Source organism: Entelurus aequoreus, linkage group LG13 (assembly GCF_033978785.1).
Source record: "Entelurus aequoreus isolate RoL-2023_Sb linkage group LG13, RoL_Eaeq_v1.1, whole genome shotgun sequence".
Taxonomy (NCBI): Eukaryota; Metazoa; Chordata; class Actinopteri; order Syngnathiformes; family Syngnathidae; genus Entelurus; species Entelurus aequoreus.
Window position 1 is genome coordinate 41234923 of NC_084743.1, and position 135000 is coordinate 41369922.

Genomic DNA, 135000 nt, shown 5'->3' on the forward strand with positions numbered 1-135000 from the left:
CGTCAGGGACGAAGATGATTAAGTTAAGTAAGTTAAGTGTCGTTTTACTACTGGACCCTTACGAGACTATAATTCCTTGTTCTATAGGATAAGAAATAATAAGTGTCACATGAACACGAACAACAGAAAAGTGACAAGGTCTCACTTTACACTAATCAGAATGAATGAAAGCACATGACTTTGGACATGCCACACATTCTGACACTTGGGACTACCACATCCCCAGGGGGACCACTGGAGGACAGCAGTGTGGTGTGACACTTTCAGATAGTTCCTTTGAAAGCAGAAAACCTGTGCTACAGTTTTAGGCATGTGCTGGTCACGAGCACACATAAAATAAAAAGAAAACTTAACTTTGGACCTGTGGCGAGTAGCAGTAAGGACATGCACTTTGTAACCAAGGGGTCACAGTTAGTGAGTGAAAAATTAATGAACATACCAAAAAAACTATGTCCTCTGTTGAAAAATATTTGTTTTCAAATAGTCAGTCATCGGAATATGTTTAATCTATTCTATAAGAGCAGCCAAGTTTAAAGTAGGGCTGTCAAATTTAATGACTTAAGACGTGATTATTCACATAAAAAATGGCATTCATAATCACACAATTTATTTTGAGCGCACATGCTCCTTAATCTTAACCGTGGATGAATACCTGAAAAGGGGCATGGGATGCTATGTGCAACAATGAATGAGGAGACTCCGACTGCGTGCTTACATTTTGTTTTAAAATACATCCAGATGCAGCTTGGGATAATACCAGTAATTTGCCGCGATAAATTCTCTTATCTCAGCTAGGGATGCAAAAATTATAGATTTTGACTGCATGATTATAGTCTGAGTAATAATAATAACGATTAAGTAATAACGATTATTATGCATTAATTAATTTCACAACAAAGAATTTCTAAAATCCCAACAGGCAGGCTGGCCAGCGACAGGCCCACCATGACACAGGGCAGGCCAGCGGCAGGCTGCCGACAGACGAGCCAGGCCAAGGACAAGGCACTGGAGAAGCAGGAGACAACTAGCCCCCTAGCCAAGGAGAGACCACACCCCACGCAGGCAGAAAGACGGGACGCCCTGCCCTGAGTGGCCCAAAGACTCCTCGAAGCCGAACTGGAAGAAAGCTCCGCCGTCTTCAGTTTGGCCCGCAAGATATTCTAAGCTTAATATAAAGTCTGGCCCGTAGCATGTCTCGAATTTAACTTTAATTACTTTACAGTCTGATGCTACAAAAATGCCACCACTCTGCGGACTATGTTGGTGGTTTTGGTCATAGACCATAAGTTTTAGTTTGTAGAATCATAAGCATTGCATTAATTTATATCACCCAATCCAAACAACCTTTCCCGCTCATGGTACAATATACAAATAAACTCTAACTGACACAGAAAGTCAACAAACATGGTCGCACATTACACACAGCCTGTACAAGCCTAACACAATTTAAAAATTACACCCATATAAATCCACAACAAGGCAAATTGAGTAATATGCACTTTCTTGCCACATTTTAGCTGCTTGATATTTCTGGTTGATTACAAAACTTTAAGGAAGTTGTCACAGAAGCAAACATGGTAGAAGGCAAACTTTTACTTTCTTTTAATATTCAATGTTTTATCGTTTATATTGTAGCGTCATCAGAGTCTGATGTGGGGGTGATTACTAATAGTAATGTGTTGTTTAGTCTGTTAGCTTGCTTACATCAATGCAAAGTGAAGTGTCTGATAATTTCCTGACAATCCTACCGTATTTTCCGCACCATAAGCCGCACCTAAAAACCACATTTTTTCTCAAAAGCAGACAGTGCGGCTAATAACCCGGTGCGCCTTATATATGGATTAATATTCATATTTATTTTCATAAAGTTTAGGTCTCGCAACTACGGTAAACAGCCGCCATCTTTTTTCCCCGTAAAAGAGGAAGCGCTTCTTCTTCTACGGTAAGCAACCGCCCCCATAGAAGAGGAAGCGCTTCTTCTTCTACGGTAAGCAACCGCCAAGGTGAGCACCCGCCCCCGTAGAAGAAGAAGCGCGTGGATATTACGTTTCATTTCATTTGTGTATTTCTGTAAAGACAACAAAATGTCTCCTACTAAGAGACACGCGTACAATGTTCCACTGACTTTTGATATTCATGTGAACCGCACTGTGGATACAACGGGAACACGTACGGTGAATATTCGCACCACAGGGAATGAGAAGTCGTCCTACTGTGGTTCTAGCTTGCCATGCTAACGGCCAGAAACTTCCACCCACGGTGATATTCAAAAGGAAGACCTTGCCAAAAGAGAACTTTCCAGCCGGCGTCATCATAAAAGCTACCTCGAAGGGATGGATGGATGAAGAAAAGATGAGCGAGTGGTTGATAGACGTTTACGCGAAGACACCGGGTGACTTTTTTCACGCAGCGCCGTTCCTGTTGATCTACGACTGCATGCGCGTCCACATCACAGATGGTGTCAAAAAACAAGTGAAGCACACCGAAGAAGAATAATTCGAGGGATTTGTGGATGAGTAATAACTTCAGAAAGTGAGCTTTAAATGTTTGTTTTGTGTGTCGTGTGACACTAACGTATGAGCAACGTTGAGTTATTGATGTTGCTATTGCTCTGCACTATTTTGAGTGTTACTATTTTTGTGATTGCACATTTGTACATTACATTTTGGGAGTGAACAGAGTTGTTAGAACGCTGGTTTGTAATATATTATTAAAGTTTGACTGACCTATCTGACTGTTTTGTTGACATTCCCTTTAGCGTAGCATAGGTGCGGCTAATAGCACGGGGCGGCTAATAGGTAAACAAAGTTTTGAAATATTCCGTTCATTAAACGTGCGGCTAATAACACGGGGCGCCTTATGGTGCGGAAAATACGGTACATTATTTATTTTTGTACAAATGATTGTTGTTACGTCATGGGAAAAAAAATCGTCATTATTTGTGTATGCGCGTCTACATGTGTGTGTGTGTGTGTGTGTGTGTGTGTGTGTGTGTGTGTGTGTGTGTGTGTGTGTGTGTGTGTGTGTGTGTGTGTGTGTGTGTGTGTGTGTGTGTGTGTGTGTGTGTGTGTGTGTGTGTGCGCATCCATATTAAAGTGTATTGGTGATAACCCTGGAAAATAGGGCTTTACGCTATTTGCACATCAACAATCAGGGGACTACAAACAATGCTGGTAGAGTATACACTTAGCAATGTTTTCACCAAAAGTACCACAGATAAATTTAATTAATTTAATTTAAACCTGTGTGTAAACTTGTGTCTGTGTTTTCAGGCTAAAACCGCCAGGGTATGTATACTTTTGATCAGGGTGATTTAGGTCAGTGTACCTTAACCATAGAAAGTTGTACTACTATGCAGCCAGTACTCGCCCCCTAGAAGGCCACCAAAAATCTGTTTCTCAGCTGTGGTCATATGGGCCGCACCTATACTCAGTTGTAATACACTTTTCCTCCACTTGTAGCAGTAATGACAATATCAAACAAACGGAGGAAGTTTAGAGCTAAAGTAGCTCTAAAGCTAAAGTTTCTCAAGTGCAAAAATATGACTAAAATTGTGAAGCTGCATTTTCATTTAATTGTATTTACTATTTAGTTAAACATTGATTATTGATTTTTTAATTTTATTTCATTTTAGCACAGCATATTTGTATGAGGATTTATTTTTTGTCAGTTATTTATGAGTCCCTTCTTATGCATTCAATTTGCTTAGTACTTACTTTTCTAATCAGTCTGACCTAAGCCGAAGGGTTATGTGTTAAATAAATAATCTTTGCAACAAGTTTTCATGTCATTTGACTAAATTGTAAACTGTAAGTAAGTTAGATGTATGTAAATATTGAATGTGAATAAAATCAAGAGTAAATTGGTGTTAATATTTTAGTGGGCACTGGGACCCTCTGTAGTGGAAAGGTTGGGCCCTGAGGTCAAAAAGGTTAAGAACCTCTGATTTAGGTAGTTTCTGTTGTAAATAGTATTTAAAAAGAGCACACAATTATTTTATGAACCAGGAGTGTAAGAAAATAATGTGTAATATTCATATTATCTGAAAAATGGAGAAGAATTCACAAAAACTGCCGGGGTATGTAAACATGAGCACAACTATGCATTCACTATGTAGTTTATTTTTTAAACTTAAATTTTGGAAGACTATTTTACAGGAATGATCGTGCCTAAACGCAATCTTTTTTAATAAAATCCACTTAGGGGAGTGAAATGTTTTTAAAAAAAGGATAACTGAGCTGATTATGGCCAGCGTGTGTGCAACTTTAAGTCAGGACACAATGTCATGTCAATCCGCAATCACTCACAGAATAAAAGGTTTTGCCAATTTGTGTTTACTTGTTAATCATGAAACAGTGCTGAGATAGTCCTATCTGATTTCACAAGAGCAGTAAATAATGTTCAATCAACAGGATATATTTAAATTAGGGCTGTGAAAGTTAACGCAATAATAACGCATTAAATATAAATTTCAAGAACGGCACTAATTTTTTTAATGGGTGAGTAACGCTCGCCCGTCCTTTTTGACCCTCAAGCCGTGCCGTATTGGGGGAACTTGGCTGCAGTTCACTTGTTACTGATGAGCCACAAGCAAACAGAAATGGACAAAGGAAAGGTTATCTTATGGAAATATCAGGTTCAAAGCCATGGCAAGTTGTTTTCCCGACAAGACAGGACGATTTTTCACCTTGAGAAGAGGCGACATCCCTGCAGCAAACGCCTGCTGCGCACGTTGTGCTGAGGTGGGTGTTGCTTCACTTCTGTGTTCAGATTACGGTTAAGGTGCAGTGACAACATAACATTTAGATTGTTAATGTGACTGATTAACAAAAATGAAAGACAGTCGGCAAGAAGTTGAAAGGAGACTGTTTTTTTTGTAGACAGTCGATCCAACATTTAAACAGGTCAAGACACTTTCTCAAACCAATCACACACTTTTCCGGCTTCAAAATAAAAGTGCTACGCTATATATTCAGTTTAACTACATTTACAAAATGAAAATGTCTTAAATGACGATCATACTTTATCACTAGGGATGGGCACCGGATCTGGTACGTTTTTGGCACCGACCGAAATCAGCCGCTTCAGTTTCCGCTTCAATTTCAAACTTCTGAAAACATTTGTTATTTGTTATTTTTGTATTTTGTTTTATTCTATCCTATTTTGCTTATTTGTTTTTAACCTAATCGCATTAATTACCTCCGTGAACCCCCAGCACATATTTTCCAGATGGAATAAGAAAGGAGTACATGGATCTGGGTTTTATTTTGTGAAATACTAAGAAAATAACACTGCATTGTTGTAGTTCAGTGTTTTTATAAATTACCAAAACAATTGCAAATATGTTACTATGCAAATATTTGAATAATCAATCGATAAAGAGAAACAATAATGTTACATTTAAACATTTTAAGATTTAATTATTACACAAAAATACCAAAAAATTGGTAGCTTTGAGTACCGGTATTGATTCCCATGTACCGGTTCAAATGTGAACAGTACCCATCCTTTTTTTTTGTCAGAGATGTGTTGTAATGCTTTTGCCTGCTCAGTGGCCTTGTGGTTAGAGTGTCTGCCCTGAGACCGGGAGGTCCTGAGTTCAAACCCCGGCTGAGTCATACAAAAGACTATAAAAATGGGAGCCATTATCTCCTCACTCAGCATCAAGGGTTGGAATTGGGGGTTAAATCACCAAAATGATTCCCGAGCATGGCCACCGCTGCTGCTCACTGCTCCCTTCACCTCCCAGGGGGTGGAACAAGGGGACTGGTCAAATGCAGAGGGTAATTTCACCACACCTAGTGTGTGTGTGTGTGTGACTATCAGTGGTACTTTACTTTAACTTTAATGTTATGTTGTGATGTTTAAACCTAAAGAAGTGCTAGTACAGTTGAGGGATATGGGGTGAGAGGGCTTTTATAACATATGTTGGTCAATTCCTGAATTCCAGAATGATTAGCAGGCTATTATTTTTTATTAATTAATAGAACAGGTTAAAACATTTTCATGCAACAATATGAAGAACATTAACTTGTACAACATGTAAGGTATAGAATATCAGAAGCATTAATCAGGTGGAAATATCACAGATTACAGCTGGGATAGGCTCCAGCTCCCAACTCCGCAATCCCAAAAGGGACAAGCGGTCGAAAATGAATGGATGGATATTACCAAACATCTTTGACAATCAAAGAATGATCATAACAATCCACATTTTGTGTTATTAATGCATGAAACTGTTATCTAAACATGGTTATGTAGCGCCTCCTCTGAAATTCTGCAAAATACAAAATCTGGCAATACACCAACACACAGCAAGCAAATGTTTGTATTGTCATCAAATGGTGATTGTCCTTTTTGTGTTGAGCCGTTTAAAAAAGCATAATGTTTAAAACACATTTCATTAAAGCAAATTGTCCGTTCATGGAGTTAAAACTTGAACATTAACTGTGCTTATTAATGATGAAAAATTATATACATCTGTGATAAATCACAATACATTTTGAGTCAACAATGAACAAAATGTGATTAATCGTGATTAAATATATTAATGGTTTGGCAGCCCTAATTTAAATATACAAAACAATTAGTATTAGTTGCCAATTAGTTGGAATGCTGGTATATCTGAAGGTAACAGTGACACAATGTCAAAGCACGGTGCAGTAAATGAGAGGGAGGCGAGGGAATGTTTGACATTTAACCAGCTGAATAACCAAACTGTGTCTGTTCTCTAATACAACCCATCTTCACCACATGCTTTTCTTGCCTGAGAGTAGGAAGGAAAATATTTAACTGTTTTTCTTTTAGTTTTAAGTTCAAGAACATTTTCAAATTTAGATCTTGCAAATTAATTCTAGACTGTAAAATAAGTATCTAGTTCCACTGAGAAGTTAATGTATATGAACAAGTGGAATGGATAAGATAACGCAACACATTAGTGATGGGCGATAAGGCCTAAAATGTACTGTATATTGCAATATATATTGCTGTCCCCTGTGATAACGATGTATCACGCTATATTATTTGGTAGGTAAATGATAATAGAACTATTTCAAAATGGGTTGCAAAGAGTCCTAATCTGTCTGCAGACGAATGTGGTAACAGTGTGTTATTTCAAGTTCTATTATCATTAATAATATTATTTTCTATTGATATTTTACGTTTTAATGTCTGGTTAGTTTGTTGTAATATGTTTCTATCTACACTTCTGTTAAAATGTACTAGTCTGTTGTTTGATACTTTATATTAGTCTTGTGAGATACTACAAAGTTGTGTATTGATCCAATTATAAGTATTTACAGGGGCAGTATTAGTCATATTAATACTGATACTGTTATGATTATATTTTTGATCACAATTATAACCACAAAAAACACAGGATGGCGGTGTAACAATATCAATTAAATATGTCAATGTTTTTTTGCACTTCAAGTCCTCCTGTATTCAGTGACTTATTGCTGAGTTGGTAAACAAAAATAAAAATGTCAAAATATATTTTTGATAATAGAAAATATCGATCCAACCACTGTAGTATTGACTATATGTAATATTTTACTTGGTATCATGTCTATGAATGTTCTCATTCATCCAATCCATTGTCATTTTATGGCATTCAATAGATCGCAACTGGACTGTTTGGTTTGTCTTGGAAGACCTTTTCGCCTCTCATCCAAATAGGCTTCATCAGTTTGTGCTCATAGACTTAGATTGGTCAGATCTAGTCTAGCGGCTGGTGTCATATCCCAAATGCTTATACACCAAAAAACCAGTAAGGTGTGCCTGGGCTAGGATGGTTTTGCCCTATTGTAGTGAGAAAAACAACTGTTTTGTTGCCACGAGCAAGCCTACTGTAATTTCCCCTCGTTAGCATTGATGCATTGTGTGGCAGAACGATCTCTGTGGATCGACTACTACCAGTCCAAAATAGTTGGAATTACTTTTTTGGACTGTGATGTCCACATTGGAGAAAACAGGGGCCTCAATGTTGGGGTTTACCAAAAACCCACACATACCGATTAATACCAACTTTTTGACTCACACCACCCACTGGAATACAAACTGGGCGTTATCAGAACCCTACAACACAGAGCTGATCATTTTCCTACCAACTCACAGGCCAAAGAGAAAAAGCATAGGCATTTGAGGGAACCCCTCAAAACCTGTGGTTACCCCACTGATCGTTTGTGAAAAGTGCATCTAATTCCAGAAATAACAAGAACAGGAGTGGATGAGGAGGAAAAAGGTGACAGACGCAAAAATATTGTCATTCCATATGTATCAGGTCTATCTGAAAAACTCTGAATAATTTTTAACCACCACAACATCCCAGTACACTTCAAACCAGGCAACACCCTTAACACTGAGACTGGTGCATCCTAAAGACCGGACACCCCACTCCCACAAAAACAATCTCGTGTAATGGTGAAAGCAGGGATTCATATATTGGGGAAACAAAACAACCACTAAGCCGACGCATGGCACAGCATAGACGAGCAAACCCTTCAGGCGAAGATTCAGCTGTCTACCTGCACCTCAGGGAGAAACAGCACTCCTTTAAGAACAAAAATGTACAGATTCTTGACATTTAGGATGGTTGATACAGCAGAGGAGTGAGGGAAGCCCTCCATGTCAAGGTTGACACCACCTGTCTCCCCAATACAACACTGTCCTTTACACCATTCCTAAAAGACACTGCGATTTAGCTTTCAACAAATAACAGGAGTTAGAAACATTCTGGTCACAGAAGGTGACCAGTATGCCATTTGTTTACAACTGAGTGGAATGCTTACATGGGGGATTCCGACTATTCCAACTGCTAGTAGTCGATCCACAGCCATCGTTTGGCCACACAGTACCTCAATGCTAACAAGGGGAAATTACACTTCAACAACTGTTGTTGGCTATGACAATACTTGGTAATGTTACTGTCGATATAGGTATCGATCCGCCCACCTTTGTTTACATTCAAGAGCTTTAGGATAGTGGTTAGCTTATCCTCCTTTGGTGAATAGTGTAGCATTTAAACTATTCCTCTTTCTCCAATGATAATACTACATGTAAGAAATGTACTTTATTTTCCGTCATGGAGGCGAGGATTGCTGACTTAGAAGTGTCTTTGCACTTTGGAGGGAAGCTGCTAGCTTGCTAGAAAGGACCCAACAGTGCAATGAAGATGTGTTTGTACGCTTGTCACTGTCAAATTTGTGGGACACAGCTAGAATGTGTCACCATCATGCGTTATCACGATATAATGATAGTATTAAAAGCTCTATTGTCGGCCAAAGGGATACCATTTATATTGTATATCGTCTATAACGCGGAACCCTACTATATACCATACATTAGCAATTTTCCATGGCAATTTCATCACCTCCAAATTTGATAATCAAAAGTACAACTACAATTAAAGAGATGGTGTGTACTAAGTACAACACTCGGGCTCAACAAAAGACAAGATTTGGATATTATCTTAATACTTCTTCACTATGGCAATGCAGCTAGGACAAACTGAAATTAATGCATACTTAAAAATGGAACTCAGAAATGTAAGAAAACTAAATAAAAACGGTACAGCAAAGCTCAATAACAAATATTAAATATGTTTATTTTTATTGTTAAACAAATTAACATTGATTATCGCAAACACACAAAATATCAAATAAACCTAAAAAATAAGGAATTTGAGAATCTCCTCGCCAGTATTTATACTGGAGGGTAATTCAACGATAGCCTTTCAAACTTTGACCAACATGCAACAATGTGACTTTGACATCCAAATAAACATTCCCTGTTTACTGGTGTTTACTGCTAAATATTTAAAATAATCCATGATTTTCATATAAGGTAAAATATCAAATTTGGTGTAATTTTGTCTAATTTGTGGGAAAACGTACATTCATACTTCGTTTGCTTTTTCCCCACCTGTGGAAGAGGAAGGCCAGGCCCTGGTACACTCGGCCATACACACGCTTGCATGGACGCAATAAAGACTTTCCAGAGAATAATCACTGCCCACCAGTAATTGATAATTGCCACCTTTCCTCATAGAAGTAAATACCAAAAAATTAACAGTCATGACCCATGGGACGCTCACAGCTGGACAGCCAGTTAACATCGAAATATCCTCCAAAAAGCACACAAGCAATGTTCCCTCTAATGTTTCATGTGTGTGAGCAAACGCACAAACTCCCTGAGCATTCAGTGGAGCACATGTGAGCAACATCAGACACGTGCACACTGTCGCCACAGCAGCGTCACACCTGTCCCAAACCTGACATCATAACAATTGAAATGTTTTATTAGAATACTTTTCTGATATAAGTGATGTTGCCCTTTTACAATGACAATAACAAAAAAACATGTTTTTCATGACCTATGTGGTAGTATTGTATGTCTGGCTGCAGGTCCTGCCTTTAAAATAAATGTTACCCCTTTCTGAGATTACATTTAGTTCCTGTAACTTTCTGTCTGTAAAATACATCTTTTTATTAGCATTTATGAAATCTAGTGACAATATTTCATGAATAATATCCTTAGATTAACATTCTTAATAAATGGCAGTAAAATAAGCGCACATCTGATTGAGGAGTCAGAGTGTTACAACCTGGCATTTACACAATGTGTGGCGTTGGGGTTGTCCGACTTTTTGTGTGGCCTTAAACGAAGCACTGGCTAAGTGCCATGAGTGCGTGTGTTGGTGCAGGTGAGACAGAGCGAGCGGCTTCTGTTGATATGACGGATGACAAAGTTGGTTTAGGCCTGGTTTGCATGGCAGAAAAATACCAGTTTTTATAGATACAAGTTTTTTTACTCATGTTTTTGGTGTGGTTACAAACAGTTTTGCTCAATAAAGTGATTGATGGAATTCCTGTCCGTAAAGTGTCTCGACAGACAATAATTGAACTGTGTTGACAAAGATTGTTTTATTCATTGGGGCCACTCTTGTTGTCACTTGTCACTCACAGAGTTGCATTGCAAAATCATACAGAATAAATTGTAATGTGTTTATTTTGTTTAAAGTTCAGATGGAATTTTTGATTTTCTGCGCGACATTAATTTGCTGTGCGCAGAGGACGTGTGAGCAGTGCGCAATTGCGCAGGCGCGCACCTTAGAGGGAGCGTTGCAAACAAGGTTGGTCTTTTTTGTATTTTAGAGAAGTCATTTACAAAAGGTAAACATGGTAGACTTTACTTTAGGATACTAGAAGCTAGCAGCTCCTGTACACAACAGCTAAGCACACAAGCTAGTTGTACGTAATAAGTGGTCTTAATTGAACATTATTGCAGAGTAGAACACTACATTTGTAAATATAAACAAGTATCAAAAAATGACAGTTTCACATTACTTAAAGATGCAAAGTCTCCAAATCGGAAGAGTATTAGAAAGTATCCACTAGCAAACGTCTCTGGATCATTCAACATCCTGTGTCATGCCCTTAATTGACTGATTTATTCTGACCACAAGGTTTCACCAAAACATAAATTACCACTTCACTTCAATAGTATAGATCTGTCATATTTAGTGATTTTCATACCTCCCATTCTATCTGTTTGAGTAATTTCACTTAATGAAATCTTTTCTGACATTCCACGCTACAAAAATAATAAAAGTATGCACCATGATTCCGGCTGATATTGTATCGGATTAATATCGGTATCGACCAGTACTTAAGGCTCCAATATCTGTATCGTATTGGAAGTGAAAAAGTCGTATCCGGACACCCCAATCACTTTCTTTCAATAGTAAAATATCCTTTAAAAAATCAGGACGATGCTCTGGATCACCCCAAAAATCGAATTGTTCGTTATCTAAATTTTTTACATTGACTAATGGTTTCGTCAAACTTTTTGAGATAACTATAGCAGAATGGAATGAAGTCTCTTGTTTTTTATATTCTCTGTGGGGCGGTATAGCTCGGTTGGTAGAGCGGCCGTGCCAGCAACTTCAGGGTTGCAGGTTCGATCCCCGCTTCCGCCATCCTAGTCACTGCCGTTGTGTCCTTGGGCAAGACACTTTACCCACCTGCTCCCAGTGCCACCCACACTGGTTTAAATGTAACTTAGATATTGGGTTTCACTATGTAAAGTGCTTTGAGTCACTAGAGAAAAGCGCTATATAAATATAATTCACTTACTTCTCTGTGGGTGAAGGCTGCTCCATTTGCACACACACACACACACACACACACACACACACACACACACACACACACACACACACACACACACACACACACACACACACAAACACAGAAGTTTGTAACGTAAACGTGTGGTAACGTACAAACCCCGTTTCCATATGAGTTGGGAAATTGTGTTAAATGTAAATATAAACGGAATACAATGATTTGCAAATCCTTTTCAACCCATATTCAATTGAATGCACAACAAAGACAAGATATTTGATGTTCAAACTCATAAACTTTATTTTTTTTTTGCAAATAATAATTAACTAGTAGTTGGGAAAGGGCATGTTCACCACCGTGTTACATGGCCTTTCCTTTTAACAACACTCAGTAAACGTTTGGGAACTGAGGAGACACATTTTTTAAGCTTCTCAGGTGGAATTTTTTCCCATTCTTGCTTGATGTACAGCTTAAGTTGTTCAACAGTCCGGGGGTCTCCATTTTGGTATTTTAGGCTTAATAATGCGCCACACATTTTCAATGGGAGACAGGTCTGGACTACAGGCAGGCCAGTCTAGTACCCGCACTCTTTTACTATGAAGCCACGTTGATGTAACACGTGGCTTGGCATTGTCTTGCTGAAATAAGCAAAGGTGTCCATGGTAACGTTGCTTGGATGGCAACATATGTTGCTCCAAAACCTGCATGTACCTTTCAGCATTAATGGCGCCTTCACAGATGTGTAAGTTACCCATGTCTTGGGCACTAATACACCCCCATACCATCACAGATGCTGGCTTTTCAACTTTGCGCCTATAACAATCCGGATAGTTCTTTTCCTCTTTGGTCCGGAGGACACGACGTCCACAGTTTCCAAAAACAATTTGAAATGTGGACTCGTCAGACCACAGAACACTTTTCCACTTTGTATCAGTCCATCTTAGATGAGCTCAGGCCCAGCGAAGCCGAATGCGTTTCTGGGTGTTTTTGATAAACGGTTTTCGCCTTACATAAGAGAGTTTTAACTTGCACTTACAGATGTAGCGACCAACTGTAGTTACTGACAGTGGGTTTCTGAAGTGTTCCTGAGCCCATGTGGTGATATCCTTTCCACACTGATGTCGCTTGTTGATGCAGTACAGCCTGAGGGATCGAAGGTCACAGGCTTAGCTGCTTACGTGCAGTGATTTCTACAGATTCTCTGAACCCTTTGAAGATATTACGGACCGTAGATGGTGAAATCCCTAAATTCCTTGCAATAGCTGGTTGAGAAAGGTTTTTCTTAAATTGTTCAACAATTTGCTCATGCATTTGTTGACAAAGTGGTGACCCTCGCCCCATCCTTGTTTGTGAATGACTGAGCATTTCATGGAATCTACTTTTATACCCAATCATGGCACCCACCTCTTCCCAATTTGTCTGTTCACCTGTGGGATGTTCCAAATAAGTGTTTGATGAGCATTGCTCAACTTTATCAGTATTTATTGCCACCTTTCCCAACTTCTTTGTCACGTGTTGCTGGCATAAAATTCTAAAGTTAATGATTATTTGCAAAAAAAAAAATGTTTATCAGTTTGAACATCAAATATGTTGTCTTTGTAGCATATTCAACTGAATATGGGTTATAAATGATTTGCAAATCATTGTATTCCGTTTATACTTACATCTAAAACAATTTCCCAACTCATACGGAAACGGGGTTTGTAAAAGAAATGATTAGGAGCATCAAAAAATGTAATCACGTGTTCCTTATTCCATTTCTGAAAGTTTCTAAACGTCTCTTAGAAATCTGCAAATAACGTTTTGCGCTATGTTGCTAACTAATAACTTACAGACAAACCCTGGTGTTCACCCTAATAAGCAACCTGGTGTTCAGTGGCATCAAGTAGTATTGCTGGGTTGCAACCACGTGACCTCGAGTCGTCCTTTTTCTTTCCAGTCTACTGTAAAGACTTTATTTTGGTATTTTTGGCTGTGAACTATTGTGCTCTACATGAGCTGTTAAAAACTATATTTTTTCCATCGCTGACTCTGTCTTTGCATCCAATTATCCACAAAAACATTTAAAATATTAAATTTTTCTTTATTGGTGAGCTACTTTCATTTCTCAGGCGTTTTTCTTGTCAGCCAGTGTTGACCCATAAGATGTTTAGTGAATGCAACCATGGCATCATATTTTGGTTAACATTATGTACTTATGCATAATGTAACATATATCTAGTGATATTTGTTTGACTGTGTTTGTAAGATAGCGATAGGTGCTATGCAGGGGAAATGTATACAGTTTAAACCTGTCATGAGGATGCCAACAGTCTCTAAAAGCACCATTAGCTAACCACAGTCTCACAAGGCTGCTTTCACAGCTGTAGACTGCGTGCTTTGTTGTTTCAAGAGGTGCTCAAGATGTCACCAGTCAGTGCTGCAATGAAATTGCTGCTGGTGGTTTTAGGTGTACATTTTAGGTGTTCAGGATCCCTCGGCTATACTGAACAAAATGACTTTGGGGTTGGCCAGTGTCTCTGATTCATCACTTCAACTTGGATTATCAAGGCACCGGATTTGTTAAATTAAGCAATGCAAGATGTCACACAGGACATCAGCATCTCATGAGATGCACCCCACAAATGTAGTTTAGATCTCGTTCTTTCTTAAATTCAATTCAAATCAGTGCTGACACTTGATACTTTCTTTGGCCTTTTGTGGGACTGAGGCACAAATGTGTGGATATCTTTGTGTGGGCACTCAATTCCGCAGAATGATATGCGGGCAAATGAACTAGTTTCTTACACAAAATAATTAGTAGTGGTGTCCCGATCCGATATTGATATCCGTCCAATATCAGCAAAAAAAAAGTATCCAATTATATCAGTTAGCATCTAAAATCTGACATAAACTCTTCGGTACAATAAGTCCTGCAACGTGTTTCCATGAGGTCTTTTGCAAAAAGTAAACATCCTTGGCTATAGGCTAATAGAAGCTAGCAGCTGAACAACAGATAAGCACACAATAGCACTCAAGCTAGACATAAACAGTGTCCTTAATTGAACAATATTGCAGATTAAACATCACATTAATCAATATAAGCAAGTATCAAATAATTATAGTTGCATCTTACTTACTGATCTCCAAGCCAGAAGCGTATTTAGAAGTATCCAGTAACAAACCTGGTCGCATCATTCAACTGCATCGTAAGCTCATCCAAAAGAAATATTGTGGCCACTAGGTGTCACCAAAACATTATAATCACTGCCCCTTCAACTTAAAGACAGCATAAGTCCATTCCATGTCAGGATTTGGTAAGCGTTGCTTGTAATGTGACCCAAAGGATGCAGAAATAGCAGACTGCGTGCAGGTAAACGTATATGTATTGACAACAGGGAGGTGCACAGGAAGCCAACCAACAAGTAGAATGATCCAGCACAGAAGAAGGGACCCAGGTAAAACTAAATAGAACTAACTAACGAGAATCGGGTGTGGTGGCAGGAGAAGGAACAGAAAGTAAAGGTGCTTCAAAACACAGAGCCCAAACAGGAAATACTGACAAAACAAGAGCACCAGGACAGGGAGTGATTCAAAAACGCAGAAAGTAGAAACTAGAAGAGCACTGGTCAGGAATAAAAACACCAAACACAGGAAAACACCACATGACCAAACTGTCAGTAGCAAGCCTAAAATTCCAGACAGTTGGTAATAAATAAGTTAGTGCTTTTCATGTCCATCATTGTTTCCTGTTTGACTAATTTCGCTTGTTTAAACATTTTCCAGCATTGAATTCTACAAAAAAGTAAAAGTATGTATGATTGCTGGTATCGTATCGAACCGATATCAGCATCGGTCAATACTCAAAGCTGTAATATCGGTATCGTACGGAAAGTGGAAAAAGTGAATTGCATTGAAAAAAGCAGAATTTTGTCGATAATAAAATCATACAAACAAAAGAGCTTACAAAAAACGAAGAAACAGAGCAGGGTTAGAGTTGTTTCGGCTAGTAAGTTAAGAATGTTAAAAAGACGCATGCGAAAATGTTCTAGAATCCATTTTTTATTATATTCTATGAAATAAAGCAGTATTTGAAAGCAACATTCAGAGGTTCCACTGCAAATTATGAATGTCCATTGTTTTTAGACCAATAATGTGATGGATAAAGTGATTTTCTGTTGCTCAAGGGTCAAAAACAGTGTTGACATTTTACCTCCTGTCATGTGATTTTGCTATTCTTTTGTCACCAGCAGTTAATGTGTTAACTATTCTGGGGTGAAACAGTGATGCAGTAACTGTGTCACACTTAATTAAGGAGGTCAAAGTCACATATTTCCAGATAAACTAAACCCTGTTGTCTTGTTTAACCCTCAGATGGTTTGACTTGTATTTAGACTTGACAACAAGAACTTCCTGGATTGCATCTCATATTCATGATGTCTTTAGAAGGTTTCCAATAGCAGATGAAATACTTCTATTTTGATGAACTTTACATCTGGAATTTAGGTTCAGCAAATTACAGCAAATGTATAATAAAGGTTTGAGATCGAAACCTTGTCTGAGTAAATCAGGGGTGTCCAAACTTTTTCCATGGAGGGCCGCATAAATAAACATTCAAAGATGAGGGGGCCACCTTGATATATTTTGTAGATTGAATATACTAAAACCAAATCAATATAGGTCAATCAATATGTGCTACACTATCTGAACACAACATATACACATTAGTATTGTGTTATCGGTAACAGAGTATTTTCTATGTCTCTTTGCCCTAAATTAACAATGTTCAAGCATAAAAATGGCCAAATGAACTAAAAATCCTAATACTACAGTCGTATTGGCCACTGGACGAGACCAAAACAATCAGACTGGGCTTTCCAGTATTGTGGCCACTGATTCACTCAGCCTCAGGCAGTGTTACCAGCATTAGCATGCTAACTTTTTTAGCCAAATTTGCAGCCAACCGCCTCAGACTTATATAAGTTGGTAATCGACGTATGCTAACATTAGCGTGCTAACTTTTTTAGCCAATTTTGCAGCCGAACACCTCAGGGTCTTATGACCTGGTGCTTGACACATGCTAACTGTTAGCATGCTAACAGTAGCATTCTAACTATTTTTTAAGTTAATTTTACATCTGTACGCTTCAGTCGTATGATAAGGTATTTGACACATTTTAACTGCTAGCATTTCAGTTCGGCTTGCACATTTCAGCGTTTGCACGTAATTTCTCCCAAAATTGCCTTTTTTTTTTTGTGTAGTGTTTATTTTATCTTTGGAATGTGTCGAGTACAGACAAAAAAACAAGTTGCGAGCCGCAATTGGCCTCCGGGTCGCACTTTGGACACCCCTAGTGTAAATTAATACTTTAACACACAATGTATCCCACAATGTCCAAACTTTTTCTTCCCAAAAAGATTGATACATTTTGTACATTCTAGATGCTCAAACCAATCCAATGGAGGTCATGGAGGGGACACAACAAATTACTGAAAATATTTAATGATTAAAGTTGTGGTATGCAGGCTCCATCTAACGGTTCACCAAAGCATCACTTGATTAAAGTACAGTGTTTTTATTTTCTATATTTAAACACAGTGTTACTGTTCAACCTGTGTGTAATGTTACATTGGCCAAAAATATTAAATATACTTTAATGTTGGTCATTATGGTGGTACTTGAAAAGTGTTTTCTAAAGTAGTACTTAGTGGTACTTTAAAAAAAAGTTTGAGAACCACTGATGTGCTGTTTAAATGCATATTAATCACACTTTATTTTGACCGCACATGCCCCTTTACCTTAACTGCTGATGATTACCTGAAAGGTAGCGGATTGTTGTGTGGTCGCTGATAAACTTGACTTCAAAAATACACCCAGACCGGAATTTAGATGAATGTTTTGAGCAAATAAATGACGTCCATTCAAGTTAAACATTTAAAACAATGTTCACGTATCACATTCTAGCAATAAAGTTGCATCGGTGTCCAAATATTGGGGTATTTTTTAAAGTTAACTTAAATCATGCAAGTGAGTAATAACCTGCGATTAATCATGATTAATCCAAATAAAAAAAGTGGGATCATTGGGATTTAACAAATAATCATTTGACAGCACTAATAATAATACATGTAATTAATTATTAATTGAGAAAATATAGATTAAAAAAAAAACAAGTTTCCGGCTTAAAAAAACGGGCCACCCTCTGGACACCTCTCTGCTGTATGGAAATGCATCCGACGTCCATTTTAGCAAGTAGTAGCTGCGGCACACCAACCAGCAACAATCTGCTTTTTGAATGAACTGTGACAAGGTGTTGTTCTTTCCCCCTCCCTCTGTCGTCTGTCTTCCGGGAAGGCTAATAGGCTCCATGCAGAGTAATGTGACCAATTGAATCATCCTGGGCCCAGAGCTGGCAGTTGCAAATCGGCGGGGCTGAGAGTGTTGCGCTCCCTCACCAAGAAAACCATCCAGTGGTGACACCTCAGTGGTTGTCTCAGGATTTTATGCCTTGTCCGCCCAAAGGAACTACCATTTGCACCATTTCTATTAGCCTCGTCCACTTGGCAGACCATCATATAGGTGAAAAGGTCGGAGGGCCCTTCTCTCAGTCGGTGTGCAGCTCGAGGTGAGTACAAACTTCAGTGACAAAGAAGGGACTCTCATCTCAGTTTGAGGAACCAAGCAGAATGTCTCCTTACTGTACCCATATTCTCCTGAGAAGCAGCGTCTTCTGCAATGGACATTTGTTTTGGTCAGTTTCTGTTGTCTGCAAAACACCAATGTCCACTACAGAGGACACTGGGTCTCAGGGGGACATTAACAGCGTTAGCTGCACATTGTTCATTTTTTCATGTGTTGTAAACAGCAAATAATGTTTATTAACTTGAGCTATTTATATATGGTATATATGGTGTTATATGGTATGTCATCATGTTGTTTCTATTTAATATGATCGTGTAGCAAAGTATAAAGTGGAAATTGATGATTACGAGGAATCACATTCCTTTTTATTTGCTTGTACAAACTCTTACTTGTGCATGAGGGAGTTGAAAAGGATGACTCATCACAATCTCCTTTCGGCCATTATTACTAGTTAACACTCTAGCGCAGTGGTTCTCAAAACGTTTTTCACCAAAAACCACCACAGAAAAAACTTGGCCACTATAATGACAAACATTAAATTACAGTAGCAAGATAGGCCTACATATTCATTAAAAACAAAGCAGAGGTTATATTTAGCAAGTATATTTAATATTTTTTGGCCACTGTAACATTACACACAGTTTGAACAGTAAAACTGTGTTTGAATATATGAAAATAAAACACTTTACTTTAATCAAGTGATTATTTAGTGTGTCACCAAAATGGAGCCAGCGTACCACTAGTGGTACATGTACCACAGTTTGAGAATCTTGCTCTCGTGAAGTAAAGCCTCCAGGTCTTCCTATGCCACAGACATTGCGCAAAACACTGTTAGCTTCCTCATACATTTCAAATAAAAGGGATTATCTATATTCATAACAATGCATTTAAATGTGCAATATAACGATTTTAAAACAAAAAAATATATGTCCCTATTGTAGCCACACCGCACTATAAGCCGCAGATATATATGTTGTTTATATACGTGTGTTATTTACACAGAATGATTTTGTAAATATTTATTTACATACCTTAATTGTTTCCACACAGTGCATGTCGGGAAACTAAAACAATAACAAAAATAGCAAGCCAAAAGCGTATTTGAAAGTATCCAGTAACAAACATGGTGTCATGATCCATTGCCCGGGTCATGTTTGGTTTAGTTTGGTATTTCCTTAGTTGTTGGTTAGTTCTGTTTCAGCAACCTTGTTTGTTTTCTTAGTTGCCATGAGTGCTGATTTTTGTCACCTGCCTCTGATTAGTGGTCGGGACGCTTACCTGCTCCACTAATCAGAGAGCTATTTATTCCTGCCTCGCGCCACACTCTGCCTGGCAGTCTTGCTCGCTCTTCGCGACATTTACATTGGGTCCTGTTTTCACCACGCGTTTGAATTTTTCTTGGTGTAAGACTTTCTCACTGTTGGCCTCTGGCAATCATCTTGTTTTTTTTGCTCCACACATGACTAGTGTCGGAGTTTTTGTACATGTTGTCCTGCTTATTGGAAAAAAATCACCTTTATACCTGCACAATGCTTTCGGACGTCCTTCTGCATCTTGGAGAAACGACCACCGCAAAACCATACAACACCTACGTAACACGCGGCCGCGTCATTTATTGTCATTTACAAAATTATTATAATCACTCCGCTTAAACTTAAAGACAGCCTAAGTCCAAAGATGCAGAAATAGCAGACGATGTGCAGGTAAATGTATATGTATTGGCAACAGGGAGATGCACAGGAAGCCAACTAACAAAGAGAATGATCCAGCACAGTAGGAGGGACCCAGGTGAAACTAAATGGAACTAATGAATGAGAATCAAGTGTGCTGGCAGGGGAAGGAACAGAAAGTAAAGGTGCTTCAAAACAGAGAGACCAAACTGGAAATACTGACAAAACAATAGCACCAGGACAAGAAGTGATTCAAAAACACAGGAAGTAGAAACTAGAAGCTCACTGGTCAGGAATGAAAACACCAAACACAGGAAAACACCAACATGACCAAACTGTCAGGAAACTGAAACAATAACAAAAATAAATGCCTTTGTAAGTTAATAATTGTAATACTCATGCACGTGTTGGCATATTAGCTCATGCTACCGATGCTAGCTTGATTACATTACGATAGCATATGCATGAAAACACTCCTACATACATCACACATGGGACGGTTTAGTTAGTATGAATTGTTTTCGTTATATTGTAAAACTTACAAACTTTGATTGGAGCGATGAATGAAGAATCCATACAAGTGCAAAGGCCATGGACCACTAGAAAATGGAACAGCGCTTATACTTCCGGTTTAAGGCACTAAACAGAAGGAAATACTGTAGACGTTCAACCCAAGTATATCGAGCTGCGGCCGCGCAGAACTACTCTAAGTCGCGCCCACTATAAGTCTTGCCCACTCTAGGTCCTAGACGTGTCCACCCACAGGGGTGATGACAACCCAAGTGAAGTGCTAGAGAGACAACAAAACACAGAAATCAGAAATTTAAAAAATTAGAATACCGTACTGCTGAAAATAGGTTAAGGATATGGTTAGGGTTAGGCTTGAGTTTGGTTAGGGTTTTGGTTAGGGTTAGGGTTGGAGTTGGGGTTTATGGTTATATATAATCAGCCGAAAAAGTAATACATTCAACAACTGAAATAATAACAACCAATGGTTTGTTGTATAAGCCATCTTGGATCACGTTACAAATCAAGTGTCCATTCTCGCGTTGTCAGCGCCACTGTGGCCATGTCTTTAAAACACGGTTCACTTCCGTTGTCGTCACCCTTGTGGGCGCAACTTACAGTAGTTCTGTGACCACAGCTATACCCTTCTCGTTCAACCCGCAGCACCTGCAGTGAGCAAACCTGTCCAACAGATGGCGCCATAGCACAAACAATAACACACCTTTTCAATGTTTGTTGAAAACTATTTGTTAAATACAAAACACAACGGGCATTAGCAAATAAAAATCCATAAATTAGCCGCACCGTTGTATAAATCATAGGGTTTGATGGGTAAGAGAAAAGTAGCATTTAGGTATTCATTTAGCAAGACATTGAGGCACCAATCTCTAGTTTTTTTCTCTGGTTCCTATGAGTTTTGGTACCCATTGTTGTTAGGTCGCAAGACTGCGACCTAACAACCCCTGCAAAATGTTTTTTTTATGTCACTTAGGGTTTGATCTACTAGTATCCCAACTAACGAAAACTAAATTGGGTGTGCATACTAAAAAAAACGCAAGTGCTATTAGTTTGCGTGTTGCGGGTGATCTACAACGGCTGAATGCGCAAATAATAACTGCAAAAGTGATGCGGACACATACTTGCCAACCTTGAGAGGGAGGGGAGGGGTGGGCGTGGTTGGGGCGGGGCGTGGTTGGGGGCGGGCGTGTCTAAGGGTGCGGTTAAGAGGGGAATATATTTAAGCTAGAATTCACCAACTCAAGTATTTCATATATATATATATATATATATATATATATATATATATATATATATATATATATATATATATATATATATATATATATATATATATATATGTATGAAATACTTGACTTTCAGTGAATTCTAGCTATATATATATATATATATATATGTATATATATATATATATATATATATATATATATATATATATATATATATATATATATATATATATATATATATATACATATATATATATATATATATTTTATTATACATATAAATAAAAGAAATACTTGAATTTCAGTGTTCTGGAGGCTATCCAGTAGATGGCAGTATTGTCCTGTTTAAGAGTGTCACAACATTGCTGTTTACGGCAGACGAACTGCTTTACGGTAGACTAAACGTGACTACTGTTGTTGTGTGTTGTTACCGCGCTGGGAGGACGTTAATGAAACTGCCTAACAATAAACCCACATAAGAAACCAAGAACTCGCCCTCGATCATTCTACAGTTATAACGTGATTGGGCAGGCACGCTGTTAATATTGTGGGAAAGCGGACGTGAAAACAGACTGTCGCCGCTGTCCCCACTCAGGTCCGCATTGAGCTTGAGGGGGCGTGGCCTCCAACTCCGGCTGAATTCCGGGAGTTTATCGGGAGAAACTTTCTGCCGGGAGGTTATCGGGAGAGGCGCTGAATACCGGGAGTCTCCCGGTAAAACCGGGAGGGTTGGCAAGTATGTGCGGACAGCCTTATTTAAATGAGGTTTTTGCATCTCACCTTGGAGACTAAGGATGGGAAGATGAACCCATTTGCAGACATGCGCATGCGAGATACAAAAGCTTAACGAAAGCTTAAATGCCAACCTCCCTGCTTGGCACTCAGAATCAAGGGTTGGAATTGGGGGTTAAATCACCAAAATGATTCCCGAGCGCGGCCACTGCTGCTGCTCCCTGCTCCCCTCACCTCCCACGGGGTGGAACGAGGGGATGGGTCAAATGCAGAGGGTAATTTCACCAAACCTAGTGTGTGTGTGACTATCAGTGGTACTTTAACTTTAACTTTAACTTAAGTAGAGCAGCTTTAAATTGTTGCAGTTTAGGGGAACATTTGCGTTGCATCAGATTTGACTTGTCTTGATTAAATACAAAAAATTAAATCTTTAAAATTAAAATTAAATTTTGATGTTAATAAACAAATAAAACATTTTACCAAAATTGCATTTTATAACTTTATTTTGGGTAGACCTGCTTACGTAACAGCATCAACACTAACATGGCAAGCACGGATACACACTTCCCTCCACACTTAAAATCTAAGGCTTGTCAATACTATGGGTTTTAGAATCAGAATCAGAATCAGAATCAGAATAGTTTTATTGCCATTGTTTGAGAACGGGTTCACAAACTAGGAATTTTTCTTGGTGCAAACGTGCGACATAAAACACATATAACACATATTTGGTATAAAAAGAGCTGTGACTGAGCTATCAGATAGACTTAGAAGGGATTCAAGGAATTCAAGGAGCTGCTGTTAGGAGTTATTGTTCATTTGCCTGATGGCCGAGGGGAAAAAACTGTTCAGGTGGCGGGAGGTGTGGGTCTGGATGGAGCGTAGTCTCCTGCCTGAGGGGAGAGGGGAGAATAGTGTGTGTCCAGGGTGAGAAGAGTCAGCTGTGATCCGACCCACACGCCTCCTGGTCCTGGAGGAGAACAAGTCCTGGAGGGATGGCAGCTTGCAGCCAATCACCTTCTCCGCAGCACGGGTGGTGTCATCCGTTGCAGTCTATTCTTATCCTGGACTGTGGCGCCGGGGAACCACACTGTGATGGAGGAGGTCAGGATGGACTCTATGATGGCTGAGTAAAACTGCACCAGCATCTCTGTCGGCACCTTAAGTTTCCTCAGCTGCCGCAGGAAGTACATCCTCTGCTGGGCCTTCTTGATGAGGGAGCTGATGGTCAGCTCCCACTTGAGGTCCTGGGTGATGGTGGTGCCCAAGAAACGGAAGGAGTCCACAATGGGGACAGGGGTGGGAGAGTCATTAAGGGTGAGGGGGGATGGTGCGGCGGTGACTTTCCTGAAGTCCATGATCATCTCCACTGTTTTCTGGGCGTTCAGCTCCAGGTTATTGAGGCTGCACCAGGACGTCAGCCGGTCTACCTCTCTCCTGTAGGCGGACTCATCGCCATTCGAGATGAGCCCGATGAGGGTGGTGTCATCCGCAAACTTGAGCAGTTTTACGGATTGGTGACTGGAGGTGCAGCAGTTTGTATACGGGGAGAAGAGCCAGGGGGAGAGTACACAGCCCTGAGGAGTACCAGTGTTTTTGGTTCGACTGTCCGAGACAATCTTCCCCAGCCTTACGTGCTGTCTTCGGTCTGTCAGGAAGTCATTAATCCAACTGCAGAGGGAGTCGGGCACGCTGAGCTGGTAGAGCTTGTCTCGTAGCAGTCCAGGGAGGATGGTGTTGAAGGCAGAGCTGAAGTCCACAAACAGGATCCTAGCGTAGGTTCCTGGGGAGTCCAGATGCTCCAGGATGAAGTGGAGGGCCAGGTTCACTGCATCATCCACAGACCTGTTGGCTCTGTAGGCGAACTGCAGTGGGTCCAGGAGGGGGGCGGTGATGTCCTTGAGGTGGGGCAGGACCAAGCGCTCAAAGGACTTCATGACCACAGACGTCAGCGCGACCGGCCTGTAGTCATTTAGTCCTGTGATCCGTGCTTTCTTGGGGACAGGGACAATGGTAGAGGTCTTAAAGCAGGACGGCACGCGGCATAGCTCCAGAGAGGTGTTAAAAATGTCAGTGAAGACAGGAGCCAGCTGGTCCGCACAGTGTCTGAGAGTGGAGGGGGAGACACCATCCGGCCCGGGGGCCTTCCGCGTATTCAGCTTCAAGAACTGCCGGCGTACATCCTCTTCTTTAATGGAGAGGGTCTCTACAGTCTTATTGTGTTTTTGGAGTCCTGTGATGTCATTGGAGTCCTTTGAGTCCTTTAACTCCTTTAATGATGTGCTGGCATTGGTGGGGAGGGTGATGGTGGGGGGAGCATGGCTTTGATGAGCTGAAGGCCGTTCATGACGACAGTAATGTGTGTTGAGGCCCTGAGCGAGAGTCCGGTCATTCAGGGCCTGGGGGGTTTTGGGCTTATAGTTCGTAAGGGCCCTTAGACCTCTCCAAACTGCTGCAGAATCATTGGAGCTGAACTGTTCCTGTAGACGGTTAGAGTACGCAGATTTAGCTTTCTCCACTTCCCTGGTGAAGTGGAACTTCGCTTTTCTGTATGTACTTCGATCCCCGCTTCTCCACGCAGCCTCCTTCTTCTTGCGCAGCTGTCGGAGCTTGGGTGTGAACCAGGGCTTGTCGTTGTTATAACAAACCCTGGTGCGCGTTGGAATGATGCGCGCCTCATTGAACTGTATGTATGAGGTCACAGTGTCCGTATACTCGTCCAGATTGTTCGTGGCCGCTCAAATTGCCTCCCAGTCTGTCGTTTCCCAACAAGCACGCAACTCGTCCACAGACTCGGCGGTGAAACACTTAATGTTCCTCATAACAGGTTTAGCCAGTTTCAGTCTCTGTCTGTATGAAGGGATTAAGTGCACCATCACGTGATCTGATAGTCCAAGAGTAGCGCGCGGGACTGCATGAAAAGCCTTGCTCAATGTAGTGTAGCAGTGATCCAGCATGTTCTCCTCTCTGGTTGGGCATTTAATAAACTGTCTATACTTTGGTAATTCCTGGCTCAAATTTCCCTTGTTAAAGTCACCAAGCACGATAACAAGAGAGTCAGGAAAAGACCGTTCCACATGTAAGATCTGTCCTGCGAGCGCGCGCTGAGCGTCACGCACGTCCGCGCCGGGCGGGATGTATACAGCCACGAGAATGAATGAAACAATCTCACGCGGTGAGTAAAAGGGCTTACAGTGGATGAATAAATATTCCAGAGAAGAAAAACAGTGTTTAAAAATCGCTGTCACGTCTGTGCACCAGCTATTGTTGATAAAGAAGCATAGTCCCCCGCCTCTTTTTTTGCCAGAGAGCGCCGCGTCTCGGTCCGCGCGGAGGAGATGAAAGCCCTCCAGTTGAAGCGCGCTGTCCGGGACACTTGCGCTCAGCCAAGTATCCGTGAAGCACAACACACAAGATGAGGAGAAGTCCTTGTTCCTTCTCATCAGCAACGCTAGCTCGTCCATCTTGTTGGCAAGTGAGCGGACGTTGGAGAGGAAGATGCCTGGTAGAGGCGTGCGTAATCCCCGTCCGCGAAGACCGACAAGTGCGCCCGCTCGCTTTCCTCTTCGGCGCGGTTTCCCTCTTAAGAGCACAGAATGGACCAAATCCGCAGCTGACGCTAAGATGACCGGTAACAAGTCCATAGGGATGGTGGATCTGATGTTCAGTAGCTCTTCACGGGTGTAAGAGCACCCGGAAACACAATTTATGTACAAAAACAAACAAAACAGAGCGCACGAAAGCACCGAGGCAGCCTTCATCGGCGCCATGATGATTTATATATTTTTATTTATATTTATTTTATTTATATTTTTACATGAGAAACGGGCAAGTTGCAAAAACTAATGCTATTTGCAGAATGTGCCACACTGCTGTCAAATACATTAGAAGCACAAGTCACCTTATAACTAATTCAAAACAGCAACATGGAATCAGTGTCGACTTGGAATATTTGAATCGTGATGCATCATGATTAGTATGTATATCGTATCTAATTGAATGGCCAATTGATCAAGTTGTTTCTTATATGTATTGGACATTGCTTGTGAGACTAGAGATGTCCATCCCTCATTCATGGGCTCATGATACAACCATTTTTTTTGTTTGTTTTGTTCTGGAACATGCAGCAGACATTTATAATCTGTTATCTCTTCTGGGTTATATAGAAGTGCTCCTTCAGTGCGATCTAGACAACAGAATCAACTTTTTAGCACACTGAATATGTGCTCCATAACGTTCTCCTTCGAATATATATAGAGATGTTCTGCCTGAGGGGGTTGGGTTGAGCACAAGAGTCAAGTTAAGTGTCCCACCAGAAAACTCTCGTTCCTTTTGGTGTCTGGCTTCAAATCAGCCCTTAGGTCAAATATGTCAAACTCAAGGCCTGGGGGCCAGATCTGGTCCACCACATCATTTTATAATGCCCGTGAACACCTGGGCACTAATATATTAATATGCGTAATCATTTCATACTAAATGTATTAGTTTTTTCCATTTTGATGGAAGAAAATATGTACTGCATTCAATTGCATCCCTAAACCTAATTAGTATCAAATATTGCAACATATATTATATTATGATATGTTCCAAACATTTTTTACCAAAATAGAAATAGATACCTAAATATTTGCTTGACTTATGATTTCAAAGCATGTTAACGATCAAATTGTAACCTGTGAAAATGACAATAGATTTTACAGTAAAATTTACAGTGTTTTTTTCAGCATATTACTGTAAATCGAAAAAAAAATGTAACACTGGTTTTTTAATTGAAAAGTCTGTCAACTGAGCTCCAGTATTTTTACCGTACAATATATTATTTGTTGTTGGTGTATTCCTGTAAAAGGAAAAACGGTATCACTTGGTTTTATGGTTAAAAAAAGCAGTTTTCAGAAAAAAAAACAATGTCATTGTTTCTCCATTTAAAATGTTGCAATATATATTAAGTTAAAGTTAAAGTACCAATGTTTGTCACATACACACTAGGTGTGGCGAAATTATTCTCTGCATTTGACCCATCACCCTTGCCACTGCTCCCCTCACCTCCCAAGGGGTGATCATATATATATATATATATATATATATATATATATATATATATATATATATATATATATATATATATATATATATATATATATATATATATATATATATACCATACATTTTACAGTAAAATGCTGGTGACTGAGTTGCTAGTTTTTTTTACTGTAAAATGTAAATTTTTAAAAAATGTGTTTATAGTGTACCTAAAAATATATATATAATGCTAGAAATGTATATATTATTTACTGTTAAAAGAGGCCCTCTGATGGCAGCCATAACTGCGATGTGGCCCATTTTATGGTTTCACCGGTGTAATTGTGCAATTGCTTCGCCAGTCCATTATTAATGATATCTGGGTCTCACAAAAGTATGTTATCATATTTCACTATTTTCTTACATCTTTCCAAGGCACCAATTGGGCTCAATTGTATTCAGATATGGAGCATTCCTGTTAACCCTCCCAATTTGCCCAGAAAACTCCCATATGTTGCCCTTCTGTCACGGCGCGGGCTCGAACCCGCTTTTCCCCGGCAGCTGGGTCTGCCAGCACGGCAGCTGGGTCTGCCAGCACCTCCGCTGGCAGCGCGCCTAGACATACCCCTATAGGTGTTGGAAGCACCCGTTGCTCCACTTGTCCTTGGCTGGTCCTGGCTCCGTCATCACGACCCCCACGTCTCTTGGACTTTGAGCAGGATCTTGGCGTGGAGTACACCTTGCCACGCTAACTGCCTCAGGTCAGCTTCTCCTCCGGTCCACCATCCCAGTACCAGTGCCCCTCAGACAGATCTGTCCCTGATTCCAGCCTGCTACCATGACCTGGCCGAGGTATTCAGCAAAGAGCGAGCGCAGGGTCTACCCCCTCATAGACCCTACGACTGTGCCATTGAGCTACTCCCCGATGCTAAGCTACCTTCCAGCCATCTGTACAACTTATCACTCCCGTAGAAAGAGGTGATGAAGGACTACATTACAGAGGGCCTCAGTGTTGGGACTAACGCGTTACAAAGTAACGCGTTACTGTAACGCCGTTAGTTTCGGCGGCAACTAGTAATCTAACGCGTTATTTTTTTATATTCAGTAACTCAGTTACCGTTACTACATGATGCGTTACTGCGTTATTTTACGTTATTTTTTATGTAGTATCGGCTAGAAAGTGAGTGTGTTTTGTGGCAGCGCTACGGTGTCATTATTCTGAATCTCTTGTGTCACACGGAGGAGCTGCGCTGTGTGTGTGTCTGAGTGTGGGGAGGGAGGGAGGGGTGCGCGCAGCAGCATTCGTGAGGGAGGGGCGGAGACAGAGAGAGCGAGAGAGTTGTTAACACGCATGCGTCGCCAGGCTCAGCTTTTTATCGATAGATTTTTCAGATTTAATTTTTTATTATCAATCAATCAATCAATCAATGTTTATTTATATAGCCCTAAATCACAAGTGTCTCAAAGGGCTGTACAAGCCACAACGACATCCTCGGTACAGAGCCCACATACGGGCAAGGAAAACTCACCCCAGTGAGACGTCAATGTGAATTACTATGAGAAACCTTGGAGAGGACCGCATATGTGGGTAACCCCCCCCTCTAGGGGAGACCGAAAGCAATGGATGTCGAGTGGGTCTGACATAATATTGTGAAAGTCCAACACATCAGCGAAAGTCCAGTCCATGGTGGGGCCAGCAGGAACCATCCCGAGCGGGGACGGGTCAGCAGCGTAGAGATGTCCCCATCCGATGAACAGGCTAGCGGTCCACCCCGGGTTGGGAGCAGAGTAGAAAAGAAAAGAAAAGAAACGGCAAATCAACTGGTCTAAAAAGGGAGTCTATTTAAAGGCTAGAGTATACAAATGAGTTTTAAGATGAGACTTAAATGCTTCTACTGAGGTAGCATCTCTAACTTTTACCGGGAGGGCATTCCATAGTATTGGAGCCCGAATAGAAAACGCTCTATAGCCCGCAGACTTTTTTTGGGCTCTGGGAATCACTAATAAGCCGGAGTTCTTTGAACGCAGATTTCTTGCCGGGACATATGGTACAATACAATCGGCAAGATAGGCAGGAGCTTGACCGTGTAGTATTTTATACGTAAGTAGTAAAACCTTAAAGTCGCATCTTAGGTGCACAGGAAGCCAGTGCAGGTGAGCCAGTATAGGCGTAATATGATCAAACTTTCTTGTTTTTGTCAAAAGTCTAGCAGCCGCATTTTGTACCATCTGTAATCTTTTAATGCTAGACATAGGGAGGCCCGAAAATAAAACGTTACAGTAATCGAGACGAGATGTAACGAACGCATGGATAATGATCTCAGCATCGTTTGTGGACAAAATGGAACAAATTTTAGCGATATTACGGAGATGAAAGAAGGCCGTTTTAGTAACACTCTTAATGTGTGACTCAAACGAGAGAGTTGGGTCGAAGATAATACCTAGATTCTTTACCGAGTCTCCTTGTTTAATTGGTTGGTTGTCAAATGTTAAGGTGGTATTATTAAATAGATGTCGGTGTTGAGCAGGACCGATAATCAGCATTTCCGTTTTCTTAGCGTTGAGTTGCAAAAAGTTAGCGGACATCCATTGTTTAATTTCATTAAGACACGCCTCCAGCTGACTACAATCCGGCGTGTTGGTCAGCTTTAGGGGCATGTAGAGTTGAGTGTCATCAGCATAACAGTGAAAGGTAACACCGTATTTGCGTATGATGTAACCTAGCGGCAGCATGTAAATACTAAAGAGTGCAGGGCCAAGAACCGAACACTGGGGAACTCCGCACGTTACCTTAACATAGTCCGAGGTCACATTGTTATGGGAGACACACTGCATCCTGTCAGTAAGATAAGAGTTAAACCAAGACAAGGCTAAGTCTGACATCCCAATACACGTTTTGATACGCTCTAATAAAATATTATGATCAACAGTATCGAAAGCGGCACTAAGATCAAGAAGCAGCAATATAGATGACGCATCAGAATCCATCGTTAGCAATAGATCATTAGTCATTTTTGCGAGGGCTGTCTCCGTAGAGTGATTTGCCCTAAAACCGGATTGAAAAGGTTCACAGAGATTGTTAGACGCTAAGTGTTCATTTAGCTGCTGTGCGACAATTTTTCCGAGGATTTTCGAGATAAACGGAAGGTGGGACACCGGCCGGTAGTTTACCATGAGGTCAGGATCGAGGTTAGGTCTTTTGAGTAGAGGATGAATAACCGCTTTTTTGAATGCTAGGGGAACAGTGCCAGAGGAAAGTGATAAGTTTATAATATTTAACACTGATGGACCTAATAATACAAAAAGCTCCTTGATAAGTTTCCCAGGAATTGGGTCAAGTAAACATGTTGTTTGTTTTGTCCCATTTACACATTTTAACAATTCCTCCAATGTTATTTCATCAAAGAGAGAGAAACTATTTTGGAGGGCAGTGTCCGTCGTATATACTGTGTTAATAGAACCCAGTTGTAGCTGAGATGCATTGTCTTTAATCTCTTTTCTAATGACTTCAATTTTCTTATTAAAGAAATTCATAAAGTCATCTGCTGAGTGGGTGGAGCTACTGGGAGGAGTCCCTTGTTGGGTTAGCGATGCTACTGTACTAAACAAAAATTTAGGATCATTTTTGTTGAGGTGGATGAGATTTGAGTAATATTTAGCTTTAGCTGAGGTAAGCATGCGTTTATAAGTTATTAAACTATCACTCCATGCTTGATGGAAAACCTCAAGTTTAGTCGCACGCCATTTGCGTTCCAGCTTTCTACATGATAATTTCTGGGCTTTAGTTTCTTCTGTAAACCATGGGGTACGCCTTTTAGGGGCCCTTTTTAGCTTTAGCGGTGCTACACTATCAATGGTGTCGCGCAGGGCGTCGTTAAAGTTGTTAGTGAGGTTATCAATAGAGCCCACATAATTTGGGAATGGTGCCATTACCGAAGGCAGTAGGTCAGTAAGAGTCGTCGTTGTGGCAGCATTAATGTTGCGGCTGCTATAGTAGTTATTATTATTATTATTAGTTTGTTGACAATGAGTCAGAACTTCGAATTTTATAAGGTAATGATCGGACATTACTTTAGTGTACGGGAGTATCGTAACTTTGGAGGTGGTGACACCCCTGACAAGCACTAGATCTATCGTATTACCGTTGCGATGCGTGGGTTCATTTATTATTTGTGTTAGACCACAGCTATCAATTATAGTCTGGAGCGCCACGCATGGAGGGTCCGATGGGGTATTCATATGGATGTTAAAGTCTCCCATTATGATTATATTGTCGGCGTGCGTCACTAGATCAGCAACGAACTCTGAAAATTCATTGATACAGTCCGAATAGGGCCCCGGGGGGCGGTAGATGACAGCCAGGTGCAGAGGCAGCGGTGAGACAAACCTCATAGTAAGCACCTCAAATGAGTTATATTTATTATTTAGGTCCGAGGTAAGGCTAAAGTTTTTGTTGTATATTAGTGCAACACCCCCACCCCTTTTAATGGGACGGGCAATATGCGTTCCCGTATAGCCAGGAGGAGACGCCTCACCCAGCGCAAAAAATTCGTCTGGTTTGAGCCAGGTCTCGGCTAGACCAACGACATCAAGATTGTTGTCTCTAATGACTTCATTAACTAATAACGTTTTGGAAGACAATGATCTTATGTTTAAAAAGCCCATATTATAGGTAGTGGGCTGTTTTGAGGAGTTTTTGTTGAAAGTATCCGTAGTAGCAATATTAATAATGTTACGTTTATTATGCGCAGTGCACTTTAAATAATTTCGACCATATCTAGGAATTGATATGACAGGAATTTTTAGATTGTTTGCCACCTCAGTAAAATGTATGTCCACCTCTGACGCAGAAAAAACATTATGTGAGTTGTATATTATTCTAGGAGAATTGCTATGTGTGCAGGGATTATCCAGCCTGGCACTGGCTAGTTCTAGCTTAACAGACTCCTTATTAGGGCTTCTTTGAGGATTAGCTTTTAGATTTTTCGTTAGCCCCGCTAACAACAACGCCTTTAGCTTTGTTGTTAGCCCCGCCCGACATCCCCGCTTCTGCTTACGAGCGCACCGCTTACGTCTCTTTCGTTGACGGTCTCCGCTGGTAGTGGACGCCGCTGCTTCAAAGGCCACTGCTGGATGTAGCTCGCGAAGAATTCCCAAGCTAGCGAGTAGGTCCACCGTACATGCATCTTTCAGCTCAAAATGGCCCGATCTCTCCACATCCAGAATCGTAAGTCGGTCGTAAGTGATCACGGAGTGAACACGCTGTGAGCCAGCCATGAAATTGACTGAATTGACGGGTATTTTTGCCAAATCGGTCTACACTTCCAAGAGCGCTTGCAAGAAGCTGCCGCCGTGAAGCGCCGCCATCTTATCTATAGCAGGGGTGTCAAAAGTGTGCACCGGAGGCCGTATGCGGCCCACAGCTAATGTTTTAAAGGCCCACAGCACATTCTAAAAATACTATTAAAATAAACAAAAGCATAACACAATTTAAATAAAAAGCTTAAAGGTGAAATGTAATTTAGAAAGAGTTCAATGTTGACTAATAAAACAAAGCTGTTTTTTTTTCTTTCAAACTGTCATTGCTCAAAACATAATATTGAATCAAAATCAATGTTATTATGAATTATAGTACACACACTCTGTCAATTCTCTTCTATACTCTTTATTTCTAGACTTCTAGAGTGTTTGATAATCACATCACTCTAAATGTATAGACTATAAAGTTCACAAACAAAAAGAGGGATGCTAGTGGGCCAGGCCAATCTTTCCTTATCTGTAAACTAAAACTGGGGAAATGTGTAGAGTGTTCTGGGCTTCAGACATGATTTAGTTTCAGAATTCCTTGAGAGAAAAAACGCCTGGTTAGGCTTTGGTATGTAAAGTTAAAGTTAAAGTACTTATTTGGTTTACAGCTATGTTGTTATTATGCTTGTTATTATGTTGCAGCTATTTAAAATAGTTTTGTCAATTTGTTCTGGCCTGAAACAAATTGGCCCTTTGAAACATATCTTTGTCTTTGTGTGTTGTATGTAGACCACATTGCTTAGCAGAGTTCAGTGATGCAAATGCATGTCAAGTTGATCAACAGATTGTATTATTCTCCAGTGCAATAACAGTACTGAAATGAAGGCTAAAAGGGCATTAATGGGAGCTTTTAAAAAAAAAAGAAGAAAAAAAAAGTAACTAAATAGTTACTTTTCACAGTAACGCATTACTTTTTGGTGTAAGTAACTGAGTTAGTAACTGAGTTACTTTTGAAATAAAGTAACTTGTACCTAACTAGTTACTGGTTTTCAGTAACTAACCCAACACTGGAGGGCCTTGCCTCGGGCATCATCACACCGTCCAAGTCACCACTGGCGGCGGGATTTTTTTTTGTGACCAAGAAGGACGGTCCACTCAGGCCCTGCATTGACTACCGCCATCTCAACAACATTACCATTAAGAACAAGTACCCCCTACCTCTGCTGAATTCGTCGTTTGAACCGTTGGCACCTGCCACCATCTTTACCAAACTGGATCTCCGCAACGCCTATCACCTTGTGCGGATTATAGAGGGAGACGAGTGGAAGACGGCGTTCAATACCCATTTGGGGCATTTCGAATACCGTGTAATGCCCTTTGGACTGACTAACGCCCCGGCCGTATTTCAGGCCCTCGTTACATGCTGGACCATTTCATCGTCGTTTACCTGGACGACATTTTGATATTTTCTCGAAATTTGTCGGACCACCGACATCATGTTCGACTCGTTCTCCTAAGACTCCTGGAGAACCACTTGTTTGTAAAGGCTGAGAAGTGCAGTTTCCATACCTCATCTGTGGAGTTCCTAGGATTTGTGATCGAGAGGGGCCACATCAGAGAAAGTGGAGGCAGTGAGTGGCCTCAGCTGTCCTCCAGGACGGAGTTACGGAGGTTTCTCGGCTTCGCCGGCTTCTACCGACGCTTCATCCGGGACTTGCGCACCACTCCATGCCCTCACTTCTCCGAATATCCCGTTTGTTTGGTCTCATAAGACCAACAACGCCTTTGAGGAGCTTAAAAAGAGCTTCATCTCAGCTCCTGTCCTCATCCACCCTGACTTGGACTGTGCTTTCCTGGTAGAGGTGGACGCTTCCGACTCTGGGAGTGCTATTTTGTCACAACAGTTTGAAACTGATAACCTGATTCACCCCTGTGCCTGCTTCTGTAGACAGCTGTCTCTGGCAGAGCGAAACTACGACGCTGGAAATAGAGAATTGTTGGTGGTCCACAAAGCTCTGGCCGAATGGAGACATTGGCTTGAAGGAGCCCGACACCAGTTCCAAATCCTGACCGACCACAGCAATCTCCTCCACATCCGCTCTGCCAGGAAGCTGAACAATCGACAGGCAAGATGGCAACAATTCTTCTCTCGATTCGACTACTTGCTGTCTTTCAGACCTGGATCGAAGAATGTTAAAGCGGACGCTCTCTCCAAACTCTTTATGGACGAACCGTCCGGGCCGTCGGTTGACGTACCCATCCTTCCTCCCTCTCGCATCGTGGGGATGGTTACATGGAAGGTGGAGGAGTTGGTCAAGTCTGCGCTGCGCTCCAATCCAGGACCTGGGGGTGGACCACCCAACAAGCTTTTCGTCCATCTGGAACTGCGATCCAGGGTCCTGGATTGGGGGCACTCTAGTCTGTTCTCGTGTCATCCAGGCTTTCAACGATCCCTGTCGCTTCTGCGAAGACGCTTTTGGTGGCCATCCATGGCCAAGGATACACGTAAGTTCATCGCAGCCTGTTCTACTTGTGCCCGCAGTAAGTCCTCGCACAGGCCTCCGGCTGGTCTCCTTCACCCTCTTCCCATTCCTGCCCGCCCTTGGTTGCACATCACTCTGGACTTCGTCACGGGTTTCCCAGCCTCCAGAGGTAACACTACCATTTTGACCATTGTGGACCGCTTCTCCAAAGCAGCCCACTTCATCCCTCTGTGCAAGCTACCTTCTGCTACAGAGACAGCTGACCTCCTCACTCTGCATGTCGTCAAGCAGCATGGTATCCCTGTGGACATGGTCTCTGACCAGGGCCCCCAGTTTTCTTCGCAAATATGGAGAGCCTTCTGTAAGGGGATTGGGGCCTCGGTCAGCCTCACATCGGGATACCACCCCCAGAGCAACGGGCAGGCAGAGAGGGCGAACCAGAGCCTGGAGACCATGCTCCGCTGCGTCGCCAGCCGACAACCCACATCCTGGAGCAAGTTCATTCCTTGGGTGGAGTACTCTTATAACTCCTTTTTTCCCCAACAAGAACAGGAGATAGCTGTGCCCTCGACTAAGGCTCATATCATGAGGTGTCAGAGGGTGTGGAGAGCCGCTCGAGCCGCTTTGGAAAGAGCGTCTGTCACGGCGCGGGCTCGAACCCGCTTTTCCCCGGCAGCTGGGTCTGCCTGTGCTGGCAGCGCGCGCAAATATGCCTCTGCTCGCGCTGGGCAGAGCTCGCCCACGCAGCGACAAGGCTGCAGGCAATCGGGAATCAGCGCACCTGGGTCTAACAAGAGAGAGCGGCATAAAGACCAACACCCTTTTAGACCAAGCACCTTTTTAGTCCCGTCCTTTTACAGAGCGATCCCTCTTAAATTGAAAAGGTAAAACCTTTTGCTGTAAATGTACCAGAATTAGTGGTTATTTTCCACTGCTCTCCCTGAACAGGTCTTAATATTGCCTACAGTAAAAAGATAATAAAAATATTATAAAGTGTATTATAAAGTGAAGAAAATAATTCAATAGAAAAAACATTAAACTACACATCACTATAGAACTCCTATTAAAATCTCTATTTACATATAAACCCGCTATAGTACAGACAAGTAAAATGATCACTATTCAAACATGCAACTCATCAAAACAGCAGAGACTTTCGCTCTCATTTTGACTATAGTAATGTTGTCTAAAGCACCCCAAAATCCACAAGGCAGATGATACCAATTGGCATTGTTAGTAACTCTACCATAGGTGGGTAACAATCGCTCCTATAAGATGGGAAAGACGAAGAGAACATGATTCCAAACCTCGAACACAGCTGAGTTAAAAGATGGAGCTGATGTCACCAGTTGGACGTCTCAGATGGGGCGAATTCCAAACGACTTCTTACTTTGGAGGAAGGATGCATGGTTGTCTGCTTTCATTATTTATGCAGATGAATAAAGACACTTGTTGCATTTTGAATGTATTGTTTGGTTATTAGCAGGCACTTGAGTGCTGTCCGTTGCTGTATCTGTCACCTTTGCACGTGAAACATTTTTGCCATTGTTGCTTTATTAGGCTTAACTATTTTGTTAAATATTATTTGGTCAAATTCGGTTAAAACCACTTTTATCTCGAACATGCTTATGCTGTGTATTATAACTGATTTTATTGAAAAAATTCGAACTCAAGTCATGAAAATGTATTATTTTCCCAGCCCTCCCACGAATCGGTCAATCACCCCTTTAGCCCCGGGGGAGAACCAATCCTGAAGCTGTCCCTGTTTGTAAGACAGTAGGTGATATGTGGCAAAACCATAGCATACATGATAATTTTTGCCACCTGCAGTGTTAAATGTGATCTCATGGATAGGAAATTTTAAATATTAAATTTGACATGATTATCTGGGATTCAAATGTAGTTTTGAGTCTATCACAACACCTAAATATTTAAACTCTGACACAAATATCTGTCTGCTTATTTGAAATGTTAGATTTAGCAAAGAATATAGCAACTGTTTTGTTCATATTGAGCAGGATTGGTTTAGCTATAAACTATGTACGTTTGAGTTGTGTTCAGCCATTTGATCACCTTTTGACAGAAAAAGATGAAAACTGACGAAAAAAAGAGGAACATTTGTATCAGCACGAAAAGCACAAAATATGTTGTTTTAAGTCAAGACTACATTTCCTGTAATTGGGTGTATTTCAGTTCAGTTCAGTTTCAGTTTATTTCGAACATGCATCACATATTTCCAGTTGTTTCACTAGAGCACGTCCGAAAAGGTGTAGGCAGAAGCAGATCTTATTTAATCCTACCCCTTTTCATATAATAGCAATTTCATCCAGTTTCCTTGTTCTGTTTGTGACAGAACAGTGAATAAATAATTAATAAATAAATAACACACAATAAGTAAGAAAACAAATATTAAATACATAAATAATTATTATCTCGAAAAAAAAAAGGTTCAAGATGTTCATCGTAATTGTTCTTCTTTGTACTTTGTGAACACTTGTAGTTTGAAAAATCTCTTAAACGGAATCATATTGGTGCTGTGTTTGATGTATTTGCTCAATCCATTCCATAATTCAATTCCACATGCGGATTGCTAAAGGTTTTAAGTGTTGTACGTGCATACAAATGTTTTAAATTAGATGTTCCTCTAAGGTTATATTTCTCCTCTTTGGTTGAGAAGATTGTTGTACATTCTTGGGTAGCAGGTTATAGTTTGCTTTGTACATCATTTTAGCTGTTTGCAAATGCACCAAATCGTTGAATTTCAATATTTTTGATTCAATAAATATAGGGTTTGTATGTTCTCTATATCCAACATTATGTATTATTCTAATTGATCTTTTTTGTAACACTGTTAGTGAATGAAGTGCACATTTGTAGTTGTTTCTCCATATTTCTACAAAATAACTCAGATATGGTGACACTAGCGAGCAGTGGAGAATATGAAGAGATTTTTGGTCCAGAACATATTTAGCTTTATTCATTATTGACGTGTTTCTTTCTACTTTATGTTATATATTTTTTACATGAGATTTCCATTTAATTTTATCATCTAGTATTACACACAAAAATGTGTTTTCTTTTATCTTTTCAATGTCTACTCTGTCTATTTGTATTTGTGTTTGACTTTCCTTTCTACTGTTACCAAATAGCATTATTTTAGTTTTACTGAGATTCAAAGATTCTGTTTTTTTCAAACCATCTTTTTAATTTGTAAATTGTTTTTGTTATTAATTGTATTAGCTTCTGTGTGTTATTTTCTGAACAAAATGCAGTTGTTTTATCGGCAAATAATACTAACTTTAATCCTTTGTAACTTTACAAATGTTGTTTATATGAAGATTGGTCCCAGTATTGATCCTTGAGGTACACCACAAAATATTTTCAGCTCTGTAGAAGTGTGTTCGCCTATCTTCACGTATTGCTTCCTGTTGGTTCAGCAGCTTCTTACCCAGTTCAAGACCAACCCTCTGATTCCATAACTTTCTAATTTGTTTATTAAGATATCATGATCATCGTCATCATCATGGCGCCGATGAAGGCTGCCTCGGTGCTCTCGTGCGCCCTGTTTTGTTTGTTTTTGTACATAAATTGTGTTTCCGGGTGCTCTTACACCCGTGAAGAGCTACTGAACATCAGATCCATCATCCCTATGGACTTGTTACCAGTCATCTTAGCGTCAGCTGCGGATTTGGTCCATTCTGTGCTCAAAAGAGGGAAACCGCATCGCCGAGGAAAGAGAGCGGGCGCACTTGTCCGTCTTCGCGGATGGGGATTCGCACGCCTCTACCAGGCATCTTCCTCTCCAACGTCCGCTCACTTGCCAACAAGATGGACGAGCTAGCGTTGCTGATGAGAAGGAACAAGGACTTCTCCTCATCTTGTGTGTTGTGCTTCACGGAGACTTGGCTGAGCGCAAGTGTCCCGGACAGCGCACTTCAACTGGAGGGCTTTCATCTCCTCCGCGCGGACCGAGACGCGGCGCTCTCTGGCAAAAAAAGAGGCGGTGGACTATGCTTCTTTATCAACAATAGCTGGTGCACAGACGTGACTGTCATTTTTAGACACTGTTTTTCTTCTCTGGAATATTTTTTCATCCACTGTAAGCCCTTTTACTCACCGCGTGAGATTGTTTCATTCATTCTCGTGGCTGTTTACATCCCGCCCGGCGCGGACGTGCGTGACGCTCAGCGCGCGCTCGCAGGACAGATCTTACATGTGGAACGGTCTTTTCCTGACTCTCTTGTGATCGTGCTTGGTGACTTTAACAACGGAAATTTGAGCCAGGAATTACCAAAGTATAGACAGTTTATTAAATGCCCGACCAGAGAGGAGAACACGCTGGATCACTGCTACACTACATTGAGCAAGGCTTTTCATGCAGTCCCGCGCGCTACTCTTGGACTATCAGATCACGTGATGGTGCACTTAATCCCTTCATACAGACAGAGACTGAAACTGGCTAAACCTGTTATGAGGAACATTAAGTGTTTCACCGCCGAGTCTGTGGACGAGTTGCGTGCTTGTTGGTAAACGACAGACTGGGAGGCAATTTGAGCGGCCACGAGCAATCTGGACGAGTATACGGCCACTGTGACCTCATACATACAGTTCAATGAGGCGCGCATCATTCCAACGCGCACCAGGGTTTGTTATAACAATGACAAGCCCTGGTTCACACCCAAGCTCCGACAGCTGCGCAAAAAGAAGGAGGCTGCGTGGAGAAGCGGGGACCGAAGTACATACAGAGAAGCGAAGTACCACTTCACCAGGGAAGTGGAGAAAAATAAATCTGTGTACTCTAACCGTCTACAGGAACAGTTCAGCTCCAATGATTCTGCGGCAGTTTGGAGAGGTCTAAGGGCCCTTACGAACTATAAGCCCAAAACCCCCCAGGCCCTGAATGACCGGACTCTCGCTCAGGGCCTCAACACACATTACTGTCGTCATGAACGGCCTTCAGCTCATCAAAGCCATGCTCCCCCCACCATCACACTCCCCACCAATGCCAGCACTTCATTAAAGGAGTTAAAGGACTCCAATGACATCACAGGACTCCAAAAACATCATAAGACTGTAAAGACCCTCTCCATCAAAGAAGAGGATGTTCTTGAAGCTTAATACGCGGAAAGCCCCCGGGCCGGATGGTGTCTCCCCCTCCACTCTCAGACACTGTGCGGACCAGCTGGCTCCTGTCTTCACTGACATTTTTAACACCTCTCTGGAGCTATGCCGCGTGCCGTCCTGCTTTAAGACCTCTACCATTGTCCCTGTCTCCAAGAAAGCACGGATCACAGGACTAAATGACTACAGGCCGGTCGCGCTGACGTCTGTGGTCATGAAGTCCTTTGAGCGCTTGGTCCTGCCCCACCTCAAGGACATCACCGCCCCCCTCCTGGACCCACTGCAGTTCGCCTACAGAGCCAATAGGTCTGTGTATGATGCAGTGAACCTGGCCCTCCACTTCATCCTGGAGCATCTGGACTCCCCAGGAACCTACGCTAGGATCCTGTTTGTGGACTTCAGCTCTGCCTTCAACACCATCCTCCCTGGACTGCTACGAGACAAGCTCTACCAGCTCAGCGTGCCCGACTCCCTCTGCAGTTGGATTAATGAGTTCCTGACAGACCGAAGACAGCACGTACGGCTGGGGAAGATCGTCTCGGACAGTCGAACCACAAACACTGGTACTCCTCAGGGCTGTGTACTCTCCCCATGGCTCTTCTCCCTGTATACAAACTGCTGCACCTCCAGTCACCAATCCGTAAAACTGCTCAAGTTTGCGGATGACACCACCCTCATCGGGCTCATCTCGAATGGCGATGAGTCGGCCTACAGGAGAGAGGTGGACCGGCTGACGTCCTGGTGCAGCCTCAACAACCTGGAGCTTAACGCCCAGAAAACAGTGGAGATTATCAATCAATCAATCAATCAATCAGCTTTATTGTCCATTCTTACATGTACAAGACACATAAGAACTGAAATTACATTTTCGGCACAATCCCGCTAAGAGCAGACATACGTTACAGGGAGACAAGACGGGACCGCCAACGGATCAGCCTCACTTAGGCGCTCCTCAAAAAGGTGGGAAAAAGGTGACATTGGGGGGAGGGGGGAAGTAAAAAAAAATATCAGTCTGAGGCTGGACCCTCAGGAATGGTCCAGACTGAGTCCGAGGAAAAAAAACCTCACATAGCATGGCACACATAAACAAGGTACATTTAATCACAACAACTCGCAACAAAGTCATCCAACAGGACCTTGGAGGCCGGCAGCTGCTGTTGAGCGCTGCTCAGCCCCCACAACCCCGGAGGAATAAAGCAGTGGTGAAGGCGTTGATTGGGGAGGGGTATGTGCGTGCATGTATGCCCAATTAACTTGGGTGAGATGTTGGATTGTCTTTATGGGCCGAGGCCGGCCCCAAGAGTTCAAGAGTTCAAGAGTCCGACCCAGGTGCTTTTGAAAAAAAGGGAAAGGTCAAAAGCGTCCATCTTTGAGGAGTCCTCGGGGGAGTGTTTTCAAACAGCCTGTTCCTCAAGGCCATTCGAGGGAGTCAAATCGTAGATTAAGATGTTGTTTTTTTCTTCGAGCAGTCAAAACAATGACATTCCTGCTCTGTATGCTGGCTCTGACAATTCCAATTTATTCTTTCTGTAACATCATCAAGATCGAATCTACCTTGCGATTCAAATCAGCAATCGCTCCAGTCTGTGATCCCACAGCACGACCCAATCCTTCCATTGCGTTGAACAGCCTGTTGGCCCCTTGAGTGGCTGCCATCGTCTTCCGAATTTGACGATACACCAGAGCAATGCCCAGCCCAATCAGCAAATGCCCTGCGATCACAGCTCCAAATAGGTAGATGTCTTCCACGTCCTCGATGGAAAGGACTGAGAGGCACATGATTCTCCAAGTATTCCAGGAATCTCTCACGTACCCCGCAGCAATGGTTCCATCAGGGCAGCCAGGCTCCCCCGAGCCTCTTTTCCTTGTCGAAAAGACTGTGTCAATTGCGTCGAGAGTCCAGTTGATCAAATTCATTTTGATGTTTAGATTTGAGGACAGCTCAAGAAAAGAGGCTTCAAAATAGTTCAAACAAGACAAAAACAAAGAGAGCAAGCAGGGAAGGAGGGAGCGGAGAGAGATGCGACCGCCCTCACCAGTGGCAAGACAGAAAAATTATCATGGACTTCAGGAAAGTCACAGCCCCACCATCCCCCCTCACCCTGACTGACTCTCCCACCCCCGTCCCCATTGTGGACTCCTTCCATTTCTTGGGCACCATCATCACCCAGGACCTCAAGTGGGAGCTGACCATCAGCTCCCTCATCAAGAAGGCCCAGCAGAGGATGTACTTCCTGCGGCAGCTGAGGAAACTTAAGGTGTCGACCGAGATGCTGGTGCAGTTTTACTCAGCCATCATAGAGTCCATCCTGACCTCCTCCATCACAGTGTGGTTCCCCGGCGCCACAGTCCAGGATAAGAATAGACTGCAGCGCATCGTACGTGCTGCTGAGAAGGTGATTGGCTGCAAGCTCCCATCCCTCCAGGACTTGTTCTCCTCCAGGATCAGGAGGCGTGTGGGTCGGATCACAGCTGACTCTTCTCACCCTGGACACACGCTATTCTCCCCTCTCCCCTCAGGCAGGAGACTACGCTCCATCCAGACCCACACCTCCCGCCATCTGAACAGTTTTTTCCCCTCGGCCATCAGGCAAATGAACAATAACTCCTAACAGCAGCTCCTTGAATTCCTTGAATTCTTTCTAAGTCTATCTGATAGCTCAGTTACAGCTCTTTTTATTACCAAATATGTGTTATATGTTTTTATGTCGCACGTTTGCACCAAGAAAAATTCCTAGTTTGTGAACCCGTTCTCAAACAATGGCAATAAAACTATTCTGATTCTGATTCTGATTCTGATGATTGATTGTGTCAAATGCTTTTTTTCAATCCATAAAAACTGCAGCAGCACATTTTTTGCCATCTATTGCATTGGTAATCTCTTCCGTTATTTCGATTAATGCCATTGATGTTGAGATGTTGGCTCTTGGTTGTCTGTGAGTATTTCATTTGTATTTATACATTTTTCCAATCTGTTGTTATACAGTTTTTCAATAATTTTAGAAAACTGTAGAAGTAGAGAAACAGGTCTATAGTTTGTAAACTGGTGTTTGTCACCAGTTTTATAAATTGGTACGACTTTTGCTATTTTCATTTAATCCGGGAATTTGCCTGTTTGAAATGATAGGTTGCTGATATATGTTAAAGGTTCTGAAATCTCTTCAATAACCTTTTTTATCGTTTCCATATAAATTTTGTTGCAATCAGTTGGGGTCTTGTATTAAAATGTTTTCACAATATTGATTATTCCCTCGTTTGTCACACCTTCGAGGAACATTGAGTGGGGATTTCTGTCTATAGTATCATTAAGTCGTCAACTGACCCGGGATCTGGAATCTTTTCCTCCAGATTTGTTCCAATGTTCACAAAGTATTTATTTAAGCTTTCAACTACTTTGTTCATATTGTAATTTTTGACATTTCCATCTGAGAAGTATTTTGGGTAATCCTTCTTAGCACCATTTTTAATAATGCTATTTAGGATGCCCCATGTTGCTTTCATATTAGTTTTGTTCCGGTCCAATAATTGAATGTAATATTCTTTCCTCCGTATTCATAGTATGCCAGTTAGCTTTTTCGTATACGTTTAGTACCTGTTTTCTGCCTCTGTATAAATGTTCTAAATGATGTATTCTTCTTGTTGCAAGCATTTTTCAGTCCTTTTGTCATCCATGGTTAATTATTTTTCTTTTGCTTCTCACTAAGTTGTTTCAATGGACAGTGTTTGTCATAAAGCATCTCAAAGGTATTTCAAAATACCAGATGCATCATCTTTATTTTCACTGTATACAATGTCCCATTTTTACACAATATTTTACCTTTATTTTCGTTCTCGTCTACCAACCTCTTTTGGCTGTCTTTTTTACACTTACATGCCCCATGTAATGTACAACATAATTTTTAGTAGATAATTTACTAACATTATTACTTTTGAAATTGTCATGTAAAATTCTATAACATGCAAGCATAGAACTCATTAAACAATTCCCATTTGGCAGCTCTATCCTGTAGCTACGCCCCCTCGAGTATTATACTTCCGGTGTTTTGATCTCTGTGTACATCCGTCACGTCAAAAATATACCCTCTCGCTGGGGTCTAATAAATACTCTACAACTACAGCTGGTTAGGAACTAACTGTGTTCGGGTTGTAATCATCCAAATATGATTGGCAGCAAAGTAGAGAGCTGTCAATGTAGTAGCTCAGAGAGCAAACGCAGGCGACTACAAGTAAGCTAGCTAGATGATGCTAACTAGCGAGCTTGTTTTGGCCATACTTGCCAACCCTCCCGATTTTCCCGTGAGACTCCCGAATTTCAGTGTCCCTCCCGAAAATTTCCCGGGGCAACCATTCTCCCGAATTTCTCCCAATTCCCACACGGACAACAATATTGGGGGCATGCCTTAAAGGCACTGCCTTTAGTGTCCTCTACAACATGTCGTCACGTCCTCTTTTCCTCCATACAAACAGCCTACAGTCACATTAAATATGCGGCTTTAACACACACACAAGGGAATGCAAGGCATACTTGATCAACGACCATACAGGTCACACTGAGGGTAGCCGTATAAACACATTTAACACTGTTACAAATATGCGCCACACTGTGAACCCACCCCAAACAAAAATGACACATTTCGGGAGAATATCCGCACCGTAACACAACATAAACACAACAGAACAAATATCCAGAACCCCTTGCAGCATTAACTCTTCCGGGACGCTACAATATACACCCCCCGCTACCACCAAACAAAGCCCCCCCCCACCCCCTCCCCCCCATCTCCCAAATTCGGATGTCTCAAGGTTGGCAAGTATGGTTTCGGCACTCCTGATCATCTCCCTGTCCCGAAAATCAGTGCTGTGTTTAGGCAAGAGGAACAGTGAGTACCTGCGGCTGAAGCAGGCGTTCAACAAATTTTGTTTGGATTGTATTTTTTTAATATAAAAAACAACTGTATTATCTGCATATATTTAGATTAAAAACATTTTTTTAAGTAGCATATATTTAGATTAAATGTGTTTTTTTCAACAAATTAACAATGCTGCTTTTTTTTTGCACCTAATGTATGTATTAAAGGCCTACTGAAATTAAATTGTTTTATTTAAACGGGAATAGCAGATCCATTCTATGTGTCATACTTGATCATTTCGCGATATTGCCATATTTTGCTGAAAGGATTTAGTATAGAACAACGACGATAAAGATCGCAACTTTTGGTATCTGATAAAAACAACCCTTGCCCCTACCGGAAGTAGCGTGACGTCACAAGACAAAGGATTCCTCACAATTCCGCTTTGTTTACAATGGAGCGAGAGACATTCGGACCGAGAAAGCGACGATTACCCCATTAATTTGGCGAAGATGAAAGATTCGTGGATGAAGAACTTTAGAGTGAAGGACTACAGTGTAGTGCGGGGTGTATCTTTTTTCGCTCTGACCGTAACTTAGGTACAAGCTGGCTCATTGGATTCCACACTCTCTCCTTTTTCTATTGTGGATCACAGATTTGTATTTTAAACCACCTCAGATACTATATCCTCTTGAAAATGAGAGTTGAGAACGCGAAATGGACATTCACAGTGACTGAACATGTAAATACACGGTTAATAATTTCCCGCTTTGTGTAACTGTTCTGGGTTTGGCACAATGAGGAGACTTTTTCCACTGTTCACAGCTTCATTTATTTTCCTTCCAACCTGCGGGCGACAATCAGACAATGTCGGTATCCCGTCTTTCTTTGGCTTACGCCCTCAGCCATGTAAAACTTTTCTGTCCACATATACATTTTTAACAATTTACAGTGAAAAAGCCAGATACAAACAATCTGTAAAATATTGAAATGTACATTCCAAGTGCCATTCCGTGGCGGAACAAAACATGCAACATTTGCTATAATTAACACCTTAGAAAATAAAATAAAACCACAAACCTGCGGGCGACAATCAGACAATGTCGGTATCCCGTCTTTCTTTGGCTTACGCCTAAACACACAGAATAACATTGTTACCTACACACGTAAGCACACACACGCACGCACACATGCACACACACGCGCACACGCACACACACACTGAACAAGTCTCATTACCTACACACGCACGCACACACTGAACAAGTCTCATTACCTACACACGCACGCACGCACACACTGAACAAGTCTCATTACCTACACACGCACGCACACACGCACGCACTGAACAAGTATCATTACCTACACATGTAGGCACACACACACGCACGCACGCACACACTGAACAAGTATCATTACCTACACATGTAGGCACACACACACGCACGCACGCACGCACTGAACAAGTATCATTACCTACACATGTAGGCACACACACACACGCATGCACGCACGCACGCACGCACACACTGAACAAGTCTCATACAACAAAGAGCGGCCATTTGGCGCCAATGTTAGCGATGTAATGTTACCTGGAATCTGAACTTAAAACTAGAGGACAACACAGGTAAACATATTCACATTCTTGGTACACACATTCATTAATTAAAGACCTAATTTCTACCGAAAAACAAACAATAGGTCGGTGGAATCGTCCGACCGAGACTCACCCTCAGCCATGTAAAACTTTTCTGTGAGGGGGAAAGGGAGGGGCTCCACAACCCAGGAGGACTACAGGAACTCAGGAGGGACAAAAATATATTAAACCGCCCTTTCACAGGTGAGCAGAAAAGAGAACTATTTGGAGATAAAATTCACAAACAAAATATAATAAATAACAAAGGTGTATTTTAACTCCGTTACACCCACCCCCACTGAATTTTATCGAATTAGAGCACACACATTATAGTATACAAGAGACTGTCACAACACGAGAAATCACAAGGGGCCAGCGCAATGGTATCTAACACTAAATGTTTCCTATAAGGATGAAGTGGTACGAAGGCAGCACTTATCCCTCAATCCATCAACTGGCAACAGGGTGCCTTCTACATCCCGTAAGGCCCCATAAACGGCACAGTACTAGCTCACAATACAGGAGGGGGGGTTGAGCCCCCACAGAAGCGCAAAAATGCCAGTAAAGGCTACCTGAGTTAAGTCTTAATCAGTAAATGTCTGGAATATGGGTCAATAAGTAGCTTTAACATTCAACTCCTCCTGTGTCACATCTTGCCTAGACATGGTCTGTATCAGTCTGTTCACAGGCTTAACCAGACGACCAAATCTTGACCTGACGTGATTATGTGCGTCAGAGAGGACAGAGCAAGTGGGTAAGGTCTGATCAGATGTGAGGCAAGTATCTGTCTGTGTCACCTTGCCAGTAGTACAGTCTGGGTGTCTCGCATGAGGGGCAATACCTGCAGCCTTCAAAAACCTAGAGTCACCAGGCACAAACTGATCAGACACATCGCTATCAGGTGAGACTGAAGCCGCATGGAGGTCAGGGGTCACAATAGTTACGTCAGTGATGTGCATCCCCGATAAAGGTGAATCAGACAACTGTGTGACCCACTCCACGGTCCTCATTCTTGAATCCACAGGTTCTGGATCAGTTAACGGGGCATTTTCTTCATCCACAGGTGAGGTAGCGTCATTTCCAGCGTCAAGGCAAGACTCAGTCTCACAGAGAGACTCAGGAATGGATGACGTGACGCTGGACATTTCACTTGCTTCAATCACAGGGAGGAAATTGGCCAGCATCAACAGGTTCCTGTGAACTACCCTCTCTTGTCCAGACACAGTGTCACAAATCCTGTATGTGTGCGTCTCTGAGTTCACATCCACCACAGTGTAGATTTTTGACTCCCACCGGTCGGAAAGCTTCTTTTTACCCCTCTCATTTTGTTGGCCAGAAGTACCCTGTCACCAATCTCAATGGTGGACCCCTTCACTCTCCTGTTGTATAGTTGAGCGTGTCTGCCCCGTTCTTTTTTTGCATGGTCTTGAGCTATCACCATCGCTTCTTTCAAATCGTCAGCGAGAGATGCCACATACTTATCATAACCTGTCACAACTGAATCATGGAGGACAGAGCGGAACAGAACATCAACAGGAAGGCGAGGGACACGACCAAACATCAGGTAAAAAGGAGGGAAGCCTGTCGTCTCATGGACCGCACAGTTATACATGAATGTCAGCGTCTGCAGTCGCCTAGGCCAGTCAGCTTTTTCTTCAGGAGACAACGCACGTATCATACCACCTAATGTCCGGTTAAACCGTTCCATGCTCCCATTACCCATCGGATGGTAGGGGGTCGTGTGAGACTTCCTGACACCTGAGACCTTGAAGAGCTCACTTATCAGGTGACTTTCAAAGTTAGTACCTTGGTCGCTATGGATTCTTTCTGGGAACCCAAAAACACAAAAGTACCGGTCCCAGAGAACCCTTGCCACCTGCCTAGCTGTCTGGTCTTTGCATGGAAATGCCTGAGCCATTCGAGTAAGGTGGTCAGTAACCACGAAAACGTCAATAGATCTATTTCTGAAGTCTTCGGCTGACCAGAAATCTATACAGACTAGCTCCATTGGTCTGCTCGACGTTATGCTCTCCAGAGGAGCCCTTCCTTCAGGTTCAGCTGTCTTGCTGACAATGCATCGCTGACAGTGACGTACATAATCTCTCACATCTCTATCAAGAGACAGCCAGAAAAACCTCTGTCTTGTTAAGCTGAGGCTCCTGAACTGACCCTGGTGTCCAGCACCGTCATGAACACCTTGCAGAACCTCAGGCTTAAGTGCATCAGGAACAACATATTGGAAGAGCTTTCCCCTGGTTTTCAGATCTTTTGAGATTCTATACAACACACCATTAATCACAGTAAACCTATCCCACTGTTTCAAATATCTTATAACAGGGACAGACTCATTAAACCTCTCTCTCCTAGAAGGTCTCCTGAGCCTCTCAACATAGACCAATACACGAGAAAGGGTCCTGTCCTCCAACTGTTTATCACCAAGCTCTTTTTCAGTGTAAGCAGGTAAGGTGTCTAGGCCAGCGGGAATCAACTGCGGCAGGAACTACAAGACATCAACAGCACGAGCCCTTGAGCCAGCATCCCACTCAATGTGAGACTGCAAGATAGCAGACACATCCTCTGACGCGATACACTGAGTCTGCATGCCAAACGGACCGCATGGGGACCGGCCAATTTCGCTTGGTGGGGAGGGTTTCACATGACCACTAGATGACCTGAAGGCGTCCTGAACCAACACATTCGACATATCTACAGCTGTAGAGAGGAGACCTGCATACGGTTCAGCAAGTAGCCTGCAGCCAACACTTTCTTTAACAAACGGCACACGACTCAAGGCGTCAGCAACGTTGTTCTGGTGGCCTGGTACATATTTAATACCAAAGTCGTAACTCGCCAATTTAGCAACCCACCGTTGCTCACAGCAGTCTAGCTTCGGCTTTGTTAGTATGTGAGTCAACGGGTTATTGTCTGTCCAAACTGTGAATTTGTGGCCCTTCAACCAGTGACTGAACTTGTCACAGACCGACCATTTCAAAGCTAGAAACTCTAAACGATGAGCTGGATAATTTTTCTGGGACTGAGACAATGACTTGCTGGCGAAAGCTATCGGTCTGGCACGCACTTCACCCTCTTGAATCTGTGACAACACAGCGCCTATGCCATCCAGGGATGCATCAGTTGACAACAGGAAGGGGCGTGTGAAGTCAGGGTGGGCTAGGACCACACTGTGAATCAACGAGGATTTCAGCTTCTCAAACGCTTGTTCCAGTTCCACTGTCCAGTCAGAAGAGTGCAGCTTCCTGCATGACATTTTGGTTTTATGTTTCAACGCCTTCATTTTCACACCCTTTAGCAGGTTAAAGAGTGGCTTAGCAATGGCAGAATATCCTGGCACAAAATGTTGATAATAATTTATCATCCCCAAGAATGATCTTATCCGCTTCTGGGATGGGGTCACACCATCGAGTTCCATTAAGTCAGCACTTGTCATGTTTACGATGCTCTCAACTTTGCTCGGGTCTGTTGAAACACCTTTCTCATCTATTATGTGGCCTAGAAACTTGACAGACTTTTTGAGGAGAAAGCACTTCTTAGGTGCCAACTTTAAGTTATGACTGCGCAGCCTGTCAAAAACCATTTCTAGGCGCTGCAATGCAATGTCCTCATCAGGTGCAAACACCAACAAATCATCCAAATAGCACAACAGACTTAGATAATTTTTGTCCCCAAAAATACTGGTCATCATGCGCATGAAACTACCAGGACTGTTGCAGAGACCCTGGGGAAGACGATTGTATTCATATAAACCCATGGGAGTAGTAAAGGCAGAATACTTTCTATCATCTTCATGTAGTGGCATGTTATAAAAACCCGAAGTCAAATCCATGGTACTGAAAACACAGTTGCCTCCCAGAGCGGCCAAACAATCCGCTTGGTGGGGAAGGGGATGAGCATCCTTCAGAGTCCTCTTATTCAACCAACGAAAGTCTGTGCAGATGCGGAGGTCTCCATTTTTTTTCCACACCAGCACCAGTGGCGATGCGTACTCGCTGGTTGACTTTCTGATGATTTCTCTTTGCTCCATCTCACTCAGTACTTGACGCAGCTTCTGGTACTGGCTAGGAGGAACTCTCCTGTATGGGAGCCTGAATGGCCTGCTGTCAGACAGATGAATGCGATGCACAAAACCCTTTGCCTCCCCACAGTCCAGTTGGTGGCGTGAAAAGACATCTTCATACTGCAAAACAAGATGAGCCAGCCTCTTCTTACAATGTTCTGACACCTCACACGACTCAATGTCAATGTTGCACAGTCCAACCGACTTGAGCTTGTCTATCACAGAGTCAATATCAGCAGCAGGTGGCGTAGCTGATTGGGTGCAACTGAGCAGGGGAGCTCCTGAGAGTTGGGCAACATCCATGTCTTCAAGGGCAACACAGGAGTAAACATCAGCCAGTTTAGCATTGCGCCTCAATAGCACAGGCCTGTCAGAAGTGTTAATGAGTTTTAGAGGGACCCACCTATCTCCCCACATTGGAGACACGATCCTCGCAACCAACACACCTCTAGGAGCTGAGCGGGATGACGTCGGCTCAGTCATGACGGCGCTGCCTGGTGAAACCGCAGTGTTCCTGGGTAGTTTGCCCCACATGAGGTACTCACGACCAGGCTCCAGGCAGACAGCAGAGTTGCACCTGACTGTGCCGATCATGTCAGGAGCATCCTCACCTCTCCAGGGGTTCAGGCCAGCCAGCATGGAAAGGAAACATTCCACTTCTGGATCTGTGTGTGAGCAGGTACCAGAAACTGTTCTCCAAAACGAGTCACATCTTTTAGACTGGTGTAGAATGTATTTTAAAACATTAGTTCCCAGGATTAACTCATCCTGTTGACCAGGGACAACAAGTGTGGGGACCAGCATTTTACAGCCATACACTTCCATTTCAATGTCAAAAGCACACTTTGGCTTCACACGTAAACCCCCACAACCAATAAGAGTCACATTCACATCGATTTGATTTTGGCCAGATAGTACACCAGTCTCCCTCAATCTCATTTCCACTGTCTCACTAATGCTGCAGGCCATCGAACCACTGTCCATCATGCCACCCAATGTAACAACCCCACCCACAGTCACAGGTGTGTAAAAGAGACTGTCACTCTGTCTAACTCTGTGAATATTCTGATAAACAACTTCAGAGTCATTGCAGGAGGCCTTGGTGGATGTGTAAACCGTTTCAGCATCAGACATGTCATCAAATAGGGAGTTTGTGTGAAGACCCGTACTGCCTCCCTCCGAATACAGGTCAGCTAGTTTCCCTCAGACTGGGGCTGGGGGGCGTTATTGTCAGTACAGTTCAGTTTGGTGTGGCCAGGAGCAAAACAGGTGAAGCACAGTCTGTCAGACATGCAGTGGGAAATGGTGGTGTGGCGCGGATCATCACAAATTCTACAGGCTGCCTCCCTGGGACGTCGACCCCGTGTGGCACGCTGGAATCTCCCACCTTGACTTTGATGAGCAGTGTCGCCTCGCTGCATCTTATCCATCATCATCTGGAACATGTCAACCATGCGGGTGAGAAGTCTTTCTTCTGTCTGTTGGAGATTTTGCACCACTGCTGTAGCAGGGGTAAGGCTTGGGGAACGCTGGTGTTCATTTGGAACAGAGGCAGACATTGGGGGAGTGAGAGGGGAACAGTACACATGACGCTGAGCTTGGGGAAAGAGAGGAGAGGGAACTGGGGCACGACACTCTTCAGACACTGGCAGGCTTACTGACGGTGGACCGGCCTGCTCAGAGGCCACAGCGGTGATGTGACTCTTTAACTGTGCAGTACCAGCAGCCCTTCTATTAGCCCTTGACTCTCCCTGGTAGTCATCGATTCTCTGTTGAACATCACGGGACGTCCACTCATGAAGTGGCTTACACTTTAAAATGCAGGATAGTTCCGGGTCAGGACAGTGTTTGACAAACATGAGAGCCACTTCATCATACATGTTCTCTGCCCGTTTTCCTTGTCTGTGAAGACCCTCAAGAGCCAGGTCTGCTGCTTTGTTCAGTCTTATCCAGTAGTCTACTGGGTTCTCTCTGTGCTTGGGCAGAGTAGCATGAAAGTCAGCAAGAGGGAGACATGACGGAGCATCACTGAAATACTGGAGTAGGATATTGTATATTAGTTCAGGTCTCTGTCTAACATTCAGTCCAGGATCACTACACAATGCTATCTGCACTACATCCCTGGCTTTGCCCATCAAATGGTTCAAGATTTCCTCCGCCTGATCATCTACAATAACATTGTGTCTCTTGAGGTAAGTCTTAGTCATAACAATCCAGTCTTGCACTGAATACCTGTCAGTGTTGTCACCTCTAAATGTCTGGAGGTCTTTATCTGACTTAACTTGAACTGTCAAATGCTGGAGATCATGCTTGCAAACTCCATTGTGTGTGTTCTGCACAGCAGGACTACTCTGACAGTCACTCTGCATATTCACAACACCAGCTGACATTAGCTTTTCAACAATGGATTCATTAATTTGGGCACCTAACTGCCCAACCATATCAGTAAGGTGGCGGATGGCATCAACATCACTGTTGGGTGTGGAAGTGTGAGGTGTCTCCCTCATGGACTCGTCAACAGGAGTGAACAGCAAACCTCGACCCAACCCCTTATTTGTACACCCATCAGCTGTAATGCTGGAACGCCCCACCTCCCTACTATTAGTGGATTCAGAACACAAAATACCCCTACCTCTTGATAACACAGGGGTAATAAACTTATCCATCGTGATGCCAATAATGATCTGTACTTGCGTTGTGTAATTAAACCGGAACAAACGGACTCGGGAAAAAAATAAGACGTGTTTTAGCACAAAAATAATGTACTACCGAAAGTTACAGACCCACTGAAAATAAAAGAGGGAGAGAAAAAAAAGAAGAAAGAAAAAAAAAAAAAAATCACTGTACCCAAACACACTGTCTTGAGATCCGACCACACAATAATCATCAACTGTAGATCAGGACAGCAGCGCAGCATCCACGGCGACGAGCATCAAGCCGATCTGAAGATCCGAAGGTTCACGGCACCAGTGTAACTGTTCTGGGTCGGCACAATGAGGAGACTTTTTCCACTGTTCACAGCTTCATTTATTTTCCTTCCAACCTGCGGGCGACAATCAGACAATGTCGGTATCCCGTCTTTCTTTGGCTTACGCCCTCAGCCATGTAAAACTTTTCTGTCCACATATACATTTTTAACAATTTACAGTGAAAAAGCCAGATACAAACAATCTGTAAAATATTGAAATGTATATTCCAAGTGCCATTCCGTGGCGGAACAAAACATGCAACATTTGCTATAATTAACACCTTAGAAAATAAAATAAAACCACAAACCTGCGGGCGACAATCAGACAATGTCGGTATCCCGTCTTTCTTTGGCTTATGCCTAAACACACAGAATAACACTGTTACCTACACACGTAAGCACACACACGCACGCACACATGCACACGCACGCACGCACACACACACTGAACAAGTCTCATTACCTACACACGCACGCACACACTGAACAAGTCTCATTACCTACACACGCACGCACGCACACACTGAACAAGTCTCATTACCTACACACGCACGCACACACGCACGCACTGAACAAGTATCATTACCTACACATGTAGGCACACACACACGCACGCACGCACACACTGAACAAGTCTCATTACCTACACACGCACGCACACACGCACGCACTGAACAAGTATCATTACCTACACATGTAGGCACACACACACGCACGCACGCACACACTGAACAAGTATCATTACCTACACATGTAGGCACACACACACGCACACACGCACGCACTGAACAAGTATCATTACCTACACATGTAGGCACACACACACGCACGCACGCACGCACACGCACGCACGCACGCACACGCGCACTGAACAAGTCTCATACAACAAAGAGCGGCCATTTGGCGCCAATGTTAGCGATGTAATGTTACCTGGAATCTGAACTTAAAACTAGAGGACAACACAGGTAAACATATTCACATTCTTGGTACACACATTCATTAATTAAAGACCTAATTTCTACCGAAAAACAAACAATAGGTCGGTGGAATCGTCCGACCGAGACTCACCCTCAGCCATGTAAAACTTTTCTGTGAGGGGGAAAGGGAGGGGCTCCACAACCCAGGAGGACTACAGGAACTCAGGAGGGACAAAAATATATTAAACCGCCCTTTCACAGGTGAGCAGAAAAGACAACTATTTGGAGATAAAATTCACAAACAAAATATAATAAATAACAAAGGTGTATTTTAACTCCGTTACACCTGCGAAACTAAAAAAATAGAAGCTAAGTTAGCTACAGAGCTAACGTGATAGCAGGCTCAAATGCAGATAGAGACAAAATTTAAAAAAAACCCTGACTGGAAGGATAGACAGAAGATCAACAATACTATTAAACCATGAACATGTAAATACACGATTAATAATTTTCAGCTTGACGAAGCTAAAAAAAATAGAAGCTAACTTAGCTACGGAGCTAATGTGATAGCATCAGTCTCAAATGCAGATAGAAACTAAATTAAAAAAAACCCTGACTGGGAGGATAGACAGAAGATCAACAATACTATTCAACCATGAACATGTAAATACACGGTTAATAATTTTCAGCTTTGCGAAGCTAAAAAAATAGAAGCTAAGTTAGCTACAGAGCTAACGTGATAGCTGGCTCAAATGCAGATAGAAACAATATTTAAAAAAACCCTGACTGGAAGGATAGACAGAAGATCAACAATACTATTAAACCATGAACATGTAAATACACGATTAATAATTTTCAGCTTGGCGAAGCTAAAAAAATAGAAGCTAGGTTAGCTACGGAGCTAACGTGATAGCATCAGTCTCAAATGCAGATAGAAAGTAAATAAAAAAAAACCCTGACTGGAAGGATAGACAGAAGATCAACAATACTATTAAACCATGAACATGTAAATACACGGTTAATAATTTTCAGCTTGGCGAAGCTAAAAAAATAGAAGCTAAGTTAGCTACGGAGCTAACGTGATAGCATCAGTCTCAAATGCAGATAGAAACTAAATTAAAAAAAACCCTGACTGGAAGGATAGACAGAAGATCAACAATACTATTAAACCATGAACATGTAAATATACGGTTAATAATTTTCAGCTTGGCGAAGCTAAAAAAATAGAAGCTAACGTAGATGCGGCGGCGGCGGGCGTTGTACGCTTTTGACAACACCCCGGCCGCCATCAGAGTCGGCAAGAAACATATATTTCCCCAAAGTTACGTACGTGACATGCACATATCGACACGCACGTACGGGCAAGCGATCAAATGTTTGGAAGCCAAAACTGTACTCACCGTAGTGCGTCTGCTATCCTGCTCAAAACACAACACAACCTCCTGGTGTTGGTGTTGCTACAGCCAGCCGCTAATACACCGATCGCACCTACAACTTTCTTCTTTGCAGTCTCCATTGTCCATTAAACAAATTGCAAAAGATTCACCAACACAGATGTCCAGAATACTGTGGAATTTTGTCGAAGAAAACAGAGGTATTTGAATTGGGTCCAAACACTTCCCTTGACCGCGTGACGTCACGCGCATACGTCATCATACCGCAACGTTTTCAAGCGGAAGTTACCCGGGAAGTTTAAAATTGCACTTTATAAGTTAACCCGGCCGAATTGGCATGTGTTGCAATGTTAAGATTTCATCATTAATATATAAACTATCAGACTGCGTGGTCGGTAGTAGTGGGTTTCAGTAGGCCTTTAATTCTGGTTGTACTTACTGACGTCGAACCAATGTTGTATGTTACATGGTGTAATGTGACCAGTAGATGGCAGTCACACAAAAGAGATAAGTGTGGACTGCAGGTTGACATCTGTTCAATAAATGACGCTAGCAAGTACCGGTAAGCAAGCAAAGCCAGAACTTTAATGTTTTATTGAGAATATAGAACATTACAAATGGCACTCAAATATTTGTCAAAATGTTTTAGTACGACTTTGGTAAGCTACGAAGTCGCACCAATTGTCAGATAATTACGGCTACCGTAGTCAAACGTACTGTGCTTCAACATACGGGTGAGATTACGGTGTGTGTATAAGGACCCCAAAATGGCACCTATTAGGAGACATATTATCTGGCGTTTTGTTTCAACCTATTATGCAAAACCAACTATTCTTACCTATTGGTACTTGCTGTTGTGTATTTGGGATCTACATAAATCCTGAAAATTTGCACGTGTCTACCATTATAGTCCGCGCCGTAGTCAATAAGCTCTTTCTTTTTCTTTTTGTTGTGGGGCAGTCATCCGCCGCTGTTCCCATTTCTAATACAAAGTAGTGTATAGTTCCAAATTAATCTGCCAATAGACTCGCTATGGAAGCAATAAAAACTACAACAAAAGATGTTGGGGAGAAGACGCTGTCGAAGTTAAGGCACGTACATTAAAAGACCCGCCCAAAAAACGGGGCATCCTGAAGATACGGTCAGAAAGTGACTTGAAAACGTTGTATAAAAACATTGACCGAAGAACCACCTTACGTGTTTTGTAGACTACAAGGAAATGTTTTAAATAAATAAAAACCATTAATGCCTCTTAAAATCCGGTGCGCCTTGTGTATGAAAATAGACCCGAAAAGACCAATTTAACGACAGTGCGCCTAAAAATACGGCGCAGTGAAAAAAGCAAATGCCCCAAAATGGAACCTTGCAGCACACCTGGGAGTAACAATCCTGTGGCCCCGAAGGCATGCCACCCCCACAGGAGACTTTAAAGGCCTACTGAAATGCGATTTTCTTATTTAAACGGGGATAGCAGGTCCATTCTATGTGTCATACTTGATCATTTCGTGATATTGCCATAATTTTGCTGAAAGGATTTAGTAGAGAACATCGACGATAAAGTTTGCAACTTTTGGTCGCTGATAAAAAAGCCTTGCCTGTACCGGAAGGAGCAGACGATATGCGCGTGACGTCACCGGTTGTGGAGCTCCTCACATCTGCACATTGTTTACAATCATGGCCACCAGCAGCGAGAGCGATTCGGACCGAGAAAGCGACGATTTCCCCATTAATTTGAGCGAGGATGAAAGATTTGTGGATGAGGAAAGTGAGAGTGAAGGACGAGGGGCAGTGGAAGCGATTCAGATAGGGAAGATGCTGTGAGAGGTGGGTGGGACCTGATATTCAGCTGGGAATGACTAAAACAGTAAATAAACACAAGACATATACTGTATATACTATATTAGCCACAACACAACCAGGCTTATATTTAATATGCCACAAATGAATCCCAAATAACAAACACCTCCCCCATCCCGTCCATATAACCCGCCAATACAAATCAAACACCCGCACAACACACTCAATCCCACAGCCCAAAGTACAGTTCACCTCCCCAAAGTTCATACAGCACATATATTTCCCCAAAGTCCCCAAAGTTACGGCACGCACATACGGGCAAGCGATCAAATGTTTGGAAGCCGCAGCTGCGTACTGCGTTACACATACAAATTAAACCAAATGCTTATGGCAACATTCTGGTTGCGTACTCACGGTACCAAGTCTGTGTATCCAACTCAAAGTCCTCCTGGTAAGAGTCTCTGTTGTCCCAGTTCTCCACAGGCCAATGGTAAAGTTTGACTGTCATCTTTCGGGAATGTAAACAATGAAACACCGGCTATGTGTTTGTGTTGCTGCAGCTGGCCGAAATACACCGCTTCCCACCTACAGCTTTCTTCTTTGCTGTCTCCATTGTTCATTGAACAAATTGCAAAAGATTCACCAACACAGATGTCCAGAATACTGTGTAATTTTGAGATGAAAACAGACGACTTGATAGCTGGCCACAATGCTGTCCCAAAATGTCCTCTACAATCCGTGACGTCACGCGCAGGCGTCATCATAACGAGACGTTTTCAGCAGGATATTTTGCGGGAAATTTAAAATTGCACTTTAGTAATCTAACCCGGCCGTATTGGCATGTGTTGCAATGTTAAGATTTCATCATTGATATATAAACTATCAGACTGCGTGATCGGTAGTAGTGGGTTTCAGTAGGCCTTTAATGGTTACAGTAAATGTGCAACTAGATAAGATTAAACAAAGCTGCTTGTTCAGTGTGTTTAAGTGGTGAAGGAATGTTACTTTGGAAGGGCTAAGTGTTTCAATTATGATCCTAAATTATTATCTTAAATTTTTTTAAACTTTTTGTTGCTATAGTGTTTTGTTTTATGTAAACATTCATGACATATGATATTTGATATTTGCCCATTTAAATGTTTGTGGTTTGTATTGTCCTCAATTTTTGTCTAACTTTTTTGGTTGAGCTTTTAGTTTATGTTCTTCTGGGATTGGGGATGAAAAGCATGTGTATATTGACACAAGTGCAGCGCAGCAGTTACCATAGCAACACCATGCAGCTGTACTGTAAGGTGTTGGGGTTTCGGCGGTTTTAAAAGGTTAACTTATAAATAGCACACACATATATAAAAATAATGAATGTTTACCATGTGTAAAAAGACCCCCACTGAGATCAGGTGTGCCTTGTGGGGGGCCTGGCTCCCATGCAACTTGACTGTAAGAGACAGCTTTATCTATACACATCCATTTTACAATGGACTCTAGATCTAAAATACATAATGGAAAGTAAGAAAAACAACGCTAGAATGTGTTCAGCGGTATGTAAGGTTCTATTGCACTGGGACCATGCTTCACCCACCTTGCAATTATAACTTTAGCACAGTACTGTACAGTACAGTATAGTGTGCTAAAATGATGTCGTCTTTGTAGTAATTGTGTTTAAATACTTAAAATGCCTGAACCTTCACTGTTTGTTTTATTTTAGAGACATTCCCGCAAAATGCAAAAGTACGATTTCAAACATTTGAAATGGTAATAAAAGTGCATCATAGTCAGTGAACAAGATAAGTGTAGTGTGGTAAGTTTAGAGCTCCCTGCAGATGAAAGGCACATTCCTTCTCTGCATGTCGCTGTGTTCCTCAGACCGATTCCCAGCTGGAAACTGCTCTAATCTCCTGGCAACAATATTGACATAGAAATAGAAATTCTGGAAAGGACTGCCCGTCAAACATGCATCTGGCTATCAAGAGTTGCTGTACACACTTTGATTCAGATCCATGAAGAAAGATGAACATGTTTTCATGGAAAATACTACTAAATAGAATAGTAGGATATTATAAAAACGTGGGATCTTCGCTCTGTCCACTTTAACCACAGGCCAGTTGATGGTAAGTGAGACTTATGGGGGTATTGCAGTGTAATTGTCGACCAAGTCATCAAGTCCAGGTCCAATATGTTCTTCTTTTGACTCGTTTTACCGCTTTTGTTGATATAAGATTTCAGACCAGAAAGTGTCAATTCTATGAAAAATTGGTGAGTTTGTGTTGACTCTTATTAAATGAACTTCATCATTACCGCGCACGTGTTTTAGCATAAGACTTGATGTAATGTCAAAATCAATAAAAAGAACAATAAAGAGGCCACAAGAAAATAATTGCTGCTTACCTTCAAAGTTTCGGCACAGGCCCAAAGGTCCTTTTTTTGTTGTGAGCGGTAATGGTGGCATGCGGCGTTACCCCAAAATGCAGAGACGGGAGGAGAGGTGCAGGTAAAAGGGAAACTCAGGGAGCACCATTGTGGCAGTAGGGGTGGACCGCGGGTGAGCAGACACTTGTTGAGGTAAGTCAAGCCAAGACAAGGCAAAGCAAAATAGCGTCTCGCAAAAAGGCACCCCGAACAGTAGCTGTTAAGGGTGCTCAAAAAATTGTATTTGCATCCAAATCGCAATTTTTATTTATTCCGATTCTAAATCGATTCATAACAACACATCGTGGTTCAGCTGGCAGAGTGGCCGTTCCAGGTTCGATTCCAGCTTTCGTTATACTAGTCACAGCTGCTGTGTCCTTGGGCAAGACAATTCATGAGCGAATGTTTTATGGTGGCAGCCAAGCTTCCGAGAGTCTACCCAAGGGCAGCTTTGGCTAACAATGTAGTTTTCCACCATCAAGGTGTAATGTGGAGTGAATGAATGATGGGTTCTCTTTTCTCTGTGAAGGACTTTTAGTGTGTAGAAAAGTGTTATATAAATGTAATTATCCAATCAAAATTATTATTATTACAATTTTTGAGACATTTTTTTTTGTGTGTGCAAATTCTTTAACAACCAATTTTTGGATTAAAAACATTAAACAAATATTACTGTTAATATTATTATTTATATTATTATTATTATTATTATTATTATTATTATTATCATCATCATCATTATTATTGATACTGTTGATTTTATAATTTTTGGTTTTCCTGTATTTTTAGTATTGTATGTGTATGTCTTCTCAATTGCTTTGTAAATTTCTATCATAAGTATTGTAGAGATGGGATTGGGTTGGAGTTGCCTTATTTTATTTTATTACATTAATTAACATTTTGTAATTTCTGTGAATACAATATATAAACACATTTTTAGAAATAAATTTTTTGGGCCAACCCTAAGTCGTACGTTACCAGCCAAGGAGCTTTTGTAACCTGTAACCTTTTTGAAAAAGGTTACCGTATAATTTATAAACCAAATAACATATTACAAAAATCGTATTGAATCAAAAATCGATTCTGAATTGAATCGTCACCTTGAGAACCGGAATCGAATCATCTGGTGCCCAACCAAAGATTCCCACCTCCTTTAGCAACAAACCAGCAGAGGTAAAGTCACTGCATGGTACACGAGAAAAGGAAGTGAGAAACACAAATAAGAGCACTGGACAGTCAGAGTCCAGAACCGTCACAATTGAACATGACAGATTTCTCAGGTGAACATTTTTCATTAATAGGGGATGGGGTGGCTCTGTTGCTAACACGGCCGTGCCAGCAACATGAGGGTTCCTTGTTTGATCCCCGTCTTCCGCCATTCTGTTCACGCCCGTTGTGTCCTTGAACAAGACACTTCACCCTTGCTCCTGATGAGTCGGGGTTAGGGCCTGCATTGCAGCTCCCGTCATCAGTGTGTGAATGTGTGTGTGAATGGGTGAATGTGGAAATAGTGTCAAAGTGTTTTGAGTACTTTGAAGGTTAGAAAAGCGCTATACAAGTATAAACCACTTACCATTTACTATGAATACATGCAAAATAGAGGAAACTGATGTCTATAAACAGCCTTATGTTTAGAAACTATTTATAATCCACCATTCACAAGTAAATGCGAAATAAATGGCTATTATAAGTTATGTTGACAATCGCTTATATCGATGTGGGTCAGCCAATCTGAGGAATGTTGACTGTTGTGCCTCGGCCAGGAAAAGGCACAGGACATAACATGTAAGAAGAGGTTCCCATTTCCATCAAAGTCCTAAGCAGCTGAAACAGTTACAGCCTTCTCCAGTTATTGCTGTTGATTGGTACGGGACATTAAATGTTTTTTGTTTTTTTAAAACATTATTAGAGCCCTTTAATATGAAATAACACCTTTACACTCGCTTCATCCAATAGCCTTGAATGTGTTCTACTGTAGATTACAATACTCACCAGTCGCGCGGAGGATCCTGCAAATACCATTGCTATGGCCGTCATCCGGCCACAACTTGAAAGTATTTTGTCACATCCCGGATAATTTCTGTACGTTAAAACTGAAACCACGGGCATAAGTTGTTCTGCAAAAACTTGGTCAACAGTCGCTACAATCATTAACTTTGTAGTTACTTGTGAGCATTCCGTCGTGATAGCAATGCCTGTCCTGCATTGTCGTTCTACATGGCTCACGCCAAAGCTGTGTTGTTGAAGTCAAAATTTAAGTGCATCTCGAATCAAGAGAGTTCATCTCCACTTTGACGGAACAGCTGTTGCTAGCTGATAGCAGCCTAAGCCAGCCTGAAGTGCCTCACCGAATGTTCGATAATATTTCTGTTGTTGTCTTTTGACATCGCTTGCGTCAAAAACTTACCAATGTGGAGATGTGTCAATGATGAGGTACGAGTTTCAAGAGGAAGTCTATTAGAAAGTTGTTCTGCCAAAAGTTGGTCAATTTGAGATTATCGCTGTGAAAATAGCGCCAAGATTAGCGGTTTTGTTGTTAGCATCATTACCTTATCGATCGTCATAATATAATAATAAAAAATAGGAAAAATACTTCACAGCAGCACAGATAATCATACTTGCCAACCCTCCCGAATTTTCCGGGAGACTCCCGAATTTCAGTGCCTCTCCCAAAAATCTCCCGGGACAACCATTCTCCCGAATTTCTCCCGATTTCCAGCCGGACAAAAAGGCACACCCCCTCCAGGTCCATGCGGATCTGAGTGAGGACAGCCTGTCGTCACGTCCGCTTTTTTTCCATATAAACAGCTTGCCGGCCCAGTCACGTGATAACATCTACGGCAGGGGCGCTCACACTTTTTCTGCAGGCGAGCTACTTTTCAATTGATCAAGTCGTGGGGATCTACCTAATTCATATATATAATTTATATTTACTTATTTATGAAATATATGTTTTTGTTAACAAGTTAAAGGTGTTTAATGATAATGCAAGCATGTTTAACACATATGTTTAATATTGTTAATAAATTAAAGGTGTTTAATGATAATACAATAATGTTTAATACATATAATTAATATTGTTAACAAGTTAAAGGTGTTTAAAGATAATGCAAGCATGTTTAACACCTATAGTTAATATTGTTAACAAGTTAAAGGTGTTTAAAGATAATACAAGCATGTTTAACACATATAGTTAATATTGTTAACAAGTTAAAGGTGTTTAAAGATAATACAAGCATGTTTAACACATATAGCTAATATTGTTAATAAATTAAAGGTGTTTAATGATAATACAAGCATGTTTAACACATATAGTTAATATTGTTAACAAGTTAAAGGTGTTTAAAGATAATGCAAGCATGTTTAACACATATAGATTCCTTTCTTTCATGAAGACAAGAATATAAGTTGGTGAATTACCTGATTCTGATGACTTGCATTGATAGGAATCAGACAGTGGTGCTGATAACGTCTGCATTTTCAAATGGAGGAGAGAAAAAGTCCTCCTTTCTGTCCAATACCACATGAAAGTGGTTGGTTTTTGGCATCTTATTTGTCCAGCTTCCGTACTCCTTTGTATACACTTTACAAGAAATACATTGGCGGCAAACTCCGTAGCTTGCTAGCTTGTGCACGCCAGCTTTCTGAGACTCTTATTTTGTTAGCAGGCAGGATGAAGCAGCGCTTTTATTGTGCAACTGTGCAGTCGGTCTTTGGAGTTTTGACGACAGGTACGGCGCCAGAGTCTGTTGAAATAAAAAGTGTTTCTCGCCTTCCTGTCGGTAATTTTTTCTTAATAATGAGCTGGCAGCAGCCAGCGTCATCTCAGAAGACCCTCGGGTGCCGTGAATGTCAATCAAGTGACGAAAGTGACGTCATAGTGAAGATTTATGATCGCTCATTTTTAGGACTATTTTTTTAATGCCTGGCTGGCGATCGACTGACACACCCTCCGTGATCGACCGGTAGCTCGCGATCGACGTAATGAGCACCTCTGATCTACGGCTTTTGGAGAGTGCACAACTGCACACACAACAAGAAGGAGACGAAGCAGAAGAACAAAGAAGAGACAGTCATGGCGACGACGAGAAAGAAGAAGAAGTATGCTTGCAAGTCATCAGAGAGGGTGTTGAGCATGGTTAGAAAGATAGTGACATAGAATAGAACGAGGATGGACAATTCAACCCTAAACTCACTCCTTTCCTGCAAATTAAATTTCACAGATGCTGCCCATACCTGTCATGTCTGTTGATCATGTTTTTGTTTGAACATGTGCTGTTTGTTTTTTGGACTCTTTAGTTCCTGGTTGTGCACTCTTGTTTGTTTTGTTACCATGACTACCATTAGTTCCACCTGCTTCACGTTTTCACATTTTGAGTCACGCACCTGTTTTCACTAATCATGTCACCAGTATTTAAGCTTGTAGTTGCCAGGCAGTCTGTCTGGCGACATTATCCTTACTACCGCTGTTACCCTTGACATTATTCATGCTTAACTCTGATGCTACCTCTGCTTTCCTCATGCCATGCCACAGTAAGTCTTTTGTTTCATGTCCATAGTTTTTACTCAAGTGCTAGTTTTTGTTTCATTAGCCAAGTTTGTATTTCTGCCTTGTGCGCGCCTTTTGTTTGTACTTTGTTAGTGTTCAAATAAATATGTATTTACCTTCATGCAATGTCCGGTCCAGCTTTTCTTGCATCTCGGGAAAACAAACCACCCATAGTCCACACCCCTATGACAGAATGTCGCCAGCACAAGAAAGTTTTTCCTCAAAAAAGTTGGACGAGGGAGCGTGGGAAGTCCTGCCCGCTATGGAGGCAGAAACGCTGCGCTTTCCCCCCAGGGAGCGCAGGGGGATGATGTGGGGGCCCGGAGGCAAGCTGGTGCCGATCGGCGCGTCGCTCCCGTCCACGAAACGTCGCCAAGGACGAGTAAAGACTTCCGCGAGTGGACAGGATGCGCCACTCCCGCGGGCTCCTCCCCCTCTGGGCGGAAATGGAGGGCAGCCAGCCTGGCAGCTCAAGGAGGACGCCAAAGACCTGGAGATTTTTTTTCCAAAATCTTTGTCTTGTCAAACCAAGCCATGTCCAAGTTTTCATGCCACGCCCACGCCACAAGATTTTTCTTTTTTAACACATAAAAAACATTTTGGACAATTTAATGGGGTATCTAGTATCTGTCCTTAAGGGAGGGGCTCTGTCAGGTCTGTTGATCATGTTTTTGTTTGGCCATGTGCTGTTTGTTTTTTGGACTCTTTAGTTCCTGGTTGTGCACTCTTGTTTGTTTTGTTACCATGACTACCATTAGTTCCACCTGCTTCACGTTTTCACATTTTGAGTCACGCACCTGTTTTCACTAATCATGTCACCAGTATTTAAGCTTGTAGTTGCCAGGCAGTCTGTCTGGCGACTTTATCCTTACTACCGCTGTTACCCTTGACATTATTCATGCTTAACTCTGATGCTACCTCTGCTTTCCTCATGCCATGCCACAGTAAGTCTTTTGTTTCATGTCCATAGTTTTTACCCAAGTGCTAGTTTTTGTTTCATTAGCCAAGTTTGTATTTCCGCCTTGTGCGCGCCTTTTGTTTGTACTTTGTTAGTGTTAAAATAAATATGTATCTACCTTCATGCAATGTCCGGTCCAGCTTTTCTTGCATCTCGGGAAAACAAACAACCCATAGTTCACGCCCCTATGACAATACCTATACTCCTTCAAAGGCTGTGCTACTGGCTGCAAAGCATTGCACTTTCAAATACAACAAAGATTAGAGGAGTGTTATGTGTGTGTATATGTGTAAATAAATGAACACTGAAATTAAAGTATTTATTTTATTTATATATATATATATATATATATATATATATATATATATATATATATATATATATATATATATATATATATATATATATATATATATATATATATATATATATATATATATAATAAAATAAATATATATATAGCTAGAATTCACTGAAAGTCAAGTATTTGTTTTATTTATATATATATATATATATATATATATATATATATATATATATATATATATATATATATATATATATATATATATATATATATATATATATATATATATATATATATATATATATTAGTGTTGGGACTAACGCGTTACTATAACGGCGTTAGTTTTGGCGGTAACTAGTAATCTAACGCGTTATTTTTTATATTCAGTAACTCAGTTACCGTTACTACATGATGCGTTACTGCGTTATTTTGCGTTATTTTTTATGTAGTATCGGTTAGAAACAGAAGGTCTGAGTGTGTTTTATTGGAGCGCTGCGGTGTCGTCCTTCTGAATCTCTTTTGTCACAAGGAAGAGGCATGTGTGTGTGTCTGGGTGTGGGGAGGGAGGAGGGGAGGGGTGTGCGCGCAGCAGTATTCGTGAGGGAGGGGCAGAGACTAGTGATGGGATCGGCAGTTCTTTTGACTGTACTGAATCACTAGAATCATTTCCTTAAATTGAGTCGTTCAAAAAATTTGTTTCCCCCCCCAAAAAAAAAATAGGAGGGGGGGGGGGGGCGTGCGTAGTACAGTACAGTGCAGACATTCGCGGGAGAAGCAGCAAATAGGGTGAACACGAGTCCCTACCCAACTCTGTGCATGCAGTACACCAGGCAGTGAGTGACTGACACAGCACCACAGTCAGCACAGTTCAGTACGTGAACCTGAATCACTTCTGCAGCAGCAGTTCTGTGTGCAGGTCGGCGAATCATGAGTCAGTCAGTAACAGCTTCCCCAGCGGCAGATCTCGGTGTGTGTCAGTACGCGAACGACACAAGCCCTCAGCACCCAATGAACGACGCGCACAGTGACTGAACGAGAGCCTCAATGTGACGTCCTCCTCCGCGACACAGTCAGTTCTCTGTGTCAGTAGGTTCGCGAATTCTGAATGAGTGAATGAGTGCAGCGCGAAACTGAATCACGTTCGCGAACGACACAACACTACCGCCCCTCCCCCTCGCGTCGCTGCTGCTCAGCCTTGCCCTGCCTGCGCTGAGTTTCTTTCTGTCTCCTCTACTCTCATAACTTTATGTGTTGAGATAATGGGGACGGGGCGCGTGTGTGCGTTTGTTTTCATGTGGCTCGAGTCAACATTAGCCGTTAGCTTGGAGAACGGATGCCAATGGCATGAAACATATCCCCGCGACGGGAGGAGAATCACTCACGGCATTGGGGCAAGCAGAGCAGAGAGCGAGAGCGTTGTCGTTCACTGAGTGATTCATGTTGTTAATCCTCGGTGAACAAATCGTTCGCTCAGTCCCTCCCCCCCATGATGAGTAGCTGGCTGCGTCGTTCGCCGACGTCGAGGGTTCAGTGAGTCACAGAATGTGCCAGTTCCACTCATACCGGCATGGTCGTGGCAGAGCTCAACTGAACTGAGAAAGGAACGAATCAGTTCATGAAGTGATTCGGTTCAGTACGTTCACTCAAAAGAGTCGTTTTTCGAACGAATCGTTCGCGAACGACACAACACTAGCAGAGACAGAGAGAGCGAGAGAGTTATGATAAACGCGCATGCATCGCCAGGCTCTGAATGTTTAGAACTGAATACATTTACATATGTATAAAAATTTGTTTTTTTGTTTTATTTTTATTTTTAATGAATTTAGTAACGTTTATGACAACCTTTTTCCAAAACACAATATAGAATGTGAGATATAACAGGATAATGCATACGTTTATCTTTTTTTTTCAAAACGCTTACAAAAAAATGGGGCCCCAAAAATGTACTGTGGGACCCCATTTTTATGACTTGATGGGTCCCTGGGACTCCATTTTCAAAATTCCTAGCACCAACACTGCTGTCAACAGAGGAGAAAAAATGCTTTATTCAAATAAATATATTATCTATAAAGCAAGTTCGAGTATCATTGGCAAATTTTCACGTAGTCCCGGCCTTGGCGTGCTGCCCGCCTTGGCACGCATATATGTGTCCTCTTTTTGGGATTTCAGAATATGGTCAGTCTAGATATTATCACTACTTTTCTTTTGTCGAGCACAAAGAAAAGAACATTTTAGTTAAATGTAAGTTGTGTCAATTCAAATCTGCTGAAACGGCTACAAAAGCAACATGCTTCGACGAAGCTAGTAAAGAGAGACACACTTCACCTCCTAAGCAACAGGGGCTGGATTTTAACAAGGCACTGCTAGTCAGGACAACGTTGATAGAGCCATTGCAGCGTATGTGCTAGAAGACATGCAGGCTATTTCTACAGTGGAGTCACCCGCTTTCAGGCAGCGAATTACCATGATACCGGCGTCAAACAGCAAATGGCACGAAAACATTTTCCAAGCTTCTGGACACAGTGAACAGTGAGTATATAAACATGGAAAGCAAGCTAAAGAAGACACTCCAAACTCTGCCTCTGCTCATCATTCAGCACTGAAGGTACACACACTCTGTCAATTCTCTTACATACTCTTTCATTCAAGACTTCTAGAGTGTTTGATTATCACATCACTCTAAATGTATAGACTATAAAGTTCACAGACATAAAGTGGGATCCTAGTGGGCCAGGCTAATCTTTCCTTTGCTCTAAACTAAAACTAGGGAAATGCGTAGAGTGTTCGGGGCTTCAGACATGATTTTATTTCAGAATTCCTTGAAAGAAAAAACGCCTGGTTAGGCTTTGTGTATGTGAAGTTAAAGTTAAAGTAATTCCTTGGTTTACAGCTATGTTGCTATTATGCTGTTTGTTACTTATGTATTTTATCCATCCATCCATTTTCTACCGCTTATTCCCTTCGGGGTCGCGGGGGGCGCTGGAGCTTATCTCAGCTACAATCAGGCGGAAGGCGGGGTACACCCTGGACAAGTCGCCACCTCATCGCAGGGCCAACACAGATAGACAGACACCATTCACACTCACATTCACACACTAGGGCCAATTTAGTGTTGCCAATCAACCTATCCCCAGGCGCATGTCTTTGGAGGTGGGAGCAAGCCGGAGTACCCGGAGGAAACCCACACAGTCACAGGGAGAACATGCAAACTCCACACAGAAAGATCCAGAGCCCAGGATTGAACCCCGGACTACTCAGCACCTTCGTATTGTGAGGCAGACGCACTAACCCCTCTGCCACCTTTATGTTGCAGCTATTTAAAATAGTTTTGTCAATTTGTTCTGGCCTGAAAAAAATTGTCCCTTTGAAACATATCTTTGTCTTTGTGTGGTGTATGTAGACCACATTGCTTAGCAGAGTTCAGTGATGCAAATGCATGTCAAGTTGATCAACAGATTGCATTATTCTCCAGTGCAATAACAGTACTGAAATGAAGGCTAAAAGGGCATTAATGGGAGCTTTAAAAAAAATAGAAGAAAAAAAGAAGTAACTAAATAGTTACTTTTCACAGTAACGCATTACTTTTTGGTGTAAGTAACTAAGTTAGTAACTGAGTTACTTTTGAAATAAAGTAACTAGTAACTGTAACTAGTTACTGGTTTTCAGTAACTAACCCAACACTGTATATATATATATATATATATATATATATATATATATATATATATATATATATATATATATATATATATATATATATATATATATATATATATATATATATAGACTTAGACTTAGACTTAGACTTCCTTTTTATTGTCATTCAAATTTGAACTTTACAGTACAGATAAGAATATACATATATATATATATATATATATATATATATATATATATATATATATATATATATATATATATATATATATATATATATATAAGAAATACTTGAATTTCAGTGAATTCTAGCTATAAATACACTCCTCCCCCTTAACCCCCCCCCCCCTTTGTTCTGCCATTTGCGTACTGGCGAGCGATCTCTGAATCCGGGAATATATCCTTCACGGATTTGTTGAAGACATCCGCTAATGAGAACGGGATGTTGCTTTCAGCTATCAGCTTAGCCATCTTTGTCTCGGCACAAGTTACACCCTCGGGTCTCCATTTAGCGAGGTGGCCCATAATACTGAGCTGTGACCAGCCTTGCGCTTCTCTGACCGTTCATGAGTGAGTATATCCGTTCGGCCATCGTGTTCAACGGAGAAGTCTGTTCTACAAAATTTACAGGCAGCATACCCCTTCCCCTTTCGAACTGTCCTGGATAAACTGAAATTCTTGTTTCCATTCGTTTTGGAACTTACAAGCGTATTTCTTCATCTTACTCGTCGTCAGCGTCACCATGGCTGTATCTTCCTCGTTCTTCTGCTTCGTCACCTTGTTGTGTGCGCAGTTGTGCACTGCACTCTCTAAAAGCCGTAGATGTTATAACGTGATTGGGCAGGCACGCTGTTTATATCCTGGGAAAGCGGACGTGAAAACAGGCGGTCGACCCGTCACTCAGGTCAGCATGGAGCTGGAGGGGGCGTGGCCTCCAGCTCCTGCTGGAAATCGGGAGATTTTTGGGAGAGGTTTTCGGGAGAGGCGCTTAAATTCGGGAGTCTCCCGGAAAATTCGTGAGGGTTGGCAAGTATGGTTCTCATTCATCCAGGTCATTATATTTTCTCCATATTTTGGGGGGGCCTGGATTTGCAGTCCATTTTCTCTCTTTGTAGCTTATAACTTTGATGTAAGCTACCTAGCTACGTGGGTCTAAAAGTAGCTAAGTTACAGGAAAAGCTACTCGTTAAAAAAGTAGCTAAGCTACCACCAAGCTACTGAAAAATATAGTTAAGATACATAGCTTAGCTACATGTTTGATCAACAGTAAAACAGCTGATCAAACAAAGCAGAGAAGCCAATAAGGGTCAAAATGTTTATCAAGATTCTTCTTCCTTGTACTTTCTAAACATTTTGAGTTTAAAAAGTTTCTTGATGTGGACTATTTTAATATATTGTTTGTTTCTTTGCTTAACCCATTCCATAATTTAGCCGTTAGCGAAGAAAAATCCATATATTAGCCGCACCTTTGTATAAGCCGCGGGGTTCCAAGCTTAGGAAAAAAATAGCAACTTATAGTCCGGAAAATATGGTGATGTCTTATCAAAGTGTTATTATCTTTTTTTTCCAACACCTTACCTTCCTTCTTTAACCTTAAATGGCAAAATGTAAGAAAATTAAATGTACAATTAATATCTTGCTTGTTGTTATGTTTTACTGAGGGGATGTGACGGCAACAGACACCAGAGAGCAGTATAGCTCTAATATATTTATTATATATACCGTATTTTTCGGAGTATAAGTCACTCCGGAGTATAAGTCGCACCGGCCGAAAATGCATAATAAAGAAGGAAAAAAACATATATAAGTCGCACTGGAGTATAAGTCGCATTTTTTGGGGAAATTGATTTGATAAAATCCAACACCAAGAATAGACATTTGAAAGGCAATTTAAAATAAATAAAGAATAGTGAACAACAGGCTGAATAAGTGTACGTTATATGAGGCATAAATAACCAACTGAGAACGGGCCTGGTATGTTAACATAACATATTATGGTAAGAGTCATTCAAATAACTATAACATCTAGAACATGCTACACGTTTACCAAACAATCTGTCACTCCCGATTGCTAAATCCGATGAAATCTTATACGTCTCGTGAATGAGCTAAATAATATTATTTGATATTTTACGGTAATGTGTTAATAATTTCACACATAAGTCGCTCCTGAGTATAAGTCGCCAAACTATGAAAAAAACTGCGACTTATAGTCCGAAAAATACGGTATTCACTATATATAATAATCAAACAATAATAATATACTAACTAAGGAAATGGAGGGTGAACTACATCTAAAAGTGTATGTGGTGTGAGGCTATGTGTGTAGTTAGCTGAGGTGTGTGTTATCAAATGTTGTTGAGAGCGAAAGAACACGGAAGTCCGTGGGGCAGGCAGATGAATGCGCATTGGCATGTGTCCGGGCTGTGACACTTGTGTGGTATTGTGTGCTGAGTTGTTGTGTAGCTGCTAGCTCATTAGCCGTTAGCCTAACATGTTTACCTTTTGTAAATTACTTCACTAAATTATAAGAAAAGACCAACTTTGTGTGCTCATTGGAAAGCATTTAGATGTTAACTACGGTGGCCTGGAAGTGCAAAATATCTCTACATTTCATGAAACAAATTTCAATTACAAAACACAAAATATCAAAAGACAAAACAATTTACAATTACATAAACAAAAACTAAAAACAACAAAACAATTTGTTAACTGGCTGTCGAGCTTTGCACAAGTAAACGTACTGCAAGATTGTATCGGATCGCTTATAGTAGCAATTTTAGACGCAAGCTGATGTAATCCAAAACTTGTTTTTTTGCTGGTATTGGCCTGATATTCGGTGTGTCACGATCCAATATTGATATCGGATCGTGACACTGAAATTTGGCGTTAGCATAATTGAAAATGTATCTTGCAACCTGAACCCTGGAACCCTTGCAACATTTATTCCAGGGGTCCTGGACAACCTGCTCAGTGGCAAACCCACCACTAGTGTCTGGCTGGTACATATTTTCATCATGACAGGACACGCGAAAATCATCCAAGTGCAAACTGTCAGCTGCAGTCATATTTGCCAACCTTGAGACCTCCGAATCCGGGAGATGGGGGGTGGGGTTTGGGGCGTGGCTGGGAGCGGGGGGAGTGGTTGGGGGCGTGGTTAAGAGGGGAGGAGTATATTTACAGCTAGAATTCACCAAAAGTCAAGTATTTCATATATATATATATATATATGTATATATATATACATATATATATATATATATATATATATATATATATATATATATATATATATATATATATATATATATATATATATATATATATATATATAACAAATACTTGACTTTCAGTGAATTCTAGCTATATATATATATATATATATATATATATATATATATATATATATATATATATATATATATATATGTATATATATATATATATTTATTTCATTATATATACGGCGTGGTGAAGTTGGTAGAGTGGCCGTGCCAGCAATCGGAGGGTTGTTGGTTACTGGGGTTCAATCCCCACCTTCTACCATCCTAGTCACGTCCGTTGTGTCCTTGGGCAAGACACTTCACCTTTGCTCCTGATGGGTGCTGGTTAGCGCCTTGCATAGCAGCTCCCGCCATCAGTGTGTGAATGTATGGGTGAATTTGGAAATACTGTCAAAGCGCTTTGAGTACCTTGAAGGTAGAAAAGCACTATACAAGTATAACCCATTTATTTATTTATATATAAATAAAAGAAATACTTGAATTTCAGTGTTCATTTCTTTACACATATAAACACACATAACACTCATCTACTCATTGTTGTACTTGAAAGTGCAATGCTTTGCAGCCAGAAGCACAGCTTGCTGCTTACTAAAAAAAAACAACACTTACCTTTCACTATTTGAGTAGCCTTTGTTCTGCCATTTGCGTACTGGCGAGCAATCTCTGAATCCGGGAACATATCCTTCACAGATTTGTTGAAGACATCCGCAAATGAGAACGGGATGTTGCTTCCAGCTATCAGCATAGCCATCTTTGTCTCGGCACCCTCTGGTCTCCATTTAGCGAGGTGGCCCATAATACTGGGCTGTGACCAGCCTTGTGCTTCTCTGACCGTTCATGAGTGAGTATATCCGTTCGGCCATCGTGTTCAATGGAGAAGTCTGTTCTACAAAATTTACAGGCAGCATACCCCTTCCCCTTCGAACTGTCCTGGATAAACTGAAATTCCTGGTCCATTCGTTTTGGAACTTACAAGCGTATTTTTTTATCTTACTCGTCGTCGGCGTCGCCATGGCTGTATCTTCCTTGTTCTTCTGCTTCGTCTCCTTGTTGTGTGCGCAGTTGTGCACTCTCTAAAAGCCGTAAATGTTATAACGTGAATAATGCTTGTTTTTTTAGAATGAAATACTGTAATTTTTTTATATTAATAGTCCTGCTAATTTCCAGATGTACACATTTTACTTAGCATGTCATATTTAGTCAAATTAACCAGCTGCGTAGACAGATCCATTCACTAGTTTTTAGCCTTTTTTTTTTTCACTAGATTCTAGTCTTTTTATTTTATATTGTGTCAGCTCTTTTTTGCAGTGCACAAAATAAGCTGTTGGTCGCACTTTGGACACCTCTGATCTAAAATCTCTAAAAATGTTGCTAAAATACTTATTTAATGACATGTTTTTAATTTCAGGCTCTCTAAAGATGACAACCAAATCCAACAGCAGTGTTCTGGGTGGCAAAGCGTCATCCTCCCCTCTTCTGTCCTCACCAAACCGCCAACGTTTGGTCACTAAAGATGGACATTGCACCCTCCGCCTTCCTCTGTGTCCCTCGGGCTCATGGCTTGGAACATCAAGCCGGGCCTGGCTGCTTGCCCTGCATGACATGTGGGGACAGTTAGTGGGTCTGCGCTGGAGATGGGTTCTGTTGGCCTTCTGTGCATCATTTGTGGCTCACTGGCTGCTGTTTGCTTGCTTGTGGTACTTGCTAGCCCATATCAATGGAGACCTGGATGTGCTGGATCATGACTCCCCTCCACAGGGGCACGTGGTTTGTGTGAAGCACATTACCAGTTTCACCGCTGCCTTTTCCTTTTCCCTTGAGACCCAGCTCACCATCGGCTATGGCACCATGTTCCCAAGTGGTGACTGTCCAAGTGCCATAGCTCTGCTGGCTGTGCAGATGCTGCTGGGGCTCATGCTGGAGGCTTTCATCACAGGTACACATTTTCTCAACCTTTCTCTCAGCAGGCGATCACGTCTGGAGTAACTAAAGGTAGATTTGGAATTATCAAAAGAAACTAACCCTAACATTTATTGCTTGTCTAACATTTTTTTTATCCTCATATGTTATCTAAATCAGGGGTCCCCACCCTTTTTTGCACCGGGGACCGGTTTAATGTAGGTATTATTTTCACGGACCTGCCTTCCACGTGTGCCAGATAAGTATAGCAAAAAAAAAATTAATACATTAAAAAATGCACCATAACGTCGTATTAGTGGGAGCCCCTGGCCTTTTCCCTTTACAAAAAAGCTCTCCATAGACTTTTGTTTTTTACTCATGTTTGGTAGTACAGTGTTTCCCATAAACTGCCAAGATACCTGTGGCGGTGGGGGCGTGGCTGGGGGCGTGGCTGTGGGCGTGGTGACCATGACATCATCGAGTAATTTGCATAATTTACTACAATGATATGAATTTCTCTAAAAAGGCTCAAAAAATGTATACTTACTAATTAATAATAACAGTTTTGTTTTAAACGTCCATCCATCCATTCATCCATCCATTTTACAATATAATTACAACACTTTATGTACATATTTATATACAGATTTGAACAATAAGTTATTCACTGAAATATATTTATTAATTGTGGTTCTTACAAAAAATATATCTTATAAAATATAAAAGCTAAAATGTCTCTTAAAGCTCTGCCCCTTTAATTAGTGCATACTAAATAATTTAACTTTAGCCTATTACTACAACCATATTATTTACCAGCAACATAAAGTGAAACAGAGGCAGAGGTGTCCTGCCACAGTCAGTAACAAATAAACAGAAAACAGTAGTGATCAAATACAAATAAGGCAACAAGAGAAGTATCCTACACTTCTCTTTTGTAAAGTAAATCTGAACAGCCTATATGGGCATCTACATCAACTATATGATTTGCCTGAGAAGCTGGACAGGACAAAAATAAATAAATAAATAAAAATATTTTATTTGTGGCGGACGTAATTCTTTCGTGGCAGGCCGCAACAAATAAATGAATGTGTGGTAAACACTGTAGTAGTAGTAGTGGTTTATTTTGGCTTCAGTATCTAATGGGTTAGAGGTGATACATCACATTCAAGGACAAGAGCATGGATATATATAATAAAGCTAGAAATACTTGACATTAGATCCAATATATTTCTGTGGATTTCTATTTCCATTCTAAATGTTATGTATTCATATTTTGTGCAATATTTCATACGTAGATGCACTGTTAGCTTTTTTTGGTCCAATTTTGCATGCATAAATACAACCGTTATTGCTAACTACTTGTGTAATAGGACTATGTGCAATAATACCAGTACTTTAACTTACTAGACAAAAGGAGATGTGTATTTCCTTCCTTCAGCACAAGTATTATATGCAGCAATTTAACACTTCTCCATCTGCCTTATGCACTTTAACTACTATGGTCACTTTGTTCCTGATCCGCCCTGTTCTTAAGACATCAACCTGCCACGGACTGCAGATGGAACCTAGCTTTTGGCTACAATTCGGCACCTTTACATTTGATATGTTTATTAATGTGCATTGTCCCATTTAACGAAAATGCAACAAATATAGCAAATGGCGACTTCCTATCAAGAGTTTTATAATACATCTATGAACAAGCTTATTGGTGTGTCTGGTTTCCTCCAAACATGACGCCTGGCATTCACGCCAAAGAGTTCAATCTTTGTCACACTAGACAAGAGAATTTAGTTTCTCATGGTCTGAAATTCTGTCAAGTGCATTTTAGCAAACTTTTACAAAGAAATGGCTTCCGTCTGGCCTCTCTATCATACAGGCCCGATTGGTGGATTTCTGCAGAGATTGTTGTCCTTCTGGGAGGTTTTTGTCCCCTCACAGAGGAATGCTGCAGCTCTGACAGAATGACCATTGGGTTTTTGGTCACCTCCCTGACTAGACTAAGATGAATTTGACAATTTACAGAGACATGCTGGATGAAAACCAACGTTTCCCATCCAACCTGATGGAGCTTGAGAAGTTCTGCAAAGAGGAATGGGCAAAACTGCCCAAAAATAGATGTGCCAAGCTTTTTGTGGCATGTTATCCAAAAAGAAAATCTTTTTTTAATAAATTCGCAAAATAAAATAAAAAATGCTTTTCACAATGCCATTATGTGTAGAATTATGAGAACAAATATGATTTAATTCAATTTTGTAATAAGGCTGTAACATAACAAAATGTGGAAAAAGTGAAGCAGTGTGAATACTTTCTCAATGCAATTTAGTTCACTTTTCTCTTTCCATTTTCCCTCTGTGAGTCAAACTCTTCTGATTGAAGTGCGTCAGGTGCAAATTTATTATAAAATGCTCAGAATGTGGGAAAATGACGATCAAGTAGGATAAAATGGTTACTTTGAACCTAAGAAAAGATATTGCGCCAATGAAATTGACAGTGATGACTAAGCAGTGTAGTGGTGTCGTTTTTGAGACATCCTCCTCCCAATAAGCCTGTCCCTCCCTTCCAGTGTCACAACTACAGGGATAAATGGAAAAAGCTATTCTCTTGTTGTTATGACTGTTCAGTGTAAAAAAAAAAATATTAATACAAAAATTTAAATTAAAATACCAGGATTTCACCATATTTTTTCACAGTAAAATACAGTCATCAAAATTTACTGTAACATTACAACAAATTATTTTTTTTAAATTACAATACCCTTATAATTCACATCAATTAACTGTTATTTTACATTAAAATACTGTAATTCTAAGTCTTCTGTAATAGCACAACAAATTACATTAAATTATCTGATTTGTCTCTTAAAAATATGTTGCACACTCTTGTACACTAATTAAATCCAATCCAATCCACTTTATTTGTATAGTACATTTAAACAACAAAAATGTTTCCAAAGGCTGCACAACAATATTAACACTAAGTGGTGATATGCTGTTAAACCGAGAGAGTAATTAATTATGCAACTGCAATTGTGAAGTTACAGCATTTAGTTATGATTTGATTGTAATTAACCGTAACAGCACAGCTCTGCAATTACGGTAAAGTGCTGCAAAGATATTTCACAGTAAATTACTCTAAATGCTACTACTACTAAATAATGTGATGAGAATTTAGAATTACATTTTTTACAGTGTTTCATTTAATTATTGATATTATTAATTAAATGTTTTTTATGTCCTTAATGTGTTCTGTGAAGAGATGTCCCAATCTGATATCCGCAAAAAACACGTATCAGATTGTAGCTTCTAAAATCTCTGATGTAAGCACTCAGGTACAAGCAGTCCTGCAGTGTGTTTACTTGTGCAAAACTCGACAGCCAGGTAACATCTAAATGTCCTCCAATAAGCACACAAGGTTGGTCTTTTCTTGTATTTCAGTTATATACCAAAGGTACCCATGGTAGGCTATAAGCTACTAGGAGCTAGCAGCTACATCACAGCAAAGCACAGAACAGCACACAAGCTATACATAGGTAATTAGTAGAGATGTCCCGATACCTGTCATGGGATTAATATTTGCCTTTTTCAACTGATCAGAGATCGGCTGTGAGCTGATAAGCCTAACAGATCTTTACCGCTGCTGTGTCCTGGTGTTCGCATGGATAGAGATTTTACTCATATAAATATTGCTTCCAAATGGATTTCCTAAAGTGTGCTTATTTTCCCGTTTGTGCTTAAGTGGGGTTTTTGGGCGCATTTTTCTTCTTTGTATTTTCCCATCCACCCACCCCGTGTAAGTGAGTGCATAAATCTGGAATGAAGGCGGGTTCATTTGTAATGAGGCGGACTTTGCCATGATGCCTTTTTTTGGAGCATGAAGTTTTAGCAACGCTTGTAAAAGTATTTGAAATCCATGAAAAAGGGGTGACGTCATCCAGCTGAATGGCAGCTTAGAGTAACATCTCCCTCGTAAGAAGAAAAGTTATTTTGCACCATTAGACGGTAAAACACCAAATTTTCAGATAATCTCGGAACAAACAAAAGGGGCAAGAATGGGGAAAACCAGAGGAAATCGAGGAAATATCGTTGCAGAGCCTGTAAATGAGGAAAGCTCTGTGTCCGCAAACAGCTCACCTGCAAAGCTACAAGATGGCGGTGCTAATGCTAACCCTCGCTCAAAGGAGGCGGACGCCGAAGGTTTAGCCCAAGTTCTGGAGGAGATTCGGGACTTCCGAAAAGATATAAAATAACAGCTGAACGATATTAAATCCAAGCTCACCAACATCAAACAACAAATAGCAGACACAGAGGAGCGAATTGAAAAAGTGGAGGACCGGATTCAAAACGTGGAGTACGTGTTGAACAAAATGATAAAAGTCATTCATCAGCAAGAAAACAAACTACTAGATGAAGGGAGATCCCAACGCGAGAACCTGAGGATATACAATGTTCCCGAAGGAGCCGAGGGACCGTCCATGCCAGAGTTTGTGGAAAAACTGCTGCGGGACATGTTGGAGATCCCCGCAACCACGCAACTCGACATCGGAAGGGCGCACCGCGCGCTGGCGCCAAGACCCACCGGAGACAGAGAAGACAAGCTGAATAATAGTCAAATTCCTCCGCTACAGTATTAAAGAAGAGGTCATGCGCAAAGCTTGGGGAATATACTTTGACCGGGATTACCCCCCCCGGCAGTCCTGCAAAAGAGGAAAGAATATGCTGAAGCGAAGCGAGTGTTAAAGCAAAGAAATATCCGCTTCCAGACTCGGTTCCCGGCCAAACTACGAGTGTTCTATGAGGACGGCACACAGCTGTACCGGACAGCAAAGGAGGCGACAAGAGAAATGAAGGACAGAGGACTGCCAGTCAGCGTGATTACGCCGATGGAGAGCCTGCTGGATCAGCTGTCCCGCTCCGCCTGGGAGACCGGGAGGAAGGAGCCGGGAGGGGACAGGTGAGGAGCCAGAGAAAAGCATCAAGGAGAGACTGCAAGCCTTCAGAAGATAATCATCGCCTTCTCCGGAGGACCTGTTAATCTTGACTGACTTGTCAAAGTGTTGGTAAAATGAACAGAACCAAAACAGGTGACTTTAAATTCACTCCAAGACATTTGCGTTTATATAATAACCCCAGCTAGATGAGAATATATACAAATGAGGGATGTATCTATGTAATGAACAGAGATTTTTTTTCTCTTTCTACCAAGTGCCCTGATGGGGGCCTTCAGCCCATAGTTGGGAGAGGATTTCCCCCACAGCTAGACGTTTTATCTAGCCTAAAACAGGGTCATCTATTAGAGACCCCTGCCTTGGAACTACACCTTTCTTTCTTTTTTTTGTTCTTTTTTTGTTTTATTTACGTTATTTCAGTTTTTTTCATTATGGGAGTAGACTTACTAGGTTTTATTTTGAATATTTTGTTGGTACACTTACAAGTAAACATATGGTTAGTGAGAAAGTAAAATGTGTATCGTTTAATGTTAATGGTCTATTGAACCCAATAAACGCAGTAAAATCTTATCGAAGGTGAGGACAGAACAAGCCAACATAGTATATTTACAGGAGACCCATGTGGCTGACAAGGAGCATGTAAAATTAAAGAGAATGGGCTTCACTCATTAGTTTTTTTCGTCATATAAATTAAGACAAATAAGCTACATTTTGAAAAAGTACTGGAATTTGGTGGTAAAGAGGGTAGATTTATTTTAGTAAAGGGAAAGATAAATGGGAACCCAATCACCTTTTTCAATGTCTATGCTCCCCCTGGGAGTGATATTAATTTCTTCCAAAAAATCACCAATATGGTAACGGAAACCGAAGGTCTTTTGATTTGTGGTGGGGATTTAAATATATATTTACAGCCAAAATTGGACTCATCTAGTATAAAAAATACATAACGTTAAGCAAACTATATTTGGCACAGGACACATTAAGGGAAATAAGAAATATTATGAATTACCGTAATTTCCGGACTATAAGCCGCACCTGACTATAAGCCGCACCAGCTAAATTTAGGGGAAAATACAGATTGCTCCATATATAAGCCGCACCCGACTATAAGCCGCAGGGTTTTGATGTGTAATTACCGTAGTATATAGGGGTTCCTGCTACCACGAAAGGGGATTGTCGGGACAGAGATGACTGTTTGGGAACGCGAAGCGTCCCATTTATTAACAATAAATCTTTCAATCATTCAATCAAACTTTCACATGTTTGACATGGCGAACAGCATTCGTGCAGAGTACAAATAATACAACGGTGCAAAGTAATACAAAGTGCTCGCCTGTACGTTATCAAAATAACCAGCCTACCGGTATATGAAAAGTCAGTCTTTAATCATCGTCATCGTCTTCCTCCTGCGTACTAAAACCACCGAAATCCTCTTCGTCGGTGTCGGAGAAGAACAGGCCGTAAATAAGCTGCACCCTTGTATAAGCCGCAGGGACCAGAACGAGGGGAAAAAGTAGCGGCTTATAGTCCGGAAATTACGGTAAATCAACAGTTTGGCCACACAAGAAATTAAAAAAAAATTTAATGTTTCTGAAACAGAGACACTGGGAAAGTGGCTCTAAGTCTATGAAAATATTGGCCTGGAAACTAAAAAAAAAGATAGCGGAAAACACAATTCATAAAATCAGGGATCCAAGAACAAAAGTGATAAAAACTAAACCAAACGAAATTCAGGAAGACGTTGAACATTTTTATAAAACTTTATACTCTGAGGTCTCTAGTAGGAGCATAACCCAAATTGATAGCTTCCTGAACTTCCTGGATTTACCTACTTTAGATGAAAAACAAAACCAAACAATGTCTGCAGATATAACTGAAGATTAATTAAAAGTTGCAATTAGTAGGCTTAAATTAAGTAAATCGCCAGGATCAGACGGTTACACAGCAGAGTGGTATAAGGAATTTAAAAAAGAACTGTTTTACTCCCCGCATTGAATTGGGTTTTAAAAAAGGCACAAACGCCACTTAGTTGGAGGGCAGTTGGAGGGCGGCAACTATCTCAGCTATACCAAAAGAAGGCAAGGATATAATTGAATGTGGATCTTACAGGCCAATATTGGTTCTCAATGTAGATTATAAACTATTTACTTCCATTATGGCCAAACGATTAGAAGATTTCTTACCTATATTGATACATAATGATCAAACAGGTTTTATACATCAACGCCAAACACAAGACAATATAAGAAAGACACTACATATTATGGATCATATACAAAGAAAAAACATTGAAACAATTGTTATAAGTGTTGATGCTGAAAAGGCCTTTGACTCGGTCAATTGGAATTTTCTTTAGAGTTCTATATAAAATCAGCTTTTAGGATACAATAATTAAAACTTTACAGACACTATATAAAAATCCTACTGCTAAGATTAAAGTCAATGGATACTTATCAAATAGTTTTACCCAAGAAAGGGGCTCTAGACAGGGATGTGCATGGTCACCATTACTCTTTGCGTTATATCTGGAGCCATTAGCTCAGTCTATCAGACAAAATTAAGATATCAAGGGAATTATGATTAAAGGAAGAAAGTACCGATATAAATTGGCCTGCTATGCGGATGACATTTTGGTCTACCTCGGGCACTCAACATACTCGCTCCCTAAATTAATGCAAATCATTTGAACTGTATGGTCAACTATCAGGATATAAAATCAATATAGGTAAAACCCATCTACTCTTATATAATTATAACCCACCAGGGGAAATCAGAAGCAGTTACCCCCTGATATGGCAAACAGAGTCTTTTAAATACCTGGGCATCCGTTTGTCAAAAGATCTAACAAAATTATCAGAATACAATTATCTACCCATACATAAAAAAATAAAAGATGACATAGCACGATGGAACTTACTTCCTTTTTTTAGCCTTAATTCTAGAATTGATTCAATTAAAATGAATGTACTGCCAAGACTGCTGTACCTATTTCAAACCCTGCCAATAGAGATGAACCCAAACCAATTCAATGAATGGGACAAAATGCTATCTAGGTATATATGGCAAAGTAAAAGGCCAAGAGTTCGTCTGAAAACTTTACAACTGGTCAAACAAAAGGGAGGATGGGGTTTACCTTGCCTCCGAAATTATTATTTTGCAGCCCAGATGAGAGCAGTGATATGCTGGTGTAACCTGTCATATGTTTTACTCAATGGAAAATTATTGAAGAAGCAATGCCCTCCATCCCCACACAAGCAATCCTGGCAGATAACAATTTACAAACCCACATAAATAATATTGATAACCAATGGGTGAAATGGAGCCTTAAAGTGTGGAAAATGATCATAAAGGAATACAAACTCGAGAGTGATATTGCAGTTCTTAAATGGTGTGCCTATGATTCAGAGTTTACACCTGATAAATTAGACTCAAGATTCAAGGACTGGATATCTAAGGGTATAACAGCTTTATGTAGTGTAATGAAAGATTAAAAAAAAATGCTTAGTTTTGAAACTATTAAAATGACATATATATTAGAAAACCAAGACTATCGATATTTGCAGTTGCTGCATTTTGTTAATCTGAAGGTGAAAAGTGTCACAAAGACATTTATATGTTTGATTGAATTGTTTACAAAAGCCTACAATTCAGAAACTATTGATAGAACTGTTTCATACTTCTATAAGGGTCTGTTGAATATGAAATCATACTCAACTTCATATATTAAAACAAAATGGGAGAAGGAAGGAGGGATAACTATATCCTAGGAAGAATGGACAATAATATGGAGATATCAATGGGCTTGTACCAGCTCACCCAAGTGGAGGGAGTTTGGCTAGAGAAGTTTGATCAGATTATTTATTACACCTTCTCAGAAGTCTCACTATGATAACAACTCCCCTGCCTGTTGGAGAAATTGTGGGAATTCAAATGCAAATCACTACCATGTTTTCTGGGACTGCTCCGCCATGAAGGACTATTGGAAAGAGATAAACCAAGCTCTACAGGATATTTTCAAACGTGAAATACCCCTTGAAAGTAAGACTCTGTTTTTCGGACATGTACCTCAGGACTGGCTGAAGAAAGATAAACACTTAATGAATATCCTACTGGTGGCCTGTAAAAAGACCATTACTAGGAAATGGATATCCCAGGAGAGCCCAACTTTGAAGCAATGGATGGAAATCACAATGGACATATATAAAATGGAGAAGATAACTGCCTTTATTAATTATAAATTGGAAAAATTTACTTCATACTGGGAAAACTGGGTCAATTATGTCACACCCCATGAGCCTGACTTTAATTTCTCGAATTATTGATTGTACTGCTTAAAAAAAAAAAAGGATTACTCCCTATATGTGTTATATATATATATATATATATATATATATATATATATATATATATATATATATATATATATATATATATATATATATATATATATGTTTCTATTATTTTATTTTATTTCTGATTATTACTATTAATAATGTATTATTATTTCTTTTTTCTTTATTTAATTGGTGTATTTGCAAATACTATTTTGTTTCTCTGCTGTTTCTTTCTTTTTTGGGGGGCGGGGGGGGGGGGGTTGTGGTATGGTTGGGATATAAACAAAAAAATATATTTTGACATTTAGGGCAGACAACCGATATATGATGTATGTGAATGTGATGTAATGGATAGGAATGTCTGATGCTGGATGTCAATAAAAATAAAATGAAAAAAAAAGAAATCCATGAAAAAGATAACTTTACATTTGACGAGGCAGTATTCATCAAGCCGCACTATGTTGTATGTGGGTCGTCGTGACACTGTGTGTATATGCAGGCTAATCCGTAGTTTAACCTTTTTTTCCACTTATTTCGGGTTTAGCAACACAGATGTTATTTGTGATGTTAAGAGTTCTGTTTAGTACAACTGTTTGTGAAGCCGTGACGCGTCAGAGGGGCTTGCATTGACAGCTGTGTGTGTGTGTGTGTGTGTGTGTGTGTGTGTGTGTGTGTGTGTGTGTGTGTGTGTGTGTGTGTGTGTGTGTGTGTGTGTGTGTGTGTGTGTGTGTGTGTGTGTGTGTGTGTGTGTGTGTGTGTGTGTGCGCGTGCGTGCGTGCGTGCGTGCGTGCGTGCGTGCGTGCGTGCGTGCGTGCGTGCGTGCGTGCATTAGTATGAGGGGCCGTTAGGGACATTATTCAGAATTACCTCTTACATACATTACTGAAATGCTCTCACATAAACAACTGAAATCTTTTTCTTTTATCCACACTACTGAAACACTCTTATAAACACTACTGAAATGCTCTTACATACACTACTGAAATGCTCTCACATAAACAACTGAAATCTTTTTCTCTCACACACCCTACTGAAACACTCTTATAAACACTACTGAAATGCTCTTACATACATTACTGAAATGCTCTTATAAACACTACTGAAACGCTCTTATAAACACTACTGAAATGCTCTTATAAACACTACTGAAATACTCTTTTAAACCCTACTGAAATACTCTTACATACACTACTGAAACACTCTTATAAACACTACTGAAACACTCTTATAAACACTACTGAAACACTCTCATAAACACTACTGAAACACTCTTATAAACACTATTGAAACATTCTTACATACACTACTGAAACACTCGTATAACCACTACTGAAATGTTTTTGTCTCACGCACACACACCTGGAATTATTTGACACTGGTATGTATAAACGGATTTCACCTGTGTGTGTGTGTGTGATTTTTACACGTGTGTGTGTGAGGGACAACAATTTCAGTAGTATGTGTGCAAAGATTTCAGTTATGTGTATGAGCGCATCTTACCATTGTGTATACGAGCATTTTACCACTATGTGTAAGAGCATCTTACTAGTGTGTGTGAGCGATGTTGCATTCCGGTTCCGGTATAATCCCCGCCCCTTTTCAGACAAGTTCATTTTTATTTTTTTTAAAGCCAAGTTGTGGACAAAATGTCTGCCGACAAGTAGCTTAACCGAGGCTGGAGCTCCACTTCATAATTTGAGGGCTTCAGCGGAGAATATAAGAACACTTTCAATGCAACAAGGGTCGGGCTGCCGCCGTGGGTCTCCCCCGCAGGACGCAGCACCTGAGCGGCCACACAGCGGTGCCTTTCTCCTCCCGACAGCCAAGCAGCCTGGAGCACTCGTTCCCTTGCGAGGTTGCACCGCACACATGCAACGTTTCAGTTCAAGGACATCGGGGCAAAAGGAGGAAAAGGTCATTAGACATTATTTATTTCTAAATGATTGTTGAATCACACGAAATGTAAGACAACATGGCATTGTAGTGAGCTACAATGGTAACATGTCGAAATGTGAGTCACGTCGTGTTACGTCAGTAGCTGATCAAATACTAATGATAATGGATTGCATTTATTTAGCGCTTATCATCGACTATATAAGGGGTCTCCAAACTACGGCCGGTTACGGCCCGCCAAAGTCCAACATCCAGCCCGCTGGAAAAAAAATAAATTTTGTATTATTATTTTCAATCTGTCTTTTCTAATCTAATCCAATTTTTGGTGTTCCCTAGCCACTCAGGCAAATCATATTGTCTATCAATGCATTTCCCTGTATGACGTATATTGTCTTAGCTGTTTTCATGTGATCTGATTGTTACATTCTTATTTCAGAGTCACCACACAGCTGCATGACCATTTCAACAATGACGGAATAAACAACCTCTGGATTCATGGAACTTCTTTGCACACAAATATATTAATTGGAATATTCAATAAATTTCACATAGAAACATTGTGAATATTATTTTCAACAGTGTGTTGAAAACAACCTTTTTTGGCTCAGAAAGGTTCCTTATGTCTCATTATTCATATCCTTTCAATACTTGTCGGTGTGTAATTCCAGACATAGATGTAAACATTAATGAGACAACAATGAAAATTTTTCAACAAGTGAACCCACTTGAAAATGATGGCAACTATGAAATAGACATTTTCACTTCAATTCTGCACTTTATTCAGTGGACAACATGGGAATAATAAGGTTTGTTAAAATGTTTTCTTCACTTGTGCAGTGTATTCTGCGAATTAACATTTTGTTTAAACATTTTGTAAAAAATAAATAAATAAGGAACCTGTTATACAGACCTGTATGAAGTTGCCCACTTTATTATGGCAAATATCAGAATAACACCGCAATACGTCTGTGCTGTGAACATTTATGTTTCTACGGTTGATGTTTTTAAGTTATTTTATGTTCTGACTAGTAATGTCATCCAGCCCCCACCACCACACACACTTTGTCAAAATCTCCCCAAACTTGTCCCAAACGTTTGTGATACACAATTTTTTTGTCTTATGATTATTGTATTTAGGTTAGGGGCTAGGTGTAAATATTAACACATTAACTTAAACTATAATTTTAGACAAACAATATCTATTGTCTGACTACAAGAAGCATTGAAAAGTATATAAATAATAAGGCATAGGGAACCTTTTTTGAGAAAAAAAAAAGGATATTTAATGTTTATGAGAAATGTATTGAATATTCCAATTAATATATTTGTGTGCAGAGAAGTTCCATGAATCCAGAGGTTGTTTATTCCGTCTTTGTTGAAATGGTCATGCAGCTGTGTGGTGACTCTAAAATAAGAATGTAACAATCAGATCACATAAAAACAGCTAAGACAATATAAGTCATACAGGGAAATGCATTTGTAGACAATATGATTTGCCTGAGCGGCTAGGGAACACCAAAAAATGGATTAGAAAAGACAGATTGAAAATAATAATACAATTTTTATTTTTTTTCCAGCGGGCCGGATGTTGGACTTTGGAGGGCCGTAACCGGCCCGCGGGCCGTAGTTTGGGGACCCCTTATATAGTCGATGATAAGCGCTAAATAAATGCAATCCATTATCATTAGTGTATGATTAGCTACTGACGTAACACGACGTGACTCACATTTCGACATGTTATCATTGTAGCTCACTACAATGCCATGTTGTCTTACATTTCGTGTGATTCAACAATCATTTAGAAATAAATAATGTCTAATTACCTTTTCCTCCTTTTGCCCCCCCCCCCGATGTCCATGAACTGAAACGTTGCATGTGTGCGGTGCAACCTCGCAAGGGAACGAGTGCTCCAGGCTGTGTGGCCGCTCAGGTGCTGCGTCCTGCAGGGGAGACTCATGGCAGCAGTCCGACCCTTGTTGCATTGAAAGTGTTCTTATATTCTCCGCTGAAGCCCTCAAATTATGAAGTGGAGCTCCAGCCTCGGTTAAGCTACTTGTCGGCAGACATTTTGTCCACAACTTGGCTTTAAAAAAAATAAAAATGAACTTGTCTGAAAAGGGGCGGGGATTATACCGGAACCGGAATGCAACATCGCTCACACACACTAGTAAGATGCTCTTACACATAGTGGTAAAATGCTCGTATACACAATGGTAAGATGCGCTCATACACATAACTGAAATCTTTGCACACATACTACTGAAATTGTTGTCCCTCACACACACGTGTAAAAAGCACACACACACACACACACACAGGTGAAATCCGTTTATACATACTAGTGAAAAATAATTCCAGGTGTGTGTGTGTGTGTGCGTGAGACAAAAACATTTCAGTACTGGTTATACGAGTGTTTCAGTAGTGTGTGTAAGAATGTTTCAGTAGTGTTTATAAGAGTGTTTCAGTAGTGTTTATAAGAGTGTTTCAGTAGTGTTTATAAGAGTGTTTCAGTAGTGTATGTAAGAGTATTTCAGTAGTGTTTATAAGAGTATTTCAGTAGTGTTTATAAGAGCATTTCAGTAGTGTTTATAAGAGCGTTTCAGTAGTGTTTATAAGAGCATTTCAGTAGTGTATGTAAGAGCATTTCAGTAGTGTTTATAAGAGTGTTTCAGTAGTGTTTATAAGAGTGTTTCAGTAGTGTTTATAAGAGTGTTTCAGTAGTATATATGTAAGAGCATTTCAGTAGTGTTTATAAGAGTGTTTCAGTAGGGTGTGTGAGAGAAAAAGATTTCAGTTGTTTATGTAAGAGCATTTCAGTAGTGTTTATAAGAGTGTTTCAGTGGTGTCTATAAAACAAAAATATTTCAGTTGTTTATGTGAGAGCATTTCAGTAGTGTATGTAAGAGGTAATTCTGAATAATGTCCCTAACGGCCCCTCATACGTGCGTGCGTGCGTGCGTGCGTGCGTGCGTGCGTGCGTGCGTGAGTGTGGTTGTGTGTGTGTGTGTGTGTGTGTGTGTGTGTGTGTGTGTGTGTGTGTGTGTGTGTGTGTGTGTGTGTGTGTGTGTGTGTGTGTGTGTGTGTGTGTGTGTTCTTGTATATTTAAAAGTACCTTTCATATGAGGAACAAGTTAGGTGAACAAGTTAGGACCAAAATCATGGTCCCACTAAGGAAAGCCATTGCATCTAATAGAGAGCCAACTACTAGAGAATGTGAATATTGCTCCAAAGTCAGGATTTTTTGTTGATTTAATGTGCATACAAAAGTAAACATTGACAGGGGCAAAGGCAGCAATATATGATAAAACAAAACGGCAGCTAAAGAAGGACTTCCCTATTCATCCCCGAAAAAACCCGCCAGGTGAACAGCTGATTTTACAACTTCCGGTACTAACATTAGACAACTCGCGTCCCATATGTGACAATAAGATGAACAAATACAGTACGGTACTAAGACTATAGCGGCCATTAACAGTTAGCTTCTACAGCTGGGTTGCACAAAATGCGGCACAGGGGCCATCTGTAGTCCGTGACTCGTTTGTCATCGGCCTTAAGCACATTACAAAAAAACAAAAATAAATTGAAATGCACCCCCTTTGGCCAAAATGTATTTTAAAAAATTTAAAATTATTATATATAGAGAGACATACTGTAATAACTTGAAGTAAATAATGAAGATTAAAAAAACAATTACAAACAAAACATTCAACAAAAAAAACCAAAAACTAAAATGCTTACCTTTTTTATATTTGCATAGTATGTATACAGTATATTATTAATGTTGTAAATACAAATCTTTATATACCTAGAAAGAGTGGTCCTAAAGAGGTAGGCATTTTTCGGTGGTCTCAAGAAGGTAACAAATACAACAATGTGTGTGTGCGTGTGTGTGTGTGTGTGTGTGTGTGTGTGTGTGTGTGTGTGTGTGTGTGTGTGTGTGTGTGTGTGTGTGTGTGTGTGTGTGTGTGTGTGTGTGTGTGCGTGCGTGTGTGTGCGTGTGTGTGTGTGTGTGTGTGTTGTGTGCAAGTGCGTATGCGTGTGCATGTGCGCGTGTGTGTGTGTGTGTGTGTGTGTGTGTGTGTGTGTGTGTGTGTGTGTGTGTGTGTGTGTGTGTGTGTGTGTGTGTGTGTGTGTGTGTGTGTGTACATGTACATGCTGACAGTTTGACACTAACTGTCAAAAAATCTATGAACTCAATTGAATATCATTCATTAAATGTTCCAGTTATTCTGTTCAATAAAGCAATTGTTGATGATCACCTCCTCGTCCTTTTTATAGCGTCTGATGAATTTCTATTAAATAGTCGCATTGTGCAAAGAGGACCTCACCGTCCAGCAGAAATCATTTCATCCATAGATCGTCCGAGAATGTCAAAACTCGGATGATATGTGCACAATCGCCTTGTGTTTTATGCCGAGGTTTCGCCCTTCTTCTCCTCCACTTATACAGAGACATAACAGGACAGTAAATGTTATGCATTTTAAATTGTGATTGTTTATTCAGAGTGGCAATATGGTCCTTTATCTGTTTCCAGGTGTCCACAATTGAAGCAATCAGAATAGATTTGACAGCTTCTTCAAAGTTTCTTTCATCATTTTATTATGTGTGTTGTACACTCCCAGCAGGCACAAGACATTAAAACAGACCTGGGCCAAATACGGCCCACGGCCCGCATGTGGCCTGTTAAGATTTTCAATCCGGCCCGCCGGACGTTCTACATAATTTTTTTCGACCTTTAACATCAAAACTGTTGCCCCCATTATGATGAGCAAAGCTGTTTTTAAATTACCGTAAGTCTTGAACTATAGAAAGTATCAATGGTCGAAATCTGCGCTTTTGGGTGTTATAAGAGTTATTACGGTAATCTACGTCACAGCAGCTCAGACGAGGAACAAACCAGAGTGGGCGGGGGTTTGTTTTCAGAGCAGCCAGCCTGTTTCTGACATGTGTGTGTCGGAAACAGATGCGGAAGCAGATTTTTACGTTATAATATATGATATTGTAAGTGTTTATTTACACTTTTATATTTTGCTGTTTTTTACATTTGTGCTGTGTTTTGCTTGGTCTGGAAGTAAAAGAGGAGAAATGTTCATATGTTGGTAATATTCAGTGTTTTATTGTTCATAGTTAATATTGTAAATCCCACTTTCTTTATTTTAATGTACATTTTGGGTGTCCCATTCAGTAAAAAAAACTGTAAAATTCCATTCCGTTTTTTTGAGGTGGTCTGTCATAAAGTTTTTAGAATTCTATCGGACATTGTGACTTTTGGTATTAGTGTTCCTGAAAAAAAGGGACCCAAACACACATACTGTACAGCAGATTTTTACAGCTAAATGTGTACATATAATTTATACACACATACACCTTGGCCCCCTAGACACAATTTTTTCTCTAAATGTGGTCCCCGAGTCAAAATATTTGCCCAGCTCTGCATTAAAACAACATTGAAAACTTGTTGAATTAGGTCCTGGCGTTGAGCAACTCAAACCTAACGATGGAGCAACATGCTTTTTGACGACGTTTAATCAATGTTGGGTTCTGACGCTGATTTGACAGTTGAAATGTGGTAATTTCCCAACCAACAACGTGGATCCAGCATTAGACACCAATGTTGTCTTAATTTACAAATACAACTATTTTGCAACGTTGTTTCAAAGTCAATTTGAAAGGACATGTATGTATAATCAGCATTGTATCAATGTCTTGTGCCTGGTGGGCTGCATCCAAACTTCAAGTAAAATATAATGTTTCCCCATCCCGGGGCACTTGACTTATTGCAGCCTCAGAAGCGCGTAGGAGCAAAATTACTTAAGTCGATGGGAGAATTCTCGCAAACTTAGATTTGACAGGGAACTCCTACATTTAAGGGTCATCATCTTAGATGAAGGCCAGACTGCAAGCAATTGTGCAGCTTTTTTGGAGAACAGGGCCCTAAGTCTCCAAGTGACATATAGTAAACATTTTGGAGTGGTTATGTGTGACAGTCATGTGATTACGCCAGGATATGGAACACATGTGAAAGCACTAGTTCATTTAAAAAATATATATTTTTCCAAGAAAGGTTAATTTAAAGCATTGTAACAATAAGGCTATAATATGGTGTGCATTATTACAATTCAACTGTTCAAACTTTCTACTATATTTGTTTAATTAATTCATTTAAAACACGCTATGAAAATATTGCTGTGTTGTGTATGTAATATTAGGCTTTTAGCCCAATTTTAACTATGATTTTAAGTAAAATGATGGCAAATATACAACAGACTAAGACACATTTCTAATGTTTTTTTGTCTGAAATGCAACCAATTATTGTCATATATGTGTGATGTTACATACATGTGATATTATTCATCTTTAACATATTCCATATTTGAAAAAAAATCTCAACTTCACACTTTTTGTGCTTACTTTAACAGACATACCAGGAAAAAAACAACCATATAGTTATATCATATCAATTCCACATAATTAAAATGGCATTTTACTAAGCGCCTTATTAGTATTTTTGCTATTTTGACAAATACGTGAAATTATCATTGCCTGTTTCATGTGAAATTATTCTATAAATAGTAAGAGAGAAAAAGGATATGATAGAATAGGATAGACTTTATTTATCCCATATTGGGGAAATTATGTGGTTGCATTGCAGATACAAAAAATTATAAAAACACAAAATAAAAGGGAAAATCAACAATAATAAAAGAGCACATATCTGATGCAATCAGCTGCCACTTCTACATACAGCTACAAAAGTAAAACGCAATGAAAACAAAAACAAATTTGCAATAAATAATACATATTGTGCATGTACAATTGCACCATGCATTGATAAACAACAAAACATAATAAAAACACCATTTCAAAACGCACACACACACACACTGCGGTGGTCATCCTATATATTACACTATAGTATAGTATTAATGGCAAAAATAAGGCTCTTGGAAATGAGCTAGCTTCCCCACATGTTTACTTGACACAATGACAACCACGCTAAAATGTTATGTATTCACCAGTAGGGACTTAATTAGTTGAAGTAAAACACAAAACTGTATGCGACTCACTTTAGGACGAGAGCACTCATGGTCGAAATGAATTGGCGGGCAAACAGGAGCCGCTATATTGCAATTGTCATATACTGTCTTTATAGTACTTCTCAATTGTGCATTTACCAGGTGCATTTGTGGCCAAGATTTCCTGTCCTCAAAAGCGAGCCGGAGCCATCCAGTTCAGCACCCAGGCCGTGGTGGGCCAACACCAAGGTCAAACTTGCCTCATGCTCCGAGCCACAAACCTTCTGAGGCGCCCCCTGGTGGATGTGAAGGTGAGTGCTGTGCTCTATGAGGAGCATGAAGGCCAAGCCCTGCATCAGACCTCTGTGGACTTCTTCATGGATCATCTTGGCCAACAGCCTTGTCCCTTCTTTATCTTCCCACTCACATTTTTCCATCCCCTGGACCGCCGAAGCCCCCTCTACCCCGCCCTGCATGAGGACACGTCCAGTCAGTTTGAGCTGGTGGTGTTCCTGTCGGCCTCGCAGGAAGGAACAGGCGACACCTGTCAGAAGAGGACCTCCTACCTTCGCCAGGAAATCCAGTTTGACCGTCGCTTTGTGCCTGCATTAGGTCTTGATGCCCACGGGAGGTATGTGATGAGCAACCATCACTTTGACACAACACACTCGAAGGAACCTTTGGACAAGGACTGTGTTGTGCAGATCAACGGTGACGGCAGTGACAGGATGGAGTGAAAATATTGGTTCTGCTGGGACGACAGGAGATATTTGGTCAATCATTTTTGCATTGTGAAATACAGTATGTCAGTCTTTCTTAAAGGACTGTTCATTTTCATGGTTTAACTCAATAAAGTCAAAAAGGTGATACATTGTCATATCAAGTTCACCTATTGAGTAACATAAACATATATACTGCTCACAAAAAGTTAGAGATTCATAATGATAAAAAAAAATTTTAATTTACCATAATTGTGTGATTGCTGAAGAGCCTTCTTATGTTATTCTATACCAAAATTGTCCTTTTAACTATTCTTAATGTATATTATATGTATAATGTGTATTCATTTTTTTTCCATCAACTTCTTCCACTTTTCTTAACCGATTCAAACCATTTAAAAAATTACAACGCTCGGTTGATTCAGGAACAAAAACTATTCTTTTTAAATACCTATCTGTAGATTTTTGTTGACAATATTAAGTGTTAATTTTCAGCTTACCGTTCTTTGTATTCACTTTTCTTTTTTTTCCATTTTCAAATTACTGGCAGGGAGTTCACACAGAGATAAGGGAGGCTTGACAGGGTGTTCAGAGCACTTAGTCCGGCATCCAGGTTTTGAGGAGAGTAGAGCAGTGGCAAGGGACACTCAGCTTCCCCTAACACAGGTTTATTCAACTGGCAATGTGGGGGCCAAATCTGGCCGTGGAATGACAGTTCAGTTCAAATCTTGGGAGACAAAACATTTTGCAGTGAATTCCTAAAAACAATAAAGTACTCGTAGTGGTATATATCTTGGACCACTGTAAACACATTGTCAGATCCTTGTACCAACATTTTAACTTTGCTAACAAACAAAAAACACTGGGGTCCAAACTTGGGGTTTACATAACTGAGGCGTTGCTCAAAGCACTCCTTCAAGTCCTTTCCTTTTTGGCAGTTCCACTTCTTTTTGTAATATGATTCATGTAACTAAGGTGTTGTTGTAGCTTCTTTACTTCCAATGCAGTCAGTAGTCATTTGTTCAACTTCTTCAGTTAAACTAGTAGTGTTTCTCAAGGTTCCATTTTAGGTCCTCTCTTTTTCATCATGTGGGCTATTCAAGTTCAGTTCAAAATACTTGTAAGAGACTCGCATTTTTGCAGCAGATTCTTAAAAATACTATAGAGTGCTGTCATTGAGATAATCTTTGAACAGCTTTTTTGCAGAATGTCCTCAAAGGGGAACTGAACTTTGTTGGAATTTTTCCTATCATTCAAAATCCTTATGTGAGACAAGCACTCGTTTTCTTTTTGAATGCATTCTAATTCATAAATAAACGTTGGCAAAAGTCAGCTAACAAGGGAGCCAATGGGAGTCGCTATATTCCGCCTATAAAGCGCTCCAAAAACATCCAAACCCCCTCCATTAAGGTTTTATATACATGCTGTAAGCAGGGCCGTAACTAGGATTTGACAAATACTGAGGTCAAAAAATGGTGGTCCAAGAGAAGCTTTGAAAGGCTGAAATCATGGGTATCCCAGCACTATATTAATTTTAAAAAAGTGGACTATTACATAATCATGCTAATTGTCAAAGATGTTAGATAATATAACGTGATAGTTCTACCTTAATGAATGATTTCATTATTTATGTATAATAATATATAATATACATATTACACAATTTTAACATCATTAAAACATACATTTAAAAACCCTACCAAAGTCTTTTCCGCGGGTGGGTTTCGAACCTAAGGTCTTCTACTTTGTAAAGCAAGTACTAATAACATCTGCCACGGAGCCAACGTAAGTAGAATACGGAAAAAGAGTTTTCATATTGTAATCAGCGACAGAGCATGATGTGGCCAGGAATATGTTTCGGGCAAAATTTTATGTGAAGCGCCTTGTCATTCAATAATTTACATTTTAATGTGCTTCTTCTCACGCACATTAGAGATGCAAAGCCCTAGGCAGAGCGCGTCTTCTGCATCTTGGGCGGGGCGGCACCTGACTGACACGACAACGTTATTATACCGACAGCGTTTCACATCAATTTCATTCCGGTGAAAGCAACATTAGTTACGTCAGTAGGATTTAATGTTAATGTTATGTTGACAGCACATTTCTGATCGGATGATCTTTAAAGCAAAAGTGGACTACATGAAGTTATGCTGTTGGAGTTATAGCGGGCCGTTCATGACCAAAGATTGTATAGTGAGAGAGGATGATCTACCACATGATGTTGTACAGCGCACAGGATGTGCTACACAAAGTACTCTCAGGGCGTTCAATCGTTCGCAACTGGACTGCTTGGTTTATCCTTGAAGACGTTTCGCCGCTCATCCGAGGAGGCTTCATCAGTTCGTGCTCATAGACTGGTCAGATCTAGTCCCACAAAGTACATTTGCTGTGAGTTATATCATCTTCTTTTTGTCACTTAGAAAAAATACAGAGGACATGACCTTGGTGTCCTCAATGGTAGTTACGCTCATGGCTGTAAGTATATACGTATGTAATGTAGTAACAGGCATATTTAACATGGAATATTAACATATTTTAGTCATTTTATGGTGTCATATTAATTTCACAGACACATCACAACTTTCGTTTTTCCCTTCAACAATAACAACACTACTACTATTTTTTTCCTGTCTCTCTTGCCATCTCTGGGTATAATTTGTATGTCAAAGTTGACCAACTTCTCAGTTTATGACCACAACTTTCCACTATCCGATAAGATTTATAATTTATAATTAACTTTCACCAGCTTGCGATGCAGAAGCCAACCGGTTCAATATGTCAACAATGTAGCAGCATAAGCTAGTTACCGCCATGTGATCACGGCGCCAGTAAAAGTAGTTTGTCTGCGTCTAATACTTGGTTAATATTCAGGCCACAAGGTGTAAATGGAATACTGTTGCCGGTTTTTGGATGTTTCTTTAGAGGGCTTTATGGGTGGAATAAAGTACTAACATTAGCTGCATTGTAAGCCATCTAATACTTGTGGCGTATATTACAAATGAGAATGCATAAAAAAAAAGAAAACATATGTGTTCTTGTCTTCCGTAGAGATTGTTAATGATAGACACAGAACATGGTAGCAGATTGGGATTTACAACAGCAATTTAAAAAAGTTCTTAAAATAATACAGCGTATTTATGGATTGCCTGGATGAATTACCTGGAGGTGTCCTGATCCAATATGATATCGGTGCAATAACAGAAAAGAAACAAGTATTGGATTTGTTAAAATAAATGACCACTCCACTTCAACTTAAAGACAGCATAAGTCATTACCAGACGATTATTAATAAATAGCATACCAATGTAGTTACTGTATAAAGCCCTAAAACCACCTCTGTTGAATAACAAAAGGCTGTGCACCACAGACAAGTACAAATGTAGAAAAGCAGAAAAGAAAATGCACAAGACAGAATAAAACTTATCATCAAAAAAAAAATCTGAAATAAAAAATATATCTTAAATACAATTAGTCAAATGAAAGGCAGTTCAAAATGAAATTTTAAAAAAAAGAGTTCAAATGGGTTTTTCATACCTACAATTGTTCTCTGTTTGGGTAATTTCACTTGATCAAGGCTTTTTACTAACATTTGACACTTCAAAATAATATAAGTATGTATGATTCATGCTGATATCATATTGGACCAATATCGCTCCAGTACCGGTATCGTATCGGAAGTGAAAATGTTGAGACACCCCTAGTGTACACCATTTTTACACTTAGGTTGTATCTCAAATACAATAGTTTTGTCAGTACACTTGAAAAAGTATTGAGTGCTGTAATTTTGACCGTTTATTGCTGTGTTCCAAATGGATTACACTTTCCACCACTACAAGTTGCTCCTTCGTTATTGTTGTTCCTATCATCATCATGTTGACACTGTTCTTGGTGTGCCCATTGTTCTCTCGTCTCTCCCCCGATCGCTGAAGCCCTCTAAGTTCTCTCTCTATCTACCAGCTGTTCCTGTACTCTGTCAGTGCACTGCAGTTTGCTGTATTTATCAGTGTGAACGCACTTACGCATTGAAAAGATTAAGTGTAAATCTGCAAGTGTACAAATTGAGACACTGCCCAGTGATTGACCCTTACCACCCCAGGAAGATGCCATCTTGTGACTAACTTGAGTAGTTGCAATTAACCATAGGGAGAACCTTGGGATGGAAAAAATTCACACACTCAGGAAATAAGTACACCGGATACACTAAGGGCCTGATTCACTAAGATCTAAATACCACGCGCTAAACAGCGTGTGCAATCTATAAAATAGTGTGTACTATTACTGGGCGTGCTGCTGTGATCTACTCAGACTGCGTGTGCAGTTAAAAAGTGGTGCAGACTGCCTTGTTCAAATGAGGATTTTATGTGTACTATACGGGGAATCAGCACAGAGACTCTCTATTTCCTGTACACTGTAAATTCTAACTAGTTCAGTTTACTTAAAAAAAAAGTCGGGAAATCAATTGCCTCATTTTTTTTTTAAAGCAAACTTTCAAGCCAAATTAAAGTTAAAATAATAAACAATTTAAAGTTAGGTGAACAGATTGTTTTTAAGTAAGTTTAAACATTTCGAGTAAGCTTAGTGGAATGACTACAAGTAAGTTCACTCTTAGATCTTCATTTAACTTACTAAAGACAAATGTTATGGTTACTTGGATAAAGTGAGGCAATTGGTTTCCCAACTTTTTTCAAGTAAACTGAATATGTTGGAACAAGTAGCCACAATTAGCTTCGCCTTTCAGTGGATAAGCAGTCACAAAGTACAACCTTGAACTTTGACATATGCATAAAAACAGATGCATATGTGAACAACCTGTGCAGTGCTGTAGCCAGTAGAGTACATTAGGATTAAAGTCTGATCACAATAATTAAAAAATTAAAAAATCAAACAAGAAATACCCGTCTCTCACTGAATTTATTAAACAGTGAGGTAAATAAAACATACAAATAGTTTGTTTTTTCCCCCTATCTCCGTATACAAAAAGGATCAAATGCAAGTACCGTCAGACTAGAAGTTTCAATGCGATTTTACTGGGTTACTTCAGTTGATACCATTAAAAAAAGGTATTGAGTACCGATGAATACTAACAAAACATATTTATAAAAAAACACAAAAAAATGTCATAAAGACCATTTAAAACTTCACTTAGGTTCTATCTAGTGCCTCACAACATTGGAGTGGCAATGTTTTTCTTCAACTTAAAGTAGTGCATTTGTTTGCAACAGCAGGTAGCACGATTACATTCCACTTATTTGGCGTGAACAATCTAAGTCAAAAGCTGGTTATTCAGAGTTTTTGTAGGTCGGGTTTCAGAGACTTGCCTCCTAATGAAACAAACACCCTCTGAATAAATTCAAAAGTGTTCTGCATTTGGATAGTCCAAATTAAGAGTATAGATCAGACCAAATAGGAGACACACAGCTTTTGGCAGATCTGGCAGACAGTCGACGACAACCCATCCCTCCAGAATGATGGCTATTTCACCTTCCAAATGTAAATGGTTCGTTTTACGGGATTACAGAGAGCACTGCAACTGAAAACTGGCTGATATCTGCATCTACATTGTCAGCCTAAGAAAAGAAAAAGGAAAGAAATCCGTTATATATCCTTCACGCACCAGGTCACCAATCTTGGCACACTATTGTAACTTAAATGAATGTGCTTTGGCCTCCAACTTTTATTAGCACAACACCCTTGAATCACGTGATTCAAGGGTGTTGTGCTAATTTTTATTTCAGTAACACTGCTTAACCTATACAGGTTAAGCAGTGTTACTGAAACAAGTGACAAAGCTACTTCTTCTTTTAAAGCTTCTTTAACTGCGATTTACCTCCATGAGGGGCATTATCCCCACCTGCTGTTCATTATTCCAAGTGACAACTCAGGATCTCTGAGTAAGTTAACTTGAATGATACCATTTCTGTGAGATAGTGCCACCTTGATGTTCACAGCACTTAGCCACTGATAGTAAAATCAACATTTTGGTTAAAATCTAGTAAACTTACCTTGTTATATCTAGTAAGGTATACTATTTGCTTTAACAGTGTGTGGCAATTTAATATACTTTCAAACATGCAGGAGACATCTCCCACTTTTAACAGGCAGATTGGAAGCAGTCGTGCAGAGCATCTTTGACACCACTTTTTTTCTTTTTTAACCACGTGTGCTATCAGTTTTGCACGTGTTTTAATATACGCAAACCTTTAGTAAATCAGGCCCTAAGTATACGAAGTGAAGTGTAGGCCTACTCATGCCATACAACGTGTATTGTATTATATTTTAAAGCTAATACTGGGAATCACTGAACCCTTTCTCGGACCATTCCGTCAATCTAAATATCTTCCTGTATACGCAAAAAAAAAAACGGTCAATTTTATGTGAAACATTTATACTGTAATTAGGTGGTCATCTGAAAAATTAAAAGCACAGTTTGCTAAAACCTCATTCCCTGGTGAAAATAAAAATGATGCAATAAAAGATGTTTCATCGCTGTTTCGTTAAATGTGAACAAAAAAAAAACCTTTCTCGCATCTAAATCTCAATGTTACATATTTTTCAACTTGATTTTTGCATTGATTTCAATTCTTCTTTGGTGAGTATTTTGATTAATCCTCCCACATAAAATGCATTATTTAACTAAAAAACTAAGGAAATAGAATGACTGATAGGTGGATGATTCATTTTATTTTGAAAAATCATTGCATAGATCAACACTTCAAATATTGATGTTTTTGTATTTTATTAAGCAAGTTAGTATACAACCAGGTGCTTGTATTAGATGTATTTTCATTCATGTAAAGAGAATCAAATTGTTAGATAAGATTTTGGAGCAAATTCAGCTGTTGTGACGGGTGTCATGTCATTGTGTCTCACATGCGTTGGTGCCTTTGTACAGTGTACATTACAATAAATACATATTTTCTAAGCAAACTTTTTACTGAGCCTGACTGCTACTGCTGTACAAATATGAACTTCAATATCATCACATCACATTACATGGACGTTCTTAACCACATAAAACATGTGATGTAGTTGATAGGGAGCTGGAGGAACAATGCTGCCCCTCTGTGGTGATGAACTGAAATGCAGGCAAAAACCTATTTGCTTCCATTTCTTAGTTAAGTTCATGACCTATAGAAACCACGTAAGTCAGTGTATGTTTAGGGCGGGGTCGGCAACGCGCGGCTTTCGAGCCACAAGCCGCTCTTTAGCGCCACCCTAGTGGCTCCCTGGAGCTTTTTAAAAAATGTATGAAAATGGAAAAAGATGAGGAAAAAATTTTTTTTTTTGTTTTAATATGGTTTCTGTAAGAGGACAAACATGACAAAAACCTTCCTGATTGTTAGAAATCCCACTGTTTACATTAAAGGCCTACTGAAATGATTTTTTTACATTTAAACGGGGATAGCATATCCATTCTATGTGTCATACTTGATCATTTCGCGATATTGCCATATTTTTGCTGAAAGGATTTAGTATAGAACAACGACGATAAAGTTCGCAACTTTTGGTCTCTGATAAAAAAAAAGCCTTGCCCCTACCGGAAGTAGCGTGACGTAGTCAGGTGTTCGCTTCCTCATATTTTCCTATTGTTTTCAACGCAGCTAGAGCGATTCGGACCGAGAAAGCGACGATTACCCCATTAATTTGAGCGAGGATGAAAGATTCGTGGATGAGGAACGTTAGAGTGACGGACTAGAATGCAGTGCAAAACATATCTTTTTTCGCTCTAACCGTAACTTAGGTACAAGCTGGCTCATTGGATTCCACACTCTTTCCTTTTTCTATTGTGGATCACCGATTTGTATTTTAAACCACAGTCACTGTGGACATTCACAGTGACTTTTATCTCCATGACAATACATCGGCGAAGCTCTTTAGCTACTGAGCTAACGTGATAGCATCTGGCTCAAATGCAGATAGAAACAAAATAAATAAATCCCTGACTGGAAGGATAGACAGAAGATCAACAATACTATTAAACCATGTACATGTAACTACACGGTTAATAATTCTCAGCCTGGCAAAGCTTAACAATGGTGTTGCTAACGACACTGAAGCTAACTTAGCAACTTAGCAACCAGACCTCACAGAGCTATGATAAAACATTAGCGCTGCACCTACGCCAGCCAGCCCTCATCTGCTCATCAACACCCGTGCTCACCTGCGTTCCAGCGATCAACGGCGCGACGAAGGACTTCACCCGATCACAGATGCGGTTGGCGGCTAGCGTTGGCTAGCGCGTCTGCTATCCAAGTAAGTCCTCCTTGTTGTGTTGCTACAGCCAGTCGCTAATACACCGATCCCACCTACAACTTTCTTCTTTGCAGTCTCCATTGTTCATTAAACAAATTGCAAAAGATTCACCAACACAGATGTCCAGAATACTGTGGAATTATGAAATGAAAACAGAGCTATTTTGTATTGGCTTCAATGGGCTACCGATACTCCTGTTTCACTGGATACGTCACGCGCATACGTCATCATCCAAAGGCGTTTTCAACCGGAAGTTTAGCGGGAAATTTAAAATTGCACTTCATAAGTTAACACATGCCGTATTGGCATGTGTTGCAATGTTAAGATTCCATCATTGATTTATAAACTATCAGACTGCGTGGTCGGTAATTGTGGGTTTCAGTAGGCCTTTAAACGTGCTTCACTGATGAGAGTATTTGGCCAGTGCCATTTTGTCCTAAATTTGGAAGTCCTTGAACGCACCGTAGTTTGTTTACATGTACAACTTTCCTTGATGCTGTCACAGAAAGACGTGTTTTATGCCACTCCTTCTTTGTCTCTATTTGTCCATCAAACGTTTTATGCTGTGCGTGAATCCACAAAGGTGAGCTTTGTTGATGTTATTGATTTGTGTGGAGTGCTAATCCGACATACAGTATTTGGTCACTGCATGACTGCAAGCTAACCGATGCTAGCATGCTATTTATGCTAGCTGCATGTACTTAAAGGCCTACTGAAACCCACTACTACCGACCACGCAGTCTGATAGCTGCGTTGAAAACAATAGGAAAATATGAGGAAGCGAACAACTGACTACGTCACGCTACTTCCGGTAGGGGCAAGGCTTTTTTTTATCAGAGACCAAAAGTTGCGAACTTTATCGTCGTTGTTCTATACTAAATCCTTTCAGCAAAAATATGGCAATATCGCGAAATGATCAAGTATGACACATAGAATGGATCTGCTATCCCCGATTAAATAAAAAAAATTCATTTCAGTAGGCCTTTAATGCATCATTATGCCACATATCTTAGGTATATTTGAGGTCATTTTATTTATAGTTTCCGTTTCCTTCAACTTGAACACACACATCTTTACCTTTGGCCATTCTAAGCCAGTCGTAATCACACCCTCTGAAAAACCTCCGTTTTAGTAATGTTTTCCAATGTTGTAAAAATGTGTAGAATAAAAATTACATTTCAACATTTCTGTCAACCTGTGATGAGGTGGTAACTTGTCCAGGGTGTACCCCGCATACCGCTCAAATACAGCTGGGATAGGCTCCAGCACCCCCGCGACCCCAAAAGGGACAAGCGGTAGAAAATGAATGGATGGCATTTCTGTCAACGAAGATTTGCATCAGCCTGCGACACATAGTCATTTTGATAGTAGTCTAATATAGCTAGTATAGACACTTACATCATGTGTCGCCTGCATTTTTTGAAGCTCCAGACAGATTTGTTTATCTGTTATTTTTGGTCCAATATTGCTCTTTCAACACTTTGGGTTGCAGACCCCTGGTTTAGGGCGTTGAACTTTATTTTCATGAATGGAAATTGAAAAAAACCCCAAAAGACCGCTGTTTTCATTTTATAATACAAAAAAATAAATAAAAAAACAAAGCGTTCTTCATTTTTGCTGTCAAAGAGCAATAACTACAACTAAAAAGCGATCTGATTTCGATTTAATATTTCATAAAACAACAATTTAAATCCATAGTACACAGAAAAGGAAAAACAGACCAAAACGGATGTTTTTTAATACACAGACACCAGAATGGTTTCTTTTCAAAGTAAAAGCGGGGATATTGACGATGTTACCCATCTGCACGTTACGCCCGCTAACGTGTCTTTGAACCCTACACAAAAAGATCATTTTAGACATGGCAAAACGAGGACTGACAATGACGGAACAGTATCATGAAAGAAGTAAGTTGACTTTATAATGAAGCGATTAGCATATATTTCTAAATTTATAACACCAAAAAATTTAGAATATTTGCGAGTAAATAGATATGATCAAAATAATATAAATCTCACCGAGCAGCTGGCACCAGCAACTTGAGGGTTCCAGGTTCGATTCCAGCTTCCGCAATCCTAGTCACGGCTTGTGTCTTGGGCAAGACAGTGGCACCTACGCCAGTGTATAAAGTACAGGACTCCCTTGAAAAAGAGATGCTAAATCTCAATGGGACTTTCCTGGGTAAATAAGGGTTAAGTAACAATTATTGTGCCATTTTATGAGATAGTAAGCATGAGCAGTCACATGATGCATGAACCACAGTTTCCTTCAACAACAATACTACTCGCGACATACTTCGTGAAAGACAACAGAGGACTTTGGGACAAATGATGATCCAGAATCGTGTATATACATATGTATGTATATACAGTGTATATAATAGCATCTAATCCTCTCTGATAGCTTAACAAAGACTTATTAGCCTTAATGTGTCATTGTTAAATTGTATTTGTTGTTACCATGCGAAAACTATACCTCTCAATTATGGATGGATCAATCTTTATAGTCATTGCACAAGTACAACGAAATGTAGTTTTCAGCACAAACCCGTTCAAGCAAGATTAGACAAACAAACATTGTACAGGGTTACAGAACAGGAACACTGATGGGTCGCCACACAGCGCCCTGTAAAAGGTGGAAAAAAGGTAGACTGTGGGGGAGGATGAGTAAAAAATATTAAATCTCATTATAGCAAAGCACATATACATATTACAACATACAACTCGAGACCTGCAACGAGGGGTGAGGGGACGGGCATCTGGCCCGGTGCTGCCCGGTGCTGCCCGCCACTACGGGCGCTGCTTCATCCATCATACCACATGAGGTGAAGCGCCAAAGGCGTGGGATAGGGGTGGGGTATGTGTGTGTGGCGTGTATTTTTCGTGTGTAAACCTGCCGCATTTCTCTGTTCCACGACATTTGTGTTCTTGCAGCCGCCAGTCAGTCCAACGTCAACAACAACAGGTGTGTGTCCATGAGAAACAGGTAAGAAGTTTGCTGTGTCTTCACTGCACTGTCCTCTGGGAGAGTCTCAAAGCCAGGGAAAAAAATCCAAGTTAGAATGTTTGTGTTTGCGAGCTGCCGGAGTGCTTGAATAACGTCACGTGATCAATGAACAGTCTGTAACGGAATACCTTAACACTCTGCCCCTGCTATTTGCTAGGATACCATTGGCACGCAAGTCAAAGGGTCGTGTCATATAACCTTTATATCAGTGGCTCCAAGGGTAATTATCATTCCTCTACAACAGTGGTTTTTAAACTTTTTTCACCTAGAACCACCTCATACAACACTTGTACCACCATAATGACCAATATTAAAATACAGTAGTGTGGTAGGCCTAAATATTAATTTAAAAAAGGTACATGTTTTATTTAACAAGTATTTAATATAATTTTGGCCACTGTAACATTACACACAGCTTGAACAGTAACACTGTTTGAATATTTAAGTGATGCAGCTGGGATAGGCTCCAGCACCCCCCGCAACTCAGAGGGAGAAGCGGTAGAAAATGGATGGATGGATTATTTAGCGTACCACTAGTGGTACGTGTGCCACAGTTTAACAATCACTGATCTACATTTAAAAAAACTCACATAACAAGCGATATATGCACAGTAAAATGGATACAGAATCGCTTATTTCATTTTAGCGTAGTTAAATTATTTCCTTTCCCAGTTGACCTATGATGTCACACTAGCCATCTGCGGATCCTTACAACTTGTTTTAACTGATGTCCACTGTAATATTGGCATATAGTATATTACAAATAATACGTCTCTAATGGTGGCTCTAAGTCTCGGGATCGTAGGAGAACGCTACATAAATGTGTATAAACTAAATGAGGTGTAAATTAAAGACACCGAAGCCAAGAATTGAAAACTAAACTGTTATTGAAAGGTAACTATGGGGGTGGGGTTACAACAAGACAACACTAGCCAAGCTTGGGAATACAGGTGCTGTCAAAGGAATGAACAAATCATACCAAAAGAGACCCCTGAAAAAAAAAAGGTAAGCTTACTAACTAAAGCTATTTAATTAGCATAAACCAAAAACCTACCTACCTCCTCTAGCCAAAGAGGGATTCCAAAATCTACAAGGGTGACAGCCACCACTAAGCCTGGTGTCTCTATACATAGACAAGTAGTACATGTCTAGTATATAGAGGCCTCTGTCTAACCTTTCCCAAGACTCGGCTGCACACTAAACAGATACTTACAAAACACAAACAGACCAAAAAAAAAATTAACACAAAAAAACGGGTGGCACAAGTTAAGCAAAGAGCTTAACAAAAATGGGTACAAAACAAAGTAGCGTCTATCAAGGCTACACACGGCATGGCAGAAAAAGAATCCACCTGATCCAATGGTGAGCAGGTGTTTTTAAGGAGGATGAATGGTGGACCGGGATTGGCTGGCTGGTTAACAGGTGAAAAGGAGGCTGCGTGGAGAAGCGGAGACCGAAGTACATACAGAGAAGCGAAGTACCACTTCACCAGGGAAGTGGAGAAAGCTAAATCTGTGTACTGTAACCGTCTACAGAAACAGTTCCGCTCCAATGATTCTGCGGCAGTTTGGAGAGGTCTAGGGGCCCTTACGAACTATAAGCCCAAAACCCCCCAGGCCCTGAATGACCGGACTCTCGCTCAGGGCCTCAACACACATTACTGTCGTCATGAACGGCCTTCAGCTCATCAAAGCCATGCTCCCCCCACCATCACGCTCCCCACCAATGCCAGCACATCATTAAAGGAGTTAAAGGACTCAAAGGACTCCAATGACATCACAGGACTCCAAAAACACAATAAGACTGTAGAGACCCTCTCCATTAAAGAAGAGGATGTACGCCGGCAGTTCTTGAAGCTGAATACGCGAAAGGCCCTCGGGCCGGATGGTGTCTCCCCCTCCACTCTCAGACACTGTGCGGACCAGCTGGCTCCTGTCTTCACTGACATTTTTAACACCTCTCTGGAGCTATGCCGCGTGCCGTCCTGCTTTAAGACCTCTACCATTGTCCCTGTCCCCAAGAAAGCACGGATCACAGGACTAAATGACTACAGGCCGGTCGCGCTGACGTCTGTGGTCATGAAGTCCTTTGAGCTCTTGGTCCTGCCCCACCTCAAGGACATCACCGCCCCCCTCCTGGACCCACTGCAGTTCGCCTACAGAGCCAACAGGTCTGTGGATGATGCAGTGAACCTGGCCCTCCACTTCATCCTGGAGCATCTGGACTCCCCAGGAACCTACACTAGGATCCTGTTTGTGGACTTCAGCTCTGCCTTCAACACCATCCTCCCTGGACTGCTACGAGACAAGCTCTACCAGCTCAGCGTGCCCGACTCCCTCTGCAGTTGGATTAATGACTTCCTGACAGACCGAAGACAGCACGTACGGCTGGGGAAGATTGTCTCGGACAGTCGAACCACAAACACTGGTACTCCTCAGGGCTGTGTACTCTCCCCCTGGCTCTTCTCCCTGTATACAAACTGCTGCACCTCCAGTCACCAATCCGGAAAACTGCTCAAGTTTGCGGATGACACCACCCTCATCGGGCTCATCTCGAATGGCGATGAGTCCGCCTACAGGAGAGAGGTGGACCGGCTGGCGTCCTGGTGCAGCCTCAACAACCTGGAGCTGAACGCCCAGAAAACAGTGGAGATGATCATGGACTTCAGGAAAGTCACAGCCCCACCATCCCCCCTCACCCTGATTGACTCTCCCACCCCCGTCCCCATTGTGGACTCCTTCCGTTTCTTGGGCACCACCATCACCCAGGACCTCAAGTGGGAGCTGACCATCAGCTCCCTCATCAAGAAGGCCCAGCAGAGGATGTACTCCCTGCGGCAGCTGAGGAAACTTAAGTTGCCGACCGAGATGCTGGTGCAGTTTTACTCAGCCATCATAGAGTCCATCCTGACCTCCTCCATCACAGTGTGGTTCCCCGGCGCCACAGTCCAGGATAAGAATAGACTGCAACGCATCGTACGTGCTGCGGAGAAGGTGATTGGCTGCAAGCTCCCATCCCTCCAGGACTTGTTCTCCTCCAGGACCAGGAGGCGTGTGGGTCGGATCACAGCTGACTCTTCTCACCCTGGACACAAACTATTCTCCCCTCTCCCCTCAGGCAGGAGACTACGCTCCATCCAGACCCACACCTCCCGCCACCTGAACAGTTTTTTCCCCTCGGCCATCAGGCAAATGAACAAGAACTCCTAACAGCAGCTCCTTGAATTCCTTGAATCCCTTCTAAGTCTATCTGATAGCTCAGTCACAGCTCTTTTTATACCAAATATGTGTTATATGTGTTTTATGTCGCACGTTTGCACCAAGAAAAATTCCTAGTTTGTGAACTAGTTCTCAAACAATGGCAATAAAACTATTCTGATTCTGATTCTGATTCTGAAATGAGGAGCAGCTGGGAACATGAGCCGGTTGATTGGTAGCAGAGGCAGTGAATGAGTGTGACCTGTAGAAACAACACCGCTGCTGCCCACTGCTCCCCTCACCTCCCAGGGGATGATCATGGGTGATGGGTCAAATGCAGAGAATAATTTTGCCACACCTAGTGTGTGTGTGACAATCATTGGTACTTCAACTTTAACTTAATATGGGAAGAAACACAAACAAACCACCACTAAGTGGTGGTTTGTTAGTGTTTGGCAAATGGCTATGTTGATGTTAAATAGCAGACAGCATCACAAAATGATTGCCAGGAATGTATCGGGGGCGGATGCGGGGCGAATGCAGGTCGGATGCGATGACAGACCGGCAGAATAGAATAGACTAGAATAGAATAGAATGCCTTTTATTGTCACTATACACAGGTACAAGAGTTTTTTCTAAGGAGTATCATGGAAACAAAACTTTTGACTGTCTCGGAGTTAATTCAAAAGGCTCTGATGGAAGGAGTTTTAAATCTATCGCGGCCGATACTGTTTCATATGAAGGTTGCTATTGTCTGGAATATCTTGCCAATTGTGTGTAATACAGTTATTGTCAATCATTTCGGAGTGCACAAATGCAGCATGAAGAGGTTTGTGTACGCTTTATTATTCGCCTTTAATTTACCTGCTTTATTATCTTTCTTCTCATTCATATGAGTCCAAATTAAGCCAGCATTTTACATTTCCTTAGCTACCTTCTTAAATAAATCTTTGTTTCTTTTTTTTTCCACCATCGATGCACTTCAAAATGTTGTATTCTTTTAATTTATGAAGCAACTAAAAACACAATTATTGCATATGTTTTTATTAAATGGTATCTGCTTCCGGGTAACATTCGCCCGTTGAGACTGGCGCATGCGTCATACGAAGGGTTTTCTCTGGCGTCACACATAGGGATGATACTCAAAACCGGTTTTCCCGGTTGTTCGATAAGAAAAGAACCGAGTCCTCGGACTCGAATCCCTTTTTGAGAACCGGTACCCGTTATCGAGACCACTATAGTAAAGAAAAAGAGTTGGTTCTTTATTCGAATCCCTCGGAACGAATCCCATCCCGACCAGAAATGCCCCTTGAGACATCACAAGAATTTACGTCACGTAGCTCAGTCATTACGCGCAGATAGGGAAAGCAGGAAAAACAATGGAATAATAAAGTTCAAAACAAAAGGTATAATCCAATGAATAACTTTACTGAGCGATTTGAGCAGGATACAAACACATAACGAACACTTTTACGACCAACCGGAAACATAGCAACCAGGCTAGCAACGCACCTCCTTTACGGCAGCTGTCGCAACGTTCTTAAAGCAACCGCAGCACATACATATATATATACAACATATATGACATCTCCCTTTTTCAACTTTTGTTTTTCTTTCCTTGTAAACAAAACAAAATCACACTGTATATGTGTTGTCTGTCTAATTATAAATAATGCAGACGAGGCGTGTTGGCTGAGTTCTTGACGTTTACTTTCACGGGTGACGACATGCAACAACACTTTTCGGGGCTACCACGCATGTTCGTCACTCCCGTTGCATGCTTGGTAGTGTAGTTGTTATGTTCCCTAGCTCATAACATCACATCTTTCCCCCTATAAAGAAAGATTTTAACTCAATAAAGTGTATTTCTTTTTTTAGCTTTAACTTTTCATTTTTTAGCATTGTAACCACATTTGCAAACAACTTTTCTCTTCATAGAATTTTCTTTCAATAAAGAAATCAAGTGCAAAAATGTCAAAGCATCATAACAAACAGTTATGTCAAATAGCAGCAGAAGTGCACTTTTTGGAGAGCTGTATTATTTTCAGTTTTGTGCCCAAGGGACTGATTTTATTTAACACTATAGTATTATTTATACACATATAGTGATCACAGAGACAGGTTGTTTTTGTGTTACTGTATATATTTGTTTTTCTGAAAAATCCCACTTAATATACTTTGGGTAACAACAGTCAATATTTATTTTTTTAATTTTATTTTTTTAGGGGGGTAACAGTCAATATTTATTTATTTATTAGATTTTATTTTTTTCTTATATAATAAAAGTGAGCTTTTGTTAAACCAAATATTGTGTGTTTTTTTCCATATACAACAACCTATCTGGACTCTATAAGAGAATTGATAAGGAATCGGTTCGATAAGAGGATTCGATAATAGGCTCGAACTCGATAATTTCTTATCAAACATCATCCCTAGTCACACACCCCCTCAAGAGATCTGGTTTCCAATCGCATAATCCAGGTGTGTTAGTCCAAATTTTCAAAAACCGAATACAATCGGATTAAGGTGTTTCCATGGGCTGTCGGAGGCTTATTTACAGCCAAACTATTTGAGAAATCAGACTAATTTAGTGCATGGACACGTACTGACTGATTACTACTCACTGCTGACTTAATGAGAGCCAACAAACATCACTTACAATGACTGCTCTCATTGGTATGTCGATTGATAAGATGTTGGTATATTTCTGTTAAAATAAAGAATGACTCATAATCCTCGCAAAGAAAAAAAGGGGGGGGTGGAACGAAGCCTTTTTGCCATCACAGTTGGCTAATAAAGTGTACCAACTTCTCAGTGGATGTCCTCATCCTTCTACTATCAAGGTGAGAGGCATTATGTATCAAGTAGAACAGGGGCGTCAAACTCATTTTAGCCCAGGGGGCCACATGGAGGAAAATCTATTCCCAATAGGCCAAACTGGTAAAATCATGGCATGATAACTTAAAAATAAAGAACACCTCAGACCTTTTTCTTTGTTTAAAAATAGACGAAGCACATTCTGAAAATGTACAAATCATTATTTATTTATTTTTACACTTACATGTTGCGGTTCATAGTAATTTGTCGTTATTTATACTGAATAAATGATGTGATAATGTTCATATGTCAAATGGGTGGAATTGAGTCTGGCAGTTTTAAATGGTCTCATTGCTGTCAATTTTTAAACCATCAGCAAATCAAATTACAGGATGTGATAAATGTAATTTACTCATGTGGTTTATATTGTACATTAGCAGCATCATCTACAACACAACATGTTAATTTGGACTCATTTCATTAATCACACATGAAGTTAGAAGGGGATAGTTTAGAATAGAATAGAATAGAATAGAAAGTACTTTATTGATCCCTGGGGGAAATTCAGCACCACAGTTCGCTCACAATAGACAATAATAATAATAGATAATATAATATATATAATATATTATATACATAATATATGAATAATATAAATATGTTCTACATTTAAGTGCAGTCAAGAAGGAACATATGCATTATACAGTTTAATATTTGAGTTAATATTTTAGCATATTTATGTGCGCCAGAAAATGTCACAAGTACAACACGAAACGTACAGATTATCAAAAGCATTTATTTGGGTAGAAATGTCACAGGTTACATTACCAACAACATCTGAGACAATCGAGGCATAAACGTAACAATCCACTTTTTGTAAACGATCAGTAATAAGCAGCGAAGTACGTAGTGTCCAAACACAGAAGTGTTGCCTCTATCTTAACACGGCACATAGCTTCGCCTCCTCTGAAGTCATGCGCACGTTTGCTGCAGGGGATACACAGAATTGCTATTGCGACATCCAGTGGACACATGTAGAACATCAGCTTCTTTAATTTGAAAATTTCAGATCATTTTTACTCTAAGCAAACTCATTTGCATCCAGATCAGCCGAGAAAGCAGCTCACCAGCTGATGTCAGTACAGCAGCATAAGGAAGTTACCTTTCTCAGATCAATGTAGTTCCTTAACGTTAGCGCTTATAATAACAATATCGCTAATACTTGGCCAATATTCCGGTCACGAAATGTAAATGGAGTATTGTTGGCGCTTTATGGATGGTTATTTATCAGAAAATAATTGAGAACCACTGGCTTTGGCCATGTCTGTATTTGAAAAGTTTAAAAAAAAGAAAAGATTTTTAAATGAATACTTTCAAAATTCATTTGGTAGACTTCCAACAGTAAATGTACCCTGGATGGGATTGCCATATGTCAGGTCAAGAAATCAAATAGTACTTTAGTACAAGAATAACAGTTTGACAACATCTGTGCGTTTAGTCCTTTATTGAAATGATCTTCCCAATCTGATAGGAAGTATGATAACATATTTCAGGTGCCCAAAAATAGATCTCACTAAACATTTTAATGTTTGGCAACATATTGTAGAGGTCTCTGCTGAAACAAATATATTTTTTTTTATTACATGAAAAAATACTTTTTTCCACAACAAAATACCCAAGAGCATAAGATATGTATGCACAGTAGATTTTGTTATACAACATACAAACATTATTGAAAGGACGAATGAGACACTTATAATGGATAACTAACTTTCACAGAAGTACATTACTTGATTGCTCTTGTGCTACAGCTGATTGCGTAGGTTTAAATGTGGGGTGCACATAAAACAAACTATAAAACACATTCACAGACAACAAAGGTTGGCCTGGACAACACATTATTATTATTATCATCTTTTTAATCTGCACACAAAGAAAAATCAAACAGTATCAATGGTAAGCAAAAACTGTGACTTTAAAGAGGAATGATGAGAAGTATTGGATGAAATGCTTTTTCCCCCTCTCACTGTTTCGGGGCGGCTTAATAACGTGCCAGAAATGATTTGGTTTAAATTACATCACATCTACACCTTACTCAAATACAGCCCTGTCTTGGGACTAGACAAATCATCATTCCGGAAGATGTCCTCACAATAGTGTACAACTTAATCGCATAATTTAACAAATCGTCACCAACAGAAAGAAATGGGTTAGTTTTATATCGGTAACAATTAATTTCAATATTCGACTTGAGTCAAAGTCAGGAGCCAACACTGCATAAGACCTAGCTCACAATGCTTCCACACAACTAATCCAGTACATTGTAATGTAATTACTGAAATATATTACTTTTCCACACAAATATACAGTTATTTGAATTACATTTAAAAAGTTAAACAACAGGACCGGTAGGGATCTATGAAAACAAACAGTAGTCAATGAAAATACAACATGAATAGAATTTCACATGAGGGTCAAAATGCAATACTTGTACATAGTGAGATGTACAGAAAAATAGAGAAACAATAGTAGACTGGAGATATGAAATTGGACAAGTCCCAATTGTTTTCTTTCTCAAGTAGTGCATTTACCATACAACTCTTATTTTTTTAACACGATCATAACAAATTGGACGTGAGTGTTACTTAATACAACTACCTAACAGTGTTTTAAAGTGCCAAATTCTGAGCAACATCATTTAAGAATCAAAGTACTGCGAATGTCGTTTTCAAATCTGTTAAAGATAGGACGTGCGTTGTCAGGATTGCCGTCTGCTTTCTGTGCATTATCATGAGCAGAATGCCGACTGCAGCTGCTTGAAGGCAGCCTGCCTCTCTTTTTTCTCAACTTCCTGTTTCTTGCGTTCTTCTTTCTCCTCTCGAATCTCGGCTTCAAACTTGCTGCTCACAGAAAGAGCCTGCATCTGGTGTCACACAAACAATATCCCTTCATAGGAGCACAGAGCCAATCTTTCTGCTCCACATTGCAAAGAGAATATAGAGATTACGTCATATCAACCATCCATCTTCTGTACGAGACCCATGGATTTGCCTTTTTTTTTTTTTGATAGATTTATAGGTTTTCTTGGCATGGATAGTTTTGGCATCCCGGGCTCAATTCAAAACCTTGGAGACAAACATTTTCACAGAAAATAAATAATGTGATTTATTCAACTACCGTATTGCTGTAGCTTGTTCACATCAGATGCAGTCAGTAGTCACTTGTTCAATTTCTTTAGTTATTTTAGTAGTGTTCCTCAAGGTTCCATTTAAGGTCCTCTCTTTTTATATAATTTGGGCTATTCAACTGGTGGCCCAAATCCTTAAAATCTGCAGAGCGCTCCTGTAACTCTGCCATGTTGGTTTTCTGGAATATACAAAATAAGACTAATACTGAAAGGAAAAGTGCCGCCCCCGGTCCTTAGCTTTCTGGAACTATGGTACCCAACACAATTTAGTTGAAAATCCCTAGTATACAAGTATGCAACTGACTACATTTCCTGTTTCAAAAAAGGCTTATTAGTTGCTGATGTTATTTTATCATTTACAGTGCCACTTAGAGAGATAAGGACAAATAATAAATAACAAATAGAGAGAAGATGAGAGAAGCTGTCAAAGGTTTTGTGATCATTTAAAAGTGAAAAAGACAGACATTGTGGTGAAATGTTTGCACTGTCAAAAAGCTGGCATTTCACAACATGACTACATTAAAGATGTAGTCAGAAAGCATCCAAACAAGCAGAAACAAGAAGAATGTCTATTTGGGAGCTTACACCATCCTATGTTTGACTTGTATAACAAATGTTTTTTTCAAACACGTTATGTTGAAAAGTTAGCATCTAAAGTTTGTATGTTAATGCTAACGAATAGTAGTACATCCAACCTTCTCCAAATAATACCTTTGCAAATGTCTGTGCGTTAACTTGTTAAATAATTTGTCACATATTTATCAGTCTTTTTAGCTTAGTGTTTTTTTTAACGACTTCAAAGATTATTTATGTTATTAGTTATATACAGTGCGTACGGAAAGTATTCACAGCGCTTCACTTTTTCCACATTTTGTCACGTTACAGCCTTATTCCAAAATGGATTAATTAATTTTTGTCCTCAAAATTCTACAAAAAATACCCCAAAAATTTGTTTGTGTAAAAATAGTTTTATTTAAAATTTTGAAAATCTATTTAAAAAAAAACATAAAACACTTGTACAGAAATATTCACAGCCTTTGCTCAATACTTTGTTTATGCACCTTGGGAAGCAATTACAGCCTCTATCTTTTGGAAGTTTTCCTCTTTGCAGCACCTCTCAAGCTCCATCAGGTCGGCTGAGAAGCGTTGGTTTTAATCCAGGATGTTTCTGTACATTGCTGCATTCATTTTTCCCTCTATCCTTACTAGTCTCCCAGTTCCTGCCGCTGAAAAACAGCTCCACACAATGATGCTGCCACCACCAATCTTCACTGTAGGGATGGTATTGGCCCGGTGATGAGCGGTGCCTGGTTTCCTCCCAACATGACGCCTGGCATTCACGTTAAAGAGTTCAATCTTTGTCTCATCAGACCAGAGGATTTAGTTTCTCATGCTCAGAGTCTTTCAAGTGCATTTTTGCAAAAGTTTTTTCTGTCTGGCCATGACTATACCATACTGGCCTGATTGTCCTTCTGTAAGGCTCTCTCTTTACAGACGAATGTTATAGCTCTGACAGAGTGACCGTCAGGTTCTTTGTCACCTCCCTGACTAGACTAAGATAAATGCAGCAACGTACAGAGACAATTTGGAAGAAAAGCAATGCTTCCCATCCAACCTGATGGAGGTTAAGAGGTGCTGCAAAGAGGAATGAACGAAACTGCCCAAAGATAGATGAGCCAAGCTTGTGGCATCGTATTTAAAAAGACTTGAGGCTGTAATTGCTGCCAAAAGTGTATCAAAAAAGTATTGAGCAAAGAATATTAATACTTATGTAAATGTGATTTTTTTTTAAATATTTAATAAAATTGGTTAAAAAAAAAAAAACTAAAAACTTTTCACATTGTAATTATGGATGGGGTATTGTCTGTAGAATTTTGAAAACAAAAATTAATTTATTCCATTTTGGAATAAGGCTGTAACATAACAAAATGTGGATAAAGTGAAGCGTTGTGAATAATTTCTGGATGCACTGTGTTCATCTGGCTACAATGTTTATTTTTATTTTACTATATATAAGTAATATCCAGTGATGCCCTCATGGTAAAGATATAATTTTAATGGTATGTGCATTTACAGTATAAGAAAAAAGAATAAAGGTCATCAGAACATTCCTTGTTTATTTCAACTATTTTTCCCTAAAAGATGCATTGATGCAACAAAGTGTGCTGAATTCAAATACTCAAACTTAATCGATAGAATACTTGATTACTAAAATAATTGATACCTGCAGCCCTAATCCATGGTTCTCCCTACTCCCCAAGCCCGATTTTAGGAATGCAACCAGTCTGTGGGCTCAAAAAGGTTGAGGACCACTGATCTATTCTACTCAATTAGATCCTACCTATTGTATTCCACGTAAACGGTGCAACAGTTGTGCTTAGTCAGCAAAAACTATTAGCACCAGGCGAAATTCCTAACTAGGGCCTATAAAATGGACACTGAAAAAAAAAAAGATGATCAGGACTCCAAATGCAAAAAAATAATTCAAAGGCCTAAAACACAATAGATGACCATTTATTCTCTGTCCTGGCAGCTAATTAGCCCAGCCATATTGAACCTGCTATTTGCTTCAGCTCAGCTTTTTACTTAAGCTCTGCTTGTGTTTGCTTCATTGTTTGTGTGGTAACATTTGAATTAATTTGAATTCCAACAACGTGCCCCAAATGTTATATGCCATCTAAGGCTTCGGGCACTGAGCCCAAGCCCCAGAGGAAGCAGTTTGCAATCGGTAAACCTCCTCATCGCTTTGCTAAAAGAAGGTAGCTTTTCTACAAGCTAATATCTACTGGCTGCCATTACAATATCAATGAATCTTTGGTTCGCTCTGTACAAGGGGATCAAAAGAATGTGTTGCAAATTTTAAAGTGTTGTGACGGCAGCACGGTCTCTTAAAAACTACTCTCCAGAACTTTGTTCTTCACTCGGAAGTATGGTGTGTACAATATTAGTGTAGATTAGTATGTAAAAAGTGTTTACAATTGTAGTAAGTGTTTCTAAGTGTGTGTGAAAGGTTAATAATGTCATGTGGAGGGTTTAAAAAGACCTTATATGCATATAATATTATTATAAATCATAAAATAAATCCTTACTTAGGGGATTATCACCTCCCACGGGGGTCTGGAACATAACTCCCGCGATAATCGAGGGAACACTGTAATTACAGTCACTTGTCTAGCTAAGTACTAGAAAACATACCTTTGCTTCAAAAAAGTCTTTGGCTCCCATCACTCCCTCGGTGGCGACGTCAATCTCAGACAACCTGGCCAGTGCCATCAGGCCACTGTCTTCCTGCAGCTCCCCAGCTGCTGCTCTCCGGAAAATCAACAGAAACTGTGGGAAACATTAGCAATCGTTTAGAGCCTCATTTGTCCTTTTGTTGGATGTCAGTTGTTGGTCTACAAAACACACACTTTTACATGTTTGGTGATATGATTTGTGCAATCAAACCTGCAGTGTGAAGCTCTTTTTTACAACTGAAAATGCATGAAAAGAACACTGTGTTTCTCTCGCACAAGGCATGTTTTAGGAGTTGACATATTATGCAAATCGACATTGTACATCTTTGAAAGCTATGAACAATTCAGAACCTTTATTGTAGGTTAGGTATATTGTCAAAGAGGTACATTCAGGGACAATCTAGAGGTCTTGACCAACTAAAAGAATCATCTGATCTCTGTGCTTGTCCGCAAGAACAAAGTCATGTTTTACTAAAGGTATACAATAATTCACTCAATCAAATGCAAATATTATATAATCTACATTTTTTGAATATGTTATCTCTGTTCATACACACCTACTAAAAATAGACTGTCTTGTGTTTGTAAACCATGAACATAATTTCAGTATGCTTTGGGAGGTTACTTCCTTCAGTCTACTCTTTTGTAGCTAAATTCATGCACCAAAGGCATTTCCTCTTCTCATCCATGTTTCAGCTCACCATTCTAATTATTAAATAGACCACAACTTTAACACATAAGACCACTTTTAAAGCTACTGTAAGTGTAAAAACACACAAATGTGTGACTACACACCCACCTCTCGAAAGCTCAGTTTTCCATCAAAGTCCTCATCAACCTCTTTGATCATGTTCTTGAGGCCCAGGTGGGTCTGTGGGGCCCCCAGCTTCTCCATCATGAGCTTGAGCTCCATTAGGTCAATGAAGCCATCTTTACCTGTGTCATACCTATGAAGCATACCGTAAGTCAAAGTCAGTTTCACTCAGAAGTTAACCTAAATATACAAATTCAACAAAGTAAGAATGCATATTAATTTAGTCCTCAGCTGACTTGAGAACCACCATGCCATTAAGAACATTATGCAAGGTGGGGTCATTTCTTTCACCTGATCCCGGCTGCCCTGCGCTCACACTTGCATGTGTGCTTCGGCAAATATCAGTCACCACTTGTAGTGTATTACTGCAATTAGCTGAGCTTTTGTGGATTACATTGGGTCTCATTTCAAGTTGTTCGATACATTTGGATTGTTTTTTCTAACTGCTGATGACCATGAGGAGAATCATCAAGTGTAGTCCAACAGAAAGCTAGTAAGACAGGACTGACAAGTGGGACTGAGGTTACACATTTAAATGGAGAAAGTTATGATGGACATCCCAACATAAAGGGAAACGTCTGTGTGTTAAAAGTGAAGAAGGCTCGACCAATGTGTGAGATTTATACTTTCAACTTATTAAGGACAGCTCAGTCTGACTCTGGCTCTCTCACTGTGTACCGATGTATAATGAACCACATTTTTGACGGACGTAATGATGTAATCGTAAAATATTCATAATTGGCCATGAAACACTTGTAAAAAGTGAGTATCAATATAAAAAGCACAAAAATGTTTAGAACAAACTGACATCCTTTTGTTGCTTCTTTTTTTATAATGCCAAACAAAATTGAGCCACCTGTGATTTGTAGATGGGAGGGAAGCAGTCGTTGCTTATTGAAAAGAGCAATACGTGCTTTCATGAAAGAGTCGCCAAAAGATTCTCCACTAGATTTTTCCCTCAAAAAGTGTAGCTAAAGGAGAATTTCTTGTTAAATGTAGCGAAAAAGTTGTTAAATTAGCAACACTGATCCCTTTGTTCTTTGTCCTTATTCTATGCAAACCAGGGGCTTCACGTAGTAAGAGTTGCGTGGATTTCCTAATACAAATTGGCGTACATTGAAATCCAGGTAACAGCATACGCAAGCAAAAATTGAGACATAATAAAGTGTGCGCACGCACTAATCCAAGCCCACTTCTTTTTTTAAATCCCAATCAACGAGGAATTGACTGCAGATGTTTGCTAGGCATGCCCAGACCCCACAAACGGCACGCCCCAGTAAAAATACCAAACCATATTGAAATTAGCCATATGCCTGAGATCTGCACACACTGCCCAATCTGAAGTTAGTAAGAGTCAGTAGGAGGTGCTTCTTTCTCGCAAACGAAAGAGTGGGATAGTGTGTGCGAGCCTGTCAATGCTGCGGGCTCCGAGAACCGCACATATGCTGAAAAAATGAGAGTTGCTGCAATATTATGTAAAACTTTTGAAGAGAATATGAATGATAACAAAAAAACCTTTCTTCCACTCATGCTTAATGGTTGTGTGAAGTTATTTATTGGCAAACAACTGTGTTTACTCTTTTTAAATCTAAATAACAAAAGAAAGTACCCAAATTACCCTAATCAAAAGTTTACATACCCCAGTGACTTTGATATGATAACATGCACAAAAGTTGACACAAACAGGTTTCAATGGCTAATCAAGGTTCCAATGTGACATGTTTGTTTGTAATTAATGTGTGTGTATGAAAGGTCAGTCAGTTTCTGGGCTTCTGACAGACCATTGCATCCTTCATCCAGTGCTGCACAGATGTTTCTGGATTCTGAGTCATGGGGAAGGCAAAAGAATTGTCAAAGGATCTGCGAGAAAAGGTAATTGAACTGCATACAACAGGAAAGGGGTATACAAAGATATCCAAGGAATTGAGAATGTCAATCAGCAGTGTTCAAACGCTGATTAAGAAGTGGAAAATGAGGGATTCAGGTAGACCAGCAAAGATTTCAGCCACAACTGCCAGGAAAATTGTTCGAGATGCAAACAAAAATCCACAAATAACTTCAGCTGAAATACAGGACTCTCTGAAAAATTGTGGTGTGGCTGTTTCAAGATGCACAATAAGGAGGGACTTGAACAATGGGCAGCATGGTCGAGTCGCCAGAAGAAAGCCATCACTCCAAATTACTTTGTTCCAGAAGTTTTGAGGCTTGTCTCTGTGCTGTTTGGCATAATGTAAACGGGATACGTTCTGACATTTGCGCAGAAATGGCTTTCAACATGTTGCTGCTAGCATGTGTACTCGTTCGGTACACCTCCAAACCGAACCCCCCCGTACCGAAACTGTTCAATGCAAATACACGTACCGTTACACCCCTAATATATATATATATATATATATATATATATATATATATATATATATATATATATATATATATATATATATATATATATATATATATATAAAATATTATAGGTAGATTTACATATACATCTATATATACATATATTTATGTAGTAAGTTGTGTAACTTACAACAAAATGTGTTCATATAATAGCCTGCTCACAGACAAATTGGTTTAATTAAAAAAATATTTAATATTTGGTTTGCAATCTTTTAAATTTAAACATGCCAGCACATCAAAGAGGATACAAAAGACTGAATCTTGTTTGAGTAGTCCATTTATTATTACAACACAGGAGAGCTACTTGCGGTAGCGGCCATACACAAAGTGACACAATGTCAGGCCATTCTTCCACAGTCGACGGTGCCATTTGTGTTGAAACCACCGGCAGCTGCTGTCCGCCCGACAGGCCTGCAAACTGTGCTGAAGTCACAGGAACACATTGTGACAGCAATGGGTGGTAAAATGATCGTCGAGATAAATTAATAGACACCCTCACAAATATTTTGATGAATATGAAGCATTAAATGCATTGGCGAAAACATTTATTTTGTGTCCTTGACTTCATCTTTTTACATTGTTAAAAATCAAATGTTGGCAAAGGCAGAACGGCCACCTGTGTGTGTCGCCAAAGTATCCAAAGCTTGTAGAAATGTGCGTACGCCAGCAATGAAGTTGGCGTGAGGCACCGTACATTTCCACGTCCAATTCACTTTTGATAGATCTATACTTTGTGCGTATGCCAGGTTTTGTGCGTACGCATGTTTATTATTCACATATGCAATTTGATCTGCACCAGTCTGAAAGAGCAAAAATGCGTAGCAACTATACAAAAAGATGAATTAATGAAATATTTTATTTTAATGTATTTTTGTACAGCTAAGTAAAAGTAATCGAATATCGGACTAAAAGATTGATATTTTTGGTATTTTTACTGTGATCAAAATTTGACCTGAACCGTATATAAGGGTTTAAATAACAAGAAAAATGAAATGACTGAGTTTTGAAATTGAAATTGAAACTTTTATTATTAGATTGCACAGTACAGTACATATTCTTCAGAAGTTGCAGATTGTAGACAGAGCACTGCATTTTTCATTATAAAAATGGGCACCATGTCTTTGGAAATGTGCAGTGTGACAGACTCCTTGTGTTCCACTGGTCTTAATTGTTATGTGCAACACAATGTGAAAATTATTCCACTAATGTTTTTTGCTTTTAATAATAATAATAATAATAATAATAATAATAATGATAAATACAAATAATGGATTAGATTTATATAGGGCTTTTCTAGACACTTTACAGAGCTTTACAGAGAGAAACTGAAAACCCTTCATTCATTTGCTCCACATTCACACGTTGATGATAGTAAGCTACATTTGTAGCCACATTTGCATTACACGTTCCTTTTTTTTTTATTTAAAAATTGCACTGGCCAAAGTTTTTCATGAAGAAGAGAAAAATTAAGTATATTTATATTTTGTAATGGATTTGAGAGACTATTTAAGTGTAGATTTAATGAAATTGTGATTAATCCATTTAGAACGGTATGAATCGAAAATTACCCGATTTGGGAAATTGGCATGTAATGGTAGGTGAAACACAAAATAAATAATTAATATTTATTTTGTATTGTTCCTTGATGAGATATGTTAAAAGAGTGGCTGAAATGTGAGAGGTGTGAGGTACTGTATCTTTAGAAACATTTAACAGCTGTTTGTGCAATGTGTACTGATAAGACAAATCAGTTGACCTTTGAAAGACTTATCTGCAGCCACCAGGAGAAATAAGCCATTGTTTTATTCTTGTCATTGAAAAGGTCCATGAGGGTATTATTTATAAAAATGTCAATGGGAAAGAATTACCACGACATTCTATCGTCCCATGACTCAAATGCTTAAAGTCAGGCCATGGGTGCAAATACACCATAAATTGTATTCGACAACAGCTGTTTGTATTAATACATCACAATTGTTGTAACCATTATACAACATATGAACAGTTCCAGGTTGAAGAGCAAATAACCAAAGCTTAATTGATTAGAAGCAGTGCTTTCCTTGGAAAAGCATGTATAACATGAAACACAACACTTCCTTGGCTCATTATTCAAAGGATAGAGGCCCACAACCCATTGTATTCATTCCCTTGCAGCCACCCACCAATGACCAGGCAAGACACTGGTTTCCAGGGGGAAAAGGGAATGTCCATTACTCCAGAGAGTTCATTTAAGAACTATGCATAATTCTAAAGAATGCCAAAGAACCTACAGGCTAGTAGGCTTGATTCTTTCTTTTTTTTTTAAATAACTGCACAACATATTGCAAGAGTATTTCGCAATCTTCATAGTGTTGTTTTTAAAACATGTTTAAATGGTATATGTTAGAGGGTGTGGGAATTTAGCCTTTCAATGTTTTAGCTTGTAAAATAGTTTGGCTATGTTCTTTGACAAATACAAATGATACAAATCATATAAACTCAAAATGAATTAAAAGGAAAATCAAAGCAGACAAAAACGTATTACATTATAATCAGTGACAAACGATTGCATCTTCTGATTATGACAAAACATTTGAATTGTAATGCAGTCTAACAAATGATGCCATTTTGTCTACAAAAGGCAATTGCAACATATTTATTGTTAAATATAAATGCAGAAGCTGAGTAACTTATTCAGAGAATGTCATACAGCATTGTAACAATTCAGTTCTGTGGATTCAGCCTGGAGTAATTGAGTACCTTCCAAGTTTTGGAACTAGGTTGTATGCAGTGGGAAAACTGCCTAGTTTATAAGAGTCTGCACTATTGATCAACCATAGATGAAAGGGCAATTCAGTGAAAACGAAACAAACAATAACACCAGTCTTCTAACGGGCGTTTAAAGCAATGGGGGAAGTGAAATGCAAGCTGATCTGTCCAATGCTGTCACAGGCCCTTGAGACACTTGAGTCACACAGTTTGGTGAGAGGGTAGGTGGTTAGTTACAAAGATTACCTGCAACAATTGTGACTTTAGGGGTCTTAAATGAGCCATAGCTATTGCTGGGTTGCAATCACGTGACCTAGAGGCACTTCTGGGTTTTAGGCGATGGTCGAGAATCCAATTAGGCTACCGTTTATTTACCTGCATCAGTGCAAATTTGGGTGTAATTTCAAAAGTTTTAGAGGCAAATATATAAGCGATAATGAGATTTTTTTTTTTTTATTGGGATGGAGTAGATTTAGACACTTTTAAGAAAAATTATTATTGAAAGATTTAAACCATTTATCATCACCAAGATGTCACTTCATTTGACACTCAAGAAAATATTCGAGGCACATCATGTCTTTACATCTGGAGTTGTCCTCAAATCAAGCATTGATCCATGAAAAATACTGTTGGACTTATTTGTGCATCGGTAAGTACCATATTTGATTAATATAACGAGTGCCGTGGTGCTGTGACCTTTTAATGAGAAAAAGGATACATTTGTTTGTAGTTGATTTCCTGCTACAAATATCAGTCTCATCTACAATTAATGTCTGCAGTTGTTTTTATAGCATGAAGTTCATATTTTGTCTCATTATTTTGCTGTAAATGTGCCTGTTGTTCAGCAATGTTTCCTTGCGATATCAAGATTAAGTATGCTGTTGAGCCTACGAGAATATTTATCTAGTTCTTTCATACCATTAAGGATATTTTCTTGATGCTAACAAATATCACCAAACACGCTATAATGTGGTTATTTGTGTCGAATAAAGCACTTAGCTTTCCTGCACAACAACAACTAAGCTTTCAGTTAAAAATCGACAACGAAAATACAGTGGATTGGACCAACAATCACAATATTTATTACTAGGACTCATCATGACGTTAGTTTATTTGCACAACCAGGTCTTCATAGTTGTATGTAGGCATAGCAACCACAAAATAATACAAACTAATGCGACTTATTGTCCTTACTATTATGTTCAAAAACACTACTAATATAGTAGAAAATGAACTTGATTGCATCACAGAAAGTTTTTCAAACAAATCAAATATTCAAACAAACACGAGCATGGTCCGATTGTATTCCACAAGATGATGAAAGTGATATTTTTAAGCTGGTTGAACATCATGTGAATTAAGCCGCGAAGAAGAAAAATAGACGTAATGTCATGGCAACCTAACAATTGGAATATTTAGTTTTTTTATACAGAGTTGGAACTTTGATTGATTGACTGAAACTTGTATTAGTGCAAGCCCGGATAATCACCAGAACCCCTTCAATCCAGCACATCACCCCTGTTCTGCAGCAACTCCACTGGCTACCCATCAAACATCGTATCCACTTTAAAATAATTCTCCTCACTTTCAAAGCCATCCATAACCTCTCTCCATCTTATCTCTCTGACCTGATCCATCTCGCCACGCCCTCACGTTCCCTAAGATCCTCTTCATCCATCCATCTGATTATCCCTTTATTTAAACTGTCCACCATGGGTGCCCGAGCTTTCAGCCGCTCTGCCCCACATCTTTGGAACTCTTTGCCACAAGACCTTCGAAACTTGGACTCAATATCCCTCTTCAAATCAAGACTCAAAACACACCTATTCCTGACTGCTTATTCATTATAATCATCTTTTCTTCTCTATCTTAGTTGTTGTTATTATTGCTGTTTTTATCCAATTTGATTTTATTGTTTCGATCTTGTACGGTGTCCTTGAGTGCCCAGAAAGGCGCCTTATAAATAAAATGTATTATTATTATTAGTAGTAGTAGATTGCACAGTACAGTGCACATTCCGTACAATTGACCACTGAATGGTAACACCCGAATAAGTTTTTCAACTTGTTTAAGTCGGGGTCCACGTTAATCAATTCACGGTAAACTCAGGACTACTGTTGCCGTGTTATTGTCGGCAATGAAGTTTAAAAAGAACATCAGACTTGCAAGACAATCTGCTCTCTAGCACTATTGAGCGATGCTGACTAAGCTTGCATAAAAATGTTACAATTAGGGTTGGTCCAATACAAATATTTTGGTACCGGTACCGAAATGTATAACGATACATTGATATTTTTCAAAATAAAGAGGACCACAAATAATGTTATTATTGGCTTCATTTTAACAGCAAATCTTACGATACACTAGGGATGATGTTTGATAAGAAATTATCGAGTTTGAGCCTATTATCGAATCCTCTTATCGAACCGATTCCTTATCGATTCTAGATAGGTTGTTGTATATGGAAAAAAACACACAATATTTGGTTTAACAAAAGCTCCATTTTATTATATAAGGAAAAAAAATCTAATAAATAAATAAATAAATATTGACTGTTACCCCCCTAAAAAAATAATATAAAAAAAATAAATATTGACTGTTGTTACCCAAAGTATATTAAGTGGGATTTTTCAGAAAAACAAATATATGCAGTAACACAAAAACAACCTGTCTCTGTGATCACTATAGGGGTATAAATAATAATATAGTGTTAAATAAAATCAGTACCTTGGGCACAAAACTGAAAATAATAAGGCTCTCCAAAAAGTGCACTTCTGCTGCTATTTGACATAACTGTTTGTTATGGTGCTTTGACATTTTTGCACTTTATTTCTTTATTGAAAGAACATTCTATGAAGAGAAAAGTTGTTTGCAAATGTGGTTACAATGCTAAAAAATGAAAAGTTAAAGCTAAAAAAAGAAATACACTTTATTGAGTTAACATTATTTCTTTATAGGGGGAAAGATGTGATGTTATGAGCTAGGGAATATAACAACTACACTACCCAGCATGCAACGGGAGTGACGAGCATGTGCGGTAGCCCCGAAAAGTGTTGTTGCATGTCGCCACCCGGCATCTAAGAATGAGGTTATGAGCACGTTGTGAAAGTAAACGTCAAGAACTCAGCCAACACGCCTCGTCTGCATTATTTATAATTAGACAGACAACACATATACAGTGTGATTTTGTTTTGTTTACAAGGAAAGAAAAACAAAAGTTAAAAAAGGGAGATCATGTCATATATATTGTATATATATGTATGTGCTGCGGTTGCTTTAAGAACGTTGCGACAGCTGCCGTAAAGGAGGTGCGTTGCTAGCCTGGTTGCTATGTTTCCGGTTGGTCGTAAAAGTGTTCGTCATGTGTTTGTACCCTGCTCAAATCTCTCAGTAAAGTTATTCATTGGATTATACCTTTTGTTTTGAATTTTATTACACCTTGGAGCGCTTTTTCCGGTCCATTGTTTTTCCTGCTTTCCCTATCTGCGCCTAATGACTGAGCTATGTGACGTAATTTCTTGTGATGTCCCACGGGGCATTTCTGGTCGGGACGGGATTCATTCCCAGGGATTCGAATAAAGAACCAACTCTTTTTCTTTACTATAGTGGTCTCGATAACGGGTACCGGTTCTCAAAAAGGGATTCGAGTCCGAGGACTCAGTTCTTTTCTTATCGAACAACCGGGAAAATCGGTTTCGAGTATCATCCCTACGATACACTAAACATACATTTCCTATTGCACTCAGAGAACAATTTTAGAAGATTGAAATTAAAAGGTATTAAACAAGGCTTTTCTTATTGCACTCAAAGAACAATTTACAATTTTACATATTACATATAGCCTGCCATAAATAAACTAGGATTAGGTTTGAATATAATAGAAATATGTATTGACATTGTAATAAATGTTTCATGAATAATGGTTGCCACTCTTGGTCTGGCTTTAAGACAAATACAATCATTAGTATATACTAGGGCTGTCAAACGATTAAAATATTTAATCATGATTAATCACAGTTTGTGCATTAACTCTAAATTAATTGCGATTAATCGCAGATAAATGTAATTTTTCATCCCTACCCTAGACAGATAATTTTCAAGTTTTAGTACCATGACTGGACAATTAGTTAGCTTTAATGAAATGTTTTTTGTTTTTTTTTACACATTATCCTTTTTTAAACAACTAAACACAAAAAGAACATAAACAAGCATTTAAAGACAATTTTTAAAAAAAAACCTGCTGTGCGTCGGTGTCCTGACAGATTTAGAATTTTATATTTTGTAGGAATGCAGAATTTGAATTTCTGCTGTAGGAACACTCGCATTCAGAGGAGGAGCTACACTTTCATGTTTAGATACCAGTTTCATGCATTAATAACACAAAATGAGAATTGTTACGATGATGCTTTGTCAAAAATGTTTGGTAATGTACAATGTGATATTTCTACCTGAGGAAATGCTTCAGATATTACATGTTGTACAAGTTAATCATATATCATTATGTCGTTGAAACTGACCACTTCCTCTTTGATGTTTTCCAAAACAATGATATTCCCCAGATAGGTGGTATCTTGTTGTCTGGCATTGAGCTGGTGTCTCCATGCAGCCATATCAACCCTGAAGTTTTTGAAATTAGTGTTATCTTGTTGCATGGCATGCAACTGTTGCCGCACTGCTGCTATCTCCATTTTAATGTTCTCCACAACACTGCTGTTGTCCCAATGGGTGTTATTTTGTTGCATGGCATGCAACTGTTGGCGCACTGCTGCTATCTCTATTTTAATGTTCTCCACAACACTGCTGTTGTCCCAATGGCTGTTGTCTTGCTGCTTGGCATTCAACTGTTGGCGCAATATTGCATTCTCCTCTTTCAGCTTCTCCACCTCCCGTTTTAATGCGTTGTTGTCTTCATAGAGAATCTTCATTTATTCTCTGAACTTTCTAAATTCCATCATATCATTATGATATTCTTTTCTGCCTTGATAATCTGTTGTTGGATATCTGCAACATCTTTTTGTACACCGTTGATCATCTGTTCCTGGAGATTGTCGACATTGCTTTGTATCTTATTTATATTGTTTTTTAGAGTTCCTACTAACTCTTAAAATTACAGTTCCACCTTTGGTAACGGTGTATTGTGCTCATGGTTGCTCGGCAGCGAAATGAAGCCGTTGGTGTAGATAGCTTCTGCGGCAAGCGGCTGCTTTATGGTGTGTTTTTTTTGTTTTTATGGTGTGTTTTTTTTTGTTTTTGTTTTTTCTTTCACATATTTTGCACCGGCCAGACTGTGTCAGCCTTTCTTGTAGATCACTTGTGTGGTTTGAAGCGTTTAAAATATGTCCAACTCCTTTGGTTGTTGTAATCTAATACAAATAGTTTAATATCGTGCTTCCTATGGAAGGCAAACATTCGGTCTTAATACTTCTGTAAATAAAAAACGTGCATATCATTGCATGCCAATTAATCTCCAACTTTGAAATTGATAAAGTACAAGCTTGAATCTTCTGTCTTGAATGAATTACTTATGTAAATAAAAATGTAGCAAGGAGATTACAGTTTTAATGGGTAGATACACTGTATTATGGGCACCACATTTTTAGCTATGTGCAGGATGACTGCTTTAGTAATCGTTTTATTTCTTATCACACATTGTACCTTGTGTAAATTCCACCACAATAATCGGATTTTTAGTGGGAGTTTGTTGTTTATTGTTACGGTCTTGTTCGCTACGTAAAGCGTTGCATTTCTCGCACTCGGCTTAACGCTTCTATATCAGATGGCGGAAAAAGTTTGTTGTGCTGTTGTCTTTTTTTAAACAAACTTTGCAGTGTGCAGTCACATCTGTTACTGCAAATCTAAACCACTGACAACTAGGGCTGGGCGATATATCGAATATACTTGATATATCGCGGGTTGCGATATATCGAATATACTCGATATATCGCGGGTTTGTCTCTGTACGATATAGAAAATGACTATATTGTGATATTAAGTATACGTTCTCATGCAGTTGCTTTTAGCTGCGGGCATTACACTACAGGCTTTTATCACTCTTTCTTGTCTCTCCTTATCACAGAGACATAAAACAAGCGCACCTTCTTACATACGTCACATACGTATACGCCCTCGCGGAGCAGAGAGGGCGGCATGGGTAACGTTAGCTGTGGTGCGAGTGGTAATACGAGAGAAAGAAGGTGCAAATCTGGTAACAAATGAAGGAAGAATTAATTCCCAAGAAAAACAGCAGGGGGTCCATCGTCTGGTGGTGGTTTGGCTTCAAGCGGGAATATGTCGAACAGACAACCGTAAGTGTGGGGAAAAAGCGTTGCTACAAAAAGTAGCAGCACTGCTAATGTGTAGCATCATTTGAAAAGTCACCTGCTAGAGAATGAAGTGTGCTTGAAACTCTGCATGTCAACATCTCTGTTCGGTGCCACACTAACAAAATGCAGAGGCAACCATTCCTAGATCAACACCGTATGAAAAAAATAGTCAACAACAGAAGGAGATAACGTCCGTAGTAACCTACTACATAGCGAAGAACATACACTATTTGATTTCCTATTATGCAGCTCATTTTTATTTGACATATATTGAAATATCTTGAGTGACATCATGCACAAAAGTGCACTTTATTTGTTTTAAACTATTGTAGTGGCGTTCTTTACAAAAAGTGCACTTTAATTTAGTGTTGTTTTGATATGTTATTTTAGTGACATCATGCAAAATGTCTCTGACAATCTTGCACTTTCTGTTTTGAAATGACATGAATGTTTGTGCCACTGCTTAATAACTGTTTAATAAATACAGTTTTGGTCAATTGACTTAGTTGTGATTTCTCTCTCTGCATGAAAGTTTAAAATGAGCATAAGGTAATGCAGTATGACCAAGAATGTTTTAATGTAGACACATAGAATCATCATACTGGTGTGATTATATGCATCAAGTGTTAATTCAAGGCTAAGGCAAAATATCGAGATATACAGTATATCGTGTATCGTGACATGGCCTGAAAATATTGAGATATTAAAAAAAGGCCATATCGCCCAGCCCTACTGACAACACTAGTCTTTTCTTTAAAACAAACGTCTCGCTCTCGTTTGCATTAGCCATGTTTTGCTAGGCGTGTAAATCTCCTCTAAGGAAAAAAGGGGGAAATTGGAAGTTAATGAAGGTCCTCAGGGCAAAAAAAATGCCAGAGCAAGAGGAGAAAAACATATATTTTAGTTTTTTTAAATCGTCTGCAACAAAAAAAACTCTAAATTATCGATAAAATGTATTTATCCCCCAGGCCTAATTTCTATGTTTGTATGAGTGTGTGTTTCTATAAATCCTTGATGACTGCTGTGACTTTTGTTGGCATGAAGAATTTGCCTGCACAAGACAGAACATTAAAATGCATATCATCTGATATTCGTAGTTATGTGTGAAAATGTCTCTTCTGGGACCCTGTCCATTCAGTCTGCATTAGCCACAAATGATACGGATTCTGTTTAGAAAAAAATCCAGACTTAAGCATGATTGTGAAATGGTATGACTCAGCTATGTCAGTGAAATGGAGAGTGATTCACATTGACCGTATGTGCTGACAAAATGGTAGTTGCCATCTTAAAACTAGGACTGCTCAAATAAAACCAATGACCATCATTCATCAGTTTGCGAATAGGGTAATCATATTCACTAATTCACTTTTCTTTTTTATGTGAAAAATGTACTTTTGAGTAAGCCAGTGTGCCCTGTTATCAACTTGATGGAATATTTTAAGGTGATAACTGTCACACATATTTTCAAGCAATCAACTCAGCTCGATCAATATAATAATTAATAGTGCCCAAAGTTAAGTAGTACTTATAGTGTTAATTTGAGAAAATGTATTGTAATGGAATGGAAACAATGGCATGTTTGACCAAAAGGTTAAGTCAACAAAAATAAATTGGGCAAATCTTACAGGCTAGATCAGACCTGGGCATTCTGAGGCCCGCGGGCCGCATCCGGCCCTTTGTACGTCCCTGTCCGGCCCGCGTGAGGCCAATTATAAATTACAAAATCAATTTTAAAAAGTATCTATTTCGAGTGTGCAATACAACGGTGCTGCTTTTGTTTTGAAAAGCGTTATTTGTATTACTTCCGTGTGGACGTATGCTCGTGCGCGCAGAGGCAATCACAAATTACAAAATACATTTAAAAAAACATCTTTGTCGTGCGTGCAATACAACTGTGCTGCTTTTATTTTGAAAAGTGTTATATGTGCATATGTCCTGTGAGGGAAGGCGCACAGCGACAAGTGATGCCCGGTTATCCCCGAGACGCTAAAAAGAGAAAAGTTGATGACGAATGACGTGTTTTTACGTGTGCTTATTTGTGGTACACACGTTGCTGTGTTTAAAGAATATAGTGTAACAACCTGCTGAAGTAGATGTTGTCTTCTTGAGTTGCGTAAATGAGGAGTGAGGAGACGTGCGTGTGGAAGGAACGAGATATGTTGAGCTGTGTTAGTATAGCTTGCTCAATAAAAGTTTAAAAAGAGCGTCAGACTTGATGTGCACTTCTTCTGGACGCTACAATTGGTGTCAGAAGTAAAACTTTGCGCATACTACACTGTTTGTGTGCTACGTCATCGGGAGGTACGTGAGAGAGAGAGAGAGAGAGAGAGAGAGAGAGAGAGAGAGAGAGAGAGAGAGAGAGAGAGAGAGAGAGAGAGAGAGAGAGAGAGAGAGAGAGAGAGAGAGAGAGAGAGAGAGAGACAGCGTTTACAGGTGCAGCCACGCTGCTTGCCACGGGGGGAATTCCGCCCTCAATGAAGACTCCCAGGTTTGATGGCAAGGCGAACTGGGAGGCATTTCATCCCACTTCTGACATCAATTGTAGCGTCCAGAAGAAGTGCACACCCATCTGATGCTCTTTTTAAACTTTTATTGAGCATGCTATACTAACACAGCTCAACTAATCTCGTTCTTTCCAAAAGGAAAACCAATCCTCACTCCTCATCTCCTTCTTCGCCAATCACCTTACAGGCGTGCTACGTTCACAACAAAGAGGATGCAGGATAAAGTGACAGAAATTGAAATTTTTGTATTGTAATATACACTTAAGGAAGTGTTGTGTAAGAAAGTGTTAAAAATAAAACCATCAAAAGCCATCTGTTTTTGTATAAAGATAAGTTAGGTTAAATGAAAATATTATTATTATTATTATCTATCTTACGGTATATCAAAAATAATTTGAGCAAAATTGAATTGAAATATTGTCGGTGTGGCCCTCCAGCAGTGCTCGGGTTGCTCATGCGGCCCCCGGTAAAAATTAATTGCCCACCCCTGGGCTAGATAGTTGTGGAATGCTGTGTGTTCAAATCACACAGTTACTTTGGTGTGTATGTGTCAAGTACGGGTGAGCAGATCAATTCAAATTAGGGCTGGGCGATATATCGAATATACTCGATATATCGCGGGTTTGTCTCTGTGCGATATAGAAAATGACTATATCGTGATATTCGAGTATACGTTCTCACACAGTTGCTTTTAGCTGCGGGCATTACACTGCAGGCGTTTCTCATTCTTTCTTGTCTCTCCTTCTCACAGAGACAAAAAACAAACGCACCTTCTTACATACGTCACATACTGTCACGCGTGCAACGTCACACGGCCTCGCGGAGCGAGAGGTAGCTGTTGTGCTAGCGGTAATACGAGAGAGAGAAGGTGCGAATCTGGTAACAAATGAAGGAAGAAGAATTAATTCCCAAGAAAAACAGCACGGGGTCCATCGTCTGGCGGTGGTTAGGCTTCAAGCGGGAATATGTTGAACAATTATGCGGCAAAAGGGTTGCTACAAAAAGTAGTAGCACTACTAATGTAGCACCATTTGAAAAGTCACCCGCTCGAGAATGAAGAGTGCTTTGAAACTCTGCATGTCAACATCTCCGGCCGGTGCCACACCAACAAAATGCCGAAGCAACTATTTCCAGATCAACACCGTATAAAAAAATTACCAACAGAAGGAGATAATGTTCGTAGTAACCTACTACATAGCGAAGGACATACACTCTTGGATTACCTATAATGCAGTTCATTTTTATTTGACAGTTATTGAAATATCTTGTGTGACATTATGCACAAAAGTGCACTTTATCTGTTTTTAACTATTGTAGTGGTGTTCTGTACAAAAAGTACACTTTAATTTAGTGTTGTTTTGATATGTCATCTTAGTGACGACATGTACAAAAGTGCACTTATAGCTTGTTTTAAAATGTCTCTGACAATCTTGAACTTTCTGTTTTGGAAATTACATGAATGTTTGTGCCACTGCTTAATAACTGTTTAATAAATACAGTTTTGGTAAATTGACTTAGTTGTGATTTCCCTCTCTGCATGAAAGTTTAAAATGAGCATATATTAATGCAGTATGAACAAGAATGTTTTAATGTAGACACATATAATCATCATACTGCTGTGATTATATGCATCAAGTGTTAATTCAAGGCTAAGGCAAAATATCGAAATATATATCGTGTATCGTGATATGGTCTAAAAATATCGAGATAGTAATAAAAGGCCATATCGCCCAGCCCTAATTCAAATATCATTATTATCGATAGCAAGGGTAGTATCAGATCGACAGTTGAATTTTGAGATCAATATTTTTCAGTTCTACGTTTGTAGGACGTATGTTTATTTTTTATTTACCAACATTTGTGTTTTTTGTTGTGTTGTTCACATATATTGTATACATTTATATTAGGGGTGTAACGATTGATCAATATATGATTAGATCAATTTATTTTTTAAAATGTCAAGTATATTAATCTGCAGGGCTCGAATTTAAGCACGGCAACTGCAGCAAGTGCCGCGACCGCCCTTGTGACTTGCCATAAGGCACTAAAAAATTGACCAGCATTGACGGCAAGAACATGAACAACAAGAACACTTGTTACTTTTTGACTTGACTTTTGACTTTTTACTTGTTAAT

The 135000-nt window shown here is 40.0% G+C and overlaps 3 protein-coding genes across 4 annotated transcripts in view; 2 read left to right on the forward strand and 1 right to left on the reverse strand.

Moving 5' to 3' along the window:
• The first annotated feature begins 18543 nt into the window (after positions 1-18543).
• Positions 18544-100523, forward strand: kcnj13 (potassium inwardly rectifying channel subfamily J member 13). Of its 2 annotated transcripts, XM_062067860.1 has the most exons (4): positions 55179-55266; positions 55341-55479; positions 74979-75506; positions 93821-100523. In XM_062067860.1, exons 3-4 carry the CDS (start codon positions 74990-74992, stop codon positions 94393-94395), a joined length of 1092 nt encoding a protein of 363 aa, XP_061923844.1. In that variant the 5' UTR covers positions 55179-55266; positions 55341-55479; positions 74979-74989; the 3' UTR covers positions 94396-100523. The 2 variants fall into 2 exon arrangements, with proteins under 2 accessions (XP_061923843.1, XP_061923844.1); XM_062067859.1 differs by lacking the exons at positions 55179-55266; positions 55341-55479 and adding an exon at positions 18544-18729.
• A 7368-nt stretch (positions 100524-107891) lies between these two features.
• LOC133663406 (uncharacterized) overlaps positions 107892-135000 on the forward strand; it is a 48274-nt gene continuing 21165 nt past the window's right edge. Inside the window, exons 1-2 of the mRNA XM_062067862.1 lie at positions 107892-108017; positions 120688-120759. The gene's annotated coding sequence lies outside the window, so the exon portion shown is untranslated. The remainder of the gene's footprint in view (positions 108018-120687; positions 120760-135000) is intronic.
• Positions 113138-135000, reverse strand: part of efhd1 (EF-hand domain family, member D1) — a 38245-nt gene continuing 16382 nt past the window's right edge. Inside the window, exons 2-4 of the mRNA XM_062067863.1 lie at positions 118873-119020; positions 118033-118167; positions 113138-114573 (exon numbers count right to left, since the gene is read on the reverse strand). Coding sequence (XP_061923847.1) covers positions 114439-114573; positions 118033-118167; positions 118873-119020 — 418 coding nt within the window. The 3' untranslated portion in view covers positions 113138-114438. The remainder of the gene's footprint in view (positions 114574-118032; positions 118168-118872; positions 119021-135000) is intronic.

What these genes read in the sequence shown, in the direction of transcription:
- kcnj13 (XM_062067859.1), top strand. Translation starts at nt 74,990, where the DNA reads ATGACAACCAAATCCAACAGCAGTGTTCTGGGTGGCAAAGCGTCATCC. An exon ending in GCTGGAGGCTTTCATCACAG is followed by an intron (nt 75,507 to 93,820) that starts GTACACATTTTC and finishes TGCATTTACCAG; the next exon opens with GTGCATTTGTGGCCAAGATT.